At 37.2% G+C, this 121,896-nt stretch overlaps 6 protein-coding genes across 7 annotated transcripts; 4 read left to right on the top strand and 2 right to left on the bottom strand.

Moving 5' to 3' along the window:
* The first annotated feature begins 2,446 nt into the window (after positions 1–2,446).
* On the top strand, positions 2,447–3,002 carry LOC131437402 (mitochondrial import inner membrane translocase subunit Tim10B). The gene is made up of 2 exons (XM_058606712.1): positions 2,447–2,602; positions 2,670–3,002. Exons 1-2 carry the CDS (start codon positions 2,582–2,584, stop codon positions 3,000–3,002), a joined length of 354 nt encoding a protein of 117 aa, XP_058462695.1. The 5' UTR covers positions 2,447–2,581.
* A 47-nt stretch (positions 3,003–3,049) lies between these two features.
* On the top strand, positions 3,050–3,986 carry LOC131437401 (L-seryl-tRNA(Sec) kinase). Its single transcript, XM_058606711.1, has one exon. The coding sequence runs from the start codon at positions 3,050–3,052 to the stop codon at positions 3,947–3,949; it is 900 nt and encodes a 299-aa protein (XP_058462694.1). The 3' UTR covers positions 3,950–3,986.
* Positions 3,987–4,508: 522 nt separating this feature from the next.
* Positions 4,509–6,428, bottom strand: LOC131438206 (lethal(2)neighbour of tid protein 2). The gene is made up of 2 exons (XM_058608072.1): positions 6,062–6,428; positions 4,509–5,936 (listed from the first exon to the last, which is right to left on the bottom strand). Exons 1-2 carry the CDS (start codon positions 6,357–6,359, stop codon positions 4,678–4,680), a joined length of 1,557 nt encoding a protein of 518 aa, XP_058464055.1. The 5' UTR covers positions 6,360–6,428; the 3' UTR covers positions 4,509–4,677.
* Positions 6,429–10,749: 4,321 nt separating this feature from the next.
* Positions 10,750–13,590, top strand: LOC131437816 (protein lethal(2)denticleless). Its single transcript, XM_058607406.1, has 3 exons — positions 10,750–10,965; positions 11,032–11,667; positions 11,736–13,590. Exons 1-3 carry the CDS (start codon positions 10,923–10,925, stop codon positions 13,184–13,186), a joined length of 2,130 nt encoding a protein of 709 aa, XP_058463389.1. The 5' UTR covers positions 10,750–10,922; the 3' UTR covers positions 13,187–13,590.
* A 14,723-nt stretch (positions 13,591–28,313) lies between these two features.
* Positions 28,314–88,061, bottom strand: LOC131433781 (uncharacterized). Of its 2 annotated transcripts, none has more exons than XM_058600376.1 (7): positions 86,943–88,061; positions 35,826–37,504; positions 35,520–35,767; positions 35,260–35,454; positions 34,840–35,203; positions 29,487–29,581; positions 28,314–29,424 (listed from the first exon to the last, which is right to left on the bottom strand). In XM_058600376.1, exons 1-7 carry the CDS (start codon positions 87,106–87,108, stop codon positions 29,109–29,111), a joined length of 3,063 nt encoding a protein of 1,020 aa, XP_058456359.1. In that variant the 5' UTR covers positions 87,109–88,061; the 3' UTR covers positions 28,314–29,108. The 2 variants fall into 2 exon arrangements, with proteins under 2 accessions (XP_058456359.1, XP_058456360.1); XM_058600377.1 differs by having other exon boundaries at positions 29,487–29,512.
* Positions 88,062–95,547: 7,486 nt separating this feature from the next.
* LOC131436421 (retinol dehydrogenase 13-like) lies at positions 95,548–97,369 on the top strand. Its single transcript, XM_058605136.1, has 3 exons — positions 95,548–95,947; positions 96,009–96,275; positions 96,341–97,369. The coding sequence occupies exons 1-3, from the start codon at positions 95,877–95,879 to the stop codon at positions 96,990–96,992; spliced, it is 990 nt and encodes a 329-aa protein (XP_058461119.1). The 5' UTR covers positions 95,548–95,876; the 3' UTR covers positions 96,993–97,369.
* Positions 97,370–121,896: the final 24,527 nt, after the last annotated feature.

Raw genomic sequence — 121,896 nt, 5'->3', positions numbered from 1 at the left:
CGCTGTAGAAACAACATCAAGCGATTGATGAAAACGACGAACATCCGATTCCCGGATTCAAATCGCTCGAATCCGACGGAAAAAATAACAATATATGGCAGGTGGGTATTGAGGTTTGCATCTGGACTTGGCTATTAATTTCTTCCATGCTGCCCATTCCTGCTTCAGGAAAAACTTCACCGAACAGAGCCTCGGATCAACAGTTGCAACCAAGCAATGCTGCTCCGTGTCTACGTTGATAATCAATATTTCACCAGGCACATCATCATTTGATTTGATGCAAAAATAAAATAGAATTCAATGAAACTATTTTGTTGTTCTTGTTCTAGAATTCAAATTCATTAGTTCATGTTTTGCTGATCTTCAGCATTGTTGAACAGAGATGTCTATCTCCTCTGTGTGACGAAGAGCAAACAAAATTTCTCCCCTCGCACTGACAACTTCAACGAGAGCTCTTCTCTTTCACATATATACACCACTGTTGTGTAAAGTGTGCACGCATCATGAGTGCGTTTGTTTATTTCCTTTTACCTCTTCCACTGAATCGCACCAAAGTGCTAGAGCATTAGCTAATAAATTCTCTGAGGTGGATGCAGATACTTTCACAGAGGTGTACACGCCGGTGAGCACTCTGCTGTATGGTTTTCGTAGATGAAGCGTGGACACGCAAAATCAGCAAAATAAAACAATTTATCGTAAAATTTTCGGTTTTCCTTGCAAATTTTTCATAGCAAGGCCAGATCTACTCTCTATTAATTAAAGTTCACAGAAGTGTTCGCTCACCATCACGCGCCAGTGGTCACTTGGGTGTATTTAGACGAGAGCGCGTGTGAGCGATTCATGCGAAGAGAATGTGTTTCACTCGCGCCAGCTGCTTTAACCACAAGCACACACTCAAATGCTGTCTATTCGACACTGAGAAGAAGTGCGCTTTCCTCTTTGTGCGGTGATTCGTTTTTTGCATCCTCAGTGTGGCAAAAATCTGACTCTAGCGTGTATAACTCTGGTGAAATGCCATCTCTGTTGTTGAATCAACCACTGCCTTTAGTTTCGAAATAACTAGAAGTGAAATGTCAAAAATACCATGGCTCTGGTTATAGCGAAAACTACAATGCAAATAAAGATTCGGTCATGGTTAGCCCAACCATCTCAATTGTATTAGTTATTCATACAATATACTGTTCAATATTACTATTCTAGAGCCGATACCATTTATAGTAAACATGAACTTGACTATTATTGAAGTCATATGATATAATAGTCGGCTGAAAACCACTATACTCGCATGGTCACGTTGGCCCTCTATATAGTAACTGTTACCATAATATTTTTCTGAGTGTACTTGTACTTACACGCAGGGAAAAATATTGAAAAAGTTTGGTTTTATATAGCTTATACTGTTTCTTGAAACTAAAAACTATTTGATAGAGATATCCTGCATCAAATATTTCTTTGTAAAGAAAACGTGTTTCTAATATTATTAATTATCTATACTTACACGCTTGGAACCGATTCCTGAGATCAGTATAATGAAATGGCGAATTAGTTCGTTAACTCGACAAATTTCATTGTTCCGTATTCCATACGCTCTTTTCTGATATCTCAGTTTGTTGCCGAAGTTTGGCATAAAATATTGCGGAACTTGTCCGTAAACAATATAATTAGCAAATCCGTTTGCCAACATTTCGATCATTGTGATTCGCTGAAATTCGGCAAGACACTTGTCGCAAGTCGATTTTACATAGCACTACGTCGTCATTTCTCGTGGAGCTGGAAAATATATATGAATTGAGCGAAGGAAACGCAATCATTTCCTATTGCGTAAAATGATTAAAAAATTAGAATTGAAAATTTGTCATCTTTTCATATATTTTTTCAAATATTTGTTTATTTCCAGGTTGAGATGTTCAGGAGCACTAGTAACCAATGATTCTTCGGGGTTTTAATTTGGATTATTGTTAGTATTTATTAAACCCTTCTTTTTTTCTCAACCTTAGCTTTTGTGATAATTATTTCTTACAATTGTAAAGCAGTATTCTTCCTACGCTAGATTGCTGATTTTTGGCTGTTCATGATTGAATCCCAATCGCTTTTGCTGAGCTAGCAGTAAAATTGTCACTGAGCAATCGGCTGTGCAAATCTGGGCAATTTTTTCGCCTAGATTAAGCAAAAAAAATAGTGCGTCGGTTTTGCCGAGAGCCGGAGAATAATTATTACAATGTCTGAAATTAGGTTTAGTTTAAATTTTTGATTAATCTAGATTAAACCACTTTCATATGTTTGGTTAGTAGTTTTTAAACGCATTTATTGAAATACAAAGCTTTTATTGCAAAACTCTTTCCTTTTAATGCTTTCGTTGTTTTCAAAATTCGTTGCATTGAATTTTTTTTCATTCGGCCTGTTTCGTTTTCGAATTTAAAGCGAGTGTACCGCCCGTGTGCACATGTGACGAGAGAACTGTCAAAAGAGGGTGTTAATTTTCCGATTCTATTGAATTTGTAAACAAAGTTTGTCTAACGTAATTTTCGGTTCAATTTGTGGCCGGTTTGGGAATTTTGTTCGGCTGAATTGATACTCGATAATGGATTTCGAGTTGAGAAACGTAAATAATGAAATGCGACTATTTGTAGCTTTTAAAAAACTGAAAAATATTTTCCTTCACTGCACAGCTGAAAGATTTTCTCGGATTATACAACAAAGTTACGGAGCTATGTTTCAATTCCTGTGTTGATAACTTTTTTGATCGGGATCTTACCAAGGAAGAGATTCATTGTACAGAAAGCTGTGTCGGAAAGTTCACCAACGTGAATCAACGACTGATGCAGGTTTACGTCGGAGTACAGAGTCAAATCAATGAGCGAAGAATGGTTGAGTTTGAGGCTCAACAGCAAAAACTAATAGAGCAACAACAACAGCAAGAAAGTCAACTAGCATCAGGTGCTGAAAATACGGAAACAATCAAAGACGCTGGGACGAAGGAAGTAGTTGTGAATCAAGAATAACATTCTTAATAAATACTTAATTTTAAGATAGAACCAAAGTGTTGAAAATGAGCGAAGTATGCATTAACGTGCTGATAGGTCTTCCTGGAGCAGGCAAAACTACGTTTTGCCAAAATTTTCGGAATTATTTGCAGCAAAAACAATCCTCTATTACTGTAGTTCACGTTTGTTTTGATGATTTTATTAAACTCGGAAACTTCGATTATGGAAATTCTTACAAGTTGAAACGAAAACAATTTTTGGAATGCTTTGAGCTCGTCCTGCGAGCTGTTCGTACTAGATCAGATAAATGTCTCTACCAAGCCAACGAGAAGTTTATTAAGACATTCGGAAAAGATCTGGCGATTGAATTGAACTCAACTTCCACATTAAAAACAACTTATCTATTTATCCTCGATGATAACATGTACTACAGAAGCATGCGCTATGAAATTCTTAAGCTTGCAAGAAAAAATCGCACTGGGTACTTTCAAATATATTTCGATATTCCACTTGAAGATGCGATGACCAGAAATGTTACTAGATCGACACCAATCCCAGATGACGTAATTTTGCGAATGAATATCCGACTTGAAAAACCAAACGGCCATTTTTACCGGTGGGAGAGAAACTGTATTTCAACCAAAGATCCATTATTAGACTTGGATAAAATCGAACTGATGGTTATTGATCGGATAAATCATCACGAATCACAGCTTGATTGCAAGATTGTGGCTCCAGTAGTGGAGCAATCGATCGTTCACAAATTAGATCTGCTGATGAGAAAAACGATCAGTGAAATTATACGAAATACAAAGAATGGTTCAAGTCAAGAGCTACTGAAGCTTCTTTCGAATGAGTTGAATAGCAAACGAAAAACATTGCTGAATAATTTCAGGGCTGGGTTGGTCGAGATTCCTGATCCAGATAATATTAACATACAGCATATTAGAATGTTGTTCCAGTGATTAGTTGTAAATAAACAGTAGTAGATCAATAAAAACAAAATGCTTTATATTAATGTGGTAATAATCCGAAAAATTGCCTTTTGATGTGTAACACATCTGTGTTATATATAAGAATGCAAATTAGATATTCGGAGACGATGGTTTTGTAGGCGTAAGTGACATATCAGTTGAGAAGCATCGTTCTGATTGGTTATTCAAACCAAATTATTGCTAATGCTACAGTCTCACACAAAATATGTCAGAGGAAATTTGCTGAAAGGCAGCTTACGTCACGACAATCGATACAAATCGATTGGTTGCTCTGCCAGTCTTGCTTTGATGAAATGTAATTTGCTCGCATTCGCTTATTGACCTTAGATAAGTTTGGAAAAATACCGGAACTTACATTATAATCAGGTAAACTGTAGCATTCAACAAAATCAGACTGGTAAAAGTATAGTGCCACCACGAATCGTTACGTTACACATTCGCGCATTATTAACTCAAATTTATTGGTTTTTCTCAAACTGGCAAAGAAAACATCCTGTCACTTTGTTATTCTATTTTTATTTTTAGCATTCAAATAAATTAAACTCTATAGTAATATACAAAACGAAAACACATAATTCGTAAAACAAGCAAAACTATTACTCAAACGTAATAAAATGCCTTCGATGTCGATGAGTCTAATAAATTGGCAAAAGTCACATCATGAACGACGTTTCCCGGCTTTTTTTCACTCCTTGTCCTCATTCCGATGCTTTGCCAATCTGTGCCAAATCAGGAATCTTTCGGAACATTTTCCTACCAATTCCAACCAACAGAATGATGTGACAGGTGTGAAGAATCAAACTGCTTACGTTAGTGCTGGGGTAGGTATTCCAGCAAAATTCCAACAGAAGCAACAATAGGAATTTCAGACTTGTGCTATACTCGGTGAACCAGGTAAGATACGGCAGGCTGTGGAAGTACCAGACATAGAACTGGTAATGCAAACTGCGCGCACAAACTATTCCGATGAAGTTCGATAGGAAAATAGGAAGCAGTGCCAGTTGGGTGGCTCTGTCAAAATGAATGGAAAATTTATTGGGCTGTGCTAGTGCTTCCGTTTCTACTGGTGCTGGTAGTGCTGTGGTAGTAGGGGTTTTATTAGTAGCCATCGTTTTGATTCCCTTCTCAAACGATTTCAGAAACTTTTCTTGTTCTTTGGTAAGCTCTTCTTCTTTTTTGGGTTGAGATTTACTAGGTTTCTCCTTCTTTTTCTTCTTTGCTTGAGTAACCTCCTGATTTTTGGCTGCTATTTGTGGAGCAAGCATTATTTCCAACTGCCTCAAACGGCAGTAATTTTGAAAGTATTTGAAACAAGGCGAAAAGAATATAATAAGCAACAACACGTGAGTAACTAACAGAGAAACGTGAAAAACTTGGCTTTCAAAAATCTCTCGGTCCAAAAACCGATAGTTGACAGTCCATTTGTGCTCGAAAATTCGACCTAAATCAAAACTGCCTTTCAGATACTCCCTCGGATAGGTTAGAAGGAACGGTGCTCCCAAGATCAATTGAATCAATCCACACACAGTGAGTTGTACGATGGTCTTCAGATAACCGAGGTTAGTAATGTATAACAGTAGGATACCAGGAGCAAATAACAGAATGTTCATTTTGACCGATACTCCTAAACTCAGGAGGATACTTCCGACCGTCCATCGACCGCTGATGAATGCATTTAGTGCCGCATAGAGAAATAGAATAGCTATTGGATCGTTGAACAACCTTAGTACGTAGATAGAGTGAATCCGGTAGGATGTGAAGGTTGTTATGACTAGAACATACGGTGGAAGTTTACGGCTTTTACTATACAACCGGAGAATCAGTGTCAGTTGAGCCAGATAGATCGCGATGAATATGTACTGGGCCAACCGGATATTTTGACCGTGTGATGTTATGAAGTAAAATGCGCTGTAAATGTAGACAAATCCAGCAGGGTATACTAGCGGACCGGTGTCACCTGCAATAGAGAACCGTTTGAAAACAAAACTTCAACATAATTACTATATTCTATTTTTAGAATCGAGCTGGTACACAATCTGTCCTCATGGACAGAAATCGGTATTCAATTACATATAAATTTACCTCTCAGCTCCGCATAATTTGTCGTTCCGTTCAGAAAGCCTTCGCATTCCTGCATATAAGCCTTCCAATCAATTTCCGTGTAAGAAATGTTGCGAACCACGAAAACATTGAGCAGCAGTTCGGCTATCAGAATTAACCATGACACAAACGGAAGGCGCGCCGGATCGAATATAAGAGATTTGACAAAGTTTACATTAATGTATTGTTTCTGCAACCGTTTCCAGTTAAGAGACGATTGTTTGTCCTGTTTTCGAATACCGGTCACTGGATTTTTGTTCTTCGTCCCGGGCGGTGCCATGACGACGGTGTGTTGTAAAGCAGTACGTAATCTGTTGCCGTACGCGTTGCAGCCGATCGAATTTTGACATTTTCTGTTATTCTTCTCATTTTTCCATTCTTTATTCATGTTTCGAGGACAGCCAACACGCTATTGAAAAAGTGCTCAAGTTTGAGTTCAATCTCACTAAATTACTTTAGAAGTAGGTCACCGTAAAAAGATATTAGTGTGTTCTAGAGTTGCCAGGTATACCGATTATCGGTATTATATAGATTTTTGTATTCAATATTGATACACAGATAAAAACCCTCATTCTTGTTTACGCCCGTAAAAAATAAACCATTGAATTTACAGCATGAACAATTGATTCACAATTACATCTATGGGTTACAAAACATTTTATTGTATCTTGACAAGATTTGCAATATATTGTTTCTACGATTCACAATTGAATTTATTGCACACGTGGTGCTTCAAACAATATGCAAACTGTACTTTGGATTGTTTTCCAAGAAAACATGTATGAGCAAATTTTATGATTTGAATTGTTACGATACTTAACAACCTATACATTCTATTGTAAAAAGCATGTTCACATTTAATTGAATAGTGTAAACAATATATTAAAATATTGTTCAATGGTCAATGCAAAATTGTGCAACAAATCGTATAGTTTGTCTACAATATTTTTTATTCGGGCGGTCGCATGCGATACTTTCGAAAGCATGTCAAGTTTGTATTATTGTTTACGTTCGAATCAATCGCACTTTCATACATCTTACATGCATGAGAATCGCCCCAATCTAACTTGAAGCCTCATGCAGAGAAATTGGAGCTTGTTTAAAATAACAAATCAGTGGGAGGATATTTGAATTTTATGTTAATTTCAAGCTAAAATTAGTTAATTGTTTCAAACCTTTCCTTTCAAACTTTTTCCTTTCAACATCAACAATCATTTCTGTTCGATGTGAATCAAAATTTTGGTCTTGGCAAACGAAAACAATAATTGTTTTGGTCTGTAAACAAGGCTGGGACTTTTCAATTTTAGAATTTTTGAATACACGAATCATTCGAAACTAAATTGACATACACTCTGACGTATCGCATATAGGTAATCAATTGAATTTGAATGATTTCTTCATGGTTTAGCATTTATTTGAAGAAGTTTACTGAGAAGTTTACATCATAATTCGCGTTCGAATATTCTTGAGTGCAAACAAGAATGATTTTTTCGAGGTTCTTTTAAAATAAATTTAAAAATTTACAGTTGAAAGCAACTTAAAAAAATTTAAAAATTTACAGTTGAAAGCAACACTGAATCGGTAGAGTTTTTTTAAGCAGAAGTGACTAAATTCATTCAGTGACTAAATTAGCGTTCATTTCGATTAACTTATAGTTTTGATGTGAACATTGCGCACCACGGTGATATCGCTTCTCAGAAAATTACTGATGGGATTAGTTGATTTAGCTCTGGTGAGTGCCTCGAGATTTCTTGTAGTTTAATAATGATTGATACGTTATTATTTTTAGCTTCTCATCAAACTCAATTCATGCTTCTGCTACCAGAATTAACCAACTTTCGAAATAAAAGTTTTCCAGCTCTTAAATTGATAGTTTTTACTCTCTGCTAAAAAGAACCAACGGAAGCTCGCGAATTTACCAATGATCTTCTTAAATTAATCAACCGTACTTTTGTGTGTAAAAAAAAGCAAAGCCTTGGTATTACATTCCTGTAGTGGAATTTGACTTTCTGTTTCAACAGACTTCGCAGCCGATTCAGAGTGTACAGAACCATTGCATGGCTAGTACTACGATTCTACTTACACTACGAATCCTTCCAGGTAGGGGCTCGAACATACGACAACTGGTTTGTAGACCAGCGTGTGTGTATTACTTGTGAAGTTCTACAAAGCGCAATAATTGAGCAATCGCTATGAAATGTTGAACCTATGTTTCTTAAAACGATGTGCAAGGAACCGACTAGACGATGAAAAAAATAATAATGACAGAATTATTCATTCAGGAGTTAGCCAAATTTTGTGCTAGAGCACATCCGTTTTCAATATGTTTACGATTCGTCTTTGACTCATCAGTGCATAGCAGTTCAAATTGAGATCACCTCAGAATGAAATCGTTTCGCAAGCTCCCACTGCCTCCGATTCTTACAGTAATTTGTATTTTTATTGAAAAGTTCTATCCGCGGTTTAGCACTCATGTTGTGCATATTCAGCCGGAAGTTTTTTGGCAGCTAGTGTGAGAAGAAACAACTTGAATAGTCAAATCGTGTTTCCAAATCATGTATTTGTTTCACAACAACAGTTTTAAGAAACCAAAAAACTCAACTCCACTTTCATGCTGAACAGAGGGCGGAAATTTTGACTTGTCGAATCCAAGGATCGTCAAGAAAATCCAGAATACAGTTGGCCAACGGAACAGAAAACATATACACAAAGCAATTTGAGGAAGTTTATGCGGATTTCATCGTCAGATCACCGCAAAAATATCAACAGAATTGAAATTTTCTCGTAATTAGTTGAATAAATTGTTATAAAATGCGATCAAAGTAAGTGATGGGAACAGGTACAGATCGAAACTGTCCTCTGGTAATAACAATCAAATTGATACTGGCAGAAATATTTCAATTAAACGTATACCGGTGTAGACATAAAATTCACTCCACTGTAAAAAAAAACTAGTCTCGTGACTATCGTTTCGGAGCAACTTCGTTGTTGCGTTACCTGCCATGGCTTTCTTGTATTGCCTTTGCTTTCCGTACTCACAATACACTGCGCCAAGTGGTAAATGCGGTCATTAAAGAAGATACCGGATACACTCAACAATAAATCAAAATTAATTCTAATGTTTTTCGTCACATTCATGTCTTATTATTTGTCTTTGGGTCTATCATATATTACTCCAACCACTGTTTGTAACTAACTAGTGAATTGAAATTGTATTGTATTGTATATAAATTTATTTCACCTCGTTTTTAACCATTAGGTCCTTCGTCGAGGGCCGAGAATTCAAATCAACTTTCGAGCGAAACTACCATCACAGATAACAGATATACTGGCTCGAACAAAATTTTTCAAAATCCTGTGTAAATTTTTTATTTGCTATACGTTAGAAACACTACTGCCAAATACAAATAATAATACCCCTAAGTCCCATATAAACGAATCGCCAATGTTTGGTTCACAGCATGAACAAGTAAGCCTAGCAACTATCTCCCTTTCGTTGCGATAATGTGAAAATGTGAAAGGAGATCGTTTCTGGCAACGCTTTATGCTAGTTGCTACGGTGCAAAACAAACTTGTTTGTTTATCGTTGCTGTATTAAACTGCAACAATCAGTCTAAATATCGCCGGCTAATAAACCGAGAAGCTTTCGAAATGGTGAGAAGTTGCTTAGTAGAGGGATGTGACACACGAACAGGGTCGTCCGAAATTTCGCTCCATAGTTTTCCTAAGGATCAGAATATGTAAGTAATATGTTTACATATTTTTCACTATAATAAACAGTAACTATTGTGAACTTGTTCTTACCCTTCAGTGTTGCTAGTTTTATAGGAAATTCGTTAAAGTACATTGTCACTCTGACAGTGTATCATGACAATGTACATCACGATGCAAAATGTGTCCTTGAAAATTTGTCGGAGTACTCCGTATTATAATTTGTATTTGCTACTGCCACCTACTCGACTGTTCCCCGCGAGTTTTCAAAACATTCTACTACGTTCCAGAACGATAACAAAATTATTCTACCTGTTATAGAAATATTCCGACTGCAACCATTTGAACACTTCTCACACGATTCCTCTCAGAGTAAAAGACAACTATATTTCAAAGTCGTTTGAATAACTCGTGAATCAATCGGAATAAAACAAAATAAATTAGACATTCTAAAAAACAGCAAAACAAAAAAATTGCGTGAAGTGAATGTCGCACTCAAAAAAGATATGTCGTGATGCGAATACTGCACGTGGTGACATCTGCAAGTATTCGCCACATGCTTGAGCAATTTTTACACACAGTTCATATGCGAGCTTGTATATCTGTTTTCTGTGCTATCATTTCATTTGTTTTCGTAAATTTAGCTCTTTGTTTCCTATGCCAACAAACTTTAATTGCTGGGAAGCAAATTATTACTACTTTCAACCCACTTTTTTGTTTCGCACCGATGTCATTGTCCATTGGAAAGTCATCTTAGCGATGAACTCTGTTATGGTATTAAAATAATTAAAATTAAAATTTCCCAAAATTCCTCGTTGTTCACTTTAAGAGAAAACACAATTGATTTTGTATCACCCGGTAATAACATACATACTCAATTTTCAGTAAATGCGTCGTACGAAAAATGACCAAAAATAAGTAAAAGTGTGGATCAACATTTTTGACAACCAGCTGTCGTCATTGGTTTCGTTCCCGCTGCATTTTTCCGTTGGTTGCTTCTTTCTGTTTTGGTCATTATCTTCGCTGATTAGTCTGGCATCAGAAGTCAATAAATTGCGCCAAAGGCTGCGTAAGAAAAATTTAGCCAAGCAACTTCCCGGAGAATATGTTCCATCCTGTGCGGTAATCAAAAATGAATACGGTTATCAATCTTATCGAGAGACAACATGGAAATCGTAAGTTGTATTTTAGAAACGTATTTGACAGGAATTTTCCTGAGAGATGATTGGTTTCCGTTACAGGTTTTTCGGTAACGTACGATACAGCTCTAACGCGATTATCAGTACACGAGCATGATAGTTGGAAAGGTATCAGTCCTTCGGAACTGACAGCAGATTTCAATCCAGCACCGCCAATTTTAGCGGCAAAATTTTCGAAATGTCACGGAAACGAGCATATTTTAGCAATCGCGAATGAGGACGGAAAAGTTGCTATACAGGATACGTCCCGGCCTAATGTAGAACCGGGAGGGGAGCGTGCACTAGAAGGTGAACAGTGCCACCTTAATGCGGTGTTCGACGTCGAATGGATGCCCGGAGATATGAAGCTCGTTTCTGCTTCGGGAGATCATACAGCTCGCCTATGGACATTAACCGAATCGAAGCTGGTTAGCAGTCAGGTGTTCAATGGCCATTCCCGCTCGGTGAAGACTGCATCCTTTCGACAAACAGATCCAGCAATTTTCGCTACCGGAGGACGAGATGGTGTAATAGTTTTATGGGACATACGAGCACAGCTCGGATCCAACTTGGCTCCAAGAGCCGATAGCTGCATTTTCAGTGGTCATGCTGGTGGACCAGGAACACCATCGGCATATCGCAAGAGAACGAGAGCGACACCAAAGATTCCTCCTGCGGGGTGTAGCAGTTCCATCACCGGTAAGATGTTTTGAATCGACTGGGGATGTACAAAAAGCTTGCAGTATTAACATTTTTTTTTAACGTAGGTTTGGCATTTCAGGATGATAATACTTTGATCTCCTGTGGTGCTGGAGATGGAATTATTAAAGTTTGGGATGTCAGGCGACACTATTCCAGTCACAATCGGGATCCATTGCCAAAGTATAGTTTTCCGTATTCTGGAACAACAACTCTCAAAGGGTTCACAAATTTGCTGATCGACAACTCCCGGAAACGATTGTATGTGAACTGTATGGACAATCACATATATTGTTACAACGTTTCAAGCTACGCCCCACAGCCAATTCAACGCTACGGTGGATTCAAGAATGGTACATTCTATATCAAATCTTATTTAAGTCCGGATGGGCAGTATCTGATCAGTGGATCAAGTGACGAGAAGAGCTACATCTGGAATGTAGATAGTGCGAATCCTCTGGTTCGGTTGAATGGTCATACAGTAGAAGTAACCAGTGTTGCGTGGATGCAAAGTCATAACGATATCCGCATTGTGACGTGCAGTGACGATGCACGGCACAAAATTTGGAGAGTCGGACCGGAGCACATCGATGCCGATGAGAAGGAGAGATACAAAGGTGATGCGGAATATTGCGACAACTATCGTCAGGATATGGCTAAGGTTAGACTGAAATCGTTAGAATTCACACCTAGATCAATTAGAAGAATTGTGGAACGGAACGAGAAGACTCCAAACACGATCGAAAAAAAAGTTGTCGGCAAACGTTCCTTTCTGGAAATGGCTGGTTTTGACCAACAGGATCCATCCACATCTTACATCGAGATTAAGAGACCGAATATCGAAACACGTGGACGACGGCTTTTTAGTCCTGCCAATACCAATAGCAAATTTTCAGGTTTTGCTGCTCTTGAAATTGCAACTAATTCATCGACTTCTCGAAGTCTCAACACAATACTGGAGGAAAGTGACGACAAATCATCGTCGAGCTGTAAGTCGCCTCTTACGTTGTCCGATTTGAATCTTAAATCACCGGATTCAATGTTATCCAAACTAAGCAGTGGATTGTCCTCACCAACCATTAATCTTCCTAACTTCGTAATCGACGGAGATGCTCCTCACTTAGTGAATGTGAATAGCAGTTGCAGCAATAAACGAAAGCTAAAGGAAAACGTCGATTGGTTGACGAAAATTCGAAAGCAAAAATTGATGCAAGCTGCCAAATCCATTGAGTCAACAACATCCGTTACGGAAGACGTTAGTATATTGCTGTCACCTCGGCTGCAGATGCTAAAGACATCGGACGAGAATCCTTCGACCAGTCAACAACCTTGCACTCCCCGTCGAAGAGCTTCACGTTGCGGGTCGATCGATGGCACACAGCAACCGAGAACTCCCCGTAGCAGGCGCAACTCCGTGAATGGTCAAGGTTCCAGTACACCCGAGACGTCGATATTGAAATTTTTTACGGTTACGACACCGACTGGCAATAATGTTAGCAACAGTCGGTCAAATCTTTGAACTTTATAAATGACCTTTTGAAGCTTTTATAGTACTTCTGCTCTTAGTTTGGTGGTTAGCTAGAAAAGATTGCTATGGATATATACGTATTCCTACTTAGTTCGAACTACTAACATTTTTTTTGTAGGAACGGACAGCTTGACCGTTCTTCTCCCAATAATATCCTTACTTCCAAAAGTGCTCTCTCTATCAGAATTAGAGAAGAGCCGTTTGGAGTACATCTTGACTGATTAACTTTGTTTACATTTTATGATTTTACATGGATTGATTACAGATTAAAAAAAATTCAAAGCAGACACGCTTTTGCTACGGATGCAATAAAATGTCACTTTGTGTATATAAGGATTGAATAAGTTTTGACCAAAAAGAGAATATAAATGATGTCGTTTGATTATTATATGTTGTAGTGTTTTATTTTGGAATCCTCGCAATCTATCGGAGATGCTGGTTAGCTTAATTTCTTGTCTACTACGGCGTTGGAGAGGTTCGTGATAGCAAATGAAATTGTCCCTAGAAATTGTAATAGTAATAATAATAATAACAATAATGATAACATTTTATCGAAACCAAAATCCGCTATATGATGAGAAAGAGGAATTCATTGTTCTGAAACGAAGTTTTCGCACGTCGTTGCTCACCGCATGTGCTATTCGTAGCAGCAACCAACAAACAATAGTCGAGCGAGCGTTTAGATAGCCTTTTGAAAAAATTAGAAAGGTGAAATCAACCAATTTATTCGAATTTCGGGAGCCGTGACAAGCAGAATTCATTCCATTTTTTAGGTATAATCAACAGACACAATATGGTCCAAATAAAAATTTCTAGTAATATACAAAAAAATTACAAGTATCCCCTCTTTTCCTACGTAGCCTGCGTAGACTTTTCGAATTCACAAAACATGATTGAAATTCATTATTTTTACGTTTTGTCATAGACTCACCAGTGCGTAAAACTTTATGTTGAACTGTTATGGCACCTGTAGTTCAACATAAACCGGGACACGTAAAGTTGGTCACACGTTTTTTGGATCCCTTGTTTGCTTACTGTTCGCAGTGTGGGTCATTGTCAATTACTGTAGATGCGCCTTGCTGTACATTGATTGCAGTTGCTAATTAGTCCAAAGGTAAAAGCATTTTTGGAACAAAAGTACTAGGTCCACCGTTACCGTTGCTGAACGATTGTCCTTGTCTTTGGCTGAAGATATCCTTTTCCCAATTTCAGTGCAGGGTTTATCGTAGTGTGCAGGTTGTTCACAAAACTGACATATAATCAGCTGGTTCTCAAAGATAGTCAGGGATTTACAAGGATGGCTTCCGCCTTGACGACAAAATAACAAAATATGGAAGTAGAGTAAGAAGCCTTGTTGAATTGAATCTCACTTACATCATTAACGTATAGATATATTCGTTCTCTTAGCAAGATTTCAAGTTCGTTTGCTGATGGTCTAACTTTACAGCGCTTGCATTCAAAACAAATTGAATTTGCTCTTGTAGGCCAAGTTTCAGGCTTTTGTAATTCGTATTTGCCCATTTCGTATACGTGCAGGTGAGCACTCTGTTGTACGGTTCGCATAAGCGAAGCGTGGGGCACGCATATTCAGCAATAATACAATTTATCATTGAAATTTTGGATTTTCTAGCTGCGAAAAAAAATTCATAACAAGGCCAGCGCTACTTTATATAAATTGAAAAATTAAATCCGGGAAGTGTTCGCTCACCAGCACGCGCCAGAGATCACTTGGGTGTGTTTAGGTGAGAGCGCGTGAGAGCGATTCATGCGCAGATAATGTTCACTCGCACCAACATCTTTGAACACAAGCACACGCAAAGTCTGTCTATTCGACACTAACGAGAAGTGCGCTTTCCTTTTTGTGCGGTGTTCGCCGACTGCATCATCAGTGTAGGCGTGAAACTTACACGCGGCGTGAAACTTTCACTCTAGTGAAATGCCATCACTGATCACCATTATGAATCCGCGGTCCCATGGTTACGTTAACTGTTACGTTACGTTTGTATAAATCTTTATTATATTTTTTTTTTTTTTTGGTGGGTTTACCGGTCGGGCAGCTGAATAGCGCAAATTCTGAACCGGGCCCATTTATGGATCCAGGATATACAATATCAATTCCACGCCTGACGAACTAGTCTATGTTGACCAACTGAACACTGGCGTTGGCCCGGAATTGTGCATTGATCCTTTCACCATGTGCAAGAGCGTTGCTGAAATATTTAAAAAAGATATTAAAAACAAATTATACTTACTAAATATGGCTTGATGGTGTACTTAATCTACAATCTTGGAAGAGGAAATAAATGTATGTTTTGCTTTTGCATAGTAAAATATGAGTGATGAATGATGAATGATGAGTGAGTGGAGTATTAGTATGGATTTAAGTAAAAGTAACGAATGTCTGATAAAGCACCAAGCATACTACACTGTAATCTAAGAGAAAGCTACTTTCAACATGCAACTAAACTACAATGAGTTGAAGTTTCGGATGATGTTATCCACGCCATTTGCGGTTCCAAAAGGTAACAAAGAGTATATGGTTCCGTCATCATAAAACCAACTGCATACTGCAAAAGAAATCAAACTTGATTAGTAGATCGCTTCTCTACCCTAGATCAAAGTGTAGTATTTGTTGTAGCATGGACAATGCCTGACAAGTTTGGCACACCCAGAAAGAGGAACGTATCCATTTTATTGTTCCCATTCTGTGTATTGTTGCCTCTTCTTGTCAGACATTACCCATGGCACCATTAGTGTGCATCCTTCTCCATTGAGTAAGGATACAGACAAGCCCTGGGACCGCGACAGCATCATTCAATCTGTCTCAAGGTTGTGCTAACGCCCAGGGAAATCTTTATTATATTTTATCAAATTCAAAACTGTGCCAATTATTCACAAGTAATGATAATAATCGTAAGGGGTTTTTACATCGAATCGTAACCGGTGATGAAAAGTGGGTTCGATACGATAATCCTAAACGCAGAAAATCATGGGAAAAGCCCGGGTGTTGAGAGAACAAAATCAGAAACACAGTAGGTCTAGCTTTTTTAAATAGAAAATTTTCATTTAAGATTTTTGACTTGTACAAGTTGGGACAAATAAAATTGAACCTCTCGAAATCAAGAAACTTTTTTCAATCGTGAAAGAACATTGGTCCTTCTCATTCCGGCAGGTGAGTCCCGGCCACGGAAGAGACCTGAAAATGAACTGAATTAACATTGGTTCTTCTCATTCCGGCAGGTGAGTCCTGGCCACGGAAGAGACCTGAAACTGAACTGAATTAACATTGGTCCTTCTCATTCCGGCAGGTGAGTCCCGGCCACGGAAGAGACCTGAAACTGAACTGAATTAACATTGGTCCTTCTCATTCCGGCAGGTGAGTCCCGGCCACGGAAGAGACCTGAAACTGAACTGAATTAACATTGGTCCTTCTCATTCCGGCAGGTGAGTCCCGGCCACGGAAGAGACCTGAAACTGATTTGAATTAACACCGGACATGCTACTTCGTCGAAGGCAAAACCGAATATTCACGGCGCCAAGGTATGAAATGTGACCATCATCATCATGATTTGTATTTGGTGGGATCAGCTCGGTGTGATTTACTACGAGCTCTTAAAACCGGGTGAAACTATCACAGGAGATCGCTACCGAACGCAACTGATGCGCCTTAGTCGCGCGCTAAAGAAAAGCGGTCACAATATCAAGAGCGACATGATAAAGTCATCCTCTAACACGACAATGCTCGGCCTCACGTCGCAAAAGTGCTCGAAAAGTACCTAGAAACGCTGAAATGGGAAGTCCTGCCCCACCCGCCGTATTCGCCAGATGTCGCCCCTTCTGACTTCCACCTATTCCGTTCTATGGCACACGGCCTGGCAGATCAACATTTTCAATCCTTCGAAGAGTTGAAAAAATGGATTGCTTCATGGATAGCGTCAAAAGAGGACTCCTTTTTTCGAGCCGGGATCCGAAAATTTCCGGAAAGATGGGAGAAAGTTGTCGCTAGCGACGGACAATACTTTGAATAATACATCTGTAAGCACTTTTTCGCAATAAAGCTTTTAATTTTAGAAAAAAAAGGCGGAAGCAAAGTTGTACACCTGATATATACATTTCAACCGGAATCCGGAAACGTTTTCGTATGGCCATTGATTAACACAATCTACAAATTGGATTAGTTTTTGGTTCCATTTTTTAAATTTAGAAGCTTTTTCTACCTTATTACATCATGCTTCCCGAGTAGCAATCCGCAACTAGTTCTGATGCGACTAAGTCCAAACTATGTTGCAACAAGAGCACGAATATGTTTTTAATGTTATACTGGTTAAAACAAGGTGACATCAATGTTTCTTCATAACACAACTAGTTACGAAATAGTTATTTAGGTTTCAAATCACTACATCTTTTTGTCATATTGAATTAATTATAATTTATAAGCTATCGTTACTTAATCCAAACATATCTTTAATAACAACTATGCTTCTAGCTACTAGTTGAAAATAAGTTTATTTGACTCCAATATTAGCAACCCATAACTAGTTCTGATACCACTTAGCTCAACTATGTTGCAACAAGAGCACGAACATGTTTTTTATGTTATGCTGGTTGAAACAAGGTGACGGCAGTGTTTCTTTATAACGTAAACATTGAACTAGCAATCATTTGTAAGTTATCGTTACTTCATTCTAACATATCTTTAATCACAGCTCTGGTTTTAGCTGCTAGTTAAAAAAAGGTTGCGAAACCATTATAAATACGTAAGCGTATATGTAAATCGTTACGGTTAAATGATGTAGCAATAACTTTGATGTTATAGGATTATAACATACAATTTCTGCATTGATTCAGATAGTTATCGGTAGGTTTTCGCAACGTTATGATAACGAAAATGTAACCAAAAAAACTTTTATTGGCTTGAATATGGCGAACACAATGTGGAGTCTCAAAAAGTGTATGAAACGTGAATAAAACCAGGATATTACTTTTTTTAAAACTACTTTTTGACGAAAATAATTTTTGTTCTATGCACTATTATAAACTCGAAGAAAACAATATAGAAACATCGATTCTGATAATATTATAATTCTCATGATATATGAATTTAAAATGATGAGAAATCACTCTACTTGGAACAATTTTGAGCATTTTGAACATAGAATTATTTTGTTGTTTATTCTTTATATTTTTATAAACAGATTTTGATTGACGACGCATAAAAAACAGTTAAGTAAAATTGAATTCCGCTCGACAGTTTTATAATCGTTGTGAAACTTGTACCTTGTATTAAATTTTTAATTTCAAGTACTATACTGTCTTTTTATTGTTGATAGGAAAACATTATGGATTCATTCAATGTTTATAATGTCGATGGAAACAAAGTTTCAACTAGTTTACTTGAAAATAAGTTATATTCTGTTATATAGATACTCACTGTTTGAAGGAATTACTTTCTTGATCAAGTTCTTAATAAAAACGAAAAGCGTCCGATAAGTTCACCAGTCCAGATCAAAGTGATCTATCAAATCTATTTTACTTTTAGCATAACTAATTTCCTTATGTACACAAAAAACATATTTACATAAAAGAGGGGAAATGGGTTCGGTCTTTTATACCGACTCTAGATGAATCCAACTACACACTAAATCTATTCGACTCGTTATACTAGTTCCTTACAAATTCTTCCCTCTTAAGTTATTTGAAATCATTTATAACATTTGAAACAAAAGAAAAAATATATATATAATTCCTATGCTCATTCAGCATTTACATTTCATAAAGTATTAAAATTCTGACCAAAGCTTAGTTTCGGTATTCAATAATGAAAATTAAAGCAAGGTTTAACCATCTCACTTGAAATACAAATATTCTCCATCAAACTTCTTTTTCCTAGCTCTTGTAGACCTCCTCAAAGTAGCGGATTCGATAACGCTACTTTTATTGCTCGATTCATTCGAACGCAACGCCTCTGGATGCAACTCGCTTCTAGCTGGTGGTGGTTCCGGTGAAAACCCTCTGAACGGTGTGTCGTCATCTGAGTCCTCAAAACGTCTTTTCGTGCCACGACTTGGCAAGCGATAGAATGTGTCCGGCAATTGAAACGCCACATTGCGCCTGTGTTCTTGTTTATTGGCAATCCTTATCTGCCCCCTGTGGGCCGAGATCAAGACTGAGCCGATCGAGATCTGAAAAATGTTTGTACAAATTCTTTTAATAAACTTTGCTTCTAACCATTTTTGTGTTTCTTTTAAATTATTATTTTTGTAGTAAACCTTGTCTCCCGCGACTAGTTGAGCAAAAGGATCAATCAATTCTTTTTCAGTATGTCTTGATTTTGGTAGCTCATTGGGCTCCTTTGTTATAATTTGATGCTTAAAACTGTTATTTGGATTAGCCAAGTTTAATAAAGTTTTTGGCTTATAACAAAGAACTCTTTCTGACGGGAAATCCCCTCCATTTGTGAGACAACTGTTACGGTAATTAAAAAGGAAATAGTCTAACCGGTCTTGCATGCCCAAGGATTTCATTTCAGAATCAATAAGGAATTTTTTGAGAATATCTTTAGCCACTCTCACCAGCCGTTCTGCTTGGCCATTACTTTGTGGGTGATAGGGCGGGCTTTTCAATACCCTAATTCCTTGCCTTTCAAGATAAGAGACAAAATATTTAGAGTTGAATGGTGGTCCATTGTCTGTAACAATTACGTCTGGTAAACCGAAATATGTGAAGAATGTTTGAAATTTTTTTATAACCTTTTCTGCTTCTGTACCAAACTTCATCCAGATGACTTCAAGCCATTTAGAAAAGCCGTCCACGATCAATAGAAAAACATGACTCTCGAAATAAAAGAAATCAGCATGAATCCGGCTGAAAGGCCTGGAAGTAGACCCACAGACTAACAGACAGGACACTCAAATTAGATTCTTCAATCATTTTAACGGTCATTTCGAATATTCCTTTATTTGGGACAGTACTCACATGTGTCATGATGGCGCCACGTTACCCTATCAAAAACATCCTGTCTGTCATCTAGACTGTGTTTATTTTTTTCATTTACCAACAGAGTTGCCATTCATACAGAATTACCTGTAATGTATTGATTTGTATACGTCCATGCGAATTTCATGCAGGATACAGATTTAATACATATTGCCAAAACTATATACATAATTGTGCCTATTTCTCATCCTCCAACGCAAGACAAAATCGAACCCGTTTTGTTACAATATTTACTTGCTTCTGGTCTGCCGCCACTTAATTTCTGGTGAAAACTACCAACACAATAAAAAAATAGTCTAGATGAACAACGTTGAGTCAAATAAATGGTTACCTTCCAACATCGCGAAAAAGTTAAATATTTTATCAACGTAATCCAATAATTTATTGTGACGATTCGTTTTCAAATATTTTGATGAAATCAGGCATCCCTGCAAGCAGCTGATCGGTGTTGACAAACGAGGGGAAACCAACTAGTAAAATAACTTTTACATAACACAAGGGGTGTACAGATAGTAAATAGTTCGCGCAGTACAATATAGGTGGAGCTAGTGCATCACGAAAAATTATTTTTTATAAGAATTTACTCATACTGTCATGTCTGTTAGTCTGTGGTAGACCTCCACTCGTACGTTATGTTTTTCCCTGGGACTGTTGCCATTTTAATACATGTTTCGCATTGTTTTGCATAAGAATCTATGTCCGCGTTCAAACCGAACCAGTAGACACTTCGCCTTGCAAGCTGTTTCATTTTTATTATCCCCACGTGATTAGCATGCAAAAGTTTTAATATTCTAGTCTGTAAGGAAAAAGGAATTACAACCCTATTTTGAAACATCAAACAACCCTCTAGTTCTTCTAAATTTTGATGCTGAGAGTAAATATCTCTTAAGCCTTTATTTATTCTTTCTGGCCAACCTTGTTTTATGTATTTTAAAATCTGTTGTAAATGAGGGTCACGTTTAGTCTCCTGTGCAATCATAATATAGTCTAGTGGGAGATCATTTGAAAAATTTAAACTATTAATGCATTGTCTCTCTATCGATTTTGGAATTTCATTGTCGAGTGGGAATCTCGAGCAGAAATCTGCGTTACCCATCTTGTCGGATGGCCTATAAAGAATATCAAAATTATATATAGACAATTCCATTATGTAACGTTGCAACCTTGTCACAAATATAGAATTTCGCCCAGATCTTCCGAATATTCCTAAAAGTGGTTTATGGTCTGTATATATAATAAATCGCTGCCCATACAAATATTTGTGAAATTTCTTTATTGTAGATACAATCGCTAGGGCTTCCAAATGAAGAATTGGATAAGACCTTTGCGCGGAATTTAACGAGAAAGAAGTAAAATAAATAGGTTTTTCTACTCCATCAATTATGTGGGCAATTACACCACCTAGTCCATAAGAAGAAGCATCAGCACACACAACTATTGGTTTTTTTGGATCATATAATACAAGTATGTTAGCATTCAACAACTGACGTTTACTATCACTAAAAGCTTTGTCACACATATTACTCCACACGAATCTTACATCTTTCATTAATAGCTTGTACAAAGGACTCAAAGTCGAAGAGAGGTTTGGTAAAAATTTGTTATAATAGTTTATGAGTCCAAGATATGCTTTAAGTTGCGTTACGTTTTCCGGAATTTTTGCTTGTTGGATTGTTGCCACCTTATCTGGATTCGGCATCAGACCATCTTCAGAAATAATGTGCCCCAAATAAGGCAATTTACTAACGAAAAATTTGCATTTGTCAAAATTTACTTTTATGTTGGCTTTATGTAATCGATCTAGCACTGAAAACAGTTTTGCAGAACAATCCTCGAAATTTTTTCCAGCAATCAACACATCGTCAAGATAACAGAAGACATAATTCAGTCCCTTTAATATAGTGTCCATTACTTGTTGGAATATGGCAGCACTTGAAGAAGCGCCCTGCGGAAGCCTATTGTAAATAAAAAGGCCCCGCATAGTATTTATTACAACCAACTCCCTTGATTTCTTTGATAAATTCAGCTGTGTGTAAGCATTAGATAAATCAAGCGAACAAAATACTTTACAATTCGCCAAAGACGCAAACAAATCTTGAGCTGTAGGAAGCGGGTACGTATTTGGAATCAAAACCTTATTTAGAGAAACTCTGCAATCTATAACTAATCTAATAGTGTCGTTCTTTTTCATTACCACGATTACTGGAGATGCCCAAAGACTCGTTTTGATGGGTGAAATAATTCCGTCTTTTTCAAGCATTACTAAATATTCATTCACTTTATCTTTCAGGCGATACGGAACCTCGTATGCTTTTTTGAAAATCGGCCTATCTTCACGTAACACTAAATCAGCCTCGAAACCCACAATTGGGGACGATATTTTTTTTATCAAAAATGTTGTTATATTTTATTTGAATTTGATCTAAAATCTGTTTAGAAGTATATTGGGGCATCAAGGAATTTATCGCAAAAATATTTGAGAACTTCCCTCTCCAATCTCCACAAAATACATCAAGCCAATCCCGGCCTAAAAGAGGAATGAAACGGTGATCGCTGTTTATCACCACTAACTCAACCAAGGCATTTTTGCCATTGATTGTAACTGCCACCAGAGCTGATCCTAGAACATCTAAGGAAGAACCATTTACCACGATAAGTTTCCGCCTGCTGCTCTTCAATAAAACGTGCTTGAAATTGCTAAAAAAATCTGCTTTGCAAAAGACTGTTACCGCCGATCCACTGTCTACCTCCATTTTAATAGTTTTGTTATTGATATTAGCGTTAAGGAAACAAGGTTCGCTAATTTTATTTACGGATTTAATCATCAAGCATGCATAATCACCTGCAGATTCACTTTCGCTGTTATAATCAACCCGAAGCCGTTTAAAATAATCGTAAACGTTGTCATCCTTCTCCGTAGTTTCCTCAACTGACTTGACCGAATTTCTTTGATGATTTTTGTATCTATAACAGCTTTTTTGTATGTGCCCTTTTTGTTTACAAAAGTTGCACACGAAATTGGAGTATCTACCTCTGCTGGTTGATCTGTGTACTGAACGTGACCTACCCCTACTCAAGTAAAGGTTGAAACGACTATCCCGGTCGCGACCATTTCTGCTTCGAGATCTATCGCGTCTCCAATCGTCATTTCGCGATTCATAGTAATTCTCCCTTCTTCCCAACCGATGTTTGACGGAATTTATATTTAAATTTTCATCTGAATTTAGGAGCTGAGCTCTTGACGTTGCCAGCTCACTGTTTTTAATAATTTTTTCTGCTGTTCTAACTGACAAGTCTTCTTCGTCTAATAATCTTTGTTGCAATTTTTTGTTGTAAACCCCAAATATAAGCTGGTCTTTAATGGCCATATCACGAAACTCCCCGAAATCGCATTGTTCGGCAAGAAGTTTTACTGCCAGTATAAAATTTTCTCCGGATTCTGTCGGTCCTTGTCTCCGGCAGCGAAACTTGAACCTTAAGACAGTATCCGAATCAACTTTATCGAATCTTTCCTTTAATTTTTTTGTAATGGCGTCATAACTTAAGGTTTTTAAATCTACTCCTGGATAAAGTAACTTTAATTCCTCAAAAACGCGCATACCGGAAAAGCTCATGAAGATGTCCTTTTTCCGTTCATTAGGAATGGTGTTGCACGAGAAAAAATATTCCAAACGCTCTATATAATTGGAAAAGGACGTGCCCATTACATAGGGGTCAATCGATCCAATCAACGCCATGCCTAATCGAATTAAATCTCACACCAATAATAAAAAAAAATAATAAAAGGACACGTACCTCAAGCGTCAGCGATTTCTGCTTGCTAAACCAGCCTGCAATTCGGCCAGAGGCTTTTATTTTTCCTGTATCAGGTTTCTCTACCGTTCGATTTTTTCCTAAATCCTTCTTCGTACGTGAAGAAATTGCCTTATGTCACGGATTGAAAGTGCGCCACATGTGGCCAAAGCATTAGAGCGTCGCTTGCGACCGGCGGTAACCTATTGTCCGAGTTCTGAATACTCTTGGTAATTCTGGTCACCCTGACGGAACTCCAAAATGCCGCCACCGAATCGAACTTTACAGCCGGAACTCTCGCCAATGCACTCCTGTGCTGCGAAATATGACCGCTCCCGAGTAGATATCACACGCGAAAATAACTAACCTAATTTTCGCTCGTCGCCACTGTTATATAGATACTCACTGTTTGAAGGAATTACTTTCTTGATCAAGTTCTTAATAAAAACGAAAAGCGTCCGATAAGTTCACCAGTCCAGATCAAAGTGATCTATCAAATCTATTTTACTTTTAGCATAACTAATTTCCTTATGTACACAAAAAACATATTTACATAAAAGAGGGGAAATGGGTTCGGTCTTTTATACCGACTCTAGATGAATCCAACTACACACTAAATCTATTCGACTCGTTATACTAGTTCCTTACATATTCAAGTTATGGAAAATAAGTTATTTCAGTATGGCATAACAACGTAACGACAACTTATTTTTAACCGACATAGAAACTAGTAGAAACTGCGCTTTTTGAGTCACGCAAGTGGTTAGATGTTAGTAACAATAACTCAAATATCTAGTTGCAAACTAGTCACAAATAAGCTAGCATAACAAACATTGTTACTTGGGTTCGAACGACGGTTTTAAAGTTCAACCACTCATCATCCCATAATTCCGGGGAACAGTAAATCGGATCCACATTTTTTTTAGATTTATATGAAACCATAAAACTCTGCTAGATTTATGAATTGGAATAGGTTTCAGTCGGTTTCGAAGAATCATTATGTTCTTTGCATCGTTACTTTGAATTAACGACAGTTAGAAATTTTTAACATTTATCACCTCATAATTTCTGAATCGGAAGTCGGACCCAGATAAATTTTGGACCCTAATTACAGTACTGTAAGACCTTTTATTTTAATCAAAGTTTGTGTGAATCGACCCAGCCGTCTGAGAGAAATCGATGCGACGTACAATTTAAAAAATTTTGATCACTACTTAGGAACAAATGTGGGAATTTTTGACAGCTGGAAGTACAGTACAAGTTACGAGTCAACTTTCTCACTATTTAAAAGTCCGTGAAAATCGGTTCAGCCATCTCCGCGAAAAGTGAGTACACAAAAAAGTCAGATACGCACAGACATTTAGCGTACTCGACGAACTGAATCGAATGGTATAACACTTGATGAAAAAGGCAAAACTATATATTTCAGATGATTAGCGGTCGAAACTTCAATTAAATTAGAAAGACTTGGATTCGGCTCTAACATTCTTCGATGGCTGTAGTCATATCTTATAGATCGTCGTTAGCAGTGAAAATCGGCGATCACGTTTCCAATGAGTTTATCGCTTCGTCCGAAATTCCGCAGGGTAGCCATCTCGGGCCTTTGATATTTTTACTGTACTTCAACGACGCCAATTTTACTCTAGAGGGCCCTCGTCTATCGTTTGCCGATGACGTTAAGCCCAGTAGATGCAGGTTTTCTTCAACGATAGTTGTTAAGCTTCGCCGAGTGGTGTAAAGTAAACCGCATGAAATTGAATCCTGGCAAATGCTCGACCATCACGTTCTCGAAGAAGAAAGAGCCATCTCATTTTGATTACTTTCTGGAAGGATCCCCGATAGTCAGAACGACGAGTGTTAGAGACCTTTGTGTCTTTCTCTATGAGCAACTGACATTCCAGCAACACATCAGCTATATCGTTTCTAAAGCTTCTCGCAATCTAGGGATTTCTAATGAGGATTACAGACGTGTACTGTTCAAAATATCTGTTTTGCTCACTTGTTCGTTCATCCCTGGAGTACTGGAACCCTCACAACATAAACGGAGCTCATAGAATCGAATCGATACAACGCAGATTCATTCGCTTCGCTCTCCGACGCTTACCGTGGAACAATCCTCACCAACTACCAAGCTACGAAAGTCGCGGGTTACTAATCGGTCTCGATACACTACAAGCTCGTCTAGATGTTGCACGTGCTTTATTGATAGCAGATGTTTTGACCGATAAGATTGACTGTCCTGCTTTGCTCCGCGAAATTAATATCAAAGTCCGACCCCGTGCTCTTCGCAACAGTGCATTTCTTCGACTTCCTTTACGACGAACTAACTACGGTGCAAACAATGCTATTGTTGGCTTGCAGATATCATTCAATCGCGTTTCATTAGGATTTGACTTCAATTTATCACGCAATAGGATACTGGGAAATTTTTTATATATTACTAGAAATTATCATTAGGACCATATTGTGTCTGTTGATTATACCTAAATCAATAAATGAGTAAATCAAATATTGAACAATGTCTAATTTTACCGTACTACATTTTAATTGAATGTTTCCGTTAAATCGGAGAAGAGAAAGATATGAAATGAAAAGACGGATCGGTATTCTAGATTGAATCAGTTATAAATTTAGAACGGAAAAGCTAGACTAGGCAAGCTAATGTAAGCATGATTAGATGAAAAAATCGAGTTCTATTTTCTTGTACTACTTTTTCTGTCGACTAATAACTAATCGCAGCATTAAACACTGTGTAAGTTTTATACCAAATATTCATTATGCCAAATAGTATTATGCCATACGTCGTTATGTCAAACAGGGTAGCTTTCATAGCTACATGTCAGGTAACAGTTCATAACCTAGCATGATACTGGCACAATATTCAAATACTCTCGGTGCTGTTGTAGAACCGTAAAACTCGAAGGTGTTTCAAAATGAAATTCCAAATTTTTCGGTGGCTGGCACCATACACCTAGAAGAGATATCAAGAAAATTCCGCTTTGCCCCCGTTTCCCCTACAATCAATTGTGATTTACCATCTACAAGAAAAGTCATTACATTCTATTACAAATTTATACAGTTTTATTTCGTCGACCAAAAGATAAGCGATTTTCTGAATCACATTGTTTTTTATCGGGTTAGTAAGTAATTCACCTTAGTGTAAAGGAAAGGAAGAACGGGTTTGTCTACGAAGTCTAATAGTATAACAATAAATCTGAGTACATCTAACAAATTAAGAAATATTTAAACTCATAAGCAAAGGCACCTCAATATAGTAGTAGGGTATGTATTTAAGAAGGAGTGATTAGTAGTTAGTATAAGCCTATAAGTTAGTAACAGTTATAAGAAATAATCAAAATTAACTCCAACTCTTGTGGTTATTTGACTATCGTTCGAGTTGATTATTTTTTTCCGATAATACTGTATTTTAATCGAGTTGAGAGGAAAAAAGGAAACAGCATTGAACATCAAACCGTAACAAGTAAAAAAAAAGAAACACAAGAGAAAACTTACCAGAATTGCTACATAAATTCGTCGAAAACACTGAAATATCTTAAAACTATTTGCAAAACATAAATATCACGGTGGTCAGGCTACTAGCAACCAATGAGTTATGAACAGGTGGCGCAGAGCAAATGGCTTGCTGGTGTTGGTAATCAAACTTTTAAAATCATTTCATGTTAAGTGGAAACTACATCGCCAACAGCAAGCGCGTGTTTGCTAATACTAAAATCATGCCGTTTTTGCCCCACCTGTTTCTACCTCACTGACTGACAACACTGTTAATCACTGGAGCTAAGCCTGGTGTAAGTCTACCATTTTACTGGGCGTTTTTTGTTTTATTAAATTTACACCAGTCGAGTATACAGTCTCGACTTTTACTCGGGTGTTATTCCGTTTGAAAACTCTATTCAGCAGTTTCGCGACAACCTTGTTTGCAGTTTGATATAGGATTCATTGCATTTTTGTTTCCGGCGGCTCTACGCTGGTTTAGCTTTCGATGTCGAAATTTAGTCTAGGGGTTGATTTTTGAGCACTTGTTCAGTAAAACATTCCAGCAGAACTCGTAAACAGTTTGATATTATAGAAGTATGTATTTATTGCTATCATTGGAAACCCTACTTTGCGTTGCTGTTTGAAAAGCAAACAGGTAATTGAATTATTAGCTGCTCATATTCGAGTTGTACCTTTCGGCATTACTGGATCTTTCCATCATTTACTAGTTGATTTTGAATTGTCAGTAATTGTCGAAGCTACTTTTCGATATGGAACAGCCTGCGACGAGATCTCACATTGTATGTTTCGGAAAGCAAGCGTAATTCAGGGCAGATAATATTATGTTCTTCGGTTTTATTGTTTTTCTATTTTTTTTGCATCGTTCTTTAAATATATTGTTAGAATATTTTGCGGTTTTTATTAGAATTTTCGTTATATAAACTTTTCTTCAGTTTCGTTCTATGAAAATGTTTCACAAAGTTCATCAAATATGCAATTAAAGTTAGTACCTTTCTAACTAGTGTATAATAGAAGCAAATTTCATCTAACATTTCACTTTATACTTTTCCATTGTTAACTATCGTAGGAGTAAAAATGGTTTACTATCCTATGTCTGTTTGCTACGCACAAAAAAAAATCCTCGCCATTGAGTGGTTCATGGAAGAGTTTAGCTATGCTTACAATTTCCTCCTCGTTTAAATATATTACTATCAAAAACTAATATTGATAATGGTTCATTGACCGTGTCTCAAATCTACAAATCTTCATAGTTACTGTACAATTTATAACTTTTCTCCTAGTCTTACCGGTGTTACCTTAGTTTTTTTTCTTCTCATAAATACGGTTATTTCTTGTTATTAAAAAATATATACGTATTTAACTCATAAATTATTGCTTCGCTCTTCTGCTGCATTCTTTCGTGTTCACTCGCTCTTCTGAAAAAAAAAACAAATGTTCGCCTCGCATACTCGCTACTTAGCAGATATTTGATATCCATACTGAAAAAAAACTTGTCCAAAAACAAACACAAGAAAAACCAAACCTATTCACAACGTTTGTGGCCTTGGTGGACAACGAAACCACCGCCGGTGGTTCGTGTGATCGGTCGCGATCGTCCTCTCGTCCACTTTCAGGCCTGCACCTGTTGTTGCTGCTGTTGCATCGTTTCACCGTTCCGTTTCGTCGTTGAAGTGATCATTTTTTCCGGCTTTTTGTCTAGTTCTTCTTTGAAGAAAATTTTTGTGATAACAATATCCCCAGTGCTCAGCGTTTGACATCCAGCCTCTTTAGTTTCGGCTTTCGGTGCCATCGGTGCGGATGTTGCCGATGGTGGCGGTGTAGTCCCGTGCTGATGCAGACGGGACGAAACCTTCGAGGCACCACCAGTGAAGGTGCTGCCGGTGGAGGAAGTCCCCCCACCACCAATGATGGGTTTGGATGATCTTCTATGGGAATGGAATTTTGTTTAAGGAATGGAAAAAAACTAACACGTAAACAAGGCACTCACCCTTTCGGTTCCTCCTTTTTCGCCGGCTGCAGAATATTATCGTTAGTTACTACTATAGTATTGGAATTAAAATTGTTCATTGTCTCAGTGAAAGACTGGCGGTTGTTTTGTTTTGTTTTGTTGGTGGTGGTTGTGTGGTAGATATTAATTTGGACGTTTTAAATTTTTGTTTTTATTAGAAGGGTAGTATGGTTTAACACGTGCACAATGTGGGTAGGTTTTGGTAGCGGTACAACATGGTTCGAAGAAGGAAGATATACCAGTTCGAGCGAGGTAAGATGGTAACACAAACAGGTGGTAGTAGGGGAGAGAAAAAAAGCAGAAAACAGTCAATTAACTTTTTGTGGTTGAATTATTGTCTTATGCGTATAGGCTCAAAATCACACATCATAGGCAGTCCAGATAATAGATAAGAGTGTTAAACTAACAATCAAACATTTCGTCAATTTGTGAAGAAACTGTACAAGAAAGAATTTGCCGTTGCACCAAGGACAGCTTCCAAACCCAATGAAAAAAGTAATTAAAAATTCTACACCAATATGGAACATACACTCAAGCATAAACTGGGCCACAATTGAATTTTAAATTTAATTTAGAATATCACACCGTAAAACAGATTCAACCTTTAATCAAATTAAGAGTAAAAACAACTTAACTTAAAAATCATATAACAAAAACCAAATCAGCGCTTTACAGTTATAACAAGTTGATCGTTTCTTAAAAATCTTCGCGTAATTGAAAAAGACCTTCACGAATCGGATAGCGGTTTTTATTCAGCATAATCAACGAATTCTAAACGCAGAAGCTAGAAATCCGCGTAAAAAACTTCTGAAACCCGCGTTAAAAACCACGTAACTTACGCTTAGAAAAAAAAAACCCGCAAAGCTCCAGATTTGGTGTAATCCCAATAAAATATTTGTTTTTAAAAAATCAAATTTGGAGATTCCCGAAATCGAAAAAAAAATTTTGTCTTATAAATGTATGAAACGTCGAGATCTGATGTAATCTCAAAAAATATTTTTTTGAACACAAAATCGAAAATTTTCTAAGAGTCAGAGAGTTAACTTTCGGGGTTAACACAAGATCTCGACGTTTCATGCGTTTCTAAGACAAAAAATAAAATCGAATAACTGGAAATTTGCGTAAAAAACCGCGTAACTTCACAAATCAGCATAAAAGAACCGTCTTACTTCGGAAATCTGCATACAAAAACCACGTAACTTTGGAAATCAGCGTAAAAAACAGCGTAATTTCGGAAATCTGTGTAAAAAAGCCGAACTTTGAAACGAAAATCCTAGTAAAAAAAATATCGCATAACTTCGAAAATCAGCACACAAAAAACGTGAAATTCACGTTAAAAAAACCACGTAACTTTGGAAATCCGCATAACTTTACAAGAGTGCGTAAAAAAAACTTGTAACTTCGGAGATCAGCGTAAAAAACGGGTATTTGCTGAAATCCGCGTAAAAAAAATCACGTAATTTCGGAAATTCAAATAAAATTTTCGAAAATCAGCACGGAAAAACCGCGTAAAAAAGTGTAGCGTAAAAATAACCGCGTATCTTCAAAAATCAGTGTAAAAACCGCGTAATTTCGGAAATTCGCATAAAAAAGCGTAACTTCGAAACGAAAATCCGAGTAAAAAATATCGCGAAACTTCGAAAATCAGTACAAAAAAAAACGCGTAACTTCGGAAATTCACGTTAAAAAAAAAAACACGTAACTTCGGAAATCCGTATAACTTCGGAAATCAGCGTAAAAAACGCGTATTTGCGGAAATCCGCATAAGAAAATCACGTAACTTCGGAAATTCAAGTAAAAAAAAACAAGTAACATCGAAAATCATCACGGAAAAACCACGTAACTTCGAAAATCAGCACAAAAAAACGCGTAACTAAGGAAAATCGCGTAAAAAAGCGTAGATTGAAAATCAGCGTAGAAAAAAAACCGCACAACTTTGAAAATCAGCGTAAAAAAACCGCGTAATTTCGGAAATTCGCGTATAAAAGCGTAACTTCGGAAATCAACACACAAAAAATGCGTAACTTCGGAAATTCGCGTAGAAAAAATCACGTAATCTCGTAACTTTGAAAATCAGCACAAAAAACCGCGTAACCTAGAAAATTCGGTTAAAAAAGCGTAACTTGGAAATCAGCGTGAAAAAAAGCTCGTAACTTCGGAAATCCGCGTAAAAAATGGAAACTTCGGAAAACCGCATAACTTTGGAAATCCGCCTAACTTCGGAAATCAGAGTAAAAAAAAACCGCGTAAATTCGAAAATCAGCACAAAAAACACCCGACCGTTTGGGATATTTCCGAGAAGATATACGTTTTAATTTTTTTTTAATTTTTAGAAAAAAATATTTCCGTCAGTTTTTATCGTTTGTTTTCAAGCGTCGAAGATATCAAAGCGTTCGAACTAAATTTTTAAATTTTGTACCGAAATTTTAGTTTAATCATGAATCGTTGTTTGGTCCATAATTCAATAATGAAAGTTGAACGCTGGCAAAGTTGTGTTCAGCGACGAAGCTCATTTCTGGTTGAATGGATACGTCCACAAGAAAAAATTACCGCATCTGGACTCTGGAGTGAATACCAACCAGAAGTATTACAAGGGCATCCCAAAAAAGTCACCGTTTGGTGTGGATTATGGGCCGGTGGCATTATTCGTGAAATACCGGCTGATATGTTGGAGAGAGTGTGCCAAAAATGGACCTTGTGCAGGGGCCATCTAAAGCGGAGTCGCGACTAACATTTGCATGAATCGGTTCTATCGGTTCTAATAAATATTTCATCAATTTTCTCAATTTTGTGGTATTTTTTTCGAAAATCAAATCCTATACCTCCTAAAAATCACCCTTTATTAGTTGACTATAAGGTACGATAGTCTTTTTGCTGACGGCTGTTAGAAAAAAACGTCAGCTTTGGACGAAGCTTCAATAATTTTCTATTCGCTGGAGCATTAACGTGTTAGGAAGACTAATCTACCATTCTACGCATAACTGTCCCATATTACTTTCAGTCAATTTGGACTTTTTGCTACCAAAATGTTCAAGAAAGAAATATAAATTCCGGCAGTTTGTTTAAAAACTTTTCGTAAAAGTATTGAAACAAATTGTCCCATCTGTAATATTCTACGCATAACCATCCCACCAGAAAAAACAAGATATTTTTAAAAAATATTTATTAATGATGCATAGAAATACGCTCATTTAGCTATTAAACTATACTGATATAGATCCACCGCCTTTTCAGTAGAGATTATTTCGTAGTAAAGCTTTCAAAATATTTTAATTTATCCTTTGGCACAATCGATTTCAAAGTCGACAATAATGTCTTTTTTCGCTCTTGGTCGATTCCTCAAGCTAATTTTTACTATATAAGATGATGAGACAGTTTAAAATTTTTATCAGTAATTGTTTTCTGTTGTTTTTATTTTGAGAACAGATTGCAATAGTTTAAATTTTTACCAAATTTCACGAATCGTCGTTTTCGAACTGTATATATCGTATTTTTTCAATATACGGCCGTGGATTAATCTGATTCAAAGTGTATTGGCTAACCGTCAGCTTCGTTTGAAAGGAATCGTAGGACTGGATATTGAGCACATCTACTCTCTTCTACAGTCTGATGGCTTTCATTTCTCTATAAAGTATGATACACAAAATTGGCTTGGTGAGCAGGATAGAAACAGCGCGGCCAACTGAAAAGTCTGTAAATTTTGACAAAATTGTTCGAAAAACTCGATTTTCAAAAGACTGCAAAAAATCTGCAACAAACAACGTCTGCAGCACTTTATAAGACCTGGAATTTCTGTAGCGTAGTGATATAACACTGGGACTGATTTGCGTAGAATACTTTTCTAGGCATAACTGTCCCATCATGAAAATATAGCTATTTCACGAAAACATCGATAGGCAAAAATAAGAGTGGTAAGTATATTTTTGACAGAAGAGATTTCGTTTTTCATTGCACCATTTTTCTCCAAATTGAAATCTTAGTTTGACTCTCTAATCGCATTTCTTTCAGTTGTATCTTTTGGAATATGGGACAATCGGGCGTAATGTTCCTGGGCACTACCCAGGTGATGTTCGGGGTATACCATTCCATGGTCTTTTACGTAATTAAAAATGTCGAGTTAAGTTAAAACAGAACGAAACAATTGTGTTGTTCGAGAGAAGACAACAAACGTTTTTTTTTCAGGAGCTCCTACACTAAAATTGGTTGGTTCCGAATGCGATGTAAATGTTGCCCTTCGAACTACAGGAACAGATGGCTTACCATGCGAGATATCTCTTGCGTAATTCGACTGCTTAATGTGTTTGAGTCTCTCTGTCACCTATTCTATTCCCTTTGGCCACAAAGGCGACTTGTTTTACTTATCGTCACGACGTGGAAACACCACCATCTTGTAAGTATTTTGGTGATTCAGTTTTTCGTTCGATGTACGGTTGTAAATGACACTACCAGCTCACAACTCGCATCTTCAAAGAAGAGACTGATGTTCCACTTGAAACAGCTTGCCAATCTTCTGGGTGTGTTTGTGGCTTCCGGGTTTCGATCCCATCTTCCTTGGTTGATTATGCCAAGTGGTCGTTATCTCAAAAGACCCATTTATCCTAATGCTTATTATACCTAATGACGTTATACCAAACTGCATTATGCAGAACGGCTTTATGCCATAACGATTGTCTCTTTTCTCGTTAGATATTGACAAAAAGTGTTAAACTGCTTGTTTATTACGAACAAATAATCATCAAATCACAAGCGGCTTCCTACTAGTTTTTGTCAACTATAAATCAAGCCTAATGCACAATTGAAATTATGCCAAATGAAAATTATGCCAAACAACAATTATGCCAAATGAAACAGTATGTCTTTTTATTTTATGCCAAAAGACATTATGCCAAACAAATTTATGCTAATCAAAAGTTATGCCAATCAAATTTATGCCAAACAAATTTATACCAAACAAAATTCGGCCAAATAACGTACACCCTCGAAAATGTTAGAATTTGAACTCTTGGAAATATTATGCGCAGGTTGTTAAACTATTTGAACTAAAATTCTGGAATGCATTTGTATTGATTAAGAAAGTGCATACGTTTTCAATGTTACGCTTGTTTAGAAAGAGTATAGGATTAACGACAGGATTAAGAAAATCTACTACTAGATATCACAATTAATTTTAAACAAAAGCACCACCATGAGGCATCGGGACTATCTCAATTTGATACACGAATTTCCACCACCGAAATCAAGATCGACCATGAGAAAACTACAACCCAAGGAAAACAAACTAGCACCAAACCCAGTCCAGTCTCCAACTCTCGATCAAGTGCAACACACGTACCTGGTCGTTCGGTAGCAGTGTAGCAGCGGAAAGAATTGCTTCGAGTTTGTCGATTTTAGCCATCCGATCCATAGTCGTGTTGGAAAGAATTTCGTCCATCAGTTGCATCGATTCGGTCAAACTCGGTGGTTCCGAGTTTTTCGGGGAAAATGTACCGGGTCCACCCGTGCCCGAGCCCGGCAGCGAGTTGTCCGATGGGACACTGTCCAGACTTTGGTACTCCTGTTCCGCCACATCGCACTCGTCGTCGGAATCGCTCGCGTCGCCACGATCCCTGTCAAAGTTTTCCAATTTGTCTAGCTTTTTGGCCACTTTGTAGGATACTCTTAGCTTCTCCTTTTCATCCTCGGTTAGATCCATGTATCTGAAGTTGTAATAGTTTTTAGATTGGAAGTTCGTTAGCGAAATTCAAAATAGAACCTTAATAATCGTATCTCTCGATTGCTTAGCACCACATTTTTGCTGGCACCTTTGAGTTTGACTTTAAGATCCTGGATTTCGGAGCGAACTTTGCGCTGCTTCTTGCGCATTTTGACGTCAACTGGGCGGATTAACATTAAAATCTGCTCAGTAGACAATTCCGAAAGTAATTCTCGGTATTCAGGTTTAATGGAACTGCAGAAGAAAATAAAAAAACTAGATCGTTTTACTCAAAAAAAGAAAGGATATTTTATGCTTACGATGCCATATTGAGGTAGAGTTGTTCGTTGATCAATATGAGCACATCTCCCGCGGCGTACAGGAGCATGTCTCGAGTCAGTGGCCTCCGGGCCCAGTATTTTTGATCCCTACGATATACATTCTTCAGCTGATCCTTCATCGGATTAACGGTAGCATTGTACATCTCGCATAAGGTATTAAGTGACACGTTCTTCACTTTATAGACCTGCTTACCCTGGTCCTGGAACTGCAGCACGGCATGGGCAGACTACGGCGGGAATTCAATGATAATAAGCATCAATTAGCAATCCACAGTATTTACTTACCTGTGTATCAAACACATTCCGCAGTAGGATCTGAAACTGGTTATACAGATTGACCGAATCGTTCCGACAGTCGTGTATGACCTTGATAACTTTTTCCGCCTCGAGAATCTCCTTGATGCCACCGTGCGCGACCATATCCGGGCAAGTGGCAACGTCGAAAATGAACGCTTCTCCTCGAGTCGTTCCCAGCTGAATTATGGTGATCTGTCCCCGTACGCCCAGATTTATACCTTCGCAGTCGAACGATATGACCGCCTGATCTTCGTAAGCCGATTTCAAAATGGCCTGAGTGACGAACAGGGACTCCTTGACGGTCGAAATCACCCGTGTGTTTTGAAGAACTTTGATTTTCCAAGTGTCTCCGATGAAGTAGTTGTTCGAATGCACCGGACTGGTCGGCGTTGGCGACACCGGGTGAGGCGATTGGTTATTGTTTCCTTGCGTTCCGCCGCCTCCGGGACCGACCGCAATACTGTGATGAGTTTGCTGAATGGCAGACATTGATTGCTTATCTTTTTCTAAATTTTCCGCTAGTGTTTTGATCACCAAACTGTTGATGCGCTGTTTTAGAGTTTGATTTTTCGGATTCACAGCCGGATTGTTGTTTATGAGGTTTGCTTTTTCCGTGGCATTAGCGGGATTGACTTCTGGTTTGGCCGTCGTATACTGCTGTGGTTGTTGTTGTTGTTGCTGCTGCTGCTGCAGTAGTTGATTTTTTAAGTAAGGAGCATTTGCTAACGAGGGACAATTTTTGGAGCAAAGGTTTTCCATTTTAAAATCGTTATTGATTAGCAAACTATCGAAACCACTGGTGGGTTCGTTTTTTATGTTATTCAGTACATTGGTCGGATTGTTCGGTCCGATTCCGACCGATACCGGTTCGTTAAGTTTAAAATCTCCTATTAAATTTTTCGGTGAGGCTGTCCGACTTGTGTTACCGCTACCGTTCGCACTGCCAATGGCACTACCGCCACTACCGGTGCCAGTGCTGCCCGGGCCAAATGTGCTATTGGAAAGATTCAGCTTATCCTGAGCTTGCCGAATGTGTGAATCGGACAGCTTTGGCTTTTGCAATAGCGTGACTAGATTGGATTGGATATGGAAGCAATCTGAAAATAGCTTCAGAAATGTTTTCAAATCACTAGGGTTCTTGAACATATGGAACCACTGTTCCTGCGGGAAGTTCGAGGTCACCATGTGGAAGAGCTGATCGACTATAATAGGGCCCTTAACTTCTATCACTTGAGCAAATGAGTCCAGCAGCTGCTGGGTGGCTTGTGTGTCGATGAATGAGTTCGGAAGATGCAACCGTTCCGAAGCCGGCACGTCCTCTTCGTTCTCGCACCCAACCAGCACAACATTCTCTCCGTCCACCACGTGAAATGTGTCCGGATGTTTGAGCAGAAATTCCGTAAACTCGCGGATGTGCTGACCGGATATGTGTCGCACCTGGGGTGACGCCTGACTGCGGTGACCCAGCAAGCTACGAATCGGTACCTCAGTGCCTTTGCCGTACTGGAGCAGTTTGTGTTTGAAGTAGTCTTTCGCCTCCTGGATGTAGTCGCGTTTGCCCGGAATCGACGAATCGTCCACGCTGCTCGATGTGTAGCTGTTGATGTGGACAAAATCGCCGTTGATCTCGAACAGCGCTGGGTACTGGGAGAGGAACTTTTTGAGACCTGGAAATAGAAAAGAGGAAGCGATAGATTAGGCGATATTCGTTGAAGAGTAATTTATCTAAGACTACGAAAGGAAATCTGGAACGTTCAAACAACATTGTAGCAACAACAAGAACAGTTAATTCGCCAGCCCAATAAAACAATGTAAAACTTACTGGAACACCATTTCAAAGCACTGACTTGTATGATTGGACGTTGTTCGATAGGCAGAGAATTTGAAGTAGAAGAAGCAGAAAACAATTTTTCTAAACAACAACTACCAACACGCCCGCGTTCCAGCGATATGTACGTAGCAGTTAATAGGTCGATCAGATCAGATTATAAGAACAGATAAGCATGGCGAGCGTGTAACCTACTGGCATCAGCATTGTGCAGACCAGGGGCGCCATCGCTCACAAACAACCCAGAAGGCTAAACTTGGATGGGCTGTGCGTTACAGTAAACAGCTACTACAATATCGATAGTGTAAAAGAGAGAGACAGAGAGGGTCGGGTAAACCGGGCTGGAACAACAATCAGCAACACACCGAGTAAATCGTTGTAAAGCCTGATTACATTGTTGCGATATAAAAAATATTTTATCGTTTCTGAAACGACTTTAGATTTTTGCGGTGGACAATTGATGAAATTGTGAAGAAATCCACGCATCTCGATTTGCCCCATTTGCCCCGCACGATTATTGGCGTTGAGAGAGAAAACATTAAATGCTGCTCCAATGAGTAAATATATGAACCAGATACACGAAACACACCCACATTTCTAACTGCTGCTGCTGCTGTTGCTTCAATTGTTAGGCTAATTTACCACTCAAATGGATCTGTTTTGAACGTTGATTTCACGCATGGGATTTATCAAAACGTTTGTGATAATTGTTATAGTTCGTCTTGATTTTAATCAGTCAATCAGTCGGGTGATTCTCGTTGGGACCGTAAAGTAAAACCGTAGTTGTTTAAGTCGATGTATTGTTCAAACTGATGTTCGAATAGTTTTGAAATAAGTTGTGCCTATCTCATTTGGTGGTCTATTTGGAATGCAAAATCGGAAAAGTGTCAGTGAGTTTGGAAAAAAATTAAAGGGTTGTATGCAAGACACGACCGAGCACGATTACATTAAAAATGAAATAATTCTAAGGTACCCATAATAAACACAAAAATAAAGATGATGGTGGATTCACTAAACAGTGACAAATTACAAACTTACTCTACTTTTAGTGTTTAGATTTTTTGTGAATGATAAAATTGACAGTTAGATTTTTTCAGAACCATTGATTCTACTCTATTTGGATGCCTTCCACAAATTGTTACATGTTAAAAGTTTTGAAAAACATTCTATAAATGAAAGTCAATTATGATGATTTCAAAATTACTTAAGGGAGGGGTAGGGTCTAAACGATAAAAAAAAATCATCATTTTTGCGAATTTCGTTCAACAAAATAAATTCCAATGTTTTGCATGATAAAAATCATCATAAGAACAAAACTTTGATATATATATATATATATATATATATATATATATATATATATATATATATATATATATATATATATATATATATATATATATATATATATATATATATATATATATATATATATATATATATATATATTGATACGAAATAAGTTTAAAGAAAAATCCTCACCCAAAAATATATCGTTATTTAGTTGTACACTGAGGTCTCTTTTTACGCGGGGGATACGTACCGCGTAGCTTCGAAAATCCGCTTAAAACTTAGAAATTTGAGACTGCGTAACTTAGGAAATCCGCGTAGAAAAAAAACGCAATATGGAAGAAAATTTTTGTTTGATGCCGAATGTTTTAGAAATGCTTGAAACGTCGAGATCTGGTGTATACTGTACATATTTTTTGTGTCAAAACGTTGACTTAAAAAAATTCGGGATAACACCAGATCTCGATGTTTCATGCATTTCTAAGACAAAACAAGAAAACCGCGTAACTTGGGAAATTCGCGCAAAAAAACACGTAAAAAGACCCCAGCCATTTGTATTCCTCAATTTTTAGTTTTCACTGTTACATCTTATATCAGTGCACAACTAGTAAATTTTGTCACGAGAATTTTGTCATCAGTGCATAGCAGTTCAAATTGAACTAATATGAATGATTATTGATATTCGGAAATGTTGAAGAAGTATATCGTAATCACGTCCTTCAGTTATGTCTCCGACGTTACCCACCCGCCTTTTTTATGCAGGTGATACTTACCGCAAAACTTGGAAATCCACTTGAATATAATTTAAAAATTTGCACAAGTTTGTCATATGAACACAACAAGTCAGTCCGCATACAACACGTCACTTCGAGAAACCCCATGTTTTTCGATGTCCTTAGTTAAAATATACTTTCTGATGTACGGAAAATGTAACAGTGAAAGTAAAATTGCTTACAATTTTGTGATTTTGAAAAAAGTTGGACACAGATTTCAGCGATGATCATTTTTTTGCTTCAACATCTTCTTGCTCGGCAAGCTTTTCCTTCTCGGTAAGAAGAATTTTAAGGTAGACCACATCAGGATGACCGGATTGTCGGATTTTACTCTGAATGTCTTTTTATACCTCATCTTCGCTTCGTAAGCCTGTCGTCCAAATTTTGCTTTAAGGTGAAATGTAGCGGAATGCGAAAATCGCGTTTTTGATCAATTATTCAAAAACTAGACCGATTTTCGAAAAACCAAAAACCCTTAAGTTTTCGAAATCAAATTCATCATAACTAAGTATTCTTAGAATTTTGAAATTTTGCTTTGCCGAGCCGTAAATGGTTTTTGAAATGTATAAACGGTAACTGTTCCGTTCCACGGGGATGATTTTAGAACTGAAAAGTAGTGTTTGTAGCAGAATTTCACAAAGAATCTGAAAATGCAACTCAAAATTATAAAATTTTAGCTAAAACAACCGAAATTTGAAAAAGTTTACATAAACTTTTCCGCATTTTTTTTATTGCTTGCGCGCTGCTGTTTCGTATTGAGGTGGTGTGAGAAATGCACGGTGGGCACGGTGGCATTATATCGTGAGCAAAAATTACATATCAAATAATGACGCGAATTTATGCAGTATTGGGTTTTGTGTTGAAATAAAAACGAGTTGAATACAATAAAATGAGTATTGTAAGAAATCGTTTATTTTCTAAGTAGCTGTAATTTATAATGCTAATAATGTCCAACTCTGTTGTGTTCAATGCATTGATGTTGCTGAAGCAATAATGCTTGGCTGTGTAATATCGTAAAACAGGTATTATTTTAGATTGTAGCAATTTTTTTTAGCAAAACTAAAACTTCAACATTGACAAGCTACTGAATGAAATGAATACAAGCCAAGTATTATCGTTCATTAACCTGTGATACAAACAATAATAATAAACAACTCGAATAAACGTCGTCAAGCAAAGCAAAGTCTTGGTATTACATTTATTGTTGAATATGACCATTTGTTTCAACAGACTTCGCAGCCAAGGAGTGGCGGAGCCGTATTGGGAGAATACTGAATCCACACCAGGAAAATGTCTGGGTTTGGAAGTCTTGGAATACATTCCTTTTGAGAAATTTTTTACAAGTCTATATCACGAGAAATAAACCCACTGCGCTCAATCATTGAAAAAAGTTCTTGTTTCTATGTGTCCGTTTTTCTTATTATGCTTTGTGCGACGGTTCGTTCAAAGCAAGCGGATAAAATTTTGCGCGCATTTTATGACGCTACATTTCACCTTAAGAGCGAGATTTTAATCACAAACGAATATTGTGAACTTATTATCCAAGAATAGCATTCCATTTATTATGTTCTTCCATCAAACATCAATATCTTCGAGTGCAAAAATCTTCTTTCGATTTCCGTATTACGAAACGCAAGCACACATATAGAAAAGTTTTTGTAATTTCTGGTAACAGCTCTGCTGAAATAGTAATCTGTAGAACTTGAGATCGGAGAGCTTACAATCGAATTACAATTGTTCACTGAAAAAAATAAAACATTTCCTAGAGCCGCCTTCTCGTAATTTTTGGTTTTGTGAAGGTGAAAATACACCAATTCGGCCAGCTCGACTAATTGCCGAAACGTTTGCCAAACTTTAATTTTTTTTGGGTTTCATAAGACTCACAAGCTTCAAAAGATTGCAAAGAGCTTTTTTATTCGAACAAATGATTCACAAATGTGGAAAAATGTTTCTTGAAATTCACGAGAAATCCGCACCATCGCACCAAAATCCGCGAGACCGTAACTGAACTGTTTAAAATTGTAGTATTTCGGGGAATTTCTGCTGTTATATATAGGAGAAAATGAATAATATAAGAAAGGTAGCATTACACCACTAGGTGGACGAAAACAGGTTTTTCTAAATGAAATTGCCTGCTACAATATGAACAAACAGATAAAGTACGTGTATGCATTATTCTATAAATTATATCAAATAATTTTAAATCATTCACCAAAGGTCAAAAGACTACACGCACGTCTTGATTGTTAATTATTTGCTCTACATTATTTACGGCGAAAATTAGTTAATTAATTATATTGGTTGATCTTGCCGCCTACCGAGAAAAAATTATCAATTTATTTACTGTAAATCTATCGGAGTTAAGTGATCAAACATTTAAATGTGATTAAATAAACTACCATTTTACTACTATTTATTCGATATACCGATCTATGTATGATCTGTTATTAACAGTGTACTACTAAGAGATAAGGCCACCGCGTCAAAAAAAAATAGGACAATTTCAGAAACGTTTTCCGAGAAATATAGTGAAAGCTATCGAAATTCATTTTTCAGTGTTTAATCAAGTATACCTCAACGTACAAAAAAAATTATTGTTACATAATTTCGATAAAAAATAGCCTCTTCATGACTAAGTTGCTGCGACTAGTTTCCCGGGAGGTCCAAAACAAACAAGAACCAAAGCTCTTTTTAAGTATATATCATTTAAAAAATACTATTTTTTCGAATAATTATAAGCATATAAGTGAAAAGCTTAATTTTTTACATGAAAATTTCATATTGTGTTGTTTATAAAAAAACGTGTTTAATCCACCTAGCAGTGAGATGATACCTTTTTTTACCAATCTGCATGTGTTTTTTGCATGAATATTCTTCGGTGTTTAAGTTTTCATGACATTATTTTAATGACCGTCGTATATAAGTTTATTTTAATTTGAATTTTTGTTTCTGATATTTGATTAGGCTTTTTTTGAGAAAACGATTGAGCTTTGAGAAACGATTTTATACTGGAACCGGAATTCTAAAATCGGTATGACCGAAGTCAGATAAATTCTCCTGAATAGCTTTATAGTTTACATTTGTTTCAAAATATTTGAAAATCAGTGAAGACATCGTTGAGAAATCATAGCACGAATTAAACGCAATGTGCCTTAAAATATGTTATTAAATAAAAAAAAATAGCACGAATTAAATTTCTAGGTGCCTTCTGAATCGACAAAAAGTTAATTTTTTTTATCGGCTATCCAAATCTGCTAATCCGATAAACCTGATTAATTTATGTGGAATAGACATTTTTATACCACTCACCCTGTATCCCCGAAACCGGATGTTGGATCAGGCTGAAGAGCAAAATGTTTTATAAAATCTTGAAACTTTTCATTTGAATCTTAGATCGGTTCAGCCATCTACGAGTAGAATGAGTTACACAATTTTGATTTCGTTTCATATATCATCCTGTAGTTCCGGAACCAGAGGTCGGAACCAAACATAATTCAGGAACTTTGTTTGGGAGCATACGACTTTTCGTATGAATCTGAATTTGTAGAAAAGAAATTTTCCGAGAAAATTGAGTGAAATTATTTGTCACACACGCATTTGCTGATCTCGACGAACTGATTCGAATGGTATATGGATGTTATGTTCTTCCAGCATTTATTGCTGTAAATAGTTTAAAACAATATAATTTAAAAAAATCTGCCATCTGGTTTATATATGTCCTATTCGAACGATTATGTTGCCAAAAACGAGCCGTGCTAAAATCGGTCCGAGGCTAAATGTCATGGAAAAGGATGCTGTACACAGTCTTTTTGGTACTTAGAAACAATTGTATGTAACAGAATAAAAAATCGTGTTTTCCGTTGCTCCCAAGCATTGCTTTGTCATACAGCGCTCAAAACTCCTACTGCTGGAATAGGGGGAAAAGTCGTTTACACAGAAATTTCGATATCTCCGTTAAAAATGGACGGATTTTAACAATCTATGGCTTGTTGGATAGGTATTATCGTGCGGAATCTAAGTCTGAAAACATATTCTGTTTTCAAGATCAATTGTTACAGATACTGTCAAAAAACTGAAAATTTTGACATAAAACTCCGTATAACTCAAAAAGTAAACATCCTATCTCAAAACCATTCAATAGCGTTTTGGGTGACGGGGAGACCTTTCATTTGCAACTAGTTTGATCAAAATCGGCCCAGCCATCTCTGAGATCTCGACCTCTTAGTTGACAACACACATACAGACACACACACATACACACACAGACATTTGCTCAGTTCGTCGAGCTGAATCGATTGGTATATGTCATTCGGCCCTCCGGGCCTCGGAAAAATTTTCGAAAGTTTGAGCGAATTCTATACCTATTTTTTATATATATATAAAAAGGTAAAAGTTTACGGCATATCAAGAAACCCCCACGTGGTATGCTAGATAATGTGTTTATAAAAGTCTCCTCAAAATTTGCGCCTAAAGTTATCTCAAGATGCATTAAACGTGGCCTTCGCAAACGTGATACTTTCGAAATTTTCTTTACGAACATTCGCGTACCCCCATAAAAAACCCTGGTTATTAATATTTTCACGTTTCGCCGTTTGGAGTAACGTAGCAAATTTTTAACACTCCGCACTCAGTAATTCCAGAACCGGAAATAGGATCCGGATGAAACTTAGGAATTCCGTATGAGATCATTCATTTGTAAAGTTTGTGAAAATAAGGGAAGCCATCGCTGATAAAAATGAGTGTGCTTCATTTCAGAGTTTGTGACCACTACTTCCGATGCTTTCGGAGCCGGAGACTGGTATATCAGAAGTCAGTTCTTTTAACCGTCAACTAATGAGAAGACCTATCGATTGGAATTGATTTGAGCGCAGTTTTGAAATAATGCTTCGCTTTTTTCCTAACCGTTCATTTTCGAAATTTGTAACACTCTACATCCTATAAGTCCGAAACTGGAAGTCGGATCCGGGAATTAATGTGCATATTTTTTTTACTTATTTAAGTACTCACAAGTTCTTATCTCATGCCTCTCCGTATGTCTATGATGCTGACACATTGTTCATTAGTAGCAGAATGAGAGAGTGCGAATTGGTTTGTAAATATTAATTTATTTGAAACGCAAAAATTATTGAAAATTCTTCAAATAGGTCAAGTATTTCGCCTTGAGGTCCTATTGCTGAAGTGTATTTAAACCCTTAATGTGACTTTAAATTATCAACATGTATTCATGAAAATCGTTTGCATCATTCCTTGCAATTTATGAATTAGCATTTTGCATATCATCCTTATATAATTTGACGCATAAAGCAAAATTAAGACGTAAGAATAACTTTTTATGTATAAAACATGATTGTATTCTTATTATAAGTTTAGAAGACTGAAGGGTTTGGAAGGTTTCGATACGATAAGAAATGAAACATTAAATGCAAACTCGAGTATTGATGAGATTAGAAAATGTTAATTATTCAGACAAAACTGAAAAACATAAACTAAATACGCGTCGATTGCTTGCCAATTGCAAGGGATCGAAAGTCTTTCTGTAATGTTTGAATCCATTTGATGCAAACATTTTATTTAAGCGGGGCTAATCGATGGAATGGTGACCTCGGAACACGATTGTATACGAAATGGGTCATCAGAATTCAACTGAGTCAACACCTCCCTGAGTCCTGGACTATAGTAGTTTTTTTCCCTTTATAGGCTGCTCTGGCCGAGGGGGGATTCCTGGACTATAGTTATTTGCATGTATAAATAAAACACATGGGAATATTTATAGGTTAAATACACATACACGCACACACAAATACATAACTCCGAAACCGGAAGTAGGATCCGATTAAAACTCAAGAGTTTTGTATGCGACCAGTAGATCTTTCATAAACAAGTTGAAGAAGAGTGGAAAGATGACTCGGTAAGCGACAGAGATGAAGAATTGGCGGTACAAAATGGTCACTCTTGGTTAGTAGATTTCTTTAAATCAAATCAGAATAATTTCGACGTGAACAATTCATAAGATCTCATAATCCAAGGACAGTTCTCTTTGTTTACTGTTTCTTCTGTAAATAACTGCTTAATTTCCGCATTCACTTATCAAATATTCATGTAGCATGAAATACAACATTTACAGTTTTCTCGTAGCAATTCTCATAGTAATAACGCAGATATAATCGAAAGAGATAATAAACAAAAAGATACTGTGAATTGCTTTTAGGCCCTTTTGAAATGTTTACGTTGATTTCTTCACGTTTTTTTATTAGAGTACAATAAAAGTCTTCAATTTTGAGTACTCAACATTTGCGACCAGATTTTCATTTTTTGCGAACAGATATCAAATGACTTAAGCTTTAGGTGGGATAATGTCAAAGAATGAATAGTAGAACAAATTAAGGTTCTAAACAGTTCCGGTAATCATCATAGTACAAAACGGCATACACTTTTGTGGTGAGGATGTCTGGTCTTAATGCTGTTAATTTTCCAGGCGTTGGGCTCATTGTTAGCTGAAGCTTAGTTATTCAGATTCTCGCCGGACTTATCGTAGTTTTTTGCTAATAAAGACATTTGGTCAGTTAGTAGTCGTAGGTTTACATGGAACCTTCAAGTCCAATCCAAAAGTCTCATAATAATCATTCTCATTATTCAATCTTCAAATTATAAAAATAACTATTGTAGTTTGTTTAGTTTCTGACCCTCAGGATAAAAATTGCATGAAAATAAATTGATATCATGTCATTCTTCAAATTTGTATCACTGTGCTTCGGTGTATCCACCGGCCATATATTCGCTATACAATTGCTTAAGTAAATCTGAGCCGAGCTAAAGATAATACTGACAAGAAGAGTAAGCCCATGAAGCTGCATGAGACCTTTAATGATTTGAAATCAAATTCTTTATGAAAATCCGTAAGCTTACAAACGACCAAAAAAGCAACTTTTTAAACAGAAAAAACGTTCATCTGTGAGTAAACAGTCCCGTCGAATTGAAGCTAGAGAGATAATCGATCATCGGACGTGACTGCAAGCAGGGTTGGGAGATATTGGCGGAGGAAAAAGCTGTCTGGTTTGGGAAATCGAAGTCAGAGTCGAAGCAAAATTACAACAAGAGGATGGATGTCGATCAGCAACCCATCCGAGGAGTAGCCACATTCGCATCACTCTCGTAGCTCATGTGGGGGGATAACATCAATTGATTCCGAAGTGTTGGCGGTGAGAGTCTAGCCGGGCCAGTGGAAACAACACAAACATGTAATCATCAACTATCAGCGAGCAATACAATACAAGCACTACTACTCGGGGTATTGCCGAGAAACATACACATCGATAAATATGTACCTACTCATCGAGCGAACTGCATCGAAGCTCAACCTGCTACATACGGAATAAAATTGTAAATAGTTGAGTAATAGCAAAATCTCAACTCAAAAACAAACCTTTTCAATGAAAAATTGTAGCTGGGTCTTGTGTTGATAGATTAGGGCAGGGCAAGATATTTTGAAATGACAGGTGCGCGTAATGCGAGCACATATAGGCATATAAAATATAGTCACAAGAAAAAAATAAAGGCAACATCTTGGTACTACTTTCCGATGCAGAACTTGATCTTCTTGTTCGCCGATACTTCGTGTTCAACCCTACTCGAACATACAACAACCGAGTTCTGAGTACCATACACAACGAGGCGACAGGCAATGGTTCTAATGAAATCTTAATTGAATATGATGTACGAAAAAACTTGCTACACAACGCATTGAATTCCTTTTTCATGCACATATGAAAACAGATTGGAAAAGCACAGACGAAACGAATAACAGAAATGAAAATTTGCGAATAAAAATTGGGTTCTCAATCTGTGAAGTTTTAACAATTTAATTGGAAATTTTAGGCAATATAAATTAATAATTAAACACGAAGCTTCAGTTATTAGAGTTCAGAAACGATATTTGAGAGGTGGTATGTTTGGCGGATTCCTAAAGTCAGTAGTATCGTAGCATAAGCCATACAATTGGATTGTACACTGTGAATATCAGTAGCGTCTCGTGACAAAAATGACTAGTTGTGCACTGCTTGAAAAGGTGTGTGAAAACTAAAGATTGAGGAATCGAGATTCGCTTGTGTTTTGCAATACAATGAGATAACGATATACTTTCGGATGGGATTTTTCATTAAACAAACAATTCTCAGAGCTGAGCTGAGTAATTCTTTCACTTCTTGAATCTGTGCAGTAACTCATGTGCACGGAAAAGACACTAACACAGTGACAACAGATACTTGAAATTTTATGTCTGATGTATATGAGAGGCATGTAAATACACGCAATTTCGGTGCAATCCAATCTGCTTTCATCGAATAAATAAAGATTCCAAAAAAATTAATTAATTCGGATGGGGTTGGGGACGCAGATCATTCCTTCAGTTCGACCGATTGTGCAGTGCACGAGGTTCACATGAGGACGAGACGCCACTGGTGAATAAATCTGTTGAAGCAGAAGAGTTCACGTTGTGCATCAGAATGTATTTTGCGATCAAAGTAATATCGATTTAGTTTTGTATTTTTTTTATTTAACGTAAGTTCTGCATGACCAAAAAGGACAATTTGCATCATCGGTTTGCCATTTTAATGCTAGCCTTACTTTTAAGAAGGACTTAAGCAAAAGATCCAGTGAAAATTTTACGAACAAAACGATGTGGCGAAGCCGCATTAGATATTTTTCATCTGCACTCAGTTATCGGATAATACCACAAAAAATTGCCTGATAGGTACACTAATTAAGTCAACAAATTTTTTTTTGGAATTTTGAATGAACCTACAAAAATTATTCAAGTCTCTGAATCATTTTAGAAGTACGATTGTAGGTCAACAAATCGGGATACATTATCATTTTTTATTTTTTTTTATTTTTTTTTATTTATTTAAAAGATATTTTTTATTCAAGCCTATTTGCGTACAAGCATTACGTGGCCGATTGAGCCGATTTTTTAAATTATTTTTTTTTGTGTTGGATCTCGTTGTCACCCTTTTTCTAGGGGGAGAGGAGTTTCCACTTCTCTCCTGCGAGGATTGAGGGGCACTTCGTTCGTGGTTCGTCTCGTCATCCATTGCCGCATCGATGGCATTGTTGTTGGTTTCGTTGCTAGTTGCTGTAGATGAGCCTTGTTGTACATTGTTTGCAGTTGCTGGTTGGTTATATGGTAAGTTGTTAACTGTAGCTAATGTACTTTATTCTATAGGGGATACGTTGAACGGTTTCGTTGAAGGGGATGCTTCACTGTTGTTGGTGACTGTCACAGGTGTACTGGGGTTGTTTGGGGTTGGTGTGAAGGAGACACCGTTGTCCTCGTGTGTAGTTGTTTCCTTGTCCAGTTTATCACATGGCTTACCGTAGTGAACAGCTTTTTGGCAATATTGACATGTGGCCATCTGATTGTCATAGGTAACAAGTGATTTGCACGGAATTCTTGTAGAAGGTATAGGCCTCTTTAAGTGTATGCGTAATAAACGTACGCCATTTAGAATACCGGAGAAAAAATTCTTCCACTTTTGTTTTTCGGTAGAGAGAATCTCTCCGTATTGGGACATAGTTTTGCGAATATATGAATCGGTGACGCTTGAGGGAAGATCATGCACACGCACTTCTATAGCACTATCTTCCATATATACTGGAATGTTGTACTTAACGTTCTCGTGCTCCACATAGTGCACATTGTTATTGTCTTTTGCGAATTGAATTGCATCCAATTCTTTATAAGACTGAATGTAAACAACATTATTTGTCTTATTGCATTGAAGTAAATGCACACGTTTAATGTCAAGATGCATTTGCTCCTTAAGCAAACCTTCAAGTTCTCGTATCGAAGGTCGAATTTTGCACTGCCTGAAGTCAACAACAATTGAATTCTTTCGTTTCGGCGGTAGCTTTTGTTCGTTTGGTTCACTCATTTCGAGGTCGTTCTATTGTTCACTACACAACGCTGTACTTCGTTTCTTCTGTCCCGAACGTAAGCGGTTTTGTTTTATGACTTAGATGAGATGTGAAACCGAACTGGTCATTTTTTATTTGTTTTTTTTTATCAATACCAATCACGATATGAAGAATTCGGCGAAATTATCCTTTCGGCGAAACGGCTTTCGGCGAAATGACTCTTTCGGAGAAACGGCATTCGGCGAAACGGTTTTCGGTGAAATGACCCTGATCCGTTGTGGCTGACAGTTTAGTTTTATTTCCAATCTAAATTACTTTTTTTTTATCTAAACTCGATTCGCATACTTGTCGCAAATTGATTGCTATTAATTGGTGATTTCATTATTTTGTAAACATAAAATATTTTTGTCCATATCTTTCGCTTTTTGCCCACTGTGAAAAAAATAATACTAGTTCTACAACAACTGTACCACAACATACAAAACAACTTCATCATCTGTGGAATATTTTCAGAGAAGACTCCTTTTGAAAAATTTAAAAACTGATGAAATGTCTTACAGTGTATATTATTTTACACAACCCAATACCATAAAGAATTACTATATCACAGAATTTCTGCAAGCATGAAAGTAAACAATTATCCACTCTTTTAATCTTCAGAACGGTAGCATTTAGCAAAATTTGGTTACACACCATTTCGATTGCAAATTTTGAGTTCTTTCACAAAGCCGTATCAGAAAACTTAAAAAAATTTGAACAATTTTCAAAAGTTTGGTTATTTTAAAAGCCTATAACTTTTTGTTCCATTATTTTTCCATTTTGAACTATAGTATGTAGAACTATAGCTAAAACTTATGAATATATAATAAAATGAAAAAAATATTTTTTTCTGGGAAAATCGATTTCAATGTTTCATTTTTAGAGCAAAATAACAGCACAACATTATTTTTCACAGTGTATACTTCCTCCCTATAGCCCTAGTAATCACCTGAAACATTGCCTACATCACCAAATCAATTTAAAAAACCGTTTGTAAGATATAGTTCTTTAAAAAATTTCAAGAACATATTTTATTAGGCCATTATTAAAAGTTAGGATAGAGTTAAAATAATAAACTGATAATCCATTCTCCTTTTTGGTCTTGAGAATACTGAGAATTTTGAGCCCAACAAAATAAACAGATATGAAATTTAAGAAAAAAAAATCATGATTTTTTGATATTTTCAGCAACGACAAAAAAGGTTTTTTGCTTGGGTCCTTCTTAAAAGTTAAAGCTAAAACTGATAATGCATTGTGCTTTTTGGTTATGAAAAAAAGTCTTGTGTACTCAGCACAAACGGATTGCTTTAAAAAACCGTAACTTCGGAAATTCGTATAAAAGTAAATTGCCCAACATTGAAAATTCTCATTACTTTGAAAATCCGCATAAAAAAATTTGGTGAAAAATATCAACTTTTCGAAAAAAAATGTGAAAAAATAAAAATTTGACGTGAAACATTCAGATCTTGTGTCATCTTAAAAAAAAACTTTTTCAATAAAGACTATCAGAGAATCGACTTAAAAATTTTGTTTCGAGATAATACAACGTTTCGTGCATTTCTAAGACGGAACAAGAAAAACGCATATTTTTGACAATTCGCATAAAAAACACTTTGAAAATTCGCATTAAAAAACCGTATAACTTTGAAAATTTTCATCAAAATGAACTTTGAAAATTGTCATAAAACGTTCGTATGAAAAACAGTATAAAACACCGCATAAAAAATAGTGTGCACTAGGGTCTTTTTTACACGGTTTTTTTTATGCGGTTTCTTTTTAAGCAGCCTTTATTAGCCTTCAGAAATTTTCAAAAAAAAAATGTTCAGATTACACCAGATCTGGAAGTTTCATGCATTTCTAAGACATTCGATACCAAAAAAAATTCGATTTTGGAGTTCTCAAAGCGCTTATATCACTTGATATACCGAGATGATATGCATATCACGTGGGAGTGTTCACATATGATCGAAATAATATTGTTTGACAATCAAATTGTCATATTGAATGTTCCCATTAGGAGTAAGATCAATAATATTGCTTTTCTCTCCTACAATTCAATCAATAATTGAAGTCTTGCAATAAATGGTCTCCGAACGCCAGTATTCGTTGAAAAATTTGAAATTATAATGATTGTTTATTGTCACTCTCAAAGTGACGTTCATTAATGAGTGCGTTCAATGCCATTATCCGTGTTGCTAGTAGCGATTTTTGACAACTCGACATGATATCGTACATGATATCCCGGATATCATGCCGAAATGGTGATACGCGTTGACATAAAATTGTATGGGATATCAAGTGATATCGCACATGATACCATCGGATATCAAGTATATCCGTATATCACTTGATATCAGCGCTAATGTGAACATACTATTACTCACGTTTAGGGCGCGTAACTTTCTTTGGTCGATAATATTGGTTTGCCGGTTACCTCACTTATACCGAATTGCGTTCTTCAAGAGTATAATGACCCGAAGCATTGAGGTCGCCTCTGTTGCGTCTGGGAGGAGAAAAATTATATCGTCACCTTGGAATGGCTTTCCTCATTTCCCATCGTCGAGAGCTCTATCCAAATTGTCTGGGCCATCATAAACAGCAAACTTGCAGTGAATCCTGTTAACAATTTCAGGCAACTAGCTCAAAAATGCTATGACATTTTTGTAAAAAGTAGGCTTTCATTGCTTTTGAATTGAAAGAAAGGATTTTTCGAATTTCTACTAAGACGCTCAACTAAAAAAAAAGATATTCAATATTTACAAGAATGACCAATGACGTCTCGTCCTCATGTGCACTCCGTGCACTGCACAACTGGTCAAATTGATGGATTTGACTGCATCCCCAGTCGCATTCAATTATTTTCTAGGTTCTCTATTTATTCGAAAATAGCAGGTCCTATGGTACCGAATATAAAATAATGAGCGATTTTGTCCACAGCACAATATGCACAAATTCATCCTAAGCTTCTTGCGCTTGCTGGTCAATCACAGCCAAACAATCCTTTCATATGAAATTGCTGTAGCCAATACATGGTGCTCTGAACTCAAGTACTTTGCCTTGCGCGCCGAAATTGCGTATATTTACACATCATATACATTTCAAGTATCTCTTGTCACTGTGTCCGTGCATATGAGTTACTGCACAGATTCAAGAAGGATTTACTGAGCTCAGCTCTGAGATTTGTTGAACTCTCTATTACGTTTAACTCTGTGAGAACTTGTATGCACATATTTAGAAGAGGTTTCAGTGGCTTATGCTTATGGCAGTTGGAAAAAATGGCTGTCTCAGTTGCAACGTAGAAACGGTTCTGATATCATACCACATAAGCACTGCAAAACCCGTAAATTTCGTCACAAGACGCCACTGAGAATGACACGACGTTGGTACAATATTTTCCTGCTATTGAATTAGGCTCGTACGACAAACGTCGGGTGCAATAAATTAGAGATGGGTTTCAGGTTCTGGAGAATTTTTTTATTTTCCAACGGATTGGTTTCGGGTTTGACGATGGTCGGGTTTTAGGTATTTGAATCCAAATCCGACCCGAAACCCGGGTTCGAGTCAGGTGCGGGTAGAAAAAGTTTTCCGTGATGATAGATTTTTATTTTTATTCAGATTTGGGATGAGCAATTTGTATATCCGACAGACTTTATAACAAATTGGTAAAAACCAGTGATTAGGACCTATCGAACGATTGATAGCCAACCGAAGAAGCATGGATCCCAGCAGGCGCGTACCCCAAAAAAATTTGAACCCCTAAGCCCTGTATACGCACCTGGATCCCAGCAATCGGCTCTGAGGCTTGTAACCAAAACGATGCGAAATGGGACAAACATCGATTTCTCTGGATCTGTTGATCCCTTTTGTACAAAATTTGATTAGAATAAATGCTGCATAAAAACAAATTACTGTCATTTTTTCTAATCTGTACAAATATAATCAATACAGTAAAAGATAGATTAAAATAGATGTTTGTAATGTAATGCGACATCTTCTGAAAATTTGTAGTTGTACAAGTTGTACAATCTCATGGAATTTATATTCAATAGACCCATTTTATTCCAAAAAAAAAACACTCATTTAATCGAACATAGCAGATTTTACTATAACTAATATTTCTAACAAATGACATTAATAGCAAACTCCTGCTCATCAAGAAAAATATCTTCGCATCTTTCATAAAAACTATACCACAATTTCAAACTGATTCTGATCCATACTCGAACAAACAAACTGATAAACAGGTCATTTGATCAACTTCACACTAAGTCACGGTACTTTCCCAATCAAACGTATCTATCGTTAGCTGTTATGTTATTTGCTTTGCGTTTACAATAGGTTAGCTGGGCCAAAGTACGTGTTTCAAACGGAGGAACATTAGGAATAAAGAGAGAATAAAAAGTTGGAATGGCAAGGTTGCATCATAAAAACCCGGACAGCATCATACTCCGGTTGTAATGAGCCTGTTACATTATTCTTGCAGCTAGGTTGGCTGATAGTAAAGATCTGTATTGCTCTTGCAGTGTGCAAGCGTCCGTAGCCTACCTGGAAACGGTTGTACTTTGTTTGTTCGCATCAATGATTTTTCCCAGGAAACCTTTTTTTCCAATAATTTTATAGTGCTAGTAAAATCATGCTCAATTGTTGAAAACAGAATAAATTTTTAAATTTATGTCTGTCTCATATAGAAAGATTATGCTTTCTTGAGAAAGACTGAGTGAAATTATAAAACTGAATTCAACAAAGTTTTCAACCATCAAAATCTAATTATTATTTGACACATTTTAGAAAAGCAGAGCTCTTACCGATAATCTGCCACCCAAGAAAAAGCTACTCTATTCCTGCTGTTGTTAGTTAAGAGCAGACGACACCTGAAGCGGATGCTGTGACCTTGATGAAAGCGCCCGTAAGCGAAAACTAACTCGTCCCGCTAGTGGCAATCAAGTTAGCTGATCTCTTCTGGTACGTACAAACACGCTTGTCGTGAGCTTATTTACATAAGTAAGCTTAAAATGGGATCCGTTCGTTAACGGGCTTCCAGACATAATAGAACACTGGAATTTACAGTTCAGTCCAGTTAGTGGTGTGAAAGTGCAATTAGTAGTATCGGACGATTAAATCAACGTTCGAAAAGTGGTATGGCATGTCAGCCTTCTTTTTCATTTTTCTTCATTCATTTATGCACTCCAGTATCAACAAACGATGTAGCGTAAAAAAGGGAGCAATATAATGTATTCAAGATAAATTTTTCAAAATTCACACAGATTCCCATTGTCTCACTTAGGTTAATAATTATTTTAACTACAGATGAATATCTTAATTAAATGGAAACACTTTTTAGCAATGCGTTATATTGTACAAAATAAGTGTTTTTCTAAGTAGACTTAGTTCTTATTTTGGATAGTGCAACATCAGATCATCATCACCAATTCAAATCGAATTCCTAATCGCATCCTATGGAAATTAAAGTGGTCGAAATACTAGGAATCGGAACAAAATTTGCAACATGATCGGTTAAGAATTACAGATGTACAGTATGTCGGTACGCTTTTGCACTAGAGATGGTCGGTTTTCGAATATTTGAACCCGTTGAGTTCGGGCATATTTTGGGTACGATTTACTCGTCCAACTCAGTCTAGAATTGTTTGCGATTGTGACGATATAATCCAAGAACAATATAATACAGTGAACAATAAGACGATTTCTAGATTAGCAAACCCGACAATGTGTTATGCTTATGAGATTCAGCTCAACAAAACTAATAACGTTATATACATTTTTTCATCGCAAAGCAGCGTAGGTAAGTTGTAAAATCACCTTGGCAATAGGCGGGAGGGTAATATCAGACACAGAACTGGATGACATGAATTATTAAGCGGAATACACGAAAGCAAAATATTACGGGTCGTTTGCTGGTTCTGCAAAGCAAAAAGCTTTTCGTAAGGCTTGCTGAAATGGCTACGTAATTCACTCAAGTATTTTAATTTCAAATGCGGGATGATGTAACTGTTGCATCTTCATCCTACGAGACAGGATAAGATGGATGCATTTGGGATCTCACCCGTCGTATGCTGGTATTTGTCAGTCATCAACTACTCATCATCAAGTCAACTAGTTGGATAAAGCACAACTTACCCTCCGACAACAGCATTTTTACCAGATTTGAAAATGTCAAAAGGTCATTTGACATTTGTTGCATTTTTTCAAACATCATTGCAGGATTCCTGTCAGAGCTCTGAATGGACATTAAAAACTCCACTATCATGTGATTTGTGTAAGTGCGATTGCCTACTTCATGGCATCCGATATGTATCTGTCCCGCAACTACGTATCCTGGTTTTTGGTTCTCCATACATGGCTAAATCTGTGTATGGGGAGCTAAAATTGAAGGATATTTTATCTTCTCTCACACTATGTGGTAAGTAGGTATAGTTAGAGGGGTTCATCATTCCTCCTGGAGCAAATGAACCCTTTCTAGACTGATCTTAAAAGGCTTTAGCAGAATGGTTCCATTTTGGGGTGCCGAATTAACTTCTGCTCATACATATTGCGAATAATTCTCTCGGTAATGCAGAATGGTGTCGCTTTTGTAAAATCTCTAAATCCTCTTTGTGGTTGAAGGTTTAATTAAGTGTGCATTTTGGCATCTGCAAATCGTTCAGCATCCTTCCATGGATGCAGAACTGTTTATTTATCTTTATGTTGTGCTGTTTTCCCACACCACCGATTTTACATGTTCCTTTTATCCCTCCCTTCCCATCAAGAAAATGATGAGAAGCGATGGCAAGGCACAAATCTCCAACTAACTAGGGGAACATGCCGCTTGAACCAATTAGTCCTGATTTCTGAGTTTCTGTTTTACTAGCAAATAAATTATGTTGTGAGACCACTGCATTCAATCACTGTATATTTTCCGTATTTCTATGTGGGAACAATAAGCTTTGCGAGATGATTCGTTTAATTCATGCGGTGAACAATAAGACGAAAATGCATTAGTAAATTTCTAACGAAGAGTAGGTTTTCAAACTTATAGCTTTTTTTCCTCTATCTCTAGGCAGCCGGTTACCGAGAGAGGAATATGGAGTTATTTTAATTGATAAACAATTAGTTCTAAACTGACGTGTTAATAAATGATAATAAAAGAAGGCGATTTATAAATTTAAATAATTAAATTTATATTCGATTATTTTCGAGGGAGCCGATTCTTACGAACAATTATCGTTCTAGTTTAGTGATCCTTGGTTTGTCTCACAGTGAAACTTTGTTCTGCAGCAACTCTACAAAACAAATTTCGAGTTTGTTTTGTTCAGATCTTCTACCTTATACCTGGCATCACACTAAACACCCAGACACTCTAACTATTTCAACTTAAAATTAACTATGACAACCAGGACGTATGAACCAAAAAGTATTCAGACTTGGCCATTCGAAGGATCCGAAACCAACTAAGATTATATAAATCGTGAATTTCTCGAACAGGTTCCTAGTTGGTCATACGAACAATAAACAGAGCGTGTTTAGTAGGAATATACGTGTGCTATTCTAGATGACTTAGAATATGCATTAGAATACTAAATTCATAGTTATATTCTAGTTAGTAAAATAAACTACAAACCCTTATGAAATAAACTACAAACACTTTTAGTGAAACCACCACTAACGAATCACGCCATGAGAATAAACGATAAGAAACTCGTATGAATTGAGCTGGCCACAACCTAGTGTATAAGAACGATAAATAACATGAGATGGTAAATTTTTACCCAGTCAGATTATTCTTAAGGGCTGAGACCAGTATTTCGCTCTCGATGGGCCGAGTGGCCAAGAAAGTTGTGATATTTTCGGTTACAAGTTTGACTATATCAATCGGCCGAATGTGATTGACATATATAAGCATAAAATGTGTCTCCATCCAATAAAGATACCGCTTGTTTGGCAGCCTTACTGAGCCGATTCTATCTCTCTCTCATTTTTCGTTACGTTACCAGGAAACTCGGGCAAAAAAAATGGCGCGTGAATAGAAATCGACTTACTTTCACAAAAATAACATTCACTTCAATTTTTATCGCAACAACACCTATGTTTTTATGCACTAATCGCATCTAAAATAAATTATCTAGACATTGTCAGAATAGACTTTGTGCATGCCTTTTAAGGTGAGATAATAAATGAACAAGGTGAAAGTTGTCGTTTTCAGCTATGCAATTCTTCCTCCAGAAAAAAGACTTTCCCGACCACTAAAGTCAATGAATTATTCTGAAATTTTCACAGAATATTCTAAACTAATTTTCTAAGAGATTGTTAGGTTTGTTGGGTTTTTTATATTCATCGCCGTTTCTGAGAAAATCAGATTTGTAGCGTGAAAATAGCCCTCTAAAACACCCTAAAATACACTGGCCTCAGACCTCAAACCCTCAAAACAATAGATAAGAAAACATTGCATTGAAAAATTAAAAATAAATAATAACACTTTGTTGAATCAAGTGATAGTTTGGTAAGAAAGAAAAGTTCTGGTAACTGGAAGTAGAAAAAGAGTTTATCTCCTGCAATTGGGGCTTTTTACGACATGGAAGCTGGAACCCAGTGGATCTACTCTTGGTTACATTTTTTTGCCGTTGGATTCTACACGGCCTATAGGCTGGTCCTGTCCGGAGAGAGATGATAAATACTATCAATGTCCTATTGAATCCCAGTCCATTTATTTGCGAGTTAATTTCGTATAGTTCAATAACTATACCTTTATCAATCGAGAATTTCATTTGTAAAAAGTTTAAATTTTTAAATAAATCTTATCGTATTTCATTATTTTCTTGTTCTAGTTCTGAGGTAAAATAAGGGATGAAAACAAAATGTTTGATCGTAAAAAGTATTGGGTTTTACTCATTAATTTTGTTCCATATATTGTCGAATTTCGCGTCAACTCAAGCAAATGTGAACAACACACTCCCAGATTTAAAAGAAATATTTTGGACATGAAGGAGTATATCTTTTCTCCGCCCGGTTTGTTGTTGATTTTTCACTGTTTTGGTCGATTTCAAAAGCTCATAATAGCTATTCAAAGGTTTTGGTTTCAAATGATCGATTCGCGCTAAGGGCACATAACAATTTTCATTTTTTCCCTTCTCGTTTCGCCTTCAACTCAAAGTTCAAATTGCTTGCCTCATAACAGTTCAAGTTGAACCGATGGGCCCTATTCTAGTGTCGCTCGTTAGAATCAATGAGGTAGAAATAGGTGGGGCAAAAATAACTCTTTTGTATTAATGAAATGAAGTTAAAAGCCACGTGTTTGCTTTCGTCACACCGTTTGAACTAGTTGGCATTGAATCAAAGCATGTTTATTTTTTTCATGTATGTCGTTATACCGAATTATTTAAAATGTTTTTATTGCCAACACAAGCAAGCCACGTGGTCTGCACCACCTGTTTATATCACATTGCGATAGAATTTCTATTCTGACGTCCCAAACGAAAGGTATAGGCGGTTTACAGCCTGACCACAGATTGAGCGTGTTTGGAAGTTTTGGTTAAAAGTTACTGATGTGCACTAAAGACACATAACTATTTTCATTTCTGCTCCGTTAACGTTTCATCTTCGACGTGTCAGTGCAAAGCAGAGTTGTATTTTACGTCTGCCTAGTGGTTGAAGTTGAACTGTTATAAAGCACTAGTAGTTCAATTTGAACTGCTTTACTCTAACGAGTCGAAACCCCTAAAATTCCCCCCTGTATGCGCGTCTGCTCAAAATAGCTCCAGTTTTCAACGATAGTCACAATCCGATGCAAGAATCACTTCAAAAATGGTTCGACGGTTTGCTTGCTGTATTTCGTTCAATTCATGTGGTACCCGTTTTTCAACCTTATGCATTTTCCTCAAAGCTTTCAATCGGTTGGAAGTTGCTGGTGGTTGCGACACATTTAATACTTGTCATTTTTTTTAATTTTTCGTGTCAGCTTCGTCCAATGATTCCTGTAATTCCGAATTTTTAAATCTTTTCGACGGCCTCCCACGAAACCATATCTTGCATTTTACTTCCCCTATGGCATGAGGACCGAAAACATTCGATGCGAATTCGGCAGCGGATATTTTTGAATGAAAACACTAAATCAACTTTTTCCGCGATTGTTCGTTATTTCGTACAAAATTCGTTACATCGATTTAAAAATTTTAAATAAAGATAGATTTCATGTTGGAAATGGTGTTCCAACTGGTACACTCGAAGAAATGTTCGGACCAGTCAGTGCGAGCCTTGGTCTTAGTATGTTCATTTTCGACTTCGTTTTCTATGGCAAATCGGTCGAAGTAATTTATCTAAGCCTGACAAGCTAATTTAACATCGAATCAACATAAACTCATCCACCGCCACTTCGGAGCCACGGAAACAACATTCATACAGCAGAACACCATCATTCGAACACGAGATGGAAAGATGATACATTTTTCATTAACATTCTCATTTTCGTTTACGCTATAGTTGCACAATAAATCCTACCAGCCGCCACAGTGAAAGGGGCTACAGTAATTCCAATTTACGAAGGCTTAATGGCCCACGTTTTAACTGGGATTGCTGTTGAAACTGTTTCAAACTGTTGCTAAAACAAACCCACCCGAAACTGTGCGAACTTGGTCAAACATTATCCGGTTCGGCATCCCGTTTCTGAATAACTCCAGCAGCCGTTTGGGTTTGGTAACGAAACTGCTACGAACCTTTGTGCGCCTGTTGTCAGCAGTTCTCACATTTCTTAAGCAATCGTGATGAACTAGGCGGTTCTGAACAAGACGAAAAACGACAATTGTGTGTAAAATATCCATCCACATTCTGTTTTTTTTTCTAGTTCATACCACATCGTGGCTTCGATAGCAAAATTGAAACCATGGCACCCGGGCTTTGGCCGTACATTCCACCATCTTCGGCGAATGTTGCGTGGCGCATTTCATCTCGACGCCTCCTACCAATAATAATTAAAACATCACCACCCGCCGCGGATCCACCCACCGCCACCTAAATCAAAAATTCGTACAACTATGTAGCAGACGAGCAACCGGCAAGCAAAACGAATGCCATGTGAAAAGAGCGCGATCGGTTGCATGTGGCGTATGATTGCATCTCGAAACGACGACGACGACGATCGCGCGTGTAATTGAACTTCGAATCACGTCCAATTTCTGGGTTTTCGCAGCTATTTTTCATTTTATTTTTCGTTTGGCCTGCCACTGCCACTGATGGGGCGCGCTGACGCGACAAGTTGGCCGCAATAGCTGTCTTCGGCAGCTCAGATCACTGGCCCAGTCGGTCGGCAGGGGGTTGGGGGGGGGGGGGGGGGGGGGGGGGGGGGTTGGCTGGCAGTTCGGTGCAGCCAACACAGGTAACAACTACTGCATGCGTATTTGCGAACGAATCAATATGGATGAAGAACCAACCGATCAACCATAAGACACCATCGCACGCCACTGCGAGAGGGATCCGTTCGTGAGCTGGGCGTTTCTTTAACTTTCATCGATGGGAAAACTGTTGCTTTCGTTCGACGTTGACAGATTAACCTACTTGAAAGTCTCGGATTTTCCCCGGCTATTTAGCAATTATCGGAACGATTGCGGATGTTTCTCCAACACTTTCGGGTTTTTAATACAAAATGGATCACTTAGTCGCTGACAAATGGAGGCACAGTAAAAAGATTTCCACTAACGGATCCGCGATGGTTCCCGCGGTTGTTAACAAGCGCTTCTAGGTGGATCGGTATTGCTACCATCTCCTTATTTGCCAAGAAGAGCTCACAGCCAACAACCAACCCCCTCCTTTTGTTTGTTTCGACTGCATGTGAACCACCGTTCAGTTCAAGTGAGTGACGCGATTTTGGTCTAAAAGGTGCCAAAATTTCCATCGCAAATAGGAATTTTCAGATTTGCTTTTGAAGATTCGTTGCAGTGCACCTTCGAAGCTCGGTCGGTCGCTAGGGCTGTTGGTGAATTTGGATCGTGGTGCTAATTTTCTACCGGTTCAATGACCAGCAACTTTCTGAACTTACCTCGCTGCATCGGTGAACGGGGTTGTTTGCAGTCAACAGCTTTTTTGTTGTTTTTATTGGGCTCTTTTTATCATTCATTTTGCGATTTAGGCGTTTAGGTATGATTTCTAGACTGCGTACGGCCTAACTAATTTAATTGAAGTACTGTGCTTGACACTGCATTGGTATGAATAGAACACTTACTGCTTAGTAAGTTTTTCATATTTTCACCCAAATTCGGGATAACCCTCTTTTGATGTGCATCTGAAATATTGGGAGTAGAAATTAATTCCGTTCGCATCTCCTTCATTTCATTACATTAATTTCAAAATAAAAAGAATTTACAGTTACTACTTTTCCTACCAATTTTCGAATTTAATCTTGACTCGTATGTCGAGGTGATCCAAGTGAAGTTTTTTTTTATTTCTGCGTAAGATGAAAACCGATGACCTGCCAGATCGTGCTACATCCGTCGGCACAACCAGTAATTAGAAGGAGCTATATCAAGAGAATAGAGTGGGTGCGGCAAAAATGTCTCACTTGAGCACTTTGGAAACATATTATTTCCTTTGCTACTTGAGGCCAAGCGTTGTCATGCAGGATGATTAACTTTATCATGTCTTTGCTTGTATTTCGGCCATTCTTCTCGTAATGTACGGTTCAAATGCATCAATTACAGCCTATACCGCTCATATAGCCCATTATAGTATCACAACATAACCTTTGAACCATAAATATCAGAGATATTTATTTGTCTTCGATTAGAGTAAAAACTATCGCACCGACTTATTATTATCTATCTAGTCTAAAAACATTAACTTAACAATATTTTTGATTTAAATGTGTCTTTGTTCATAGTAAAATCAAACAGATGATAAATTTTATTGAATTGATTACAGCAAACATCCATTGGATTATTTTGTCCATACTATGTGCGATGAGCTGATCGTCGTATGAAGTCCATTCTTCGCGAAGATCTTCCCGGAACATTGATATAAATCCTTGCCAGAAGTGTGGGGCAGTCGATGTTATTATTAAGCAAATTAAAAACGAAAAGTCGTTGATGAAATATCCGCCGTCGTTAAAGTCTCTAGTGTTGCGTTTGATAAGTCCCAGGAAGGCAAAAGCTTTAACAATAACCATCGAAAGCTGTTCGGTGAAGCGTAACTTACGGTCGAGAATTACGCCTAAATCTTTTACAGAAGAAATTCTTTTGACTGGATTCGCCATCATTGAGTATTCAAATAAAATTGGAGACTGAACTCGTGAAAATGTTATGGTATTACATTTATTAACATTAACACTCATGCCGTTTCTATCACACCAATCTATGACACATTCAATGTCCATTTGTAGCGCACAACAATCTACAAGGCTTATGATGATTCGGTTGATTTTTAAATCGTCGGCGTACATTACTTCAAACGACGACAGTTCATTGCAAAAATCATTCACAAATAGCATAAACAGAAGTGGTCCGAGATGACTCCCTTGTGGAACACCTGATGTAATATCAAAAGGATCAGAATGTACAGTTCCGATAACCATAAATATTCGGCTTTGGTGTTGATGTTGAGGTCGATGGCAACAATTGACCGAGCATAACGTAGTATTTTTGTCGTGAATACAGAAGCTCAGGTCACAGAGCCAGTTTCTGAGAGAAGATCGATCACATCATCCTGCTGCTGGTCGTTTGCATTGGAGCAAAATACAACGAAAAATGGACAATGGGGAGCATTATGTGAAATCAGCCATTCTTATAGCTCCAAATGTTATCCAAAATTACTATAAAAATTTCTTTTTTGCATATCAGAAATTGAAACCATCAGTGTAGTACAAATCTAGAATAATTTGATTGGCTTTGTGCAAATTTTGCAGAGCAAAATTTGCATCAGTGTTTAATATCGTTTGGATCCAAACAGTGTTTTTTCTCGTAGAATTACACAATTTGGCCCTTCTGAATGTCAGAAATTTATCTCGTACAGCATTTTGACAGTTTCCTTTACTGAAATATCCACTACTGTTTTCAACGCTGAAAACTCCATTCTAAAAATGTCGAAACCATTCCCTACATGATTTATCAGTTGAAGCATTATCACCATAAACATCGACCAGCATTTGATGCGCTTCAGCTGCACTTTTCTTCCATTTGAAACAGACAACTAAAACTTCCCGCAAATGCTGCTTAGTTAACACAGAAATGATCATAATTAACACAGTAAAACAAAGTTTACAAAAAAAAACTCGAAACAATAGAAACCGAATATTAATGACAGATGTATAATCTCTAGAAACGACATCAGCTGTTACTGTTCAATATTCATAACAACCAGAGCGTTTATTTGAAAATGAACCGAACTAATTTTTACTCCCCCGAACTAATTTTTACTCGATTTACAAAAACAAAACCAAAACATTTAGATAAAATTTTGGTGATTATGTATCCAAATTACACGATGTAAGAAGAGAACTTTTAAAATAAACAAGATTATCGAGCAAAAATTGTTTCTTTTCCAAACTTTATTTTTGTTTTGTTCAGTGTCTTTTTATCGTAAACTAAACTAAACGGTAAGTGATTATCATTCAAGATTCTAATAAAACTCTATTTGCGAGGAAATTACATCGAATACTCTATTGCTAGTTGCCCGATATTTGCAGAGACTAACAGTGCTGGATAAGACAAAGTTTTTGTTAGAAAAAATCTTTTTTCTTAAAAATGCCCATATTGAAACATGAGGCATGTTTACAGAAAACATAATTACCTACCTGAGGACAAAATTTTAAAATGGCGTTTTTCGTAAATCAACTTATAAATTTGAAAATCGTTTTTTCTTTCAGTGTAGGATTTGAATAGACGAATTTCGTTCCAAGTCGTATTCGGTTTTGGCAGCACCCTCTCAGATTTGAACGATTCTTTTTTTGATATATAGACTTTATCACGAAAAGCCACTTTGCTTACTTTGTTTTCCAAAATTGATCAAAATGGTTTTTTGCCGATTTTTTGCAAAAAATAAAAATATATATAGTAAAAAATTAAAAAAAATCTACAAAAAATTGTGATGCTACTGATTTTTACAAAACTAGACTAACTTTCTGATAAAAGTACTGAAAAAATTTCTCATTGAACCCTACACTGAAAAAAACCGATTTTAAAGATTTTAAGTCAAATTACAAAGAACGCCAGGAATTTTGACCCACCAAAGATTATTTTGTTCTCTGTCAACCTTCCATATGTTGCATCCTGAACTGATACACTGATAATAGGGTATTCGGTTTAATTTTCTCACAAAATGAGTTTCACTGGTATCTTGGATGATAATGACTTTCAGTTTAGTTCCGTTTTCGATAAAAATACACTGGACAAAAAAACACAGTTTGAATAAGAATTTTTTTACAAGTGCCAATCTTGTAATGTAACGGTTGGACATAATCATCTATTTTCGAACAAAATTTTATCAAAATCAAAAATAGGTTTTTTAGTAAATCGATTTTAAATTTTCAAAGTCTATTTTTCAGTGTAGGGCACTAGTATGTTTTTCAGTATTTAAACACGAAAATTTAACTGATTTTTGTAAAAAACACTAGTACAACATTCTGTTGTAGGGTTTGTCGTTTTTCCACTATAACTACTTGACAAAAAATAGTCGAAATAGTTGGCCTTTTTCAAAAGAGAGTCTATATCTATATAGGGAAAAAAACAAAGTATGCAAAGTGGTTTTTTCTGTCAAAATCTTCATGTCTAGAAAGTTTTATTCAAACTTGAGAGGATACTGCCTACATTTGTTTGAGGTGGAGCGGAATTCGGCATAACTGGATAGAATAGAGGTTATCGGGTTTCGAAGTTTAACAAATGGAAATTTGTCAGATTCGGGTCAGGTACGGGCTAATTACTTTGACTGGAAACGTGTCGGGTTTGGATTTAAGGTCATCGAAAGGCGAGATAATTAAGTTATCATAAGTTCCTATTTCATGCCTCCCCGTGAACCTCCGATGACATTTGGTCAATTAGGTTTTGCACGAACATAACATAACCTCACAACAATGAACAGAATGAACATTTTTTGACAGCCGCCGTGTGTTTGTTTACTGTTTAAAAGTTCATCAGAGGTTCATCATTTGAATTTAAAAATTACAAGTCGCCTCACACTAAACAAATTTATATAAGTATATTTATATAAGATTTCCTTGATGCTGGAAACGCCTACAGAGCAATCTTTTTAGTTCTTTTCACTTTGGAACACGTTTTTAACAGGCACTTTCTCGGCATTTTTTCAATTTTTAATTTGCAGTCGCAAAACAAAACAAACACACGGCAACTGTCAAAAATGAATTTGATTCATCGACAGTTCATTTGTGTCGTCATCGTGCAAAACCAAATAGACCGGCTTCTACTGAGTGCTATTGCCTTCTGTGTTAGTAGCAGAATGAGAGGGTGCGAATTAATATGTATGTAATCACTCATTTGAAACGCAAAAAACTATTAAAAATAATTCAAATATTTCGGCTTGACGTCCTATTGTTGAAATGTATTTAAGCCCCTTTATGGGGTTTTAAATTGTCTTCAATTAGGTCCTTGGCTTGTAGTCTTTGTTTTAATAGAAATCTGTAACTTTCCATGCATTATTCATAGATTAGCGTTTTTTATCGACTTGTAAAGAAGAAGTGTGCATTTTATGAGTAAGAGTAACTTTTCGGGTACAAATAACTTTTCTATTATCATGATTAGTGGTTTATGTAGGAGTGTCTATAGGAAAAATATTCAGATGTGTGCAATATCATACTCAGTCCCAAGAGTGAAACTAGCAAGTTCCGAAGACTGAATATTTGAATACGATCGGTAAGAAATAGGATATTGGATGCAAGCTGGAGTATTGTTAGTCGTATATTCAAAACTGAAAAAACATAAACTAATTACGTGTCGATTGCTTGCCATTGACAAGGAATTGAAAGTCTTTATGTATTGTTTAAATCAGTGGAGTATCGTGGCAATATTGCGGGTTGTGCACTCATTATATCATATATAGTTCATATTAAGTGAAAACTCAGTCTTATGGTCCCATGGACTTGAATTCGGGTTCCGGAGTAACAGAGTAATATAATAGTAATAAATTTTCTCGGAAACGGCTCAACCGATTTTTACAAACTAAGATTTAAAAAAAAGATCTCGTAGTTCTTTGAAAATTTCTAGAACATTTCATTTGGATCCGACATACGATTTCGGAACTAGAGCGCGATAAGTGAAACATTTTCAATTTCAGGAGTATTTTTTCTCAAACGATGGCCAAAAACAGGTACAGATCCTATAAAACTGTCTGATAAATTCTTCTAGTTTGCGGAGCTTGTTAGTTTGTGGGCATAAAAACTTAATTCGGCACTACTGGTCCCCCCTTTTCCTGTTCCGGAAGCACCGAAAGTGGTGAAGAAAAACTCCAAAAATAGAATTCATTTCGATTTCTCTGTGATGCTTGAACCGATTTTCACAAATCCTGATTTGAATTAAAGCTCATATTATCTTTAACGCTACTGTGAAATTTCATCCGCATCCGACCACCGGTTCCACAGCTACAGGGCGATCAATGTCAAAGTTTTCAAACCGCCATATAGAATGGCATTATATACAACACCGGTACGATGTGGTACGGTGGAAGAGAAAAACACAAAACGTGCGATGCGTGCTTTGTTCTAATTCGTACACACTATAAAGAAAACGAAACGGTTACGGATGTCTGTTACTAGTGTGTGATATAGGTAAAATATGGTACTGTGGTTGATAAAACTTTTGGTTATTTTATGATACGTGCGACCGAAAAAATGAAAAAATGTCAATGAAGTGAAATTTATTTGAAACAATACGCAATTTTTACAGCCGGTAGTGCAGTAATACCTTGCCGGTGGTGTAGTGGTGTCAATAATAGTAATAATAGTATAAATAATAACAATAATAATAATAATAATAATAATAATTTTTTTTTTGTGAGTAGTGGCAGCAGTCCCTTGCTTCGGTTCTACACTGTACCCTTGATAAGATTTGCTTCTACGAGCTTCTTTTTTATTGTGGTATGTGGTTCTTGTAATGGTCTGTATTAAAGATGGGCAAAACAGTTCATTTTAAAGAACCGTTCAGTGATGCAGAGTTCTGTTGAAAGAACTAGTTCTCCAGAGCCGTTCGTTCGTTCTTTTCATAGTTGGTTTGTTTGTTCAAAGACTGAACGAGAACTCACTTTTGTAAGCTTAAGCGAGGAAAAAAAGGTCCCTCAAAACAGAACTGAGGTTTCGTGACGAAGCTTTCTTATTAGTACCGTTCTTGAAAAAAGGTTGAGCGAGCTTAAAAAACAAAAAAAGATCCCTCGACTTTGAACTGAGGAACTACCGTTCTCGAAAAAAGAACTATAGCTCGTTCATTCTTTCAAAAGAACTAGTTTTTTTTTAACTGTTCGCGAACGAATTGTCCATCTCTAGTCTGTATGGAATGTAGTGGTAATAATTGTAACAGTAATGTAATAACGTAATAATGGTAATAGTAATAATAATAATAATATTAATAATAATTTTTTGGTTTTACCTGTTGGGTACTTGATGTATTTTTTTACATACTTATCTATACTCTTGCATTATTTATTCGTTCTTTTTTATATTTCTGATATTCTGCATCATTCTTCTTCTTTTCTTCTTCTTCCTTCTTTTCCAAGTTTAAGAGCTTTTCTTAGTTCAATTTTCCAGTTTTCTCAGTGTGAATTAATTTCATATTGAATAGAAATGTTGAGTTAGTAATAATTTACACATGCAATTTACACATACATCTACATATGCACGCAAACATACTCACACACATACATACATACATACATACATACATACATGTACTCCACAAGCAAACATCGTAACATTGCGCTACTGTTTCTATTCTAATAGATTTTGACTAGGGTTAATGTACCAATTATCATCTCATTAGTAGTGTCACCATGTTATTTTAGCGATTATTCGACTTTCAATTAATGCATTGTGATCAAATCGAATACAATATCTTTGCTTCGGATTTGTGAAGCAGTACCGCAGAAAAAGTAGTTCGAAAATAGTTCAATACTGTTGTTATAGCGACGCGAAAACTTGAAGCGAATGCTCCTAATTTCATCTTACTCTTGAAGTCAATCGATCGAACAGAGACAACAGATCTCACTCTAACTAATGGTTTTCGTATATGAGATGACTAATGGAGCTGAGATAAATGAGGATACCGTTACCCTACTTTTATCTCTACTATTAGTCGATCGTTAGTCCTGAGCTGAAACAGTGGCCTTTATTACCGTTCTTGCATACACTTCCTCTTACAATTCACTCACAGATCATCTCACTCATCAAGTCTCACATGAAAACGACACAATCTCACAAAATGAACTGGATGAACATCGTTTGACAGCTATCAGTGGTTTGCTCATTTGTTCAATTTGTATTATTTTATTATATTCTACAATATTCTATCTCATTCCACAGTATTCCATGGTACACAAACAACCAATAAACGTCAAAAATGGACTGCATCTACCGTTCGTTTGGTGTCATCGTGTGAAACCCAAGTGGGTTACGTTCACTCCATTTAATTTCCACTTCACACTGGTAATAAGAGCCGGTAGTATGAAAATGAAACATAAAACAGAGCTCAGTTAAGCCCTACCGGTCTCTCCAAACTCCGGATGTTCGGAGCGTAATGCAATCAACATCTTATTCAAGTCGTTCCGTATTTCATTCATTAAATTCAATAATTAAGCTAAAGCTGTAACATATATCTATATTAAATTCTAACTGTAATTGATTGTATCTGACGATGTTTGCAATACCGTCAAGCCCACCAACCACGGGAGGGTAATAATAATAATAATAATAATAATCCAATTTTTTGCTAGCAAACGAACCAACTTCTGCTACTCCGGCCATCTGAATCCGGTTTCGAAAGAATTGGAAATGGTGATTAAAAACTGCAAAAAGGATCTAACTCACTTTTCTTCAAGATGGCCAAATCGATTTTCACAAACTTATACGTTCAAAGGAAAAGTCTTACAGATTCATACGGAATTCCTAAATTTGTTGGGGACACTACTTCCGGAACTACAGGGCAAACAGGATTTGTAGAGCTGGTTAGATTAAGTCCGAACAAACTTTCCTATGATTTCCTTTCCTATTTATGATGTTATGAGTTATATAAGAAAGGCAACACCACTAGGTGAATTAAAATAGGTTTTTTCGTTACTGGATTTCTTGAAATACATTTTTTTTTCAATTATAACAATTCGATGTAAAACTTATTTTCTTTCGTGTCTTTAAAGATAAATTCATTGGTTTTTTTTCGATACCATCTTTCTTTCGTTCAATTCATGTGGTATCCAATTTTCACATTTTTATGCTTTTTCCATAGCTTCAAAAGGCTAGAAATTGTTTATTGAGCAACATTCAAAATTGCTGCTCGTCTCTTTTGACTAGAAGAGTATCATCTTTATCCAACATTTCTTGCAATTCGGTGTCTTCAAACTTTTTTGATGGTTTGAACCATTTTTTACATGCAGCTTCTGATAGAGCATAATCACCATATGCCTCAACGAGCATTCGATGCGACTTTGCAGCACTATTCTTCAAATAATTAAATTCGACATTTTTAACACGATAAAAAAATATGATGTTGTTTGTTCAATGACTTGATGTATATTAAATATATTTGGCAGATGTCATATAAATCAACCAAAAAATAATTTAGGCTCGTTCACACCAAATGTTTATTAATCGACACATTTGTATCTTAACTCTCACTTCATACTGGTTTATATGGTAATCGCTCAAGAGTTTCAATCTAATCATCATCGGAAGCTGGTAATTACTTAAAATTTTCGATCTAATCATCGTAGCTACATTCGTGTTATGAGATATAGGTGTTTGAGTTTGGGTTATTTTGAACGGATACGGGTCGGGTTCGGGTTTAATAATTCTCCAACCTGACCATCTCTGTTATAGAATAATGATTTAACTGGTAGAAATGTTTAATCAATTCTCATAATCTTGAGTCGACAGTCATTTTGACTTACAAAAAACCATACATGATTGTATTATTCTCGTCAATTTAGATCAATTTTATTTCCTTTAATTATAAATATAGTTGACATAATTATCTCCATGAGAAGATATTATTATCCTAATATCTAATCCTCTTATCATTACCATCATCATATTGGAGAACATTCGGGAAAATCATAACGAGTAAAATTATGAAAACATAAGCATCCCAAAGATTCCCACACACCATGCTGGCTTATTTGTGTATTAAAAATTACAAATGCTACCCATCATGTTCTGAGTGTTCCCTGTATACCAACATAAATTTAAAAAGAAATTTTCTCAGTAGCAGTGGACGTCCGCACTGCGGCGAGAAGAAACACACCAAGAAACAGATAAATAATTGCATTACAACGTTCTACTTCTAATTCATCGCCAGTCAGTTTGAGTCACGACGTTGATGTCATTCCGAAAGACGGTTGACCAGTACCGAAACACAACAACAACAACAACAACAACAATCGGACACATGCTCTACAAGTTCGCATATTACGAACGAACAGGTTTACGATGACAACGAAGGAGGAATGCATGTCACTGTCACACTCACCGCACACAGTGGCGTTTGTTGGAAATTGTTGGCAATTGTAAACTATTGAGGACAGTTTTGCTTTAGGTAATCAACGTAAGGAATGCTATGAAAACTTGCAGTTGACACGTGGAGGAAGCTAGCAACTATCCCGCGACGTTACCTTGGCTGGCTTCCATCTACCTTACGATCACATTCTTACACTTTTTCACTGATTCCCAGTACATACCCGGATTTGCTAACATCACGTCACGAGGGCACGGTGCGCACACACAGTTGGAGTGAGTTTGTATACAAAAGCAAACCTCGTTCCCTTATCGAGTTGATGATAAAGTGAACCTCAACGTAACGATGCCAACAGTTATGGGTTGAACACGGGTGACCTTGCTGTAAATGTGCGATATTATGTCATTGACTTATGGAACAATCGTAATCATTTATGTTTAGATGTTATTCAGGAATGTCTGAAATTGTTAAAACTACCGGCAATCAAAATGCAATGAAATTCACGTTTTCTGTTGTATACATTTCTTCCTTCAGTCTACCCAGTTCCAAAGCGACCGGCAAAGAAAAGTGTCACCATCGGTATGCGAATAAAGTAGGTAGGATAAGGGTTTTTTTGTGTGTTCCCAAACAATCGCAAAAAAAGAAACCGTGAAAGTTTACGGCACGGACGTGTGTTTACTGTTTGATGTTGTTTCCATGGTGCGCTCTAGAATTGTCGAATCTCAAACGTTTGCAACCACCGCACGATTAGGGAAATAAAACAGTAGGTCACCTACATACCTCAGCAATTCTAGTGATGGAATTATTTTGCTTTGCTAGAGTCTCGCAGTTTGTAGGATCTAGGGTAGATAAATAGAAAGTTTTTGTTTTTTTGCAAGATCTTTTATCTCCGTCGTTATCATCGGAAGAAACTGCACTGGTGTGCTGATTTGAGCTTCACGAACAAGATACCGGAGTTTAGTGTCAACAGACTGCACATGCTAATTAATTTCAAGGTGAATTTGAAAAATTCATCGTGGATTCTGTAATTCAAATACTGAACTGGATGCATTCTCTGTTCAGAAGTATTGATCATCTCATTTATGTAAAAAATAGGACAAAGTTCCACCAATTTCCAGCGTTACGAAAAGCACCAGAATTAGAAATACTCTTTTCCGAGCATCCGCAATAGTGTTAGTAGCGTTAGCAGCCATACTGCAATACCGATCATGTGAATGGACTGCAGCTACATCGGAACAAGTGGGCACGAAAAAAGCATGTTAGTTTGGCAGTACTAGGTGCAATTTTCACTTGCTTTGCCTCCTACCCCCACCCCCCTCTCCACGCCGTTCCGTTTGCCAGGCGAGACGGGACGGACTTCTTGCCTGGCGGATCACCAGCGACGATGATGTGATTTTTCTTGTCTACACCCGAACCGAACAATAAATGAAAGCCTACATCGGACGGAACATCGGTGGTATGTCTAATTGTTTGAAATTTAGATTCACCCCGAAGATTGAACTGAGAAAATCGAAACGAAACAACAACAAAAAAAAATGACAGCACGTGCTCCACAACACGTGGGGGCATTATGTAGCATGTCGTAATACATGCTCGTAAGTGAAAAAAAACGTTGGCAAATTTTACTGCACAATTACTGTAATTGGAACCAACCACACGGGTTGGAAGCGGAGCACAGAATGTTGTTTCATCTCCGTCAATTTTACTGAAGTCAAATTTTCTGTCGATTTGTTTGCGTAAGAATTTGAGATGAAAATTTTTTCCTGGAATTAAAATCAGATGAAGAGTATTTCACCCTTTATGAAACACAAATATTAAAAAACTGTATCTGCACGTCCGTACAACTTTTTGGCTTCGCAGACGATATTGATATTGTGATATATAACCTTGAGAAGATGATGGAAACATACATCGGACTGAAAGCTGAAGCTAGGCGTATCGGACTGACCATAAATGCGTCAAAAGCAAAATACATGAGAGGAAGAGGCTCTAGAGAAGAAACACTACGCCTCCCGCCACTAATATTTGATAGACGGTGACGATATCGAGGTGGTTGACGAGTTCGTGTATTTGGGCTCACTGGTGACCGCCGATAATGATACCAGCAGAGAAATTCAGAGACGTATTTTAGCAACAAATCGTGCGTACTTTGGACTCAGAGAAACCCTTGAAACCAATCCGACTGGTACAAGAAGAACAGGAGCGCAACGAGCAAGGTGGATCGATCAGGTGGATGGTGATCTCCGAAGCATCCGTGCCTTGAGTGGCTGGCGACGAGCAGCCATGGACCGAGTTATGTGGAGACTTATTCTTGATACAGCAAAGGACACCCCAGAACAGTAGCTGTTAGGTAAGCAAGTATCTGCACGTCAAATCTGTATCCTTTTTTGCCTTTCTCATAAATGAAGGTTTTGAAGTAACTGTAAAAACCGATTTTTGAACTGAGGTCCGGAGGGCCGAGTTTCATATACCATTCGACTATGTTTGTCGAGATAATAATATGTCAATGTAAGAGTAACAAAAATATGCACTTAATTTTCTCAGAGATCGCTTAACCGATTTCCGTTAACAGAGATTCTATTGAAATTCCGTCTTTTGGTTCTAGAGTAACGGGATAAAATGAGCAAAAAAAATAAAAAAACCTGTTTTAATCCACCTAGTGGTTAATGATGCCTTTCTCATATCTCACATATTCTTATATATAAATGTGTGGTATTCTTAAAAATAATTTACTTTGCTTCTTGAAAATTAGAAAGGTTTGTTGATAAACTAGTATAACCTATAGAATGAAAAAGTATTCAGGTCGGTTAGGCCATCTCTGAGGAAACGAAAAGAGGTTCTTCCGAAACCGGAATCGGGGAACCGGTATAATTGAAGTGACTGGGATCCATTTTTGAGCCCATGGCTACAATGTTCGGTCGTTCGTCAAAAACCCAAGAACAAGGAAAGCCAAATTTATGTTTGGCCGTCTACTAACAACGGCTACCGATTGGAAAAGTTTGGAGGCAAATTTAGAAATTATTTTTCTTACTATTTCCGGAATCAGAAAACGAATCGAGTTGTTTGGTTGTCTATTGTCAATGACAACCGGTTGGAATAGTTTTGATGCAAGTTAAGATTTTTTTACGTGTTTTGTTTCGCCGCTTCAAGTAACGGTATCTAATTTTTAACACACTTCACCATATAATGCCGGAACCGGAAGTCGGATCCGGATGAAATTGGGCGGAGATTACTGGACTAATTTTAACAATTTTGGGCTCAAATGGAAGGTCTTACAATGCCATGTCTTCCGGTTCCGCAAACACAGACTGAAGTATAAAAATTACAACTTCTAGTGTCGTGTGCCGATACATAATACCGAAAAAATCGAGCAAACTAGTCGTATTCTTCAGATGGGTAAGTCTGATTAGTTGATGACCAAATTCCGAATCTCATCTGCCATCAGGTTTCCATTTTTTTGAATCTCAGTTCCTGGTTTCGAAAGTACCGGAAAAAGAGTTCGTATACTGAAAACCGGAAATCACTTCAATTTCTCAGAAACGGTTATATCAATTTTTACAAGCTTAGGATTAAATGATTCAGAATTTTGTCCTGATCCGACTTCCGGTGCCGGAGCTGTAGAGTGAAGTGTATTTAAAAACTCAACCCGTCATTTAGAGCGACTACACTGAGGTCTCTTTTTACACCGCATAACTTTAGAAATTCACGAAAAAAACCGCGTAACTTCTAAAATCCCTGTAAAGAACCGCGTAGCTTAGAAAATCCGCGTAAAAAACCGCAAAATTAAAAAAAATTGATACCAAATGGTGTAATCTCCATTAATCTAATTTTAAAAAATCGACTCTGGGACTGAACTGGGAATTTTGAGATTTCTGAAAACGATTTTTTTATGCCAATGTCTTTGAAATGCATGAAACGCCAAGATCTGATGTAATCTAAAAAAATCTGGTGTTATCTAAAAAACCTGTTTTAATCGACCTAGTGGTGTAATGATGTCTTTCTCATATTACTCATAACAGCATAAATATTACTGTGGAATGCGCTAAAACAACTGTTCATTGAATAGAAATAGGAAAGTTTGATCGGACCTAATCTAACAAACTCTACAAATCCTGTTTAACATGTAGTTCCGAAACCAGAAGTAGTATATACAACAAAGTTAGGAATTCCGTATGAAACTGTAAGACTTTTCCTTTGAACCTATAAGTTTGTGAAAATCGATTTGGCCATCTTGAAGAAAAGTGAGTGCGATCCTTTTTGCAGTTTTAATAACCATTTCCAATTCTTCCGAAACCGGATTCAGATGACCGGAATAGCCGAACTTGGTTTGTTTGTCAGCAAAAAATATGACCTACAAATTGGAACAGTTTTGAGCCTAGTTAAACCAAGACTTACTATCCCATGCTTTATTTAGATTAAACCAATTATACGAAATCTAACAAACGAAGCGAGCTGGCGTTTCTGTTACTTCTGCATATGTAAGTCAAACTAAATAGCATGAATCAGCAGCATAAAACAGGAGGATTATTATTATTATTATTATTACTTTTATTATTTTTATTATTGACATCCCTACACAACTGGAACGGTATTACTGCACTACTGGCTGTGAAAATTGCATATTTTTTCAAAAAAAAAAAATTGAATTCGATGACATTTGTTTATTCTTTCGGTCGCACTTATCATAGAATAGCTAAAATCTGTATCAATCGCAGTACCGTCTTTTACCAATATCGCACACCAGTAGCAGACATCCACAACCTTTTCGATTTCTTCATAGCGTGTACGAAATAGAAATAGAGCACGCATCGTATGTTTTGTGTTTTCTACTTCTTTCGGTGTGGTACATATTGTCATTCTATATGGCGATTTGAAAACTTTGACACTCAACGCCCTGTAACTGCGGAACCGGAAGTCGGATACGGATGAAATTTCACAGTAGCTCTAAAGATAATATGAGCTTCAATTCAAATCATGATTTGTGAAAATCGGTTCAACCATCGTAGAGAAATCGAAGTGAGTTCTATTTTTGGAGTTTTTCTTCACTACTCTCGGTGCTTCCGGAACAGGAAAAATGAAGAGCAGTGGTACCGAATTAAGTTTTTATGCCCACAAACTAACAAGCTCTGCAAACTAGAAGAATTTACCCGACAGTTTTATGGGATCTGTACCTGTTTTTGACCATCGTTCGTGAAAAACTACTAATGAAATTGGTAAATTTCCACTTATCACGCTTTAGTTCTGGAACCGGAAGTCGGATCCGGATAAAATGTTCTAGGAATATTTAGGAAACTATGAGACCTTTCATTTAAATCTTAGTCTGTGATAATCGGTTGAGCCGTTTTAGAGAAAATGGAGTGCACACTTTTTCTCAAATTTTCACATATTACCATGTAACTTCGGAACCGGAAGTCGGATGCAAATGAGACTCAATAGCAGGTTATGGCACCATTGGACCTTTTATTTGAATCTAAGTTTGTGAAAATCGGTACAGGAACCTCTGAAAAAAGTGAGTGCATATTTGGCACATATCATCCTATATCTCCGGAGCCGGAAGTCGGATCGGGATAAAATTGAATAGCGAGCTATGAGACCATGAGACCTTTCATTTGAATCTTAGTTTTTGAAAATCGATTCAGCCGTCTCCGAGAAAAGTGAGTGACACACACACAGACATTTGCTCAGTTCGTCGAGCTGAGACGACATTCGGCCCTCCGGGCTTCGGTTAAAAAATCGGATTTCACAGTGATTGCATAGTCTTTCTATATGAGAAAGGCAAAAACATTCAAATCTTCATAAAACAAAAGAAAGAAAGAATACGTTTGATCAGAGCTTAAAATTGTCATGTGAAGGGTGATTTATTTGCTGGTATCTTTTGAATCGACTTACAACGTCAAACATTTGGGCGCTGACAAAGTTGTAGAAAGGACCACTTTTTTATCGAAAAATTGTGTTCAAAAGTTCAAAAAGTCAATGTTTGGTGTGGATTATGGGGCGGTGGCATCACCGGGTCGTACTTTTTCAAAGGCGACGATCGGCGGAACGTTACTGTGAATGGCGAGCGCTACCGTGTGATTATTGACGATTTTTTTTTATCAAAATGGAAGAATTGGACATGCCTGACATATGGTTTCAACAAGACGGTACCATGGCCCACACGGCATGCGAAACAGTGACCAAATTAAGAGCCGCCTCTGGTGTTTATTTCAAGTTTTGAGCCCGACAATTCGCCACCTAGATCGTGTGATTCAACGTCTTTGGACTATTTCTTGTGGGGCATGTTAAGGCTCATGTCTACAAGGATAAACCAGCAATGTTTGACGCACTGGAATCCAATATTGAAGCATTTAAAAAAAACCGGAACACTTTGAAAATTCGCTAAAAAAAGACCGCGTAACTTCGGAAATCCGCGTAAAAAACCGCATAAGAAAGACCTCAGCTTATTACTACATCTAACCCTTTCTTTTTACGTAGGGGTCTTATTTCCGGATCTCCGAAATTATGCCTTTTATGGCAGATCCCGTACTAGAAGTGAATCGGAAAATCTGCAGCAAATTGCACTGAATTCCGTGACAAAAAGGCGCACAAAAATCTTGTAAAAAGCAAAGCCTTGATATTACATTCCTTTTGTGAAATTTCAACTAATGTTTCAACAGATTTCGCAGCTGGTTCATAGCGTACAGAATCATTGTATGGCTGTTGCAACGATCCTACTGACACTAAGAATCCTTCCAGGTCGAGGCTCGAACATACGAACATACTGGCTTGTAAGACCAGTACCCTATGAACTGGACCGCCAACCATGTTTTGATAAAACAAGATGGTTGCACTACGATCGATGACGGGACATACGTCAAACTCGATTTTAAGCAGCTCCCCGGTCAAAACAGTTTCATCACGATAGGGCGTGGGAATGTACCAGGAAGATTCAAGTTCGTATTTGTCGACAAGTTAGCGAAAAAAGCCGTGATTTGGCAAGCGATTTGCAGTTGTGGCCCAAGAAACGGATTCATTCGTCAAATCCTCGACGATGACATCCCGAGTTTACTTCGAAAAATACCGTGTATTACCTTTCATCCGTAAGCATAGGGACAAAGTCATCTTTTGGCTCGATTTGGCCAGCTGCCACTGCTCCAAGACCTTTGGTTCTGAAGTGGTATGTTTGGTTCTGAAGTGGTACAAGATTGATTTCGTTTCAAAGCTAATGAATCCTCCGAATTGTCCGAAATTTTAACTAAACGAAAAATACTGTACAATTCTGAAGGATGCGTTTTCGATGAAGTGGCGGGTTGAAATGGAAGAAATTTACTGATTCCGTGTCCGTTTCCACTGTGCGGGTACTAATTGGATCCATCAAGAGAAAGGTTTGCTAATGTTGGGATTTTGACATTTTAATAGAAGTATTGTAAAGCAACCATTACCCGACATTTGAAACTTATTTAGTCATAAATTACAGATCCTTTTGTGTGTATCAATTTACTGTTAGTCAGCCTACAAACATTAAAATAACAAATAACGTATGAAAAGGGAATAAAAGATCTTACACCAGTTTATAGAATAAAAAAGCGTTCAACAGATAGAATCAGCTACGGTTCATTTTAGCTTTTGACAGTAATGTCCTTTAACAAACAAATAACACGATTCATAGAGTTGGACAAGCTGCCAAAGTAAACCCTAGTCAACAATCTTCAAGGACGCTGTAGAGTACTAAACAACTGTTTACCATGGTAACCAGAAAAACGAAATCTTCCGTATGATTGCTAAAAATAAACCCCGATGAGAGAAAACACCAAATCGACAAAATTCACCTGGCAGACGAAGACGAAACGTACATGTAGCTAGAGAAAAAGCACCAACAAAACCGAAAAGGTGACTTAATTTATGCAAATTTGAACCAAACAAACTTCAAGAAATATTGAATACAGCAGCAAGCAAAGACTTATGGGCCTTCGCGTCATTGCTTGCCGTGTTATGTGGCATTCCGCGTGTGTCTTGTTGGCCAGCCAGTTACCATCCAACCAACCTGTGACTGACTGTGGCTGGCTGGCTGACTGGCTGGCATACCTATACCATAATAAACAAGCTCGAAGAAGAAAAAAACAACACACGGCTACTCAACTGAACTGGCAAAGTGTGTTTTGTTGCAGCACAATGATCCGATATACAAGTAGGCTTGGGACTGGAAGGAAGGAGAGCGAACGGAAAAACGGAAAAGAAATTCATTAAAGAAAATCAATGCTCGATTTTGCGTGACTTTCATTTTTCCTGCTCATGAAACGACGATGACGACGACCGGAGAAATGAATCAATACATAACGATTTGAGTCGGTAAGCTGGCAACGGGTGCAAGATCAGGCGGTGGATCATTTGTCCTCCACTGTTAGAAACAACTAATACCGGTTTAATTATCGTCATCTTTCAGCTGCGATGCACCGCGCGAACCAAAACCAAGAAGGTAACAACAAAAAATGGCCCGGAGGTAGTCGGGCTACGGTTGAGCAAACCCGGTCGAAAGTGATAACTTCGAAAAACTCGAGTGCTAGGTGTGTGCAGGCTCTACTAGTTTAAAAAGCAAAACGCACCGAATTACCGCGCCTCCAGGATGGATTTCATAAATTAAGTTTTAGGCGAACAAACCGCTGCTGCCGGATAACACCACTTTCGGTTTCGGGTTTATTGTATGTCAAAGCTAATCGAATGCAATCGAATTTCGTTGAAAGTATCTTACGTGGTTTTTTGCAAACAATTGATAATCCACGTTTTATATAACGTGTTGCCGTAGAAAATGTCAGCTGTCCATCCAAGACGGTTACTTCTAAACCAATCGAATCCTCATCGAAGCATCAGTGCGATAATGACGAAATTGGTATTGAATTCTCGTATTTGGCAAGACATCTGCACTTGTGGAAAATGCAGTTAAACTTTCGTGGAAATAGGCAACACCTTCGTAATGATTGAGGGTTGTCTGATAGAATTTAGATTTTTGCATAATGTAGAAAAAGTTATGAAATAATAGTACATCAAGTATACGCGCGAACTGAAAATCAAAATGAAAAAAAAAAATTGCGATATTCGAGCGAAGCGAAGCGCTTCAACATCTTCTTGCTCGGCAAGCATTTCCTTCATGGTAAGGAGAATTTTAAAGTAGACCACATCAGGATAATCTGATTTACTCTTTTTCAAATATAATTTTACTCAATTTCAATTATAATAGGGCCTCCTCCTGTTCTCAGATTTTACTCTGAATGTCTTTCTTTTCCTCCTCCTCTTTTATTTGGATCAGGGAAAATCCCACTGAAGTTAGTTTACGTCAAACTTGTTTTCTAGCAGGCATAAAACCTCCTCATTTTTTTCGCATAAATAGATCCGAATCATCCAAATGATACAATTGATGCAAGTCGAAAGAATTGGAACAATTGGTAAATATGCGGCACATGCTAGCAATGGGCTCGTTATATCCATAATTAGTTCTAACATAAGGAATCCGAAGAAAGGAATATGATTGAGGATTACGGCGTCAAATGTCAAATTGTAACAATTGCAATTGCTAATAGAGGCTTTGGAGATAGTAAACTTTATAAGTTCTTCAAAATTTAACTTGGAATCCAGAGGAACACTCGGGTCCCTTACAGGTTTGTGGAATATTATAGTCGAACTTGAATACAGACTTTTTGCTACCAAAAGAGATAACGGAGCATTTAGTGGCATTTAAAACCATTTTGAAATATGAAACATGAAAGTCATCGGCGAACGATAGTTTCATACACTCATCTCATCGAAAAATTTAAATCGTTGAGATACAATAAAATTATAAATGGTCCAAGGTGACTTCCTTGAAGAACTCCAGAGGTAACACCAAATGGTGAGGTTGTACAGCAGAACCACTTTTACGTATGAATGGCAAGATTTATTTACTTATACCCTTACTAACTAAATGACCTTTTTTTACTCGACGGGTCCCGTCAAGGGCTCCTAAGAGTGTGGGCCCGGGCCCACCTGTTCCCACCGCCCCTCTCATGTGTACCGTTTTGTGCTGACGCACTGATGAACTGAATGCGAAACGTAAAAATAAAAACTAGTCATGTGCACTTTAGTACAAAACGGTACACATGAGGTACCAAACCCCTAAATGACTACAATCTGTTGGCGGCCAGTATGCCTTCAATTTGTTTTGCTCTTTCGGCACGTCAGGATAGACATGGCACTTCGGTGTCAATAAGTGATTTGTAAGTAGCAAATACTTTACGTCTGCTCAGCGGTTTATGTAGAACCGTTAGGTGGCGTTAACAGTTCAACATAAACTGCTAAATGCGAAGCGTAAAAATAAAAAAATAAGAAAAGTAATTTCTCGTCATTTTCGTCTATGGGGCTGTCCATAAAAGACGTTACGCTTTTTTTGACGATTTTTGACTCCCCATCCCTTCTTTTTCACAAAATGTCTCAGTAGCAAAGACCCCCCCCCCCCCCCCTATGTCACATGTCACGACTTCAAAATAAATAAAATCTCAATGCATTCTCAATATATATGACAAATCATACAAATATGAGGGAAAAATCGACTTATTACATGCTGTCATTAGATTAAAAAGTATCCCTAAAACTACAAAATCATCGGAATTATTTTATTAATATCAATTATATAAATTAACAAAAGTTTTGGTTGGAATTGATGAAACATTTAAATCATCTGTTTTATTCCTCCTAGGGGTACACAGATATATTATTGTTTTAGGAAAAAAATAATATTTCCTTAGTGTAGCATACAGGGCTGAGAAAATAAAGACCAAAACCTCATTAAAACGAGATCATTCCCGAAGAATCTTTTCATAATCAGTTGACCAGTGAATTTTAAATCACCTCGATCAATATCGGTACTGATCTTCCGTCACACAATGGGTAGTGATTTTGAGCTAAAATGATTCTTGATTTATGTAAGTTCAATCATTGGATGATTCGATAAGCTTTGATGTTGGTGGAGGAAAATCACATATGATCAAGATAAGACATGACATGATCTACGTCTGAAATCGTTGATCTCCCGCCCTTTTTCAAATGGAGTACAATTGAACAAACTGCATCAGAATCAGATAAGAGAAATTCTTGTGACATACTATTATCAATGCTAGAAAATTAAATTGTCACTGCATAACTTAAGTTAAAACGTTTGAAGGCATCTTTTTCTTTTTTACTCATATTAGGCAAAATTTATTAATTTCGCTAATTTACTCGCTCCTCCGTGCACTTTTGCTGATCACAACAGAAATGATTTCCTGCGTCATTCATTTCCGAATTTACAAGAAGAAGCTCTTACATCAACAAATACACGTTTTTCTATAGAATTTAAACGTTTATTGTGAAGATTTTTTCAGGAAATAGGACAAAGCAGTAATATAATTAGGTATTTCAAAAATGCGCTCATTGAAAATATTGGACGTCACATTCCAAAAACCTCCCCCCCCTTCCCCCTGTCACAAAAGGTCACGTTTTATGAAACACCCCCCTCCACCTTGCGGCGTGACGTCTTTTATGGACAGCCCCTATTTTGAGTCAATAAAAATGACTTTTATTAGCTCTGGTCAGAGCAACTATGTGTTATAAAATCCAGAACTATAATTTCAAACAGCTTCGATACAGCGCACAAAGCAGCAATTCCACGGTAGTTGGATACTATCAATATCTTTGAGTGCCAAAATCTTCTATCGTTTTCCGCATTAGAATGGGACAACGCAATAACAATATCGAAAGGTTTTTGTAATTTCTGGTAACAGCTCAGTTGAAATAGCAATTTGTATCACTCGAGATCGAAGAGCATCAAATTGAAGTTTTGTCCACTGAAGAAAACATTCGCTAGAACTGCCTTCTAGTAAATTTTGGTTTTATCGAGGCGAAAATTCATCAATTCGGCCAACTTGACCAATTGCTGAAACGTTCACCCATCTTTAATTTTTTGGGGTTTCATAAAACTCTCAAGCTTCAAAAATCTGCACTTTTTTTCGAACAAATAATTCACAATGTTTTTATGAATATGATTTTATGAATAAAAAAAATTGGTTCAATAACGAAGTCTAAATTATTCAACGACAGCACCAAGGAGTTTGCAAGTTAGGTGATTTACAGATTTAAATTACTGACGGTTTTCTGATTTTCGGATGATGTGGGATTAGTTGTGAAAACTAATGGGTCGTCTAAAACTGTCAGCTGTATCTGTCTCAGTCTTATATCAAATTTTCGGGAAAACTATTCCGTATCTAGGAAAAATACATAGTAACACACCCAATGTCTGGCTTTGATCCACTGAACAACGAAAAAGAAGACTGGAAAAATGACTGATAAAAGGAAAATAATGGAATGCGAAATCTAACGATATCAATTTTCGAATGGGCTGTACTAAAATTCAGCTATAGTCCTGGGGTATCCTTTGCTGTATCGAGAATATGTCTCTACATAACTCGGTCCATGGCTGCTCGTCGCCAGCCACTCAAGACACGGGTGCTTCGGAGATCACCCTCCACGTGATCGATCCACCTTGCTTGCTGTGCTCCTCTTTTTCTTGTACCAGTCGGATTAGATTCAAGAGCCATTTTCACTGGGCTGTCAGACGACATCCTTATGACATGCCCAGCCCATCGTAGACGTCCGATTTTAGCTGTCCGTACGATGGGTGGTTTCCCTACCAGCTGTTGCAATTCGATGATTCGTCTCCACGTTCCGTCTTCCATCTGCACTCCGCCATAGATGGTCCTCGGTACCTTTCTTTCGAAAACACTGAGGGCGCGTTGGTCCTCTGCCAACATAGTCCAGGACTCGTGGCCATAGAGAACAACCGGTCTAATGAGCGTTTTGTAGATGGTCAATTTCGTGCGGTGGCGTGTTTTTCTCGATCGAAGGGTTTTTCTCAGTCCAAAGTACGCACGATTCCCTGCCAAAATACGTCTATGAATTTCTCTGCTGGTGTCATTATAGGCGGTCACCAGTGAGCCCAAATCCACGAACTCGTCAACCACCTCGATATCGTCACCGTCTATCAATATTTGTTGTGGGAGGCGTAGTGTTTCTTCTCTAGAGCCTCTTCCTCTCATGTATTTTGTTTTGTTTATGGCCAGTCCGATACGCCCAGCTTCAGCTTTCAGTTCGATGTATGTTTCCATCATGTCCTCACGGTTACGTGTCACAATATCAATATCGTCAGCGACGTCAAAAAATTGTACGGACTTTCGGAAGATCGTGCCACTCGTGTCGATCCTCACTCTTCGAATCACATTTTCCAAAGCAATATTGAACAAGATACAAGATACCTTGCCGTAGCCCTCTCCGAAATTCGAAACGACTGGAAAGCGTCCCAGATAATCGGACGTAGCACATCACTCTATCCATCGTTGCTTTGACCAATCGCGTCAGTTTATCCGGGAAACCGTATTAGTGCATTATCTGCCATAGCTGTTCTCGATCGATTGTGTCGTATGCCACTTTGAAATCAATGGATAGGTGATGCGTGGGTACGTTGTATTCATGACACTTCTGGAGTACTTGTCTTACCGCGAATATGTGATCGGTAGTGGCGCAGGCTCCAGTAAATCCCGCTTGGTACGGCCCTACAAATTCCTTAGCTATTGGTGGCAGACGACGGTAAAGGATTTGGGAGCAATATGACTGCGCGGTGATTGCAACAATCTAGCTTATCACCATCCATTCCTGTGGTAGAATCTTCTCCTCCGAAATCTTAGAAATCATCAAGTGCAGACAAATGCTTCAATATTGATTTCCAGTGTGTCAATCGTTGTTCGTTTATCCATGTAGATATGAGCCTTTACATGGATTCACAAGAAAAAAAGTTCAGAGACGTTAAATCACACGACGGGCCCAAAACGTGTAATAAACTGCTCACCGCAGGCGACTCTCAATTTGGTCAATGTTTCGCGTGCCGTGTGGGATGTGACACCGTCTTGTTGAAACCACATGTCATGCATGTCCAATTGTTTCACTTTGGGCAAAAAATCATCAATCATCACACGGTAGCGCTCGCCATTCACAGTAACGTTTCGCCCATCGTCACCTTTGAAGTAGTACGGCCCGATGATGCCACCGGACCATTATAAATTATTGTTGTCAAATTCCTTTCAGTAGTCCCAGCGTAAACGAAAATAATTTTGTGATTTTCCATATTTGCATTTTTAGCACTGTGCCTTATCAGAAGATTTTGGAACACATTCAGTAGGACTGACCCACAATGCCATAATCGTTAAAAACTTTTTATCGTTTAGCTTCAGCAGGTCCGCAACGTAACAATCGAAGATATCGAATAACAATAGCCGTAAGAGCAGGCCGGGGTCTACACACGGCATCAGCAGCAGCAGCAGGTAAAGCAAACAAAAATTTCCCCGCTTTATATCGTTCCATTATCGAACTCCGAAGACGTAGTCAAACCTGAGCCAGCAGCGATAATGAACGAACGAAATTTCGATAAATGGGCAATGATTACACCATTCCTTCCCTATGTGCCCTATGTGCTTCCGAAGTCCATTTGCGCGTTCGTATCGTTTGCGTTCCGTGCAGTTCACCGAGAAAGATGTGTGTACATTACGCCAACATAGAATAGGCACACAGGTGAACCCCCCCCCTCTTGCGTGTACTGTTCTCCGAGTAACAGCTATTTGAATCTTCCAAGGATTTATTTTGTTTGCCATCAAGTATTACTCGGTAACTGATCATGATTGGTTCTAATACGATTAGATATTGTTATTGACCATAATTGTTAGTGGCTGTTGAGTAGCAACCTCAATATCTAGGAAGATCAATCTCTGATGAATTGGCTATGGCTCTAACATCAGCAAGCCATAGCAGAGAAATTTCACTATCATACCATCCATCGCCAGGAAAGCCGATGCTGGCACCTCCGTTGGAGCTGCAATCGAGTATATTGGTAGGTATATTTCAACGCGATAAAACTAGAAGCGTGATACGACAGCGAGCCGCTGGATGGGGTAATGGAGCTCGACAGGATACATGATAAGTACAACGCACAATCTTTGGATAATCGCTATGGGGGCTATTGCGAAGTCAACTGTTGAGCCAAGTCAAGACATCGCCATTACAATTACCATTACCATCCGAATAGGCAGACACATAAACGCGGGGCAACAGAAGCCGTTCCAGTATTTGAAGGTAAGTGGATGCGGATATTGAGCAGGTAATAAAATGAGCTACATGACATAAAATATGTTGGAGGCTCAGACCAGCGAATTAGCGAAACTAAGGTCTGATTGATGAAAGAAAATTGGGTCATAATGAGAAAAGCGTGGCATATTTGTTGATGTAGAGAAATCCGATAGATTATATTGATTAAAAACATGAAGGTAGAGAGCAGCAGAGAAAATTTCAGAATACTTTTTACAAGGAAAACAAAAAAACGGAGTTATTACATTTATAGTTATATTCATTCACATTCAAAAATAAAAATTGAGGTCTTCGCGAAAAAGATTACCAATCATAAAAAAGTAAAATTATTATCCCTTTTCATGAGCATATTTGCGAAATCGTTCAAGCACGTTGCCTCGGTTGGTTTGTGATGTTTTCTGGAATCAACAACAGAAGCGGGGAAAAAAGCACATATAGAACAAATAACACTAACCTGACTGACTGCCACCGGCGATCTGTCTCATTTCCTTGGTGAATCCTCGGGCACCGAACTGACACGACAGATCGTGCAGTGTGCGGGGCTCTCCGCGATCCAGCAGCCGTTCGAGAAAGAACAACAGCGTCATATTGCGTGCCATTTCATACTCCATCGACTCCATGATGATGATGTTAATCTGCTGGGTTGGGTGCGCCGAAAATCAGCAAATGATCTTTTATATTGCCGCTGCTAGTGGTGGTTCCACCCGAAAATGGTAATCCGTCAGACCGATGCCGATAAATGGTGGAATATCAATCACAGCTCGTGTTTCCTTTAATATTTACCATTAACTCGCTCTTTCACGGACGACACCTTTCTTGCACAATCGCGCGATTCAAGAAACGGTATTTTGTATATGTGTGTCAATACTACACAGCTATAGATGAACAAAACCCCGATATTTCTCGCGTGCTAAGTGATTTTTCTGCACTCTTTTCCACCTGCGCTTCCACTACCGATCGAGAAGACTTGTGTGGGTGCGAAGCTCGATTATTCTTTAGGAATTTTTACATTCACCTACACGAATGTGTTTGTTTTAATAATTTTGATTTCTAATTCTAAATTATTGAACATTAAATCAGACTGCAGAGGCTACACTGAGGCTATACTGATTACACTGATCGCGTGAATGATCTACAAAGATAACCATAAAATTGAGCTGCTATGTTTCGCACAGTAAAGTGAAAAATTCCTTCAATTCGTGATAAAAACTACGAACCAGTTGAAACACTTGACGGTACAATAGTTACTTTTGTTAATTTAATGGGCACCTTCTATCCAAGCCTTTTGTCACTTGCCACGATATGATCCTCGCGTCAGGGATTTGAGTGCTGTGAAATCGCAATATTTTCACAAGAGAAGCACTCGCACTTTCAAATAGTGGGATATAATCCAAAGCGACCGATACAAAAAAATATATACTTCGACCTCCTTTCGTATTGAAACCGTAGCGACGGCACGGACGACGCGGTTGCAGCATACAACTGGCTAGCAGGAAAAAACGGAAACACTTTTCAACACAAACAGGTCCTCTTTCCACGACGTATCGCGACCGAATCAATCAAAGTTTGTCTACGCTGCTTGTGCACCTAGAAAATGCATCAACACGAACGGGAGAACGGATTGGTTCGCTGTAGTGGTGTGAACCGTGCGATTCATTATTGACAGCGGAAAATCTTACAAATGGCAGTGTAGTACATTCTGAAAAATGTTACGTGAATTTCACGTTCAGGCAAAAGCGTGTTTTAACATGCAAGGAAATTGTCGCTTTTCATAACGATCAATAAGCCACCTGTCTACATTCAATTTGAAAAGGAATTGCAGGCGAAATAGAGAGAGTACCGAATTTTGTTTCAAAGTGAATGTGGCCATAAACCATTACAAAAAAAGATTGGCAAATCATGTGATAAATATGAAGAAATTACATGTGTATGACATCAGCTGGTTGAGAAAATTGTTATATATTTCACCCGAATTGCTCAGCTTTTTTAGAAAATGTTAATTGAATTTCGATTTATTTTTGCTGCAGAGCATCGATTTGTGGTTTGAGAAAATCAATCAGATGTTCTATAACAGTTTCTGCTTGAAAGTAATGTGTTTTTGAATATGTTTTATTAAAAAAAAACTTGGTAAATCATTTATGTGGAAACTACTTTGTCAGTACGATTTGCAAGCACGAATTACCATTATATGCTAGTTCTAACCCAAGTACCGATAAGTAGTGAAGAAAGAAGGTTATTTATAAAACAAATTGAAAGCTATATATGATGTAATGTCAGGGTTAAGATGTAAAACATAAAGTTATTCCAGTATTTAAATGAAATAAATCGCAAAGACAGATGCTCTGGCCTCACTGCTCGTACAAGTGCATCTTTTTTTTTTGTTTTGACATTTCTTGTAGCGTTTGCTTTGCTGCACTCCCACACCCTCTCAATGCCGCAATCTTTAAACGCCATTTTGAAATCTTGATAAACGTTGCCCGCATAACTCTACTATGCATGTATATCTTGTGTATTGTCAGAAGTCCACCACACCATTTCAACAGCGAAGCATTCTTATATTCTCACATCTATCGGAATGTGGACCTATTCTTAAAATTAAAAGGTTTTTAAGTGTTTCTATTCTTGAAATTATTTTGTAATATGTAATTATGATTCTAAGGCGAATGAGAAGTACCTGATATCTTTAAAAGCAATGTTCAGATAGTTGTGTGCATGCGATCGGTACGGATAGTAGTTTCATTCATGCTTTTCCAACCACAAGCTCGTAATGAAATTCTGTTGTCGTTCCACTGTAACGCTTTGTAACGATGCTTTTAGGGATGTCGTAACATCGATCGATTAATCGAGTAATCGATTAATAACCCAGATAATCGAGTAATATTTAATCGAATAGCTTAAAACTAATATTCGATTATTGAGCTAATCGAATAACTAAAAAAATCCCATACTAATAATCGAATGAATTATCGAGTAATCGATTAATAACCCAGATAATCGGATAAATTTCAATCGATTAGTTTCAAAATTATACTCGATTATTGAACAATCCAATCAGCCTGGTCACCACGAGATAGCGTTATGGTGATTGTTTTGACATATCCCATGTATTTAGAAAGAATTTTTCAATTTACTTGAGTTTGAAAGAATGCAGATGACAAAACCTTACAAATATGGGCAAGAAAAACGATTATTCACGTGTTGTCATCAAATATATGATTTCAAATTGTCCTATACTCTTGACAAACTCGGATGAAATTTTAAATTTTCAGTTCACATACAGATTTGATTCAGATGATAAAACATGAGTAAATAGACTAGTCATAAAACTTTTGATCATAATTTATCAATTATTATCAAAATCCAACCCAAAAAACGAAGAATATCCCAGAAATAAAAACAGTACCCAACCTCACTTCTTCGAATTTGGTATTTCATGTTACGATTTCTCCATAAATATCAATCAAACATACCACGGAAAGTTACTGAATCATTAATGATCGATTTTTTTACCAAATTTTCACACGTTTTTGTATGTTAGTATTCGATTCATAAGAAAAAAAAATGAAAACCCTGCATTTTGTTCGGATCTTCAAGCTAAATCTGAAAATTATCACCATCGCTTAGTACAAAGCTCGCCACTCGGGCAGCGCAGCGATCGCAAAAGAGTTGATTGGATTCTTCAATTAAATAATCGAGTAATTCTAAATTTCCGACATCCCTAGATGCTTTATGACACGGAATTTCATTCTCATGAAATATTTCACTGGATTGGAACGGATGCCAGATTTCTTTAAAGTATACGCCTAGAAAAATATAAAAATAAATGTTGGATAATTCGATACCATCAAATTGGGCAATTCGATAACGATAACATTTCTGGTGCGGTGAACAAGATAGAAATGATTAAAGATCCATTTTTGAGTCTATGGCTACAATCTTCAGTCGTTAATCGAAAGCCGGGAACCAGGAAGGCCGAAATTAGCCGGTATGGATTTGAAACAATTGGACTACGAAATTATGCACAAAATTTTTATCCGATCTCTTTTATTGTGTCATATATATATATATATATATATATATATATATATATATATATATATATATATATATATATATATATATATATATATATATATATATATATATATATATATATATATATATATATATATATATCAAATACAAATTATAATACGGAGTACTTCGACAAATTTTCAAGGACACATTTTGCATCGTGCGGTACACTGTCATGATACACTGTCAGAGTGACAATGTACTTTAACGAGTTTTCTATAAAACTAGTAACACTGAAGGGTAAGAACAAGTTCACCATAGTTACTGTTTATTGTAGTGAAAAATAAACTTGAACTATGTTGTTGTGTATGAGATATGGTTATTCCATATCGGATTTTGTTTTTTGTCCTCCTTGGCTTTTCAGAAACTTGCTCCTTGGCTTTTCGGAAATTGCTCAGTATTATATGTTAGAATGTCTCGACACTGTTCACCGAATCGTTATGGTAGCCATCCGTTCTTCTCATTGCAAATCACTCCCGTCAGAGGAGTAGGAATTTTTCCAACATCTGCTAAATGCGGGGAACCTTTACGTCATAATACTAATAGAAAATAATTCAATTAATAAGTTTATCCATCATGAAAGAAAAACTGTTGTGTCTGCCACCGTTCGGGCTATAATCAATTTGTCTGGGTCACGCATATATGAGTGACTATTGGGAAAACGCATACACAGCTTGCATTTGTTTCTCTTTTAACTTTTATTTTATCGTGTAGAGCGCTAATCGCTGTTTCCGTGGTACGTATACGAATCGTACCCATGTTCCACACCAAGGCCCGTTTATGAAATAAAGTCCCATCACTGCCAAAATATATCGCAATTCTTTATCCATCGATTAGCTGGAGTGTACCTTTGAATTTGTTGCAATACAACAACGGAAAACATAAACAAACAAACTTGTTTGCGCCGTAGCAACTAGCATAAAGCGTTGCCAGAAACGATCTCCTTCCACATTTTCAAACTATCGCAACGAAAGGGAGTAATTTGCTAGGTTTACTTGTTCAGGCTGTGAACCAAACATTGGCGGTTCGTTTGTATGGGACTTAGGGGTATTATTATTTGTATTTGTATATATATCGTTTATGTATACCCGGTAATAATATCTCATATAGAAAGGCTATGCTTTCACACTGTGAAACCCGATTTTTAAACCGAGGCCCGGAGGGCCGAGTGTCATATACTCAGTTCGTCGAGTACACAAATTGTCTGTGTGTGTATGTGTGTATGTAACATTTATTTGCACTAACTTTTCTCGGAGATGGCTGAGCCGATTTCCACAAACTTAGGTTCAAATGAAAGGTCCTGTGGTCCCATACGTATACTTCCGGTTCCGGAGATATGGGGTAAAATGTGCAAAAAAAGAAAATATGTGTTCCAACTTTTCTCGTAGATGGCGCGACCGATTTTCACAAACTTAGGTTCAAATGAAAGGTCCTGTGGTCCCATACGTATTTCCTGAATTTCATCCGGATCCGGCTTCAGGATCCGGAAATATACGGTAAAGTGTGTTGAAAATTTTATACCATCACTGAAAAGGGCGAAAAACCGTGAAAAGTTTTTATCAGTAGACGGTCAAACAAACCGATTTCGGTTATTGTTTTAATAATATAAGAAAATTATTTTGAAGATTACCACAGTATTATATAGGGTAGTATGATTGATATGAGAAAGGCACCACACTACACCACTAGATGGGTTAAAACAGGTTTTTAACTTTTGTGAACTTTCTCACTTAACCACATGAGCTCATACGAATGCGTACTTTATTTATTCACATTTTTTTAGGAACAAAAACTGCAATAAATTCACTTTCTCGCAAAAAGACAATTTACAAATATTGATTTTTGAAATTTTTAATGGTTGTGAAAATATTCGTCATCGCAACGATCAATTTAAAAACCTATTTTTCTAGCTAATGAACTCGTTAGGGTCTCACTATCTACTCGACGAGACGACTCTTTGACAAGCTGGGGCAGAACCAGACAACTATGTATCCGCATGTAGAGTCAGCTTTGGGCCAGCTCATGATTGGTTCAAGTTGGCATGTGCAAGTACTCAACTTTGAAATTAATGTTACTGCAGGGTGTTCTCAGGATTCTCGGTAATGGTTTCTTTCGATTTCAATGTGGGGGAAGATAAGTGTTGTTAGCTAATAGCTGTTTGCTATAACCTGTAAATGAAGTAAATATAAAGTGCAACACATTGTTTTGCAACTGATGCAATTCGAAAGAACTAGAACTGAAGCTCTGCAGATCATAATTTTTATAGAATTGCATTTAAAAATAGATTAAATATTTATTATATTACTTTCTGTTTCGGCAACATCGGCCGAGAGCCATAAGCTCTCGGTCTCGTCCCCACTTGTACGCGGCGGGCAGATTTCCCCCCAGACGGCTGGCTATGTCTGCCAGGCATTTTTGCCCGAATTCTGCCAGAATTCCGGCAAAAGTCCTGCAACAATCCAACAACCGTTTCCGACAGAGAATTTCGCCTAGCGGTTATTAACGGTTCTTTTCTGTCGGATTTTTGCATACAAGATTGGCAGAACCGTTTTGAATCGGTTTTACATTTTGAGCGTCTTAGTTTTATTTTTACAATAAAAGATACATATGAAAAGCAATAATTTATTGCTCTTCATATATACTAATCATGGACAATGTTATTGCCAATAACATTACCTTCTCACTAATCCCGTCCACAGTCAAAATCCTTTAAACAACACACCACTTTGCACCCATACAACAGGTATAATGAGAGTTTTTTCCTTTTTTTTACTTTCTGGCACCAACAACCACTGCGTCCGATCTCGCGGGCCATCTGCCAGGGGACTACCCCCGGGGATGTTTACCGCGGCTCATTCCCGGTGCAGCTACAGCAACAACGGCCCACCGAAGCTCCCGGAAGGGCCGTTGGGTGGGGGGCGATAAGCGACAGAGGGCGATACCACAGAAGCTGGCAACCAACCGAGACGCCTGACCTTTCCGTGGGCCATCCGCGGGGGGTCCCCCCCCCCCGGGATGTTGACCACGGCCCCTCGACCACAACCACCAACAGGAACACCGGAAAGGACAGAAGACGACACCCAGAAGACGACAACAGCCGAGACGCCTCACTGCGCCGTGGGCCATCCGCGGGGGAGGAGCCCCCCGGGATGTTGACCGCGGTCCCTCAACCACAACCACTTGGAAGGAACACCGGAAGGACTTCATCCACGACACACCCAGCAAGCGGCCATAAAATCCCCTGACAATGAAATCAAGCAATCAAATCTAATGTAATTTCACTCGATGTTAAAATATTCCTCTCCCACATACATGCAACACAAATTCCACACACATGCAACATAAATTCAGGCGTTGTGTGTGATTTTTGCAACGGTGGTCATTTTTGCAATATAAATTCAGTACGACGAACTTCTTTTAAAATGAAAATATTCTGTTTTCTGTTTTTTGAAAAACGACGACGCAAGAGATAACGTGTTTACTTGCGTTCATTACTTCAGTTTTGATTTTATGTTTCAGATTTTAAACACTGCATAAGAAAACACGAGTGAATCAAGTCTCTTTAAAAAAGTGTATGTCGAATTCTTGCAAAAAAATCGTCTTATTCATAATATTTAGGTGTATCAATACAGCTTGTATTGTTATATCTGTGAAACAAATTAATCAAAGTGGTTGAACAAAATATTTTCCTGATTTTCGTTAGATGGTGTTCCAAATTCACAATCGAATTAAGGCCATCGTCCAAGTAGGGTAACAGAGGTATTTTGGCCCACTTTAGGATTGATTTTATTTTGGCCCACTTTGAATAAATATCCACCAAATGTTGTAATATCTTTGAAAAACCCTTCCGCAATAGGTAATTTAATGTGTTTACCTTCAAATTTATGTAACATGAGTTACTTCACATCAATTAAATCCGATAAAATCGATAAAGTTTGTTAGGTGGGCCAAAATATATGAAGTGGCCAAAATACCTCTGTTACCCTACCATGCGCACGGGTGGTTTTAGGAAATTTTTGATGGAAATTTTGAAAAATTTGAGAAAACCAAAAACATACAGACCTTTGAAATACTTTCATCTATCTACAGGGTGAAAATAGCTGGAAAATTCGGAGGATTTTCCGAGTCTTATCAAAAATAGCTATGAAAAATGAGTGTTTTTGTGATCTTTCACAATTATCTGGAAAAATAATGCGATGACATAATTTTTCGTTTTTGAACCTAGACGCGGGCTACTCTAACTCCGAGTAAAACGAACGTGTGGTACGCGCCCTAAACAACAACTCATGAAAAAAAGAAAAAATAAACAAACTCGGCTGGATGCGTGGTGCGACCCGAGAAAATTTTCAGAGCCAAACTACGCGATTGGAGTCCGATCTAGAGCGACCTCAGGTTGCTGAAACAAACATATCAAACGTTGTTTGGGCGACTCTGGGCCACCCAAGTCCCTGCTAGGCCGCCATGTTTTCGTGACCATCATCTTTTCCGCAAAGACGAAAACAACGAAGAAGTATATAAGTTCGTTGTTGCTAAATATCTGTGATATTTAGCTGTGAAAGTTGATTTTTTTATGTTTGATTATAAATGTGATATCGTTATGAAACGTGCGCTGCCAAATTGTAATACTGACTTTCAAAATCAATGAAGTGTTGTATTTTATTTCATTTTGTTTACTTTGCTCTCACTGACTTGCTAGCTTTGATGGCCCCGAAGAACTGAGATGTTGGTTACGATTGCACCAGCTGGAGCGGCTTATTGTTGCCACCGGGCTGGGGTCACCTTTCGGGCTGCTCTGATCAATAAACGAAAACGATATTAGTTTCACACAAGTATGGTAGTATGGAAATATTTCAATACACTGATCAATGCTTTCAAAACGGTTGGCCTCTTGGCCTATTACTAACGTCAAATCGGCCAATCAAACTGTCAATCTCGAAAATAATAAAAATAATCGATTCTGCATCTGTCGGTGATTTTTTGACTTCCGGTGAAACTCTCAACGGGTGAGCACGTTGCATCGTGTTAGTCCGGGGAAAATTCGAGTATTTCGCAAGAAAGAAAGGATTTTCAGCCGTACTTTGACGATTCGACGCAGCCACACAGCGAGATTTTCGCTTGTAGTCAAGTGAAAAGAAAGTCCACTGGACTATAAACGAAAATTAACTGGCAATATAGCCTTAGTTGCTGTGCCATCAATTCGGCATCATCTCAAGTGAGGTGACGCCAACCAGAAAGGAAGAAGAAGAAGAAGAATTCGGTGATTTTTGTGAAAAAAATTTAACAGTGATGAATTAAAACCCGTTTTTTAAGCAATATGTTTCGGAGTAAAATTGTTATTGGCACGAGTGCGGTTGGAACACTCGTGGGATGTGCTGTTATACTGAAGTAAGGAGACATATTCGTTGAATATTTGTGACGAGAACTGATTATCCAATCGTCGTTTCAGGGACTACATGCAGGGTGGACGCTTCGAGCGCAAAGATGTTCGAGCGGATGGAAAGATTGCTATTGTTACAGGTTCCAATACAGGCATCGGGAAGGAAACAGTAATGACTCTTGCCAACCGAGGCGCTACAGTCTACATGGCGTGTCGAGATATGAAGAAGTGTGAAAAGGCTCGGGAAGAGATTGTGCTGGAAACTAGAAATGCCAACGTATTTTGCCGTGAGTGTGATCTGGCGTCGCTGCAGTCGGTGCGAAAGTTTGCAAAGCAGTATGGTTTTGTTAACTTTATAGTACACTAACGGTTTATCATAAAGCTATGTATTTATTTTTTAGATTCAAGACGGAACAAAACCGTTTGGATATTTTGGTTAACAACGCTGGTGTTATGCGCTGCCCACGGACATTAACAAAAGAAGGCATAGAACTGCAGTTGGGAGTCAATCACATGGGACATTTCTTACTCACAAATCTGCTGCTCGATAGGCTTAAAATGTCCGCACCTAGCCGCATAGTAGTCGTGTCCAGTCTAGCACATGAGCGAGGTAAAATAAACATTCACGACTTGAACAGCGAAAAAAGTTATGATCCAGCAAACGCCTACGAGCAGAGTAAACTTGCTAATGTGTTATTTACCCGAGAACTAGCGAAGCGTTTGGAAGGAACTGGAGTTACCGTGAATGCAGTGCATCCGGGAGTTGTAGATACAGAATTGATGCGACACATGGGTCTTTTCAACAGTTGGTTTTCAAGCATTTTAATTAAACCCTTCGTTTGGCCTTTCCTCAAATCTCCCATATATGGAGCACAAACTTCGCTCTATGCCGCACTGGATCCGGATTTGGAAAAAGTATCCGGACAGTACTTTAGTGATTGTGCCCCGAAAGATGTAGCCGAGCTGGCGAAAGACGATAAACTGGCGAAATGGTTGTGGACAGTAAGCGATAAGTGGACTGGTACACTGACCGGAACAGCTGCCGTTTCCTGACAAAGGATTATCAAACCAATCGGTAGTAAAGATATCATCATTTTTAGCGAACCAAATCTGCGGGAATAGCAGAGCTAGAGTTACGGCATTGATTAAAGTGAACATAAAATGGTAAAAAAATGATTTACATACATTTGGTATTGGAATAATACTTGAATTAATATTTTGATATTTCCAAGAATAACGTCACGCTTAAGAACATGATAATGCTTCTGGTTACCGTAGTGTTTAGAAACCAGCTTGAATAGTTGCAATATGTCAAAGATACCAGTTTTCAAAATACATGCAGTTAGGTGTGAAAAAATAAAATATACGAGTCAATAAAACGTAAGATTACGCAAATGTAGATTTGGTTCAATAAAAATGTTTAAAGCGGATCAATGCTCACTGCTCTAGATCTATTTCCTGTTGCATAGCAAAGTTTTTCTCGCTCAAGGTTAACAACTCCTGATAGGTTCGAGTGCGGAAGCTGTATCTTAGTCGTTCATTTGGTTCTGTCAAATAATGCTTTAAGAAAGTGATGACTGTTTTACACCACAACACGCAGCCACACCACAGCTTTCTGTTTCACAGTGATTGCATAGCATTTCTTTACGAGAAAGGCAAAGACTGTTTGTTGAACAAAGAAATACTCCAATTGAATAGAACAACCCGGTGTAAAACTGCAAAAATTTTAGCAGGAAACTCTCGCAGTTGTCGCCTCTTACGCCTTGAGAGCAGAAGCCCAATGGATTTCTTCTTGACTATATCTCCCGATTGGCCCCAAGCCCTCTGACTCAGTTTTTCAGGCGAATTTCGAACCTAGGCTCAATACCGATAGGCGAAAATTCGGCTCAGTTTCGTTTCTGATTCTTGTATTAGCAATTTCAGTGAAACCGAAGTCAACCTAGGCTCGAAAGACCAAGTGACATATACTATTCGATTCAACTCGAATTTTATCCGGATACGCAAAAATTTAGAAAAAATATGCACTCAATTTACTGCGACATTGCTAAATCGATTTCAATAAACTGAAATTGCATTCAGTTCATTCCACTTATCGCTCTAAAAATAATTTTTGACATGAAATAACTGTTTTACTATTTAATTTCAATAACAGTCTTTATTTTTGTAGATTGAACTTCTCATCAAACGATTATTGTTCGAACTGCGAGCATGCAATTCATGTTTTGAAAAACTTGAGCTTTTCTGAGAAATACAAGAAGCTACTTGATGACGGCGTAATGTAAAAATCGGTTAAATACAACATTGTTCGGACATTACTAAAAAATAATATCATTTTAATGAACGTGTATGATGCAGTAATGACGAGATTTCTATGCAAATTTGAAATATCATTACTTAGTCATCATTAAAAATTATAAAAATAATTCTCTTGTAAGGGCCGCTGTTGAAGTCCGCACGATAAATCGTTTTAATCTTTTCGTATTATGACCTTTATTTTCGGTTCCTGAAACTGGTACAACCGAAGAGAGTTTTTCGGGATCTCATTCAGCAAGATATACAAAATGTAGCAGTTTTTAGTCAGTTTCTAAGATCTCTCAGCAGGTTCAAAACTGTTACAATTTTTAGGTCATATTTGTTGCTGGAAAACAAACCAACTTCGGCTATTCCGGTCATCTGAATCCGGTTTGGAATCACTTTCCTTCAAGATGGCCAAATCGATTTTTACAAACTTGTAGGTTCAAAGGAAAAGTCTTACAGTTTCATACGGAATTCCTAAATTTGTTGTGAATACTACTTTCGGTTCCGGAACTACAGGGTAAACAGGACTTGTAGAGTTTGTTAGATTAAGTCCGAATCAACTTTCCTATTTTTATGCAGGGTGATTTTTTAAGAGCTTGAGAACTTTTTTAAACAATAAAACGCATAAAATTTGCAAAATCTCATCGGTTCTTTATTTTAAACGTTAGATTGGTACATGACATTTACTTTTTGAAGATAATTTCATTTAAATGTTGACCGCGGCTGCGTCTTAGGTGGTCCATTCGGAAAATCCGCTTTTTTATCGACAAATTTTGTTCAGCGATGAGGCTCATTTCTGGTTGAATGGCTACGTAAATAAGCAAAATTGCCGCATTTGGAGTAAAGAGCAACCAGAAGCCGTTCAAGAACTGCCCATGCATCCCGAAAAATGCACTGTTTGGTGTGGTTTGTACGCTGGTGGAATCATTGGACCGTATTTTTTCAAAGATGCTGTTGGACGCAACGTTACAGTGAATGGCGATCGCTATCGTTCGATGCTAACAAACTTTTTGTTGCCAAAAATGGAAGAACTGAACTTGGTTGACATGTGGTTTCAACAAGATGGCGCTACATGCCACACAGCTCGCGATTCTATGGCCATTTTGAGGGAAAACTTCGGAGAACAATTCATCTCAAGAAATGGACCGGTAAGTTGGCGACCAAGATCATGCGATTTGACGCCTTTAGACTATTTTTTGTGGGGCTACGTCAAGTCTAAAGTCTACAGAAATAAGCCAGTAACTATTCCAGCTTTGGAAGACAACATTTCCGAAGAAATTCGGGCTATTCCGGCCGAAATGCTCGAAAAAGTTGCCCAAAATTGGACTTTCCGAATGGACCACCTAAGACGCAGCCGCGGTCAACATTTAAATGAAATTATCTTCAAAAAGTAAATGTCATGTACCAATCTAACGTTTAAAATAAAGAACCGATGAGATTTTGCAAATTTTATGCGTTTTATTGTTTAAAAAAGTTCTCAAGCTCTTAAAAAATCACCCTGTATAATGAACAGTTGCTTTTGCGAATTCCAAAGTAATTTTTTTGATGTTATGAGTAATATGAAAAAGACATCATTACACCACTAGGTGGACTAGAACAGGTTTTTCATCTTTCGAGAATTTCCTCAATGCAGATTAAAAGAGGATAGCTTTAGTTATTATTATCTGTAAATACGTGGAGAGAAGAATTGCTAATAGTACCGTAATAATCGATATGTTACATTCGTCGTTTTGAACATTTTATACAGAATTATTGCCAAGCTTGTCAGCAGAAATTTTGCTGGAAGCCAGCGGTGTCACATCTACGGAAATCTTCGTAGATCTACGGATCCGTAGACAAAATCTACGGAAATTAAAATTTATCAACGGATAACTACGGAAACAAGTTTTGTCTGGCGAGCAAAAAAAAAAAGCTTTTCACCGTGAGCGCTTCCGAGAAAAATTCCAATCTACGGAAATTACACTACTACTATCTGGCATCGCTGCTGTTAGCTCGGCAAAGGCGATCAGGATTGAATTATGCAACTCGAAATAATAATCATGTTATAGTTACGTGAAAAGTTATGTGAATATTTTCCACCCTACTTTTCACGTAGATTTTAATGGACTGACATTTAAAAGCTGTTTAATGCATAATCTAGTAAAAGTTACGTGTTTCATAGGTAGAATGTAATGTATTGTTCATATCCCATTTACCTATCAGTTCATATCAAATTTAGATACCAGAGAATTACAATTTTATATATTGGTTGAAGTCAAAAGGGAGATTTCAGATGTTTATATAAATCTATGAAATGAAAAATAACATGAAAAATAAAACATTTATTTCAGAAAATTGGCATATAATTTCAATAGCTTCAAAACAAACTAATAACGTCGTGGTATCTCAAATCGACAAGCCTCCAAAAATCGTTCTTGTTGTCACTGCCATCCAACCAAAGCCGCAGTCGAGAGTCGAGAACTCCCACAACACAACCGATGCAGGTTAAACTCGCATTACATGGTTCCAGTATCTCTAGCTTCATACCGATTTTGAACTCATTTTTCGATGGACCAACGGCCTGTTTCGGCAGAAGCGGGCAAACTTCTGGACGCACGCAGGCACTCGGTCCAGTTGAACACATGGAAACTTTTATACTGGAATGGTGCGGACGATGTAATCAAAAACTGGAACTAATTAACATTTTTCGCAAATGTTTACACTACTTACACTTTAGCCCTGTTCGCCATTTTCAAAATCGAATGTTTCACACTGAAAATTCACGTAGATTGTTTGACGTTTGGTCAATTCACGCAAACCTTATGTGATGACTCTATTCATTTTAGGGGATGTTCGTATAACATTCATTTTCGTCACGTTAAATATGCAGTTTGACATTTGAAACCAGTTTACGTGATTTTTCAAGTGAATCGAACATGAATTTTTATTTGAGTGTGGATTACCGAGTCATCAGTAATTGAATATTCAAAGGATTTTTCCTTATTATTGAATGAAATGAATATCACAAAGGCTTAAGTTGGGGAGAGTGGGTGTTTTATTAAATAACATCAATAAAATAACGGCTAAGGACCATTATTTTTAGTGCTTCTTCTGGAAATAAACCGATATTTGTGAGTGTATATGAAAAGAGATTTTTCTTTCACTTTCCTTTTTATGAAATATAGAAATCTTTTTCCTATTTATATGTTTTCCATCTTCAAACTCCACGAACAATAGCGACGTTGTGCTTTGCGAAACCGACAAGTGACATTAGATGACAAGTGTCTTACCGAGTGTCAGTAAAAGATAACACACTGTTCGAAATCTCGGCAAACGGATTTACTGATCTCGGTATATTTGTTGTTTGCTGACAAATTCAGCATAATATTACTTTACCGAGATATCGGAATATTATTTCGACGAATTTTGGAAAAGAGCATGTCGGTTACTAAAAAATGTCGTGTTTCCGATATAGTTCGGTATTTCAATATGCCGAGCTCGAGAATTTGTTTTAAGTGTGCATATTTTGTATTTTTATTTACATAAATCTGTAAAACAGGATGAAATCAATTTGTCGGTAATAAACCACATATTTTCTGTAGAAAAAATGCAATTACCGAAAATTCGGTAAGTTTTTATGTTTACCAAAAGTTTTCGTCAAAACAATTAATGTACTGCTAAACCCATCTTGATGTGTAAGTCTTTCTTTAGTTCTAGATTGTGACTTGTGAATAAAGTTATTTTATGAGCTATTCTCAAGTTTATCAGGCGAGAGTTTGTAATATCTGGAAGATCTTCTGTTCCATTTTTCAACTCAATGATTTCGTTGAGAAAAGATACGATTTAGTATTATCGATTGTTCAAGTTCTAATGACGCCATTGCTGATGAGCACAAACACGTTCATGGTGACCGTTCGGAAGACCAGCAGCAAAACTTCGATAAGGTTGCGTTCTTTTTTTATCCCCGAACACCTGTCCTTAAGTGTCCTCGCGCGAGTTATGAACGCGGACATCCAGAACCGGTTCTGAGTTATGCTTCTTGATTGATTGTGCTTTCAGTGGCACGACTTCGATATCGTGTGTCTGCAGCTAATATCAGTATCTTTTCAAGCAGAAATCTTGAATCTGACCAATATTTGTTTGATGGAACCTTATTCGTCTAGTAGTTTCTTATGAAACTGTTCAAGTATCATCGTTGCTATGAATTAAATATGTTAAATATTCGAGATGCGACATCGCACCAGAGCAGCCGCCACTGAAATGCGTTGTTCGGCGCCGCAAAATATTTATTATGCGATAAACTGACGTGTGTCGTCGCGCCTTCCTTTTTCAAAACTGTATAAGTCAAGCAATTTCCGTGCCATCACAAACTCTAATCTACGGAAAGATTCGCGGCAATAGATTTATAGCTTAATGCAGTGAGTATTGGATAGTGGGAACCAGTATTTGGGTGAAGTCCTCATTTTTGATAATAACACCGACGACGAACTGGCGCTGCCCGTCGGTGCCGTCAAAAAAAAAAACGAAATCACCGCGATTACTACTTGGCGCGACATAATCATCCTGTATTGTTACTGATGAAGCTCAGGTTTGGAATTCGCTGGTATGGAGATGTGTGGGATTTCCCGAAAAAGTGTGTTTGAAATATCGTTCGAATTAAAATCGACAAGAATGAGGAAAAAAAACTGTTCTAGTTTGGGTTATTGTTAGGAATGTGTCAAGGTTGACAGGATATTTGGAAATGGTTGAAATTTAATAGATATTGAGGCCCGTTTACAAACCACGCAGACCGAATATTTAATATTTTTCAAGTACGAGCTAGTTTCATATAATATTTTATCCTCATTCAGCGTTTCTTAAATCTTGATTTATTTATGCTTATCTGCATTTTTAAGTAGTGATAAATAATTAAACTGATTTGACGACTCGCGTCATAACGAATATAGAACCGGTGAAATTGTACCCTGTTCGACAAAGAAACAAATTTCGATTTTATTCATCATCGTATTCTCCTTGAAGAGCAATACAATTGTTCCAACGGGGTTCAAACATTTCTACACAAATTCTATACCATGATTTTTGCTCACGCTTCGATCTCAGGCCTTTGATGTATTGGATAACTTATCCATGAGCAAACAAGAAGAAATAGACTTCGATTTTGAACATTGCAATCTGGATACTTTGAATGCGGGAGTTTCATCAGAGGGGGAATCTTCATCCGACAGTTTAAAACGTAATCTCATCGGTTGGCTACAACGGATTGGATGAGCTATGAGTCGATGCTAGTTAGCAAAATGGAAAAAAACGACAACAGATCGACGCGAAATATAGCTTTTCGAAAGCTTTTGACTACGTTCCACATCTACTTGCTGTTGAGAAATTGAAACGAAACGGCTTCCCCAACTGGCTAACCTCTTGGATTTAATCATATCTTACAAATCGTAGTGCGTCTGTTTGACTTGATTCATCGTTTTTGAGCAGTTTCATTATCACATCCGGAGTAGGTCGTCAAATGCTGAGATAACTAAGTCCTCACAAGTTTTTATCTCATGCCTCCCTGAGCGTCTATGGCGACATTTGGTCAATAGAACGGCCTCGACTGGGTGCTATCGCCTCTCTGCGTTAGTAGCAGAATGAGAGGGTGCGAAAAGGCTTGTAGTTCGAAGCACATCCTAAAGTGCAATATTTATCATAGTATATTGCAACATGTGGTTCTATTGTTTGTTGCATCATTTGTTATATATTGAATTGAATTATATTACATTGTATTATACATTGTTGTTATTATTATTAATATTAATATTATTATTATTAGTATTAGTATTATTATTATTATTATTATTATTTAAAAAGAAATATTATATTATATTATATTATATTATATTATATTATATTATATTATATTATATTATATTATATTATATTATATTATATTATATTACATTATATTGTATTATGCTCAAGTATATCGACAACGGGTGGGGCAGGGAGTGCATCAGGGTATCTTACAAGTGAATGACTGGATGATGGAGTGGATTCCCAACCTGAGTCACGCGGGGGAAGCTTTGTGTTTCTCCCTAAAGGTCTGAAATGAGTAAGACGCACCCTTCTAACAAACAAACCATCAGGCGGGTTTAAGCTGGTACAGCGAAATTCTTTATTATATGGCCGGATGTTTTTGCTGGAAGACGCCGGGTCCTCAAAAGCCATTTTGGCCTTCTTAACAGCAATTATATGAAATCTATCTGATAATCAAATTCGGATCTACTGTAAGTCTACCCGCATACACTGGTAATGCCTTGAATTGATGGTGGCTTCACACATAGATACATACATACATACAGTTTCATTATCACATCCGGAGTACCCCAAAGAAGTCATCTTGGACTACTACTATTTGTGATCTTTATCAACGACCTGTGTGATAGACTAACGTTCGCCAATTGATCTAGGTAGCATTATTGATCGCAAGCTTCGTTTTACGGAACACTACTAAGGCATTTGCAGTACTGGGACTAATCCAACGTATTACTCAAGACTTCACAGACATTTATAGTCTAAAGACACTACATTTCCCTGGTTTGAAGCATCCTTGAGTACGGAGTTATTGTGTGGTCGCCGTATCACTCTACTCATAACGATCGTATTGAACGTGTTCAAAAGAGCTTTATGAGGTTTACTCTTAAAAGACTTCCTTGGCAAAATCGTTTCCAACTATGTTACCTTCTTGTGAACATCGTTGTGCTCTACTTTACGAGATAGGCGAATCTTCCTTCTGCAACTATTCGTTTTCGACTAGCTCTCAAACAACATTGACTGTGATGCACTGTTAGCTAAATTGGACATAAACGTTTCAAGCTGATTGCTACGACCAAAAACATCCACTGTATGTTTGCTGTTAGCACTCCAATAGCGTTTATAATTTATTTGATTTTAATATTAGCAAAGTGACTTTCAAATATTCGAGGGCTCATTGCAAAACTTTGAATACACTTACTTACAATATATTTACTACGGCAGATACGAATTCCAGAACAGCATCATCTTTATTTGTACGACAAAGTTCAAACTTAGCATAGCAGTCAATAAAAATTGATTCGTCTGAGGCCCACCAACTGCATAATAAGCATTGTGTTGCTTGCAAAAAAAATGAATAACCTATCTAATTAGCACATTAGCATGCGTCGCGCGCTCTCCGCTACATTTCCCCTTAAATTTCAAAATATACCAGCAGAAGTTTTAGAAAAGGCGTACTGTCCAACTTTGGCATGATTTGGTAGGGTATCACTAGAGCTCTGTAAAATCTGTTTTTGACATTTTTCGTTATTACTGGACTATCCACGTGCTGATAAAAATCTTCAATTTGTTACAGTTCCAGACAAAAAATGATTTTGTTCGTAGAAATGGTCATCCGTTACATATTGAACCCAACAGCAGATCCCTAGTAGCAAACATTCTTCTAGTACTGAATTCATTAACTCTTCTCGCAACGATTATGCGATTGGAAAAGCGCACTTTTCTTGTATGATGTGCAACAAGTTTCTTGTTTTATATGTTTCACAACAGTAATATTTGCTAAGTGGAAACCGGAATTGAAACTGCTCAAATGATCTGTCGCACAGTCAGTTACAAAACCGGATGTGGAGCTTAATCCATTCAGGTTTTTGAGTTGGTTTCACAAGCAGTAATATGAATGAATTTTACATCCCTTACAAAAACGTGTTGAATCAATTGTCTAACATATCTAACCAAAATAACCGATATGAAGCAGATGTGAAATACACCCAAACCTCCATTTACGAACCTTATATATGTATGTATGTATACTTACCCGTCTGCATATACGTGTATATATTTATACATATAAATGATCGCTTTTACTTCACTAATATTTATATGTATTAAGAAATACAAATATTTGCACACATGCGTACGTACAGGGTCCGGCACTCGAAGTGTAACAATTAAAAAGGCCATAAATTCAGTTTGGAAAATTATTGGTCAATTTCCGAACATTGTATTTTCTGACGAGAAAATTTTTCCAATTGAGCAATTCGTAAACTCTCAAAACGATAGGGTTTACTTGACCGACCGTTCATACGAGAATTTGAGTCATCGATTGGCCACCAGGAGGCAGCACCCGCAACAGATAATGGTTTGGGCCGCTGTAACCGCAGATGGGCGCTCTCCAATCGTTCTCATCGAGCCTGGCGTCATGGTAAATGCGACATATTATCGGGAAAGTATTCTGGAGGTTGCTTTAAAGCCGTGGGCAGACAAACATTTCGATGGCAGACCATGGACGTTTCAGCAGGACTCGGCACCGTCTCACAAAGCTCGAGTGAACCAAGAATGGCTGAAAAACAACGTTCCGAACTTCATCACGTCCACACAATGGCTCTCGAATTCACCAGATGCGAATCCAATGGATTATTCTCTTTGGGCCATTTTGGAGAGCAAAGTCCGAACTAAAAGATACACCAGTCTCGAGGCGCTGAAAAAAGTTATTGTACGCGAGTGGGCCAAAATACCTGCAAGTCACATTCGGCCAAACGAAGCAACTCCTTCGCTCTCTCAAGTCATCAAGTCAAGGCAAAAGGTGGTCATATCGAGCAAAGTGAATTGATTCTGAATTTTGTATTATTTTTACACATTTTGTACTTTGAATTAAGTAAAAGTAATTTTCCAAACTGAATTTATGGCCTTTTTAATTGGTTACACTTCGAGTGCCGGACCCTGTACATATATAAGTTACGTAAATGGAGTTTTAATTGCTACTTGGGATAGATCTGTCACAACTTATCAACATATGAAACCAGCCAAATCCGGGAGCAAACTGGATTCAGAATTCGTCAAAGGCTAACTTTTGAACGTTTGCCGAAAATTTTGGCACAAATCACATTAATCGCACTGAAATCCTCAGGTACAATGCTTCCGCCTTCTAGAGCCATCATCAAAGTATCGAACCATCGTTGATGCTATATTATTATTGTTATTATCAGTTTAATCCGACAGACTGTCGCCGCAAGGTTGTCCTAGCTAATAATCGTCGGGTTCGTCGCCTTTTTGGTGGGTCGCTTAAACATTTGACATGTCGCGCCAACCTGAGATTGCAACTCGACTTCGAATATTATCGATTCGAATATATGTTGGCTGCACTGAACCAGAAAGTGTAAATGTACCACAGACTAGATCAAATTCTTGTAGAAAATACCGGTTTGAAATTTCCTGCAACACACACTTCCAGGCCGGCGTTTGTGTGCTGTTATAAAAATTTTAACAAATTTATTAGCCACATTAGGCCAGAACTGAGCAAGAAAGCATATCCAACGAGCAACCATTGGAGCTACTCAAAATTTGCATAAATATTCGGCGCGTCGTAGATGGCAGATCGTCGAGAAGAAATGTGCGTCTTTTGTTGTGACGTAGGAATGCAGACTTGCCGGAGACTTACCGGTGGTGAACCGGTACCAACTGCTTCTACCGAAAGAAGATCCGGCACGAGTTCTGAATTTCGCAATTTGTTTTGCGAATCATAATAATTTGGAATGTTTAGCGGACGGACACTGACTAAATTGAGAATTGCAATTATTTAGTGAGGTGTATTCATTATGAACTATAATCCTTATTATTATTATTATTATTATTGACATGAAAATCCTTACTCTTTGTGAATGCTACTAGAATCAAAACTAGCCCAATTTAAAAACAATCGTTTTTCGTTTTCTCTAAATCGAGTTCAACATGGACCGAGGTGACGATAGTTTGTTCAAGCTTTACAAGTCAATAAAAATCACCCGCGCGAACCCATATCCATCAGCATAGCCGCATATTTTTCGCGATTTATAACTCGACGGAAAAATGTCAATCCGGGTTACGGCGCCAGACATAAAAAGCTCATCACTTTACTCTGTCTGTCGCCGGCTTGTATTGACTGTTCCTTGCTTGTATATGGTGTTTGGCGAATAAATGTTTTCGTCTCGATTTGAATCTTCTAGTGGTTTTGATTTATTGTTTGATTTGACTATTTTACTTTTGCATTAACTATTTTGATCTATTCCGTTTACAGAATGTAAAAACAATATTTTGAAAAAAAAAAATGCTATACGAAGCTTTCAAATGAAAATGTTTTCATAAATCTAACCTGCAATCAAATTTTAATTTCGATTAGTTTGTTTGATATGCTAACATCTTGGTCGATGTTAACTGATGTATGCTGGTCTTAAGTTTTGATTATATACTTTAAGAAAAATCAATTGAAATCTTGGAAATCGATATTTGTTTACCGTTCAAACCTACAAGAATGCAAAACAAATCTTTGAACAAAAACGAAGAGAGGCTATTGTACATATGTCAATTTTGTTTTCCATTAGAAATATGAAATGAAAAAGAGAACAAAGTGCACTAGCGGGTATATTGATGATATTGACGTGAAAATTGGAATTGATGAAGTATCAAAAGAGTGAAAAAATTGACGCGTGTCAACGTTTGATTTATAAATTGGAATTAATGAAGTATCAAAAGAGTGAAAAAATTGACGCGTGTCAACGTTTGATTTATAAATTGGAATTAATGAAGTATCAAAAGAGTGAAAAAATTGACGTGTGTCAACGTTTGATTTATAAATTTAACTATGAAGATGAGATGATTATGAGTATAATGCATAGTTTTATTAACCGACACAGTAATGCAATTGTTTTTAGAAACCACATTCAAATACTGAAATGTTTATTTCCATTGAGGATACTTAACCTTTATTGCTTTATCGTAAGCGTGATTATGTTTGCACCATCGTACAAATAAGGTTCCCGTAGCAATCGCAACTGGATCAAATTTGAACAATTTTTAATAGATATGGTTGGAAAGTTATATCACGAGTATTGTGTTAATAAAAACCTTTTTTAATCCACCTAGTGGTGTAATGATGCCTTTCTCATATTACTATAAAATTCAGCCAAGATTTTATTTGCAACTTGAATAAAATCAAAAACATTCTTTGGTTATAAACTACCATAACCTTTTCAAGTTTTAAACATGTAAAGTTAATATAGATTTCAATGTAGCAACCCTGTATGCCATACAAAATTGAAGCACGCTGTGTGCTAGGCGGTGGAGTTTTCTTCTTCCTTGCCAGTACGTACCGATGCGTACCGGTTTTTCATAATGCTGTATGACAGTTTGATAGTTTTGACACTCATCGCCCGATAATTTTGGAACCGGAAGTCAGATCTGGATGAAATTGCACAGTATCTTTTAAAATAATGAGAGCTTGATTTGAATCATGATTTGTGAAAATCGGGCTGAGAGTTATGTTTTTGGAGTTTTTCTTCACTATTACTAGTGCGTTCGGAAGCGGAAACCGGGAACTAGTAGTCCCAAAGTAGATTTATGTAACCACTGACTTTTTGTCTACCAATTAGATGAATTTACCAGTAAGTTAAAAATATGCACCTTATTTCGCCATCACTGAGAACCATGAGACCTCTCGTTTGAATCTAAGTTTGTGAAAGTCTGTTACGCCATCACTAAAAAAAGTGAGTGACAATAATCACTAAAAAAAGTGAGTGACATAATCGTTCGGACATGACATAGATATTAGAAAGATGGCAGTATTTTCAAAATCAAAACAATTTCATATTTATATTCATTTATACTGCTTGCAACAAGAATTGCTGGAAGAACACAATTTATTACGCCCTTATATCATTCGAAGAAGTTCGTCGGGATAAGCAAAATTGTGTGTGTTAAAAATAATTTCATTAATTTTTCTCGGAGATGGCTTAATTGATTTCTACAAACTTAGACTCATATGAACAGTCCTATCCATATGAACAGTCCATATAAGGTATCTGAAAATTTCATTTGAATTCTGTTCCTGGTTCCAGAGCAACTGGATTATATTTGTAATGTAATTAAAATAATGTCACTCATTTTGCTCGTAAATTGCTAAACCGATTTCGTCCATCTAACATTCAAATAAAACGTCATAAGGTTCCATAAAATCTGTTTGTTTTTTAACCGGATCCGTCTTCCGGTTCAGGAAATACAGAGCGATTAGTGTAAAAATTTCACATAAATTTACCGGGTTCACAGATTTTGGAGAGCTGACGACCAAATAAATTTATTTCAGTTTTACTGGTATTCGGTTTTCGTACCCAAAAAAAATTATATAGAACGCACTACGATTTCTCTGAGATGGCTAAACTGATTTTCAAATCAAATTCGAGTGTAATGATGTAATGTAATGGTTAACAATTCATTAAGAAAATTTAGCTGACTTCGGCTACACCGACTTCCGAATTCTGTGTCCTAAAGTATCGGAAATAGAGAAGCTAAAAGAAGGCCAAAACGAATTTAATAAACAAAAATTCAAATTAAAATAAACGTATGGTCCCTTACAAAAATGGTAAATTTTGTCCGATTCTGACTTCCAATTTTGAAATTACAGGTGATGAGTTGTTAAAATTCAAACCGTCATAGAAGATGACGATACCGAAAAATCTTCCAAGTTGGATTCTAGTTTATTCGTCATACTAATTCGTGGACATACGAACAATTTTGGGTTATGTTGGTCTCTGAATACCGTTTCTGGAAGTACCATAAATAATAATCAACACTTTTAAGAGGAACTTACTTCTACATCTCATGGAATGCTCAATCGATTGTTACACGTTTAGATTAAAATGAATAATATTAAGGTTCGGTATAATTTCTATCTTCCTTTGCAATAACACAAAGGGTGTACCGAAACTAAATAGTTCGCGCATTTCAATATAGGTGGGACTAGTGTCCCACGAAAATTTATTTTTAGAAGAATTTACTCATAGTGTCACGTCTGTTAGTCTCTGATATTAACGTCAACTATTAATATCGTAAACATACAAATAGTAAAGAAGGGCACACGAACATGAGCCTTGCCGAAGTCCACAGTAGCTAAAGGCAATTTGAACTGTTTATTTCAATTTTTTAGGAAGTCTGAGTACTAGGTGATCAACATATGATGATAGTGATTATACAGACCAGTTTGGAACATTCTAGAGATTCTAGTTTATCTGTTCGATGCTAGGCGTAGTTAGGATAGTAATGTATTGCATGCAATAAATAACAGATTGATGTGAATCGAAAAAAAAACAAAGGAATAGCTAGCTCATCTGAGCCTCGCTTAAGTTTCACTGTGTATGCATCATTAAAATGACACGCTCGTTAAGTTTTTTTTTTCACTGAATTATTTCGCTGATAAAAGACGTTTACATTTGCCGACTAACCGATCGGAATCTCTAATTGCAATTTGTAAACTATACAATTATTTATCATTCATCCCCGCGAGAATTGCTGGGATAGGTCAAGTGCTCGTTAGTAACAGTATATTTTTATCAGTACTGGTCATCAATTGCCTTATGCATGGAGATGGGACAAGTTTCGGTTCATTCAAACTGCTTCGTAAATCTACTATTTTATGTCAAATGTTTTTTTTTTCGAAAAGCTTCTCAGGAATTCCATCCACGCAAGCAATACTATCTTGAGCTGAGATTACTGCATAACGCTATTCATGATTATGTACTACCGATTGATGGTTCACAGAATACATATTGACACCCGAAACTGTTCGGAAAGCATATTTATCAAACCAATAGACCATGGAAAAGCAAACACCGTTTGGCGTTAAAAAATGCCTCTTTTACCGAGACCTACTTGTGCAGTACGTTAGATCACCTGGTTTGAGGAATTCAACAAATGTTAACACGTTCATAAAGCGCCTTCACCTGCCGAACCGATCGTCGCTTGGCTCATCTAAAACCTTCTCCCCTTTCCTCCCCCTGATAGATGGAGCAGCGAATTTGAATAACGAGAAAATTGCTATGCTAATTGACATCCACCCGGCACATGTGATGAGGTGGGACATTAGCCACAGTAAAGTGATGAGGGCGGGAAACAGCAAAGCTGACATGTGCGGGGACTTCCAACATTTTTGTGTGCGAATTTTTTTTCTTTCTGCATTTAATGGCCGTTTGATTTTGGTTGAAATACCAATATCAAGATTTTCGTTGCAGTGTAAAGTCGCTCGGTCAAGGCCGATAGGATAGCGCAGTCGATGGTATGCATACTTGTTTGTGTTTTCGGGTTTTATGGAATTTGAAAAATGCGGGAACCACCCAAAGATTATATTAGGCAAATCAAAGCCGCCGATATGCGACACAGATTCGTTCGACGGATTTGTTTTAGTTGGTGCTTCGTCATAAGAGGATCCAGCGATGATTACGGCTTAGGTAACGTGTGAGGGGATTTTGTAATATGCCATAAGATTGTAGGAAAACATTTTTTTTGTAACATTGCTTTCTATACTGTAAGAAAATGTGAAATTTAAGATCCAGGCATATTTGAGTTTGAACTACTTGGCAGTAGCATTTCTGTTTTCTGGAATCGAGCCTAATGGCCTTCCTAAAGGTTACTAGTAAAAGAGATCGAATCAGCATAGGGAAGACGTGGCACTCCTTTTGTTTAGAGCTATCTACCATTTTGGGAATCGTCTCGAAATATGCTGCCATATGTAAACAAACAACAACTAATTTGAATGTTTTCGTATTCAGCCTTCGTAATGTTACAAGACGATGACACAATTTATACATGTTATTATGAAAATTTCGATTGGTAGTCTTGGGAGACAAGACGCAGTTTATTTTCTTATTGTTTCTCGTGGTGATACCCGATATAAAAGAGACAACATTATGATGCTTGACGCCAATATTCACGCCAACAATCAGATCAACCTGGCTGTTGAAGTTACAGAGTGTATCCTGTAAAGAGTGAGTCTCGTTTTAAACTTTTTGACTACTACTTCTGGTACTTCTGGAACCAGGAACTTGGAACCAGTATAACCAAAGTCGGTTCGTTAAGTTTGGAACTAATATAGCCTACAAATTGAATCAGTTTTAAGCCAAATCTAGAAGAATTTTACCCTTCGTCGCTCTAAATGATGGTGTGAAACTCAATAGCAACCTACAGGACTACGAGATATTTTTTATGAGTGACATTATTTGACACACACCCACATAAATTGCTCGATGAGCTGTGTCGAATTATATAGAACACTTAGCCTTTCGGGTCAAATTTTCAAGTGATTGTAATAACTTTCTATATGAGAAAGGCAATAAGTGCACTTTTTTTGAAAAGCATCGTTATCATGGTCTTGTAATAACACTAACAAGTAGGTACAAATTGAATAAAAGGATTAGCGTGAAAGACATCGACTTACTCATCACGCTATTCCCGTTCCCCTGCATGATCATTTTGAATTTGAATGTTTTGACACTCATCGCCCTATAATTTCGGAACCGGAAGTCGGTTCAGGATGAAATTGCACAGGATATTTCAAGACAATGAGAGCTTTAATTTGAATCATAAATCGTGAAAAACGGCTTTACCGTTGCTGAGAAATCGACGGAAGTTCCATTTTGGAGATTTTATTCATTATTACCGGTGCTTTCGGAAGCGGAAACCGGGGACTAGTAGTCCCAAAGTAGTTTTATATAATCACTAACTAATAAGATCTGTCAACTAGATTAAGTTAGCAGTAAGTTTTATAAAAATGTGCACCTCGTTTCGCCATCGCTTGTGAAAAAATACTCATGGAATTGAAAATTTTCACCAATCGGAACCGGAAGTCGGATCTGGATCAACTTTTTGGGGACTTTTTAAAGAATTTCAAGACCTTTGATTTGGTTCATAGTTTGTGAAAATTGATCATGAAATTTCCGAGAAAATTGATTGCATATTTTTATTAAATTTTCACATATTTCCTTGTAATTTCGGAACCGGAAGTAGGATCCAAATAAAACTCAAGAAATTTGTATAAGGCTATAAGACCTTTCATTTAAATCTAAGTTTGTGAAAATCGGTTCGCCCAACTTTGAGAAACGTGTGTGATTATTTTTTTCCTTTTTTTGGTGCATATCACCCTGTAATTCCAGAACCGGAAGTCGGATCCATATGAAACTCAGGAACTTTGTATGGGACCTCAGGACCATTCATTTGAATCCAAGTTTGTGAAAATCGGTTCAGCCATCTCTGAAAAAATTGAGTGACATTATTTGTCACACACGCACACACACACGCACACACACACACACACACGCACACACACACACACACATACACACACACACACAGACATTTTGTGATCTCGATGAAGTGAGTCGAATGGTATATGACACTCGGCCGCGCGTTTTGATATGATTGGGACCACTGTGCGCTGGTCTTACAAGCCAGTATTTTCGTATATACGAGCCCCGATCTGAACTTTGAATTATTTGAATAATAAAATAATGCCAAATTTCAAAGAAAGTAAAATGAACTATTAATTTGATATAATTTTGCTATCGTTTTTGCCTTTCTCATATAGAAAGGTTATGCAATCACTGTGAAAACCGACTTTTGAACCGAGGCCCGGAGGGCCGAGTGTCATATACCATTCGACTCAGTTCGTCGTGTACGCAAAATGTCTGTGTGTGTGTATGTGCGTATGTGTGTATGTAACGTTTTTTTTGCACTATCTTTTCTCGGAGATGGCTGAACCGATTTTCACAAACTTAGATTCAAATGAAAGGTCTTGTGATCCCATACAAAATTCCTGAATATTATTAGGATCCGACTCCCGGTTCCGGAATTATAGGGTAAAATGTGCAAAAAATTGTCAAAATAAGTGCACTAACTTTTCTCAGAGATGGATGAACCGATTTCAACAAACTTAGATTCTAATGAAAGGTCTTGTGGTTCCATAAAAAATTCCTGAATATTATTTGGATCTGACTTCCGGTTCCGGAGTTTTGGGGTAAAATGTGCAAAAAAATGAAAATATGTTTTATAACTTTTCTCATAGATGGCGCGACCGATTTTCACAAACTTAGGTTCAAATGAAAGGTCCTGTGGTCCCATACGTAATTCCTCAAATCTTCTCCAATCGATAGTTTTTATCAGTAGACGGTCAAACAAACTGATTTCGATTATTCTTTTAAGAATCGAAGAAAATTATTTTGAAGAATACCACAGTATTATATATGATGGTATGATTGATATGAGAAAGGCATCATTACACTACTAGGTGGATTAAAACAGATTTTTCTGATTCAAATACCCGTCCACCTCTACCCGTTATTGGCCATGTAATTAAAAGTTTTGAGTGAGTGAGTTTGCACAGTGGAAATGATTTGTTTCTTCCAAGCATCTTTTTTTTTGGTTTATTGTGCATTTTCACTCATTCGGACAGTTACGAAGTGCAACTACGGGCGGTCTACTTCATTGAAATCTGAGAAGGTGTTGCCAACAATAGTTCGAGTTGGTGCGAAATCAATATCAATATACGGGATTTTAAAAATGATTAATTAAGGGGTAAAATTCAAACCATTTTTCGCTCACTGATTTTGTCTCAGAACTGAACAAGAAAATAAAGAAGTACTGTAACGTTCATTTGAAGATACAAACTCTTTCTAAGTGAAGTTCTCGATCAATAAAAGTACACGTAGTCAGTCACGTACCCAGAGGGGGGGGGGGGGGGGGGGCGAGGGGCCCTTGGCCCCTCCCGAAATCAAAAACATATAATTATTTAGAATGTCTCAGACATGTGTTACAGAAATAACAAGACAGTAAACGTAATGAAATGTAATACAATATCAGTTCCAGTGGAAAAATTAAAAATGTATGTAAAAAACAGCCGTAAAAGGCACACCGAGAATTAGATACATAAGCAATTTTCAGTAATGGGCCCCTCCCGAAATGAAATCCTGGGTACGGGCCTGCACGTAGTTACTGAGCTTGACAGAATCTTGCCACACATTGAGTGGATTCGGAGATGATTATTACTATTTACTTTCAGTTTTCGAAAAGAAGACATTGGAAAAAAATAGTTTGGATAAGAGAAAGTTTTTGTTAGAGTAAGTTTACGTAACAAAAACTGTTTTGCCTTTCTCATAGAGCAAGGTAACGAAATCACTGTGAAATCTATAATTTGATAAAAAGTCCGGAAGACCGAGTGTCATATACGATTTGATAATCATTATTATTATTATTATTATTACACGGAAAGACCGATATCAGCATTTTGGCGAAAAAATTAGTTGATTTTCTGATTTTAGTTAGTTATTTTTTGAGACAACTAAATAAATCTTACTTTTGCTAATTTAGATTTTTTAATTCTAATTTCCTTGATAATAATAAAATATTTATTGAAATGGCTATTTTTTTAGTTGAATTCACCAATTGTCATTTCTTAGCTAAGGCACACTTCATATCCATTCAACTAATTTTTTAGTTGAATTAGAGAAATAAAACGTTGTTTTCAACCAACATAAATGGTTGAATTGGTTTCTGCAATTTGCAGCTATATGGCGCTCTGTCGCAGAAATAACGCTAACACCGTAATGACTACTAGCCACTAGATGGCACTAACGATTTCAGTCGCGGTTGTCTTTTCTATATTGGCAGGTATAAATACGATGTTGTATTGGAGAAAAAGACATAAGCGAAACATAAACTTCTTTTTGAACATTTTTCTTCTAAATCGCTGTTTTCTTCATTCGACTTCGCGAAATCGACCATCTCACTGAAAACTTTGAGCACTCGGAAAATAAAAACCGAATACAAGTAGTACATCGAACGGCGTGGCCCGGAAGGTTGGAATATACAAAAAAACATCATTTGACATGTACAATTAGAGTGCAACATTCGAAACTCAATTCACTGTTCCGCGTAAAAACATTATTACGCACAATCGCTTCAAATGCGCACAAATTCTAAATAAATACACTTTCCACTAACAGTTTAAGTCATTTTTACATACCGGTTTAGAAATTTATGTATGGATATGTTGTAACACATGCGAAAAACATCTGAACAATTTGCAAGCAGTTTCAACAAGACTGTCCCTTTTAGCTTTTTAATGGATTGTTTTGTTTTGACACTTCTCATGAATTTTTGGCTGATAAACTGGTGATAGATAAATAGAAACAAATTTTCTGATTTTAAAAACAAAATTAGTTGTCAATGAGAATTTCATGTTGGATTGAGATATTGCTGGTTTGTGTCCAGAATATTCGCCAACTAAACACATTCTCTAAAAATAAGAGTTTTTTTCAGCAAATAAATTCTCAATTTTAACTAATTTTATAGTTATTTTGGAAATTTTGTTGTTAAAATCAACTAATTCAAAAACAGTAATACGAATTAGGCGCAGAGCTAATTTCGGTCGTTCCGTGTATATAAAATATAATGTAATATGATAAATAACATAATAAACAACAGAATTATATGTTGCAATATACTATGATAAACATTGCACTTTAGGATGGGCTTTAACTTACAAGCCATGTCGCATCTTCTCATTTTGCTACTTGGGTGACCATCTTGCTTAGTATGAACGCTATTTGAGAAATATAATTATTTTCCTATCTTGACACAACATTTAATCGAAATTAAGAATGGTTTTGTGAGTGTAGGACTCAATAGCATTTTTTCAATAATCTTGATTAGAAAATTTGACTAATTTTTTATATCTAATTACAGGTCCGCTAAACCCCTTCGGTTCGCTTTTCGGTGACAACCATAGTTGAATAGCTGAATCGAAGCTGCAGTAAGTTTACCCACATTAACCTTCTAGTCCTTGAACGAGCTGCGGCTTTACTTCACATCACATCTCATCACTCGGGTTGAAAGAAATTTGGAAAGTATGTGCAGGATTATTTCGTGCGAGAGGAGATAATACTACACGTCACGATTTGTTCGTGACGAACTTTTTCTTCGTACTAAAACTAACTTAATCTGAACTAAACTAAGCGCAAAAACAGACGGAATTTACACGGTGGAAACGACAATCTGGCACCGATGATTTAAAACCTAATCAGATGGATGTTAATTGAGTATTGTTTGCAATTGTTTGATTTGTTTCGAGAACCAATTAAAACGGACAGTTGTTAAGAGGATAATGATAATAATTTTAGTAGTACTTATCATTAGGCTTAATCTCAAATGACGGAAGAAAACGAGTTGTTTTTTTTCGAATCCATCGAATTCAAGTACTAGAAGAATACCCAGCGTTAACGCAATCCTGTGTACGTGAACATCTTTCAAACCAATTTACGATCGTGCTATTGGGTACTGCTATACGATAAGCCTTGAGTGACACAGAAAAAAAACGATTGAAGCGAGAATCCGAATTCAATAAATTCTCAGTTACGCCTCTTAATTTGATCGGTCAATGCAAGAATATGAGGTGTAAACGATATTCTGCCACTTGTTTGTTTTATCGTTACGAACCAGGACGATCGGTCAATTGCCAGTACGCATAAGAATACACAGACGACGAGTAATAAATAAAGCTGCAATGCCCATGACGACATTCGGTTATGGTTCATGGAAAACCAGTGTCGTTGGTTTGTGTGGTATTGAACCGGAATGTACATCATGTGCAACCTGCGAGACATCTCGTCGAATGATTCCAGGAGTCATTTATCATAATCCGGCGATCATACAGCAGAACAAGTTTCAAGAAATAGAACTCAACGGGCTACTATCGCGAAAGTGACAGTCACTACCGCTAGAAGTGCTAGTATTTTCGATTTTCTCACAATTACTTACGCCTGCATAGTCAGTGATCATTTGTGGAGTGCGTGATTCTAGCCAATTTCCTCTCCGTCGAGTCACTAGCACAGATCTTGAACCCCACATCGAAACCAGGAAGACATTTAGGAATCTCTCGCCCCAGGGTTGTCTCTCTCGTTCTTACTCTCGAGTTGATGCTGTATCCGAGTGTTTAAATTACGACCTGCCATTAGAGATCGATCTGAACGTTTACTAAATAGTTACTATTGTGCACCTCCGGTCGTGCGCTTCCAAAGAAGCTCATCACGGACCGGGTTGATGTTCGTTCGTGGCAGATTTCGAGATAACACCTTACATCGGGACAACCGCCCATCGGAGATAAACAGAGTGTTTAGTCGTTTGAAGTCCTGTACTTCCTCATAGTGGCGCGGGAAAAACATAGCTGAATGCTTGGAGGGCTGACATTTTCAATCTTTGAATGATTGCTACTCCGTTTTTCGATGGGAACGGAGCGTGTGATTAGGGTAACGAAATACAACTGGAAGCCTATGTTGGAATAGCAAAACGACAATGGCGATTACGGCGATAATGCGTAATATTTTTTCTCATTCAATGCATGAGCTGAAATCAGGAATAGCTCAGTTGTTTTTTTGGTATTTATATATCCCTGTCATTCTTAAACATTTCTATAAGAACCTGTAAGGAAACCTGGTTTCAAACTAGACTCGAGACGTTTAGTGTCTGGTTGGAATCTGAACAGTTTTGAATATGTTTCCAAGCGCAATATTTCTATTGAGTGCCAAATATATAACAGCAAGTTATTTCTGGACTTACGACTTTCTAAATTTCGTTATTCCGCTTACTCCGCCGAGCCTTGCTATTATCATCCGTCCAGCGACAGTTGCCCAAAAAAGGCATCCGCGAAAGAAAGATGCAATCTATTTTTAGGATTGGCCCAACCCAAAAGATCACAACACTGCCACAGGAGAAACCCGAAAATAGCAAACCTGATCGGGCTGGTCCGAACCGGATCTTGCGGAATGTTGATTAAGAATACATAACAATAACAACAACAACAACAACAACAGCAACAACGACGTCGAGGTCGTCGAAGTAATACTGGGAAGAAACGCATCGACCAGTAAAATATGACTCCTCTTCTTTTCTTTCTTTGGTTTGACGGAGCTGGTCCCGAAAAAAAAGAAGATGAAGCATTATGTTTTCTCTTTGAGTTTGTCCATTCGGTTTCAAGGTGGTTTGGAGGCTATTTTTAGGCTTGGCTCCATTCGTCGCCGGTGTTGTCCTGAGTTGTCCCAAAAATAGCTGGTGGCTTTTACTGATCGTTGGATATTTTCAGATCGACTAAATCGGATATTTTATCGAGAAACTTGTTATTTTTCTTCTAATGATTTTATACTAGAGTGTTCATTTTATTCAAATGACATCGAAGCTACCTGCCTCAAAAGGATATAAGTATTCAAACATAAATAGCTTCATCTATTTGAAACATTCATTGATGAAAAGTTTGTCCGTACCCGTGAAAAATTTCTGTCTTAGTAACGGCTCAAAATTCACTTTGAATTTCGTTTGAAATGAGTAATGAGAGCTTTCCCGTTTTTGGCATTAAAAATGCCCTATTCTTCACTGTACGTGGCCGGGTGTCAATTGAAAATTAGAAAACTAGCCGCGTCAATTATTTTCAACGCTAATAACTCAGTGTTCTGTGAATGGATTTATATAATTTAACTACCAATCGATTCGGAAACATTTTACTTAAACATTTATGGCAACGTCTAGTCAGTATTTCAATAGCATTCAATTGAAAAATTGGTTTGAATCGACCTATGTTTGAATCGACCTATGGTTTGAATCGACCATTTCTTTCTTTAAGACGGTTTAGTTTTCATTCCACTAACCGCTCAAAATACAAATTTTAATCGGTAGCCAGGCACCTTTTTGTGGTGTGTCATTTTATTCCATCTGCTGCACACCGTGTTCGCTTGAGTATACTGAATTTGTTGATTCTACGGGAACTAGCAGGCCAATTCAGAACTTTCTGCGATAGATTTTTTTGGACCTAATTTGAAGCACTTGTATCTCGGTAATTTGTTGATGAATTTACCACATGTAACATGTGTACAGTGCGGCGCTGTATGTCAAATATGTATTCGTTTGTGTGTGTATTCATTTAATTGCAATTCGCTTCACTGGTGAGCGATTGGGTTGCTAGGGTTACCAACATGCTAACTTTTCTCGTCCGGTAAGCAAAAAACTATTTGCACGTGAGCGGGAGGAATGTTGCATGAGTTGAGGAAAAGTGAAACCAAGCACCAATGAAACTGTAAAAAACGTCTGAATGCTCAACACGGAAATTCGAACAAAATTAATGAGCATTAGAATAGGTTGCGACTGCGCTAGTCGTGAACGGAAATCTTTATTTACGAGCGATAGCCAAAAATTGCAAAAAAAAATAAACAAAGAATATTAATATAAATAGTGACATAGTGGAATTAAACGGTACAACAACAGTACTATTAGTGATTATAAATACTTCTTGAATGCAGTTGACGATGATGTATTAGTAACGTTTGTGTTTTACAGTTATTTGCCTGTTTTTCAATTTTAAATCTGTTGATGAGAGAGTTTCGAAATTGCATTTTTAATGTTATTATGATCGGTCGTGTCTCGTACATAACCTTGTAATTTTAATGCGTTATTACCAGTTTCCGGACAGTCATTCTTCGGAATCTTCGGAGGATCCTTGATAAGGTCGAATGTTGTCCTAGGGTTATTATCTTCAAATGACCGAAAAAATAACAAAAAACAAACTCATTTGGGATTTTGTCTAATTTTGTGTCTAGGGCAAATAACTAGTTGCCAATACTTTCAGTTAAGAAAATTTACATTTTCTTTTTACAATAGGCGTTTTTTTAAATTTTCTTTACATTTTGTCTTTGACATGTCAGTGAAGAAATATTACGTCTACTTAGCACTGCTAGGGGGCATAACAGTTCAATACAAACTGTTATGCACCGGAGAATCCAAGACGAAACGTAAAGAAAATTAAAAAACCAAACGTTTCTTTAAGAAA

The sequence above is a fragment of the Malaya genurostris genome, chromosome 3, assembly GCF_030247185.1.
Source record: "Malaya genurostris strain Urasoe2022 chromosome 3, Malgen_1.1, whole genome shotgun sequence".
NCBI lineage: Eukaryota > Metazoa > Arthropoda > Insecta > Diptera > Culicidae > Malaya > Malaya genurostris.
Note: the sequence above shows the minus strand (reverse complement) of the source record. Positions and strands in the feature narration are given on the sequence as shown.

Excerpts from the sequence above, each read along its gene's own strand:
- LOC131437402 (XM_058606712.1), top strand. The coding sequence starts at position 2,582 with ATGGATTTCGAGTTGAGAAAC. Across the intron at positions 2,603-2,669 it reads TGGATTTCGAGTTGAGAAAC|CTGAAAGATTTTCTCGGATT; the intron begins GTAAATAATGAA and ends TTCACTGCACAG.
- LOC131437401 (XM_058606711.1), top strand. The coding sequence starts at position 3,050 with ATGAGCGAAGTATGCATTAACGTGCTGATAGGTCTTCCTGGAGCAGGC.
- LOC131438206 (XM_058608072.1), bottom strand. The coding sequence starts at position 6,359 with ATGGCACCGCCCGGGACGAAGAACAAAAATCCAGTGACCGGTATTCGA. Across the intron at positions 5,937-6,061 it reads AAATTATGCGGAGCTGAGAG|GTGACACCGGTCCGCTAGTA; the intron begins GTAAATTTATAT and ends TCTCTATTGCAG.
- LOC131437816 (XM_058607406.1), top strand. The coding sequence starts at position 10,923 with ATGAATACGGTTATCAATCTTATCGAGAGACAACATGGAAATC. Across the intron at positions 10,966-11,031 it reads CGAGAGACAACATGGAAATC|GTTTTTCGGTAACGTACGAT; the intron begins GTAAGTTGTATT and ends TTTCCGTTACAG. Across the intron at positions 11,668-11,735 it reads GTGTAGCAGTTCCATCACCG|GTTTGGCATTTCAGGATGAT; the intron begins GTAAGATGTTTT and ends TTTTTAACGTAG.
- LOC131433781 (XM_058600376.1), bottom strand. The coding sequence starts at position 87,108 with ATGGAGTCGATGGAGTATGAAATGGCACGCAATATGACGCTGTTGTTC. Across the intron at positions 35,768-35,825 it reads GGAATGTGTTTGATACACAG|TCTGCCCATGCCGTGCTGCA; the intron begins GTAAGTAAATAC and ends TTCCCGCCGTAG. Across the intron at positions 29,582-34,839 it reads CACTGCTACCGAACGACCAG|TCTTTCACTGAGACAATGAA; the intron begins GTACGTGTGTTG and ends AACAACCGCCAG.
- LOC131436421 (XM_058605136.1), top strand. The coding sequence starts at position 95,877 with ATGTTTCGGAGTAAAATTGTTATTGGCACGAGTGCGGTTGGAACACTC. Across the intron at positions 95,948-96,008 it reads GGATGTGCTGTTATACTGAA|GGACTACATGCAGGGTGGAC; the intron begins GTAAGGAGACAT and ends TCGTCGTTTCAG. Across the intron at positions 96,276-96,340 it reads GTGCGAAAGTTTGCAAAGCA|ATTCAAGACGGAACAAAACC; the intron begins GTATGGTTTTGT and ends TTTATTTTTTAG.